The following is a 144,179-nucleotide window of genomic DNA, read 5'->3' as shown; positions in this document are numbered from 1 at the left end:
TCATTATTATTTTTATATTCCAAAAAGTATTAATATATTAATTAATAAACTAATACTTAAAAACAACTAGTGAGCAATATAATATGAGGATAAACAACACTAGACCCTTCATTCATTCATTCATTCATTCATTCATTTTCCTTCAGCTTAGTCCCTTTATTTATTAAGCGTCGCCACAGTGGAATGAACCGCCAACTTATTCAGCATATGTTTTACAAAGCGGATTCCAGTTGCAACCCCCAGTTAAAAACACCCATACACTTTCACATTCACACACACTCATTCACTACTAGCTTATTCAATTCACCTATAGCGCATGTCTTTGGACTGTGGGGGAAAGCGAGGCACCCGGAGGAAACCCACACGAACACGAGGGGAACATGCCAACTCCACACAGAAATGCCAACTGACCCAGCAGGGTCTCAAACCAGCAACCTTTTTGCTGTGAGGCAACAGTGCTTACCACTGAGCCACCGTTCCATTAGCATACCGCTAATGAGTTAGCCTAAACAAAACAACAGAAACTTCTTCACACTGAATAACAACTGCTGCAAAAAGCACAAGGGATTAGCCCCTAATATTCTTTGTTGGCCACTGTGATGCTGGCTGCAGTTCCTGTGCTAACTGTAATATCAAGTTGCGCAGCTGTCTGTAATTACCTATAAGAGTTTTGTCATGGAAATGTAAGACATCAACATCTTCTTCACTTACAATCATAAATAAAGCTAATGTCATTGTTGGACAGCATTTTTTGTTTACCATTAGCTTTTGACTTATTTTGAAGTTAGGACAGCTGTGGTGTTTATAATTTTTTTTGTTTATTAAATTAGGATGTTTCTGTAATAGCCTACTACATTCCTACTGTATCTGCAAGTTAATGTCCATTTATTGACTAATTTTGGTCGTTTGGTTCCTAATGATGGTTCCCACTTCATGTTTGTTAGCAAATACAACAGTTCTGTTTTAACCTCCCAGAAATGATAAGCTTTTTAAATACAAGAGATAAGGATTTGATTTGAGTTGTATTATAAAGATGGGGTGACAAATCCATGAATGACTTTACACAGCTTGCTGTGGGGGATATCTGTCCTGATATCTGGCAGTGAGATCAGTATTCAACTCAATTCATATAAGACATCTTTATTTCTGTAGCACTTTTACAATCTTGATTGTGTCAAAGCAGCTTAACACAGAAGTTCTAGTGAATTGAAACTGTCAGTCCAGTTTTCAGAGTTGAAGTTCAGTTTAGCTAAGGTCAGTGTGATTTAATTTTCATTGCTGAAAGTTTAAACACAAAAGTGCAAATTTACCAATGCGCAGCTCCATAAATCACAAGCCAAGCAAGCCAGGGGTGACAGTGGCGAGGAACAAAACTTCACCAATTGACGAAAGTGAATGAAAAAAAAACCTAGAGAGAAACCAGGCTCAGTTGGGCACGACCATTCCTATTCAGGTCTTAATTACATGCACAGCAGCACATGACGCATTTCCGGTAAAATGTAGGGCCAACTTCCCCCGATTGTACAGTACTGTGATAAAACAGGAGCGCTACTTTCAAAACAAGTTAAATTTTGGAGAGTTTCCTTAATGTTTCATGCAATTATAGCCCACTTATATATGTTTATGTCAGCTACATAAATATAACATCTAAATATTTGAAAGTGTCATTTCAAAGACGTGAGAACAGTACTTCTAGCTACCACTGCAATGTTCAGCAACAAACAGCGTCAGAAATTAAACTCTTACCTCAGTTTCCACATATTTCACAAAATCATGCAGAAGAGGTGGGTTGTTAATATTCAACAGGAGAATTTTACAGAAACAGAAAAGACAAGAGTGTAGCTGACATTTCCAGTCTAGCAACCTGATCGAGGCTCGAGTGCCAACCGGATGCAAATAATAGTTTTTTTTTACTATTTTTTACTGTTTTTTGCCTTTAAAGTGAAAAAATAAACCCCTTACATTAATATACATATACATTTGTTAAACTCAGTACTCAAGTAGATTATACTTAAATTGTTCAGTTCACCAAACTTAGTTGTAAATTTGGTGAACTTAACATTTTAAGTATAATCTACAAAACCTTCAAGTTAAATAAACTTACATATGCAAGTTTTGGACTCCATAACTCATTCAAGAGTTCACACTTAGCTGATGATTGGTAATAAGCTAGTTTGGCATGCTGTCCCAGGAGAGAGCCCCGAGCTCATGAGAACCTCGAGCCCAGGGCTCCCTCCCGTTGCAGGGCAAGAGGGGAGTTTGAGCTGTGTAAATAATTATCGATAAGATGCTTATGATAAGCCGTTTTGTTTACCTTCAAGCTCTGCTTACAGTTGCTTGATGCGTTGCGTGTGCTCGTGAAGCAGCCGGTGAGTGCCAGCACAAAAGCGCTTTTTTGAATTCACCCATTAAGTCGTTCTGTAAACTTTCCGGATATTTACTAGTGTTACTGTGTGAAAGGGGCTAATGTTTTCATTAAACGTGATCTTTACTTAATATTTTAAAGCATTTTGTCAAAAAAATCTTTAATTTTGATAAATACAATGTATTGTTGGCTATTCCTACAAATATAATAGTAAATAGAGCCAAATATACTGTACCATTGATTGTACAGTTATGCTGATGTTCATTTTAAAATATGCAGGACTGGGTTACATATTCATATATGTAAAGTCTATATTATAATTGAGGTGTTGCAGCAGTGGGTTTGTGTCTGTCAGGGTGGTGTGTGTAAGTAGTGCAGCAATGGTGGCGGTTGACAGTTACCAGTAAGGTTGAAGCTAATCTGTGCCATCAGCTGTCTGTTTGCTGGCTGTCAGCACACACATACACATGCACACGCACACACACGTTAATGCCTGCCTGGTGCCATACACTCCGCTGGCAATGTCAGCTTGTCAGGCCACATATGCTTGTCTGTATGGAAGTTGAAGCGAGGACGTGGGCAGCCTCCGTCTTTTTCCTGTCGTCCCCTACACTCATCTCTCTGTGCCCTTACCCTCCCATCCATAACCTCATCTCCGGCTCTCTCTTTCTCTCCCTACACAACTACATCAAAACATGGTTAAGTCCATTTTCCCAAAACTATTTTTTTCTGGGGAATCTGTTCTTCTCGGTTTTAATCTTCTTTCTTTCCATGTGAACATTTATCAGTCCATACTGTAAACCTCATGACTAAATCGTAAAAAAAAATAAATAAATAGAATTTAAAGTACAAAAACTGGCAGATGTGGTTGTCAGAATTTTACAGTTAAAAAATCTGAATATTATAATTAAAATATTATAGAAACTGTAAATAAATGTTACTTTTTTTTACGATGAACCACCATAATTTTTTAAGTTGAAGTGTTACACACCAACATTTTAAATTAACATCTACACATCATTCCTTTGTTACACAGACAAAACCACAACCGTGACAAACCCATGCTCAACACTATTAACTTTACCCATAAGCAGAGAAGCATACTAATTTCATGGTAACAAATTTAACAAAAATTCAATTAAAGTAATGCAATAAACATCATTTATCAAAATTAGATGTATCATAAAACTCTATACAGTTAAAGTCAGAATTATTAGCCCCTTTTTTTTAGTTTTTTTCACAGTGCGTCGGATAATTTTTCTTTTTCTGGAGAAAGTCTTATTTGTTTTATTTCTGCTGGAATAAAATCTGTTTTTAATAAATAAAAAAAAACATTTAAGGTCAAAACCATTAGCCCCTTTAATCAAAATATTGTTTTTCGATAGTCTACAGAACAAACCATTATTATACAATAACTTGCCTAATTACCCTAACCTGCCTAGTTACCCTAATTAATCTAGTTAAGCCTTGGGGAAAAAAATAAACAGGGGGCTAATAATTCTGATTCCAATTGTACATAACTGATAAGAACACACACACACGAACACACACACACACACACACACACACACAGACACACACACACACACACACACACACACGCACACACACACGCACGCACGCACGCACGCACGCACACACAACAATAATGAAAAAACATACAAATTGTTGGAATATCTAGCCAATTCCATGCGTGTTCAATAAGAAAAGGAAACACGTAGAAATAAGACAGGGTAACGCGTTGTAATGTTACTAGGAAGCAAACAAGACTCTGCAAACTGGTAGCGTGAGAGAGTGGCTTATGAATGGAATCAAATCAGTCTGTGAACAAGGTTCAGCTGGTGCTTGCAATCAGGATATATGAATGAGCAGGCGTGCGTGTTTGGGAGCAGTGCATGTATGAATGTGTAGTCCTGGGGAATGCGGAAATGTAGTCCTGAGAGTTCATGTGAGAACCAGCGATCCTCTGGGAAGCGATCGCTGGTTGTGACAGTAATGTATATATTAAGAAAAAAAAAATAATGTAGCATTTTTAGTTTTTAAACTGTTGAGATCATGGCCATTTGTTTACAATGCACTGTTGGTGGAGGATCAATATCTCTCTCTTTCTTGTGTACATGAGTGACTACTTTAATAACTTATTATAAAACTATTATAAAACTATTATTGCTTTGGCATTCAGGGGTGCGTTTCCCAAACAACGACAAATGTTTTTAACTCGCACCTTAATTTGTTGCAATTTGTGCATTTTTGTTTCAATTGCGCCATTCCCCAACGTCCGACGACCGCAGCAGCTGTAGAAAAAATGTCATGAGTTTTTTCAAAGACATCAACAAGTCATCTGAATGATGTCTTTTGAAACATTCAGGTACAATTATAAAACAGCATGGCCATCGCTTTAGCCCCCTATATTTCTATTCAGCCCCCTAAAACTTTTGCGATTACCTCTTGAAATTTACAATAAATTATTAGCCTCAGTCCCCTTTAAAGCCAATCTCTAGGTCTGCTGAGGACACTATTAGCCAAGCATAAATCATTGAACGGGATTAGACTTTTAACATCTTGCTCTTAAATAAACAAATTTGTTGAAACATTTTTTTTCCTTTTTTTAATTGATAGTTCACCCCCCAAAAAAAGAAAATCATTACCCAACCTTTTTTTCTTGTTCCAAACCAGTCTGTATTTTCTTATTCTGTTAAAGCTGGAAACTGTAACCATTGACTTCCATAGTATTTGTTTTTTCTTCTGTGGAAGTCAATAGTTACAGGTAACTTATGTTGAATAAATATATATTGCTAATGAATCAAAGAAACATTGACTTTGGTCATTTCTTTGCCCACTTTTAAAATTTGGGTTGGGTGAGTAATACTACACCACCCTTTTTTTTTAGGACTACGCTACTGATGCTAATATCCTATAACAATATTTATCACTGCAGTCTTTGCTGAATGAAACAGGAATTGTATAAAGTAGTTTAACAATAGTAATGTACAGCATATCATGACAGAATTGTTCTCGGTCTCATTTTTAGGAAACAAAAAAGGATCTGGCTTATGAATGGACACTGCTGGTGACTTGAAGGGAATCATGGCTAATGGACACTTTCATAGAATGGACAACTGCGATTCAAGATATTCCAGCATCTCTGTATGTATGTATACACAGTGAGGATCCAGATGCTATTTCCAGTCTAATATAGTCTTTGCTTCTTTTTTTTCTGTTCCTATTGGCCAGACTGGGTTTTATCTCCCTCTGTGCAGTTTGAAAACAATAAAAGAAAAGCGATGTGTCTTGTTCAGTCACTAAATAGCTGTCTCGTTTGGCCCCCTGAGGTGGCTGCACATCACTGACTGGCCCATTCATCAGCCGAACACCGCAGCCCGACCCACAACCTTCAAACTCCTCCAATAAAGATGATAAATACCTCAGCCGCTGAGGAAGACCAGGGCGAATAAGGAGAGCTAAGCCACAAAGAAAGTGTAGGAGTTCTATGAAAGAACACATTGATGAGAGTGAAGAGTGAAATGAATTCAACATTGCACACACAACATTATCCAGTACATTTTAAAGTGTTCATTTAATTTTATTGGACAGTATTATCGACATGGGCAACATAGTTACTCAGTGGTTAGCACTGTTGCCTCACATCAAAAAGGTCACTGGTTTGATTCTCAGCTGGGCAAGTTGGCATTTCTGTGTGGAGTTTGCATGTTCTTGCATGTGTGGGTTTCCTCCTGGTGCTCCGGTTTCCCCCACAGTCCAAAGACATGTGCAATAGGTGAAATGGGTAAACAAAATTGGCTTTAGTGTGTGTGCAAATGTGAGACTGTACGGGTATTTCTCAGTATTGCTTTGCAGCTGGAAGGGCAATCTTTGGGTAAAACATATGCTGGAGTAGTTTGTGGTTCATTCTGCTGTTGCGACCCCTGATAAATCAGGTACTAATCTAAAGAAAAATGAACAAATGAGTTATGGAAGTATCTGGAGAAATACATGTAAATCACAGGGTTGAACCTTCAATTCAATTTAATTTAGCTTTATTTGTATAGCGCTTTTACAATGTAGATTGTGTCAAAGCAGCTTTATATAAATGGTCATAGTAACTGGATCAGGGAAGTTCAGTTTTTAGTGACATTAACCTTGTCACCTTGACAGTAACCTTGTGACATTTGGTCCCAAATATGGTTCTTTAAGAGAAATTTGGTCCATGTTTCATTCCTATTACTGTCAAAATTCATTTGGAAGCAGATGAGCATCTTTTCAGAGGTCAATGTGTTTGGAGCACACCAGGGATAAGATGGCAGTATTTACACATGATTAAATCAGTCACAGTAACAGAGCATGTGTAGGGAAGTTTGTTTTAAGGGTTAGTTCACCCAAAAAAAAAATTTGCAATTCTGTTATTAATTGCATACCCTCATGTTATTCTAATCCACTGAGACCTTTATTCTCCTTCAGAATGCAAATTAGTATATTTCTGATGAATTTCTAAGAGCTCTCTTGTCCATCTTAGACAACAACAGTCCTGAAAATGAATCAAAAACATTGTCAATACATTTCATGTAACTTCAGTGGTTTAACTGTAATCATACAGTACGAAACTTCAAAAAATATTTCTCTGTATACCAAAGAAAGCTGTAAAACACCCAGCAGGCACAGGTCGTCAACATGAGGTCTGATTGACGCTGTACCCTAACGTCATGGGATGTTGGATTTTGTTTGTTGGACAGACGTTGCATTTTGGTGACTTTCCGATGCAACCTAAAAACAACAAAATATCAACGTATGAGGATGTTACAGCTTGCTATTGTCTCGCCGTTACCAATATGACGTCTATCAGACATTGGATTTTGGTTGCTATACCTGTCAAATAAATGTCAGTATTTGATATCAATATGACGTTGGTTTAAGATGTTGGCTCAACATTGGATTTTGGTCACTTTCCTCCACAACCTAAAATCAACAAAATATCAACGTCTTTTCACGTTGTTATGGGAGGTCAAAATAACATCACCTTAGATGTTGGTGACCTAAATCTAACCTATTATTTACATCTCATGACCTTGTGTGTCTGCTGGGCATGACTATGTTTTTACTTATTTCTTCTGCGTCAGATTAGGGTGTACATTGACTACTAACATTTCTGTTGCACTGTTGACTATAATGGTAATATGTTATAGTTCCTATTGTAAATAGGGTGTATAGGGTATAGGGTAATGTAGGGTATATTGCTAAAATATAAGCAAACAAAGTCATTTGTATGCCTACAGTTTAAGTCACATGGAAGGTTTTAACAATGTTTTTGGTTCTTTTTTTGGACTTTAATGTCTCTGGAAAGTTGCTGTCTATGGTGGGTCAGAGAGATGGATTGGATTTCACGTTGGATTTCATCTAAATTATCTTAATTTATGTTTTGAAGGTTTATCCTTTTCAGTGAACCAAACCCACCAAACATGTATACAAACTTGGTTTAGAAATTGGCAATCTAAATCTAAAAAATTCATTACATGGCATTCCACCTGTCATACTATGAGACTTTCCAGCCTGTTCTCAATCGTAACTATTTTACATATTGCCAGAAAAGTGGCAAATTCACATGATTTTAAACCAGTCATGATTGGAAGATGAGCAACTCTTTTGATTAAGTTACTAATACGTATTAATTTGTATGATCTCGATTTGCTCATGCTCCAATCACGTTTGGGTTTAAAATGATATGAATTTGTATAAATTAGCTACATTTCTGGCAATGTGTCAGATAGTTTAACAATTGGCTGGACAGTCTCATGTTACGAATTGAATCTAATGTATGAATTTCCATAAGATTACATAAAATTTTCTACATTTTGGAGCATATAACTTGAAAAAAATGTAAATAGATACACTTAAAATGCAGCAATTACAAAGGTAGGAGATCTGGCTGGTGTTCTTGCAGTTTACCTTAAATCATAAAGGGTGTATTCAGCAAGTCCAGAGCAACATTGTTTTCTCTACATTGGCCATACAACTGACCTCGTTGAAGAAACCTCTTGGCCCAAGGGTTACATGTTCAGATCCAGAAAGGGAAGGCCTGGATTGGGTCTACCCAGGAATCTTTGGTGGTTGGCCCTAATCAGAACTTCATCTACTTCATCAAAAAAAAAAAAGGATCAATTGCTCTAGACCTTATCGTGGGCTTTGATTGAGCATTTCATCAATGCTACACTGGAAAGATTTTTTAACAGGGGTGCTTTGTCTTTAAGTTGGGCTATCACTGTGTGATTTTTAATAATCATATATAATTGTATCTTGTTGCTCAAACATGATTTCCATGTAGTGCTGTAAGATCTCAGTTATAATAATGTCAGACTGAACAGCAATTAAGATGTGCCGAACAGTGACATGCAACAAAAACTCATCCAGGGTTTGACGTCATCCATCTCTGACACATTCACTAATGCTGAGTTCACACCACATGGTTTTCAATATCGTCGGATCACAGTTGTGTTCACACTGCATATTAGCTGGCAGCTAGCTCTCTGCATCTCTCGCATGGTTGCCCACTGGACCTAAGCAGGGCTGAGCCTGGTCAGTACCTGAATGGGACACCACATGGGAAGACTAGGTTGCTTCCAGAAGAGGTGTTAGTGAGACCAGCAGGGGGAGCTCAACCTGTGGTTAGTGTGGGGATGGGGGACGCTATACTGTAAGTGAGCACCCTCTATCGAATGAGGTGTCCTGACTCACTGTGGTCAATAAAAAAATGCAGGATGTCCTTCAAAAAGAGTAAGGGTTTAACCCTGGCATCCTGGCCAAATTTGCCAACTGGCCTATGGCCATCCCTATATTATAATTAGCTTCATCACTCTTTTTCCTCTCCACTAATAAGCTGGTGTGCAGTCTGGCGCAATATGGTTGTCAATGTGTCATTCAGGTGGATGCTGCACACTGGTGGAGGATAAGGAGATGCCCTCAAAAACATGTAAAGTGCTTTGAGTGTCCAGACAAGTGCTATATAAATGTAAGGAATTATTATTATTATGATGGATTAGAGACAGGAGGATACACACTGCCAACAACTTCTGTCACAAATGGTTTTTATGCCTAGTTGAAGTCAAACTGCAAGAAAGGGTCTGAAATCTTCTGACTTGGACGGAGCTTTATCAGAGGGATAATGCATTTGCAATAGTCATTAATCTGCTGTCAGTGAACATGTTAAACCAACAATTAAAGATCACAGATTTTATCCTAGGATTACAGGAAACTTTTAGGATTTTCCAAATTTGTCTAAAGCCCTGCTCACACTGTGGGATTTCAGCCATGATTTAGCTGTCTGAGACAAATTTGGGAAATACTAAATGATTCCTGAAATTCTTGGCTAAAATTTGTGGTCTCTGATTGTTGGTTTGACAAGTCCACCAGCAGCTGCAATCTGCATTTTTTACCAGTTTTGACTCGCCAACAGGTTTTGAGAAATCGACAACTAATGCCTGAAATCACAGGCAAATCACATAAGTAACAATCACCGATAAGTTGCCAACACCCATGATATAATTGGCATGCTAAATATCTGGAGCTGTTGGCGATTCAAAATCATGGCTAATGAAATATGTTTTGACTGAAAATAACATTGGTGATTTTCTACAGCCAATGAGAGAGCAGCGGCTACTAGTTTGGGTATTTGCAGGCCAGCGGGAGGTTAGGGGACAAGTTAAAAGAGTTTCTTTTTTATCTATTTGCACCCAAGAAATAGAGGAAAAGCTAGTGGGAATTTGGCAGGAGCACAGGTGTCTGTTTAACGGGTCATCTGAGCAATACCACAACCAGGTCGAAAAAGAAAAAAAGTCCGAAAGAAATTGCTAATTCCCTTAAATAAGTACATAAGCAAAATAAGTAAATTTTCTACCCCACTAAAGGCTTCTTTCTCATTATGTAAGTAATAATATAACATACTACGGGACCTTTGTTGTTTCCATGTCACATCTCACATGTGTTTGGTTGTGAGAGGCATAGTTTTCAGATCAAGAAAAAGTTGCCAGCAATTCTTCCTATCATGCAGTGTTAAACCTTCGTCAATGAAACCACCCTATATAGTCATGCAGTGTAAAAACATCTGTGACACGACTACTTTCAAAATTATGCAGTCTGAACTCGGCATCAATGGGTGTTTCGATGAGATTTTTCCTCCGATAAAGTTCTTGCACTGTCAGAGGTTTTCAGACACTTTCCTGCAGTGTGACTTCATCTGCGATGAGCTTAAATCCAAGAACCAATAGAAGTGCAGAATCTGATGACGTAATCAGAGCGACAATTCAAGCCACCGTGGGAAAATGTTGCGGTAAAGATTGTTTACGTTTGCTGTGAGGAATCATTTCAGAATGCTGGATGGTGAAATTGTCATGGTTGGATGACGTCAAACTGTAGTTTTCTTTCGTGTTTGGCACGTCTTTATTGTCATTCAGTCTGAAATTATGACAGTTATGACATGGGAGTCATATTCATGCTACAAATGTTTAGGATTATTAAAATTTACAGTGTGAGCCAGATTTAATAGCTGATAGCTGATCTTCCACAGCGTGAGCCAGGCTTCAGTTAACCTCCAACACTGGTAAGAATACACCGCTACAAAGGAATCTGCCCTGCATTATAAGATAGACAACATCTCTACTGAGCTGAAACAACTTAACAGTCTAAATGTGTGAGATTAAACAGCTTAAACAGAACTGGTGTTATGGGTCTCTAGAGCAAACACATTTCCCGACTGAGAGAATCTGGACCGGTACACACAGCCAAGCCCTTTTAATGCCTTTGACACCAAACTCCCCCAACCATCCACATCCCCCAAGCGCTTCGAGCTAATTTCACATCAGCATAAACAGCAAAAAGAAAAACAAAGAAGAGGGCAAAACCCACAGATATGCTCCCACCGCACCGTTGTACCCTGCAGGCACTGGCCCACAGTCTGCCCAGCCTGACTCTAATACCATGTGGCAAAGGCAGCCTCTGACAGATGTTCCCTGACACTGCCATCCTACAGGAGCAAAGCCTGACGCTTGCACGTTTGACTTTGTGATGTCATACTGACAGCCATGGTGGAAGATGATGTGCATGTGTTGTTGTCCCGGTAATGGATGGAGAAATAAATCAAATGAGATCCAGAGTCCTGCTGCAGTGTCATTAGGAATCGTGTCACGCGCCTACACCGAGCTTACACCGCTGATGCAGAGCCACGGTGGGCCAGCTGGAGGAATCTGAATTCCCCCTGCGTGCTTTCAAGACGGACCGGGGCTTGATGGATTGGATGGGAGAGGCGTAATGATAGCCTGATCTGCATCTGGATAGCACTGGTATTTTTTATTCGCCACACACTCTCGCACACACACACACGTTCTCGCTGTAAAAGGGGTTCAGTAGATAAGGTCATCTTGGTGAACAATGTGTGTGTATGTGGGAAAGAGAGAGACAGGAGAGAAGAGGTTTGGTAATGACCCTAGACATGTTGTACAATGCTGCATATTTCTCCTCCCAGCTGCCACTTTAACGAGCAGATAAAATGGCCTCAGCTGAATAATTAATACTCCGGCCCATTAACGAGGCATTAGAATGCTGGCTTCTTCTTATCGATTTTTCCTGCCATGCCCACCGCTTTCTCTCTCTCTCTCTTTTTGTATTTTAACTTGATAGCGTGTCTGAGCCTGGCAGTGTTTAGGCCAGATCAGGTTTGAATTGGTGGCTATTGTCAGCTGTGTAATTATACGTGTAGACCGACTGATCTAAGAGAGGATCATGGTCATTCATACTGACAGTGATTTAAAGTACAAAGCAACGTTAGATATGATTAAAGAGCCCTTATTTTGCCCCATAAATAGCCATATTTTGGTTTTATGGGTCTCCAACAACAGTCTGATTTGCATGCAAGGTCAAAAACCCTTCCATTGTTTCATAAAATACATTTATTTTCACCTAATTATCCCAATAACTCCTATTTTATTTGTTCAATGTTTCATTTGGTCCCAAACCCCTCCTTTGCGTGATGTTTATCTGCTGTGAGTCTGTTGTGATTGGTCGACTGGGTTCAGCACGAGACAGAGAGAAACACCCACGGAGGAATTGCGAAGTGAACAGCGGGGCGGGGGTATGTGTGAGGAGGGGGATCGGCAAAATGAGGTGACGGTTCAGATTACAGAGGTACCGGATCCAGTTTGTTCTGTCACAAATTAAGCCCTGATTTAAGTTTAATGCAGGAATGCACTAAAGAAATGCAGGTAAACACCAGGGGCCTCATGTATGAAGACTTGCGTGGAAATCTTACTAAAACATTGCGTACGCACAAAGCTGTAAATGTGCGTACGCAGAAAAAAATTCAGATGTATGAAACACTGCGTACGCCGAATCTCACGCATATTCTTTTGTACATCCGAATGAACGTGAAACTGAGCGCAACATGCACGAGCGCAAAACCCCTCCCTGCCTCCTCCCCCGTATGAATATGCTAATGACTATGCTAATGAAAAAACCCAACGAAAAAGCAATGGCAAAATCAAACAAAAAGAGAAACTTTGAACAGAATGTGAATTGGAGGTGCTGCTTTCGGGGGTAGACCGGAGAAAAGCGGTGTTATTTGCAAGTTTGTTCTCCGGAATTAACAACAAAAGAAAAAAATAGAGTGGGAGAGTTTAGCTGATACGGTTAACACAGTTGGGTCTGAACATCGCACTGAGTGCATTTAAAAAAAGAAATAGTGTGGTTTATATCTGTAAACTGTTGCAGTACCCTTAGCAGTCTCAGTGGCGCACCTCATAAGAAGCATGTGATCATGTACTGACATGTTCGAGCATATACTTGGCTCGAATCCAGCGTCTGATGAACTCTTTCTTCTTTTTTTCCCCGCTACATATCAGATTTTGCCCACTATTTATCACGAGAAAGACAAGTAGGAATCATCAATAAGTTTGTGCATCATATTTTATTTGCACATTTATTGAATGGAAATGTTTCTGATTCACGCATGCAAATTCATCTTCAGATAGTGTCTTTATAGCAATGTGCGTGCGGTAGATCGCTCAGATTACATTGGGAAAACAGGCGACTGCTGCAAATTGTGCTTTAATGTTTAGCTGGTCAAATGTATGGTATGGAAACCTTATATACCTGCTGAACCCGTCTCATACAGCTGCCATTGCAAGGTTCAAACACTTTGTAGAGAGCAATTTAACACAACTGCCTCTAGGAGTCGCCAATGGAAATAAAACAGACACGCACAAAAAATGTGCGTACGCCTGCCAGAAAGCTGCCGTGAACCTGCGCACATTCCCACGTTCAGTTCATTGTTAGTAAATCCAAACGTGAGCGATTCTGAGCGTGAAACCTGGCGTACGCAAAGTTTTTGTGCGTACGCAGCGTTCATACATGAGGCCCCAGTATATTAGTTTACTCTTAACCTTAACCCGGAGTAATAACAGTTACACACATCCAGTACTAATCCACACAATGGCAAAAGCTAAACTATTTTGAAAATTGACCGTGCTGTGTGTCAGTAGGAACAGCTGATGGTGGCCATAGCAAAGACAAATTGCAGAGGATTGCGAGTTCAACGCATTTAATTCAGAAAAGGAAGAAGCACGCATAACGTTTTCAACGTGGTTTTGGACATGATATGTGAATAGCTCATAAAGAAGGCACTGATCTATAATATATAAGTCAGGGGTCTCAAACTCGCGGCCCGCGGGCCATTTGCGGCCCTCAGTGCAATATTTTGTGGCCCGCGCTGACCGCTGTACACTGACAGATTCAGCGGAGTGGGGAGCGCTTCTATCCGTACACAGCGCGCTTGTCACTCAATGCACGTTGTCGCGCGCGTTCTGATCAGCTGTGTTGTCGCGTGCGTACTCAAGAGCGGTGTTATCGCGCGCCTACTGAAGAGCGGGACCGAGGGTGTGTCGCGTCGCGGGGGCACTTTTGATCATTTTGGAAGGGCACTTTCTGCAAGACTAAAAAGGGCATGTGCTCTGCACAGGTTAAGCCCTATGTCTGCACGTGCCTGCCCTGCATCTTATATATATTATAGGTAGATACAGACTGGTACAGACTGATGTGACTGGAGTGGGGTGGGGGTGTTTTATTTATACATATATAAGCCTTTTTTAGGTGAGGGAATGGAAGTTTTGAGTGAGTTCCCCCACTTTTTTCCCTAGGACTTCAATAAGTCAAAGTACAGGTCTAGACTTAATGATGATCATCGTCAAGCCATACTGAGGGTCTCAACTGCTTCTGCTGTAAAGCCAAATGTGGTTCAGATTTGTGAGAAGAAGCGCTGTCAAGTCTCTGGCAGCAAGAAGTAGGCAAAAGATGCCATGTTCAGAAGAACTGTTCATAATCTTCACTCAATGTTTTATTAATGTTCAGGACACTTCATGTTCAGAAGAAAAAATTAAAACTGTTAATAATGACATTTGAGGACTTTTTTTTGTGAAATCCCTTATGCGGCCCAGCCTCACCCAGACTTTGCCTCCTGCGGCCCCCAGGTAAATTGAGTTTGAGACCCCTGATATAAGTGATTACAAGCTGCGTGGAGCAATTACAAGTTACAACACACAATTAAATACAAATTTGCTAACTACAGAAAACGAGGCAACAATTTTAATTACTTTTACATGTGATGATCCGGAGGAAGAAGAAACTGGTCCATATGAACTGTAACAGTTACTGTTAAAGTCCCTGTCAAAAATCTGACAAAGTGCCATGCATAATAGTCTCTGCTGCTTCTTCCTCTTATAGCGAATGGCCAGAAAATCCCATGCTGCACAGTAGGTTATTGTATCAAATATCAGAAAAATTACAGGAGCAAATACAAATACTAATACTTTTGTTAGTTAAAGTTTGTTAAAGTGTTGCAAACCTCTAACAATTCATAAAATACATACATAATACATAATATATACCATACAGTTAAAACCAGAAGTTTACATACAGTGTATAAAAAGGCACATAATCATAAAAAAAAAAAAAAAAGTCAGATGTTAATGTGATTAAACTTTTTCTCTTTGAGGTAAGTTAGGATTATCAAATTGGTTTCTGTTGTGCTCAATAGCAGAATATTGAGAGAGATACTTTTTGAGAAATTGTTATAACTTTTCTTGAAAGTCAAGTTTACATACAATAAGATTATTATGCCCCTGAAAAAGTTCAGATGATGAGGTCAAGGTTTTGGAAGTTTCTGATTGGCTAATTGACAACATTTGAGTTAATTGGCGGCACAACTGTTGAATCGTATTTAAGGAAAACCTCAAACACACTGCTTCCTTGTGTGACAATATGGGAAAATTAACAAGCCAGAATCCACAAAAAAGTCAGATTACAATATGCTAAATTACACTGAGAAAAAGAATAATTTTTGGAGACATGTCCTGTGGTCTGGTGGAACTAAAATTGAACTGTTTGGCCATAATGACCAGTCTTACATTTGGTGGACAAAGGGGAAAACTTACAAGCCTAGTACTGTGAAGTATGGTGGTGGCAGCATCATGTTGTGGTGCTGTTTTGCTGCAGGAGGGACCGGTCCACTTCACAGCGTAGATGGCATCATAGGGAAGAACATTATGTAGAAATACTGAAGCAACATCTCAAGACATCAGCCAGGAAATTAAGACTTAGCCACAAATGGGTCTTCCAGACAGACCAAGACTCTAAGCATACTGCCAAATTAGTTAAAATTTGCTTTAAGGACAACAGAGTGAATGTTTCGGAGTGGCCATCACAAAACGCTGATGTCAATCCTACAAAAACATTGAGGGCAGAGTTGAAAAAGCTTGTGCAAGACAGCCAACAAATCTATTTCAGTTACACCAGGCCAAAATTCCTTCAAATTATTGTGAGAAGCTTGTGGAAGGATACTCAAAACATTTGACCAAAGTTATACAGTTTAAAAGCAAAGCTAAAAAAAATAAAATAAAATAAAATACCAAGGAAATGTATGTAAACTGTTTGACTGTCTAGAAATTAATACAAAATCTTAAAAAAATAAATAAATTAAATAAATAAATAAATAAAAAATATCCCATTATTCTGGCATTTAGCAAATGTAAATCATTTACCATCAGATATATACAGTTGAAGTCAGAATTATTAGCCCCCCTTTGAATTTTTTTTTCTTTTTTGAATATTTTCAAAACGATGTTAATAAGAGCAAAGAAATCTTCACAGTATGTCTGATAATATTTTTTTCTTCTGAAGAAATTTATTTCTTTATTTGTTTTGTTTCGGCTAGAATAAAAGCAGTTTTTAATTTTTTAAAAACCATTTTAGGGATAAAATTATTAGCCCCTTTAAGCAAATTTTTTTTTTCGATTGTCTACAGAACATATACAATAACTTGCCTAGTTTACCCTAACCTTGCCTAAATTACCCTAACCTGCCTAGTTAACCTTATTAACCTAGTTAAGCCTTTAAATGTCACTTTAAGCTGTATAGAAGTGTCTTGAAAAAGATCTAGTAAAATATTATTTACTGTCATCATTGCAAAGATTTTTTTTGGCCGGCAGCTAGCTCTCTGCAACTCTCACATGGTCGCCCACTGAAGCTAAGCAGGGCTGCGCCTGGTCAGTACCTGGATGGGAGACCACATGGGAAAGCTAGGTGCTGCTGGAAGTGGTGTTAGTGAGGCCAGCAGGGGGTGCCCAACCTGCTTTCTGTGTGGGTCCTAATGCCCCAGTATAGTGACGGGGACGCTATACTGCTCAGTGAGTGCCGTCTTTCGGATGAGATGTTAAACCGAGGTACAGACTCTCTGTGGAAGTTAAAAATCCCAGGATGTCCTTTGAAAAGAGTAGGGGTTTAACCCCGGCATCCTGGCCAAATCTGCCCACTGGCCTTTGTCCATCATGGCCTCCTAACCATCCCCATATTCAATTGGCTGCATCACTGTCTCCTCTCCACCAATCAGCTGGTGTGTGGTGTGCGGTCTGGCGCAAAATGGCTGCCGTCGCGTCATCCAGGTGGATGCTGCACACTGGTGGTAGATGAGGAGATTCCCCTCACTGTGTAAAGCGCTTTGAGTGCCCAGAAAAGCGCTATATAAATGTAAGGAATTATTATTATTATTATTATTTAAATTAGAATAAACATATAGTATAGAAGTCTATTAATTACAAGATTTCTACAATCGATAACACTTTATTTTGATGGTCCATTTAAGTATTTGAACACTGTCTACTTAATATCTCTTGATTTGCTCCTTTAACAGACATTTAACTGACTATAAGGAATTTAGCAAGTACAGGTCAACTAACACTAACCCTAACACCAACCCTAAGCCCAACCTTACAGTCTACTTATAATCTAAGGAGAATTAGTTGACATGTAGAGGCAATGTAACTAATATTTAAAAAACTTTATTCAAAATAAAGTGTGACCCAACATTCTTAAAAATATCTTATTTTGTGTTCATCAGAAAAAAAAAATCAAACTGGTCAAGGGTGAGTAAATGATGGCGGGATTAAATTTTTTGGGGTGAACTAACCCTTTAAGACACGGTGCAAGTTATCGTTTTTTTCTGAAACTTTTCAAAAGTCTAAACTTTTGATTCAAAAATGGATGAAAACTTTTTTTGCAAGTAGTACTGGAAAAAAGACCCAGTGTTTGAAATGGTAACTTACTCTGGCCTTTCTTGTAATAACAAAAGGGAAGCCAGATCCTTCGGTCACAGGGCCTCTTACAAAATCAATTCATATCTAGACAGTATAAGGTACAGAGGTCAATGTATTGATATCGGTACAACACATCATCTGACAGGGACTACCCTTTACCCTCTTTATTGTACTTACTAACGGACACACAAGAGGATGAGCAGGTATAAAATGCTGAGTAAGTTGGGATAGAAAGTGTGTAAGAGAGATGAAGGAGATAAATATTACCAGCGCAGGTTGTTGAGCGGGGCAACTGGTCGATAATGAATGTGTCCCATTACAGAGCGGGAATAAGAGACTTCTGCTGACATCAGCATCCACCTCTAGATCTCCTGTGAGCATCTGATAATCTTACAATCAAACGTGCACACACAGCAGACACTGCTCGCTAACGTTTAAGTGCACATAGAGAACTCAGAATATATGAGTACACCCCTCACAAATCTATCTTTTAAATACATATTTTAATAGGATGATATACAATATTATATTTGTGCATATATATTAAATTAGTCAGAAATGAAGCAAAATCTGGAGCTAAAAAATGAAAAAATTTGTTGTTGGTTGCAATTTGTTTTGCAATATTTTGCTTAAATTTAATTGTATTAGCATTCCATTTCTAAAGATGTTTGGTGACTAAAATAGTATTTGAATCAATAAATATGTTTAACAAATCTGTTTTGTTTAAATGCACTGAAAGACATTGTCTATATTCACTGACAAACAAAAAAAATATTCATTTTCAAAATGGGTTTACTCAATTATGTTGAGCACTGTACATCCAAAGCAGCTCCAAATATCCTTATTCTGAAAAAAAAAAGTTCATTAAATTTACTGAATTGTTTTACGGTAAGAGGTTGCAAACAATTTATATATGGGCTAAATTTAAACAAACAAACAAACAAACAAACAAACAAACAAACAAACAAACAAACAAACAAACAAACAAACAAACAAATTATCAATTGAGTAATGTTTAACTTAATTAGTTTGTTTAAATTCAGCCCATATAAATTGTTTGCAACCTCTTACCTTCTCAGTAATTTACAACCTTTTTACAATTTAGTGAATGCAATGGATAACTCTTTTTTTAGTGAAGCAACTAGTTTTGAAATTCGCCCAAAAGGGATAATGTACTCACTCATTGCTTGTTCCAAACCAAATAGATTTTTTGTTCTGTTAAAAACAAATTAAGCTACTTTAGAGAATGTTTGAATGTGGAGACTTTTCAGAATGGTCCAATCTGACATACCATATACTCATGTACTGGGGGTATCAGATGTAACCTCAAGTTAATGAAAAACAAACTCAATCCAGGCTTATTCTGAAAACTTACCCCTATATACATTTCTGCAGAGCAGCAAATACGTCCCGGGTTTTTTTTTTTTTTTTTGCAGTTTTTTTTATCCACCAGAGGACGCTGTGTACGCTTCTTGAGATCTCAAATTTCTCTTGCGAGTGCCATTCGTACTTGCTGTTCTCATATAAATCAATTAGAGGCCGCTGTTGACTGACTGATTGACTGACAGACCGACTAATCGTCTAATTCAACCTCCTCGTTCCCTAAACCCAACCAATAGTGTTTTCAAAAGCACAGATTGACCAGCGCCTACACACCTCCCTAAACCAAACTAAGAGTTTTTTCAAAAAACATCCAGAAAAAGAAAAGCCCACATTTTACCACATTTTCAGATTTACCACATGTCACCCTGTTATTTACTTTATTTTTTTAAAAATAAATTATACTATTTAGTTTTATCTTTTTGCTTTTGTTTTTGTCTTGTCTGCTTTTTGGAAACGTTCTTCACTGGACTCAAACCCCGTCATCGTGGTCAAACCAGCAAACAATTTTGTGTTTAATAGATATCTAAATGTAGAAAGCTTGGCTTAAACAAGGCTAAATTTTGGCTATCAGTGAAAGTCTAATAGACATCTAAGAATATCCCAAAACTAGACTAGTCATCGAATAGACAGATTAGACAGACTTTATATATGTGTAGTCATTCATTTCTGTTTTTTTGATGACTAGTCTAGTTTTGGCCTACTCTTAGACGTCTATTAGATTTTCACTGACAGCTCAAATTTAGCCTTGTTTAGCCAAGACGACTGTGTCTGGACGTCTGTTATGAATCTATTAGACATCTTTTAAAAATGAAAACACTAGACAAACTGGTAACAGTAGGAAAGCCATCCATACGGGGGTAAGCAGTTAGATTGTAAGCGTGAAAAGGAATGGCATCATACCGCCCTGTAGCATCCATTTTAAAGACAAAATGAAGCCATACCTAATTCTGGCTACATAATTCGCGATCTCTAGGGCTACGTTTTCAGAATGAGCCTATGCTGGACAAACTGCAATTGAATTAATCATTTAAAGAAAATCCTGGCTGTTTTTTTTATTGCGCACAGGTGTACAGTCATGAAACACTTTATTTTTCTACACTGTACTTGTACATATCTTTCAAGCAGGCCGAACGAAGGAATGAAACAAAAGGTGTTTACTAAAGATCCTTTAAATTGAGACATCCTTCAACAGAGTCTGATGACTTGACAGCTTAGATTTTCAACTTTACTAGTATGTGTCCTTCTGATTCAGATGCACCCCTTGATTTTTCATTGTGTGTTCTCCATGAATCAAAGTAAACTTCAGCGCTAACAGTGTCAACAAGGCCAGGAGTCAATTTCGAAAAGAAGAAAATATGTGGTTTTGAGATTTTGAGTGGATCTTGATTCCATCAAGAGAAATCAGCTCCTCTTAAAGAATGTTATCACTTGAGCTGTAGGGATTATTCCTTTGGCTCTTATTATTCATTTGACTCTAACTTGCTCAGGTACTGACTGCTTGGAAACAAATGCCCATTTCTATGATTGGATAACAGTTCTACACAGTAAGCTAGTTTTTTTTACTCCCCACCATCAGTTCATGTGGGCAATTAAAGGCATCTGTGTTGCACTGTGAAATCTTTATGACATCATTTTGATTCTGTTTGTGTGTATGTGTGTGTGTGTGCATGTACCCCGTTGACCATATTATTCACGTACGAGTGCCATTGGAATCATTATATGAGCCATTAGAACCTTTTTTGACTCGAGACTCGGGTCGCGGCGACACAGTGGCGCAGTAGGTAGTGCTGTCACCTCACAGCAAGAAGGTCGCTGGTTTAAGACTTGGCTGGCTCAGTTGGCGTTTCTGTGTGGAGTTTGCATGTTCTCCCTGCCTTCGCGTGGGTTTCCACCGAGTGCTCTGGTTTCCCCCACAGTCCAAAGACATGCGGTACAGGTGAATTGGGTAGGCTAAATTGTCCGTAGTGTATGAGTGTAAATGAGTGGATGTTTCCTAGAGATGTGTTGCAGCTGGAAGAGCATTCACTGCGTAAAACATGTGCTGAAAAAGTTGGTGGTTCATGAAGGGATGAAGGGACTAAGCCAAAAAGAAAATGAATGAATGAATGACTCTAGTCTCATTCATTCCCACTGATTAAAGACATCCAGTTCTGCTGCTTGTTGTTGCAAAGTGATATTTTCTTCATTTGCTCATTTTTCTCTGGCTTTATTTATTAGGGGTTACCACATTGGAATGAACCGCTTACTATTAATGCATATGTTTAAGCAGCGGATGCCCTTCCATCCGCAACCCAGAACTGTGAAAGTGATATTTTCTTATTATATTATTTTTCTTTTTATGTATGGTCATTCGGCTCAGTTTGCGTTTCTGTGTAGAGTTTGCATGTTCTCCCTGCGTTCGCATGGGTTTCCTCTGGGTGCTCCGGTTTTCCCCCACAGTCCAAAGACATGCGGGACAGGTGAATTGGGTAGGCTAAATTGTCCGTAGTGTGTGTGTGAATACGTGTGTGGATGTTTCCCAGAGATGGGTTGCGGCTGGAAGGGCATCCGCTGCGTAAAAAACTTGTTGGATGGGTTGGCGGTTTATTTGGCTGTGGCGACCCCAGATTAATAAAGGGACTAAGTCGACAAGAAAATAAATGAAAATGAATGAATGTATGGTCATGAGCACATTTGTTTGTAGCACAAGCAGTTTGACTGCTTTCATTTGAAAATTATTATTCCTAGTTATATCTCCCATTGGAAACTTAATCTCCCATTGGAAACTCAATCGAAAGTTCTAAAACAATCGCTAAAAACCAGCGCACTTCTGCATTGCAGAATAAAGACATTGACATTCTTTGGTGAAGCCTGTTTCACCTTCCTATGACATCATAGATGGGTACATTCTAGGATCAGTTGTTTTACCTGTTTGGTGGCAATCCAAACTTTTAATTCAGTAACTAGGACAATTTCAGGTCTGAAACTTACAGGATGTTTTTTTATTTTACAATGGTGACCTCTTATAAATATAAAAAGCTCAAGTTAATATGTATTTCTAATTTTTTGGCCTCTTTAAAATATTTATGCTTCTGTATTTGACTTTTTCTACTTATAAAAGAAATAGTCCTGAACTCAGATTGTTGTGATGATTATTGTTAGAGAGTATTTTTTAAGGAATTTTGTTTTAGGACTAACCTACTGATCACACTAGTGTCTTTGTGGCGTTCTTTCAAGCTTTTTTTGTTGTTTCTTCAGACAGAGACATGTGGATTGGCAGCCTGCCTTGAGTGACGGCGCAGGTGTTTTATAGTATCTGTGAGTCTGATCATCCATCAAAGCGATCGATCACAATCCCAGTGGTTTTTATTAATGATGCTGTCAGCGGGCGAGCTCCACGGTGCCCATAGTTGTCCAGGATGATAGATCTTCAGCCAGTCTGCCTGTTATTTATTCTCCCATGACCTTGTCCATATCTATTGTTGAGCGTACCAAATTATGAGTGCTGCGACATGATAATTCAGTGTTCATCTCACCGTTCTCTAAAATGTGGAGTGTCAGATCAAGCACATGCACAATGACCCAGGACAGAGTTGTATAGATGAATATTCACTTTGAAGCCACTGTGAAATGGAATTTATGTTATATATCAAATGCGTAAATACATAATTTATATATCATTGAGAACAACTCACCCATACAACCTTCCTTCATGTGTTAAACCTCAGCACAGATTATAAAATTATTAATAACAATACAAACATATTTTTTTTATAGTAAAACCATTTACTACAATAACAAAAAAGCATCAACTAAATACATTTGCATATATGATGTAAAAAATATAAACATTTTTAAATAAATTGACTCTCCTTTGTATTTCTAATATTTCCATGTTTTGACAAAATAAAAGAAATTATTGAAAAAAAAAAATGTTGCTCAGACCACACTGCAAGAACAGTGTTTTTAGTTTGTATTATAGTTTGTATATTGATTTCTGGTCTGTCAACTTTTGTTAGTGCTTTAGGTGATGCAATAGGTAGTGCTATCGCCTCACAGCAAGAAGGTCGCTGGTTCGAGCCTCGGCTGGGTCAGTCGGCATTTCTGTGTGGGGTTTGCATGTTCTCCCTGCATTCGTGTGGTTTTCCTCTGGGTGCTCTGGTTTCACCCCCAGTCCAAAGACATGCGGTACAGGTGAATTGGGTAGGCTAAATTGTCAGTAGTGTACGTGTGTGAATGTGCGTGTATGGATGTTTCCCAGAGATGGATTGCAGCTTGAAGGGCATCCGCTGTGTAAAACATATGCTGGATAAGTTGGCGATTCATTCCGCTGTGGTGACCTCACATTAATAAAAGGGACTAAACCAAAAAGAAAATGAATGTTGGTGCTTTAAAACAATAAATTGTCATGTAAATTACTGTGCAAAAACCAATAATGAGCTGACAGGACTTTTTCCTGTTATTATAGATTTATTTTTGTACTATTTTTATTAGAACCCTAAAATATAGTCAACAAAAGTCACTAAACGGCAGAGAAAACAATTATTTAGCAAGTAGAGTCAAAGACAGAGTAAATGAATGGAAAACTGTGAATGCCAAAATACATGATAGTAGTTAAATAACATTTTTTTTCATAGAGAAATTATTAAATTATCTGCTTAAAAACAATCACACTAATTAGTTAGTTTAATTGTAGCAAAGTAATTTGTGTCAACAAATGAACAATATACAGTTGAAGTCAGAATCAGACTCACTTTGAATTTTGTTTTTTAAATATTTCCCAAATTATTTTTAACAGAGCAAGGGAATTTTCACAGTATTTCCTATAATATATTTTCTTCTGAAGAAAGTCTTATTTGTTTCATTTCGGCTAGAATAAAAGCAGTTTTTAATTTTTTAAATGATAATTTAAGGTAAAAATTATTAGCCCCTTTAAGCTATATTGTTTTCAATCATTATACAATAACACGCCAAATTACCCTAACCTGCCTAGTTAACCTAATTACCATAGTTAAGCCTTTAAATGTCACTTCAAGCTGTATAAAAGTGTTTTAAAAAAATTTCTAGTAAATAATATAAAATATAATAATAATAATAATAATATAAAATATTATTCACTATCATTACAGAAATTGGGGAAAAAATAAACAGGGGGGCTAATAATTCAGCTGGGCTAATCATTCTGACTTCAACTCTACATATATATTAAAGCCTATTGTCTTTTTGGTGTTTCCCTGTTTCATGTTTTTTATAAAACCGATCCAGAAATTGATCCTTGAAAGAGGGATTAAATTTAATGATTAATATCATTAGCATGATGACAGGACATGTCACTAGTTGCTTATTTTTCTGGATTGGAACACTCTTTAGGAAATTTTGGAAAAAGTAAGTACATAAATCAGCAAAATATATACAGTGGTGTAAAAGGTGTTTGTCCCCTTACTGATTTCAATTTTCTTTGTATATTTGTCACATTTAGTTTACAAATAGTTTTAAATGTTTTTTTATTAGTAGGAAAAACAAAATACAAATGTACAAGGCCATGTTGGAAAAAGTGTTTGCCTCTAAATGTAGCATTGTTAGTAACTTGAAATGAGTCAGTTACAGCACTATGGAGGAATCTTGGTCCTCTCATCCTTGCAAAATTGTTCTAATTCTGCCACATTGGAGGGTTTTTGAGCATGAACCACTTTTTAAAAATCATGCCACCGAATCTTAATTGGATTTAGATCAGGACTTTGACTAAGCCACTCCAAAGGCAAACACTTTTTCCGCAGGGTTATGCAGTTTTGTAGATCGTTTTACCTTAATAACATAATTTTAACCTTCATGTGTTCATGTGTGCTACTTGACTAATATTTTAAATTTGTTTGATCTAAAACATTAAAGTCTGAAATCTTTGAAATATTACACAAACATCTCAAAAGTGTAAAAATGAGAAATCAGTAAGGGGCACACATTTTTCAGATCACTCCTCTCTTCCAGATAAAAACAATTATGAATTGCTAATGTCTAGAATATAGGGGAGCTTTGGGTTTCAGATCTCTAACTATAAATGTCTTCTAATTCTTCTTGCTATTGGTCATAAAAAAAAAACGCAACCAATTTGCAAATGGTTTATGTGAGAAAGGCAAATGGCAAAAATATTTTACGCCTAATTTGTCATGAGGAACTGCACAGGAACCCATGTGGCACTAAGGACTTTCCCATGTCAAAAGCCCTTTTTAGCAGTCTGAACGTTGGTGTGGATTTTAGTGTATGTTTTATAAATGAGGTAGGATTCTGAGAAGACACATTTGTGTTGCATTGAATGATGATACCCAGCACAACCCACTGAACGGATTGCATGTTTGCCCTTCTCATTTTCATTCATGAAACACACAGCATGGTGTCTATCCTGCAAGATCCACGCCAACCTTGCATCATCTCAACGCAAGACTTTGATGTGGAATAACTAAATATGATGAAATGTGATTTAAGACAGTTAAAAACTATTCACACTCACCTTGAGTTCACGTGGAAAAGAAAATAACACAACATAAAAAAATCTATTTCTACTCAAATTCTTATTCATCTTCTGAAGAGCTGCACATCTTTGGAGGTCAACGTTTTCGAGGCACAATGTGTTGAGGCTTGTTTCGGCTACTTGAATTGTCTATTGTTTTTTTTCCTGCTGAAAAGAACCAATGTTTTAGGTGTGATTGTATTTACAAAGCAAGTTACTGTACTAATTAAACTCCTAAAATTCTTTGAAAAAGTAAAGGAAGGGATTACTGTTCATCTTAGGGTAGTTTAATTACTGCTGTTTATACTTTACTTGGTTTTAATACTGTAAATAAAACTAAAGAATGTTAAAATAAACTAAAATGGCCATGCATGACTTTTATTTAGAGATGTAAAAGAGTTTGATTGTTATTGTGCATTGAGATTTAGAGGGATTTTAAGAAGGATTATGTTAAGTAAATTCATGAATTCATTTTACTTTGGCTTAGTTCCTTATTCATCAGGGGTCACCACAGCAGAATGAACCGTCAACTATTTCGGCATAAGTTTTACGCAGTGAATGCCCTTCCAGCTGCAACCCGGTACTGGGAAAGACCCATACACATCACACCCATTCACTCAATCTCTCATTCACACATGCACTCATACACAACAAACAATATAGTTCATTCTTTTCACCTATAGCGCATGTATAGGGACTGTGCCCGGAGTACCTGGAGGAAACCCTTAAGGGGAGAACATGCAAACTCCACACAAAAATGCCAACTGACCCAGCCGGGACTCAAACTAGTGACCTTCTTGCTGTGTGGCAACAGTGCTAACCACTGAGCCACCATGCCACAATACAACTTTAACTGACATTTTAATAATGTAATTACTAATCAGTAATTTATAACCTTTTTTGAAATAACACAATGCACAGCATATATCAACTTAAAGCCCTGTAAGACAGCACATAAAATATTGTATTTATCTGTATTTATGTGAAAAATAACAACAGTAAACACGTTTTGTTAAGGTGACACAGTGGCGCAGTAAGTAGTGCTGTTGCCTCACAGCAAGAAGGTCACTGGTTCGAGCCTCAGCTGGGTCAGTTGGCATTTCTGTGTGGAGTTTGCATGTCCTTCCTGCGTCCGGGTGCTCCAATAATATCCAGCTACAGGCCCGCAGAACCACACACGTTTTAGGCACACACAATCTGGCACACACAATCTAGGCAAACCATATATGGTTACGAAGGGATGTTAATGTTATTAACGTCTTCTTGGACATCGTCATCGATATATTTGGATATATATGGTTAATAAACATTGTACACAATATACAATGGTGTTTACTTTACTTTATTTCACAATTATTGTGATCGAGACGGGCGAATGGGGAGCGTTGTTTCCGATTGCCATTCAAAATACTAGGCTGAACAGTATTCTATCAGTCATACTACATGATCAGTCATCATTATCTGAGACATTTTTAAACCAGAATTTAGCAAAAGTAACGAATTAACTATTAATAATTAATTAAAAAGAAATTATATATATATATATATATATATATATATATATATATATATATATATATATATATATATATATATATATACTAACAGCTGTGACAGTTTATATTTTTTAAGATAGTAGTTTATAATAAGACAATCAGTTAAGATAATCAACTTATAACTAGAAATTAAATTTATTTTAATGTGACAAATTATTGTTTGCGTTTTATATTTAACAACAAAGTGATTTTAACCAAGTATGATAATATTAAGATCCTGAATTAGTTTTTTACACTTAAACCTACCATTAGACGGTCTATTATGTTTTCTTTGTTTATGTGAACACGAATAAAGTCATAAGTGTCTTTAACCAATTATTTTTATTTACATAATTTGAGTTCAGAAACTGCAGAGATGTTAAAATGATCGTTACGATATAATAATGATTGAAATGGGAAACCATATTGTGAAATTCAGTAGGTGGCGACAATGCTAAGGAGTTAGTTAGTTACTATATATGGTTTGCCTAAATCGTGTGTGCTAGATTGTGTGTGCCTGAAACGTATGTGGTTCTGCGGTTCTGCAGCTGGATATATCTCAGGTGCTCCGGCTTCCTCCACAGTCCAAAGACATGCAGTACAAGTGAATTGGGTAGGCTAAATTGTTCGTTGTGTATGAGTGTGAATGAGTGTGTATGGATGTTTCTCAGAGATGGGTTGCAGCTGGAAGGTGTAAAACATATGCTGGATAAGTTAGCGGTTCATTCCGCTGTGGCGGCCCCAGATTAATAAAGGGACTAAGCCGAAAAGACAATGAATGAATGAATATTTGGCTAAAAAAAACAAGGAAAATGATTACCTCTTTAGCTATATATGAATTCTGTTAATAAGCATCAGAGGAAGAGCTTATTTTGTAAGTTAGTTTGACCTGTAACAAAACATGTAGCACACCAACACAAGGGTGTTTTGTTTAGTACCATTTATATTGTGAAATTCACCACGATTGTGTTGAATCGTGGCAAATTTCACAACATACAAGGTAAACCAACAAAATACACATTTAAACAGACATTATGCCTCCATTCAGGGGTGCTGAATAAGTTTTATAATCCATTTTTCCTGAATTTTGCATTCTGACAACAAATGACACGCTCCATGCCAGTCTCCTGGGAAAAAAAGTGCAGAATTTGACCTCTTATTATTGAACTCTTATTATTCAGCTAAGCCTATAGCATATTCATTCTATGGCAGCTGTGTAATTCAATATTTCTTTTTAATTGCACAACATGGAAGCAATTTGAAAGTGACAGTTTTTCATAGTAAATTCTACACCTTTTTTCAGTGTACTGTAAAATGGGATAACACCTGGTGATAAAAGAGTTGCTACTTGGCTGCAATAACATAAAATGACTCTATATGTGATCTTACATCACTGTGAGTTTCCCATTTAAGAACTAAAATCCTTATTTGTGTACATTACACACCGGATGCAGAGGACCACACCACTCCACAACTGTTAGTAATCTAAGGATGTGTGTCCATCGCAGCATTTTTGCTCTGTAGAAATGTGAGATTCTACTGTTGTCAATTGAAGTGACACATTTTTTAAAATGGCAGCAGTGAAGCCAGGTGCTGAGTGTGTTTTACCAAAGACTATAGAATACACAAGAAGTGCCACTCATATAGTTTTAAATGGAGAAAAGTGTAACGGTCATTATGGCGAATGAAGCCCTGCTTTCTAGTACAGAAACCAATCATCGATTGCTATTGACTGATGAATCTCTGGGGTAGGGGGTCGGACCAGCCGTGACTTTTTTTGTAGATTTTGTGCAGTTTGAATGCTTAAAAAATAAACTAAAGAGACAATTGTTTAATTTTATTAGTGATACCTAGCATGAAATGTGGGTGGTACTGTGGCTTGGTGGTTAGCTCTGTAGCCTCACAGCAAAAATGTCGCTGGTTCGAGCCCCGGCTGGGTCAGCTGGCATTTCTGTGTGGAGTTTTAATGTTCTCCCTGTGTTGGTGTGGGTTTCCTCTGGGTGCACCGGTTTTCCCCACAGTCCAAAGATATGCGCTATATTGGGTAAGCTATATTGTCCATAGTGTATGTGTGTATTTCCTGGTTCCCCAGGTTGGGGGTTGAGCTGTGGGCTAATGACCCACCTAATAAAAATTAGATGTTACAATATGGTATGGCTAAATATCAGCTTCGATATAAACAGTTCTGGGAGTGAGTAAGTAATATGAAATTTAAACTTGGCAAGGAATTTTGGAAAATTTGATGTTTAAACATACTGCCCGAGAGGCGTTTCAAAGATGACCGATGAGTAAGATGATTTGCCTTAAAGGGACTTTGGTTTTATGCTTAGCATGCTGCATTTTTAAAAAAGCTCGACAGAGAAGTGTCTACAGCTAAACGTTTTTAGAACAGCACTCGCATTTTTGGACATGCACTCTAAATATTATTTCTATGAGAGCGGTGCCGCCATTTAGTATCTGTTTGCATTGCTTAGAAATGTATAGAAAACTATTTAAAGACAGGCACTTTGCCACAACCGGTGTGTGAGCTGCTTAAAATCTTAGCTAATAAAGCATAATTGAGAAACAAGTTTCTCAAATTGTTGCAGAGAGACAACCTCAGTGCTCACATTAAATATTACAGTGAGTTGTATTATTTTTATTATATATACAGTTCAAAATTATTAGCCCTCCTGTGAAGCTTTGAAAAATATTTCTCCAATGATGTTTAACAGAGCAAGGAAATTTTCACAGTATTTCTGATAATATTATTTCTTCTGGAAAAAGTCTTATGTATGTCATTTCGGGTAGAATAAAAGCAGTTTTTAATTGTTTTAGAAACATTTTATGGTCAATATTATTAGCCCCCTTAAGCAATATATATATATATATATATATATATATATATATATATATATATATATATATATATATATATATATATATATATATATATATATATATATATATATATATTTGCGATTGTCTACTGAACAAACCATCATTATACAAAGAAAGTGCCTAATTACCCTAACTTGCCTATTTAAACTAGTCAAGTCTTTAAATGTCACTTTAAGCTGTATTAAAGTGTCTTGAAAAAATATTTAGTAAAATATTATTTACTGTCATCATGACAAAGTTAAATCAGTTATTAGAAATTAGTTATAAAATATATTACGTTTAGAAATTTGTTGAAAAAAATCTATTTTCACAGAAGTTGGGGAATAAAATATACAAAGGGGCTAATAATTCTGACTTCAGCAGTACAGTATATATAATTTCAGTAAATCTAAATTTTTGTTCTTAACTGTAAATAAATCTCCACAACAGAAAATTATCCATGAAAAAAATTATCAGTATAAACACCGGTCCATGCAGAAGTTGGAGACCCCTGCTGTAGAAGATCCCTGAAGGTCTGTTATTTCAGTTTACTCATGACAATTTCCTTTTGTAAAATGTTATTATTATTATTAGCATTATTATTATTTATTATATGCATGTTTATATTTGTTTTAATAACAACAAGCTTAGATTTGTCCACCTGTCGGGTTTTGAAGACGTTTACTTCACTATATGGGGGATAAGAATAAGACGTGTGTTTGGATACAATTCAACTTTTTTTACAACCCTTCATTATTATTGTTAATTTTTTCGTTTGCTGGAAATTAAAGCTGAATTTAGTTTAGAAATAGTTTTGAAACAAATTTTTGTGCTTAACAAACTAAATTAAACAAGTAGGCTAAAGGGTGTCTTCACTGGAGTGCTTACAAAACCGTTTCCACAAAAGAAAATGAGTAAAGAGTAAAAACAAAGAGGAAGCTCGTTCTTTATCTTTGCGCTGCAGATGGTCTGTTTAACTGTTTTCTTGCTGGTGAAGCGTTCAGTTTTCCCACTTACAAATTCCGCCATGTAAATAGTAAATGCACCATGGCACGATGCAACTGGTTTTTAAAGAGAATGGGAGATGAGACTCTGATTGGTTTGAAGCACATTATGCTCAAAACACACCCATAACTCATTAATAGAATATGCACAACCCTGTTAGACCATACACCAGGACGCAAAGCGTATTTTTCCATCCCTAAGATAGTAAAAGTGTTTCCCAGTGATGGGTGCAGCTGGAAGGGCATCTGCTGCGTAAAACATATGCTGGATAAGTTGATGGTTCATTCCGCTGTGGCAACCCCTGAATAATAATGAAACTAAGCCGAAAATAAAACGAATAAATTAATGAATAGCAAAAGTTGATTCGGACACACTTAATGCTTTTGCGCCAAGCGCTTTAGACTTTGCACCTAGATCGTTAAAATAGAGCTCACAGAATGTAATTTTCGCTACTAGGAGGCATGTATTCACATGAAAAAATAATCAGTATAAACACCGGTCCATGCAGTAGTTGGAGACCCCAGCCATAGAAGATCCCCGAAGGTCTGTTATTTACATAGTGCTTGTAGTACTTGACTGTTTATGTCTTTGGCCATTGTGTGTGAATGCTAGTCATAAAATAAGCACAATAGTAACACAGCAGAGGCCGGTCGAATGTTTCTCTTGGCTTGCCTTCCGTGGCCCCCACAGGGCCCAGGGGCCCAATAAGCATCCATCTGCAGAAGCCCAGTCCACACGCTTCAGCGGACAAGCGTGCAGGCCAGGCTGTGTGTTTGTCTGACTGGAGCCGTGCACATTTTATCATCCCAGAGCCTTGGGGAGAAACTCCCCCACACGCAAATACACAAAAACAATCTCCACTAGCCCACTCTCATCAGTGCTGTCACCACATCCAATCGCTCCTCTCTTCTTCTCTTTGCCGTGCCACCGTTATAGTCTCCTGTCAGCCCATCCAGCAGTGCCACCGCAACCCAGCCGGCACATCCATCCTCCTCAGCCGGCTAAAGATCGATAGAGCTGCTCTCTTAATCAGCTCTCTGGTGACTGCGGGCGGAGGAGGGATGAAGCCAGCGCTCCTTCCTTCTCTTCTTCTTTTTTTCTGCTTGGTTGCCCCTGTTCATTCAACATCTATTTTACCTCCCTATCTCCTGAAATGCTCTCCGTGACTCATGTTCCAGAGGCCGGCCCGCAGGAGTCTCTGTCCGTCAGTCTCTCTCTCTGGATGGTTGGAGAGGTGTTGTGAGCTCTCTGGCTCAGCGCTGCCACTGACGCTCTGAGTAATTGTGGTGATTTATTATAGGGCAACTGCAGCACTGGAAGTTAATTTATACACAGTAACTTCCGAAGTCACAAACACTCAGGAGGAGACAGACTCTGAAACAGGATGAAGATGCTCAGTTAGCCGATAATGGTCAATAGTAACAAAATTATTCAAATAAGTTAATCAAAATGCAATTACAGAACAATCAAGCAATGAAATGTACTGATATTGAAAATGTGCAAACAACTGTGAAGAGTGCCCAAGGGGATAGTCCACCCAAAAATTAAAGTTCTGGCATAATTTACTCACCATCCACTTTTTTGTGTTTCATTGTTTGTCTGTTGAACACAAAAGAAATTGCTAAAGTTACACTCGCCGGCCACTTTATTAGGTACACCTTATTAGAACCGAGTTGGAACCCTTTTTGCCTTTAGATCAGCCTTTATTCTTCATGGCATAGATTCAACAAGGTAATGGAAATTGTCCTCAGAGATTTTGGTCCATATTGACATGAAAGCAGCACACAGTTGCTGCAGATTTGTCAGCTGCACATCCATGATGCCAATCTCCCGTTCCACCATATCCCAAGGGTGCTCTATTGGATTGAGTTCTGGTGACTGTGGAGGCCAATTTGAGTACAGTGAACTCATTGCCATGTTCAAGAAACCAGTCTGAGATGATTCAAGCTTTATGACATGGCACGTTATCTTGCTAGAATAACCATTAGAAGATGGGTACACTGTGGTCATAGAGGTCATCCCTGACATGGTCAGTACCAATATTCAGGCAGGCTGTGGCGTTGATACAATGCTCATTTGATACGAACTGGCCCAAAGTGTGCCAAGAAAATATCCCCCACACCATTACACCACCACCACCAGCCCGAACCATTGATACAAGGCAGGATGGATTATGCTTTCATGTTGTTGATGCCAAATTCTGACCCTACCATATGAACGTCACAGCAGAAATCAAGACTCATCAGACCAGGCAACGTTTTTAAATCTTCTATTGTCAAATTTTGGTGAGCCTGTGCAAACTGTAACCTCCGTTTCCTGTTCTTAGCTGACAGAGATGGCACCCGGTGTGGTTTTCCGCTGCTGTAGCCCATCCGCCTCAAGGTTGGACGTGTTGTGTGTTCAGAGATGCTCTTCTGCATACCTCAGTTTTAACGAGTGATTATTTGAGTTACGGTTGCCTGTCTATCAGCTCGAAGCAGTTTGGCTATTCTTCTGTGTCTACTGTTGGAGAGCTAATAAAGTGGCCAGTGAATTTAGAAACTAGTCATTGACTTCCATATAATTTTTTTTCCTATTATTGATGTCCATTACATTACTGCATTTTTTAAATCTCTTGAGTGTGAAGTCAGTGCGCAGTCCACATGAATGCAGAACTGCAGTGAAAAGAAACAAAAAATGTAGTCCTGCTCAGCTAAAGATGCTAAATGCACCTAAAAAGAAAGAGAAGACAATGAAAATCACCTGAAATTACACAAAATTGATTAGATTGCATTGATTCACTACAGGAGACCTTTATTCACGTCAGAAAGCCACGTGAGGCAAGGAAGATTTCAATTTTTTTTTTTTACAGGGTGACATGAGGGGACCAAAAAACAATCCTTAATATATTTACACATACTTTATTTTCATCTGAATAAAGACAAAATTTTAAACGTAAATGTAGTTTTTTTTTGTATATACAGTTGAAGTCAGAATTATTAGCCAAACAAGGACAAACAAAGTTAGCATTGTCTGCATTTTTATTATTTCCATGCACTATTCACATTACAGTTTGAGAAACTTTAGATTTATGCTATGATTTTAGTTATCATTCTGTTCCTTCCTGCCTCCTATTTTGGTTGGAGTTTGAGAGTTTTAAAGCTTCAAGCCGAGCCTAAACCATTGCACATGGTGTCTGGATTTCGTTTGAATTATTGATGAAATATACTTTAACATGCAGCTGATATTTTCACCTCATCTCATACCTGCACAAAAGACATTTACGCATTTTCTGACTTTCAGACTGCTCAATGGACACCCCCCTCCATCATCCACATATCAAATAATAGAGACAGAACTGGATTTAGTTTGTTTTGTGCATGGCCTTTTATTACATCATTATATCTTTGCTTTGTGTAAATGTTTTAAGTGTATACTTACAGTATGTGTTTAAAGATAGACTGGATAATACAAGTTTAGTTAGAGGCTCATTTCCTCAAATTGAATGTCTCCTTGTGAGCCTGGTTTCTCTTGAGTTTTTTTTTTTTTCACTTTCGTCAATTGGTGAAGTTTGTTCCTCGCTACTGGGTTGCTTAATTTGGGACTTCTGGAGCTGCACAGTGAGGGATTTGCTTTTCAGCGTTTGGACTTTCAGCAGTGAAATTTAAACTAAACTGAACTGAACTAAACTAAATTTCAACTCTGAAAACTGGACTGACACAGTTTCAATTTACTATAACTTCTATGTTAAGCTGCTTAAACAACAATCTTACATTGTAAAAGTGGTATAGAAATAAAGATAAATAATGAATTATGTTAAAGTTTTTAATTAAACTGTTTTTGTATAACTGCAAATAACATGAACTTAACCCATGTGCACTGTACAAATTTACTACCTTTTTGTTATGTTCGGGATGAAAACATCCACTGAATTAAACTGCTGTAAAAATGCATCAGATTAATATTTAATTAAGTTTTTTTTGCACAAATCTGTAATAAACCTCATTCCTGATCAAAATGACAAAATTGCTTTTAAAAATTACAGTTTTTTAACGGTTTAATTGACAAATTCATAAATGATGTCACTGATTTAGTGAAAAAAAACACACAAAATTACGTATTTTCAATATAAAAAGTAATTGTGGACTGGATTTTTAAAACCTTTTTTATCAGTTTTGGACATGTGAACGATTAGTAACAACATTGGCTTTGATGCATTGGTAGATTTTATTTTTTTCTGTTCAATTTAATTTACAGTTTTTCTCAGTGGCTTTGGTGCATTTCTCACAACACTATTTACATTTGCACAACAGTTAATGCATTTCTCAAAACAATTAGTCATTTGTGCACATCATAGTAGCAGTTTCTCATTCTTTTCAACAAATTGTGAATGCTTTTGGACAAGCATCTATTGCTTTCATACAACTCTCTGCTATTTATGACATTATCATTTGCTTCTGTCATATCAGTCAAAATGAACTAAACTTGTAAATGCTGAATAGTTATTCTATATAAAACTAATAGTCCTCATTTCATTACTTGAGTCATTAAATACAAAAATGATGAGCTAGTTGTCAAAATCTGTCAAACAAATTTTATAAAACAAATTTAAATCTTTATTTTCCTGAAAATGTCTTTAAAATTGAACAATTTGATGAATGATTTACAGACCTGTGTATGTTGTAGGCTCAGTTCCAATATGTACTGCAATATGTATGTATAATTACAGTTGTGCACAGCTCTACCTAAAGGAAGTTTATGTTTGTTGTAAATAAGGGTGTGTTTATTATTTTGCACAACACTGTGAGTAAATTAGAATTGCAAAGAGCAAATGCAGTAAAATTTGAAATTAGTGTCTTGTACTCAGATACCTCACTAAATGCAGTGATGTCTCACTTTACTGTAGTTTTCAAATGGCTGTGCAAATAGTCTATAGTGCTGTCTTGAGCATTTTCAGGAAGTGTCACCAAAATCTGACTTTTTTTGCATTGAAAAATTGTAGAGAGTAAACTGTCATAATAAAAACATGACAAAGCCATTTGACTGTCTTGTTCATAAACAATGGTGTCAGGACTTTACATTTTGACGATACTGACAGTTTGATTGACATGAATACTTGCCTTTGAGGAATGAACTATCCATTTTGAGCATGTGATGCGCTTTTGCAGGTTATCAGCTAGGTTTTGCATGTTTGCACTAATTGTTTTGAGAAATGCATTAACTGTTGTGCAAATGTAAATAGTGTAGTGAGATATGCACCAAAGTGACTGAGAAAAACTGTAATGTTGGTGGCTGTTTTTGCCCCATTGACTTCCATTATAAGCACATTTGATGGTGCATAAATACACAGTGTTTGTTTTTATTTACTCCATGTAGCTCTTAGAGCTGAGATGCATGTTTTGATTTTCTCAGACCAATCAAGGTAAGTGCTTAAAGGTCACTCTCACACACTCAGACACGCATACACACTTTAATTGGGTAAAATCCAGGCACAGGCCTATATAAAGGGTCAATGGTGCCAATGGATGATCAAAAGTAAAAATTACAAATTGTACCTCTTCCCAACAGGGAAAACCACCATCCATCAAAAATGCATGATTATACAGTATAGTGTGAGGGTTTTGTTATAAAAAAAAGTAGTTACAATGGAAGTCAATGGGACAAAAACAGCCACCAACAGTAAATTAGAGAGAAAAAAGAAAATGCAATAGAAGAAAATAAAGAGAAAAGTTTTTCTTTTTACACAATTACTTTTTATTTTAAAATGCGGCTCTTTTTTCACCAAATCATTCATTCATTCATTCATTCATTCATTCATTCATTCATTCATTTATTTTCTTTTTGGCTTAGTCCCTTTATTAATCTGGGGTCGCCACAGCAGAATGAACCGCCAACTTATCCAGCACATTTTACGCAGCGAATGCCCTTCCAGATGCAACCCAATCACTGGGAAACCCTCATACAATCCCATTCACACACATTTACTAGACAATTTTAGCTTCCCCAATTTCACCAAATCAGTGACATCATTTGACAATTTGTCTGTTAAAGAGTTAAAATCCTGTAATCTTCTAAGCAATTTAGCAGTTTTGATCAGGGCTGAGGTTGATTAACATATTTATGCAAAAAAAAAAAAAAAAAAAAAAAAAAAAAAAAAAATATATATATATATATATATATATATATATATATATATATATATATATATATATATATATATATATATATATATATATATATATATATATATATAAATTTGATGCACTTTTACAGCAGTTTAATTCAGAGAATGTTTTCATCCCAAACACAACAAAAGGGTAGACAATTTGCCCAGAGTGTATCATTTTTTTTTTTTTTTAATTCAAAGCACTTTCTTAAAATATGTGTCAAAATAAGATTTATCAATAAAAATTATTCTGCTAGCTGAAACACAGAAAAAGTTATGGCCAAATTAAGACTCAAAATCACCCCAGTGTGGATGAAAACATCCCCAACAGTACATAAGAGTTGAGTATATTCTTATAAATTACATCTATTCTTTAATACACGTAGCTTACTGTTCTACTTTTCAAGTATGCTAACAAGTACTTCTTCATAAGGAAATCTTTCTGAGGATTCATGTGACTTATGGTTTCCACCAACTTTAGTTAGTTTACATTTTTGTGGATGGGGACTTCTTACTGAACCCATCTGTACTGGAATCTGACTGATGAATGTGAACATCAAACTACTGTGGAGTTCAGACACGCAGTCTTTGACGTCAACAACATGGGAAGCTGAAAACTTATGTTTATTTTGCTAGCCTAACTCTGTAATTTCGATTTAGCAATTACTTGTTTGACTGTTGTGTTCGGTTCAAATGGATGTTCCTGGAACCATAACATTTCATCTTATGATGCACAATAAATTCAAATAAGCTTTGGAGAAAATCTAATATTGTAAGGTGGACTTTTTTATTGATTTATGTTAGTTTGATAATTTTAATTGGTGGCTCAGTGGTTAGCAGCACTGTTGCTACACAGCAAGATGGTCACTGGTCCCGGCTGGGTCAGTTGGCATTTCTGTGTGGAGATTGCATGTTCTACCTGTGTTCGCGTGGGTTTCCTCCAGGTGCTAAGGTTTCCCCCGCAGGATTGAATAAACAAAATTGGCTGTACTGTATGTGTGTGAATGCGGGAGAGTATGGGTGTTTCCCAGTACTGGGTTACAGCTGGAGGGGCAACCGCAGTGTAAAACATATGCTGGATAAGTTGGTGGTTCATTCCGCTGTGGTGCCCACTGATGAATAACTGGGCTAAGCTGAAGGAAAATTAACGGATGAATACATTTTGATCTATTTATGTGTTTATTTCCCTTCATACATGGAATTCTTTAAATATCTATACTTTTTAGGAAATAAAACTTGTGTTTTATTAAACATATGGGGTGCCTTTAGGTCTCAAAAAGAAAAATGTGTCAAATAAATGTTACACAACATACATTTACATTTTGCCATTTTACAGATTTTACATTCTATATTTTTTTGACATTCTATTCTGTTATTTTTTTTTAACTGAAAATAACAACAAAAACTTTTCTTTGTGTTTGTACAGATATTAGCACCCACTATCAGAAAAGCTTGTAAAAGCTGTCACTGGGGTTTCAAAAGGTACATTTTGGTACCTTAAAAGTAACTTTAATGTACCTATTGGTAGCTAAAAAGTACAAAAGTGCATCTTGTGGTACCTTTAAGGCAGTGTTTCTCAACCGTGTTCCTGGAGGACCACCAGCCCTGCATGTTTTAGATGTCTTCTTTGTCTGTAACACAAATTACAGGTCTTTTGTCTCTGCCAATGAGCTAATATTAAAACAGTATGAAAGATAAAACAGATAATAAAACAGTATGCAAGCGTAGTAGTACGTCCAAATTCATAGAATTCATAGAAACAGTATGTGAGAAGTACTCAGATTACCTACTACTACCAGAGATTCTGAAGTCTGCATCCGATGGAAGCTACACGATCCCATGATGCACCAGGAGAAAATTCATGAATGGGAGTGAATTGTATGTCCGAGTTCAATTTATACTGCTCACATTCATACTGTATAGAACATATTTTTCTAACAGCTAAGTAGTACATTCAAATTCAAATTGAGTACCTACTGAGTAGTAGGTGATTTCCGACACAGCCTTGGAAAATGTGCAGAGCTGGTGGTTCTCCAGAAACGTGGTTGAGAAACACTGCTTTAACCCTTTAACTGCCCCACCCAGAAAGAAAAAAAATAAATAAAATAAAATGAAAAACTAATGTTGCTAGGTAACACACTCAATGGACTTTATTTCAACACATCCCATAATTTCTAAAATATCAACCTATACCAAATGGTTGCTATGTCGGTTTGAGGTAAAAGTAAAGGAATTAACAAATATACAATGAAAAATTTTAAAAATATGAAGTGTAAGACCATTCATTCATTCATTTTCTTGTTGGCTTAGTCCCTTTATTAATCTGGGGTCGGAATGAACCGCCAACTTATCCAGCACTTTTTTTACGCAGCGGATGCCCTTCCAGCTGCAACCCATCTCTGGGAAACATCCACACACACACTCATACACTACAGACAATTTAGCCAACTCAATTCACCTGTACCGCATGTCTTTGGACTGTGGGGGAAACTGGAGCACCCAAAGGAAACCCACGCGAACGCAGGGAGAACATACAAACTCCACACAGAAACACCAACTAAGCCGAGGATCAAACCAGCGACCTTCTTGCTGTGAGGCAACAGCACTACCTACTGCGCCACTGCTTCGCCTAAAGTGTAAGACCGAGTTTACTGAATCATAACTAAGATTTTTTGAAGTATGCCATGAAATAGTTCAGATTTAACATGATTTCTTTGTTTTTGTTTTTACAATAAAAACAAACTCAAATGTAGTAGTGCAAGAGGATTATGCTTATTTGATTTGTTTTGTAAACCCACAATGCTGTGTGAGCAAGCCATTATTAAAAACTGTCATTCTTTAAATGACTTTAACTGTCCTCATAGATATACACATTAGATGTCGCCTACCCTGTTGTTGTCTATTGGAAGGAATGCGTCAATAGAGCCGCCAATTTGGAACAGGGTAGCGCTCCTTTGAAATGAATGCGGCACCAAGGTACAGTGAAGGACTGTGGCCATTTAAAGCCAGAGATATACACATATACACATAGGCTATATCTATGATCGGGAGTTTTCCTGGATGTTAGTATTCAATTTATTTATTTTTTTAATTACGAAAATTTAAATTTTACATCACTTTTCTAAATTGATGGATCAGTGATCGCACTGACATTCCTGACAAAAAGCTTTTGTTTGTGTGTACAGCAATGTACTATCCACCCTCCCTGTTAAATTTGATCTAATCCGTGTCCTGAAAAACACTCTCCTCCTTTCACTTCTCATACTGATGGAGGGAGCAAATCGTTTGTGAATGAATCTCAGTTATGAACGACTTGTTCACTAGCCGACAATAACACAAGTTTCTGGCACAGCAGCATCTTGTTGTCATATATTTTTTTTGCATTGTTTGCTGATTTTATTCAACAAAACTAGCATAAGCCGAGTGTTTAGTGCGAGTTGGAGCTACTTTGCCTTATGGTGATTGCAGTAAGTGACTGTATTATCATCAATAACGTTACCTGCTTAGCACAAAAGTTCAGAACATACAAAAACATAAAAAACTTAATCTTACCTATAAAATGTTCTGCCTTGGTGCTTTGTTTGCTCGTTTCTACACCCGTACACAGCGCTAAAGTCCCGCATCTTCACGTAATAACACTGTCTTGTCTAGTGCGGTTAAATGACATTTGTCCTGAGAGTACTGTACCAATGTGGCGGCGCTATTGACGCATGCTCAGGGTCCCTATGCGATATCTAGTGTATATATCTATGAACTGTTGTTATGTAAAACAATCAAAATATGATCGAGCATTTGGTGAAGCAGGTGGTTAAAGGGTTAAGATATCAGTGTGGACCTTTTAAGTACAAAGGTGTGCCTTTTAGGTGCAAAAGGTAAAAGGCTTTTGAAAAAGGTAACACCCCAGAGTGTGCAGAATGCAGTACACTGTATAGGTTCAAATAAACACTGCGTTTGAGTGACCCAAAATGTGAACTTATGGCTCAAGCAATGGTATATTGCACTAAAATACACTTACCTGAAATTAAGACGCTAGAAACAGTGATTCATCAAGAAACCGCTACACACTGGTCTTCGTGGTCCAATACAATAGCCTTATCTGTAGATTTACTATCAGTGAAATTGAGAGGATGAGAGAAAGGAGGACCCATCTGTGCTGTAATCACTTTCTTCTCTACAAGCCTACACCGCCTTTGGGTCTGACCGCACACCTGCGTACACACAGCTGCACACAATGTACACACAAGAATGCTAACACACTCACAAAACACACACATCCTTGATGTCACATGAAAAAACGACACGACTGATCAAAATAAATTAGTTTATTTCAGAATTTCCTTACAAAAATATAAAATTTTTCATTGTGATCTTTTAAAATGTGCATGTTGCTAATGTACTCATTATCACTATCATTTAAATACATTTGACATTTAAAACCATTCGTATTTATTACCTGCTCAGAAAAAGCACCACAAAATCAGAAGTTTTAAAAATCGAATCCCTTACGCTGCCCTCTACTGTCCAGTCACAGCAAGTAGTCTTCATTATCTATTGCATCCGGTTCTGAAGCAGTTCTCCAGGCTGTGGTTTTGACACTCAGCTCTCTGAAGGCTGAACTTGGATTGAATCTGGTTCATTGAGAGCCACCAGGGAAAAACTGGCGGAGAAGGTCCTTCTTATTCACCTTGCCCATCTGGTTTCTAGGCATGTCTTCCACCAGGATCAGCCCTGTGGGGATGCTGTATGAAGCCATGTGCTCTCTATGAGGAGAAACCAAAAGAGAAGACCAACTTGACTATGTACAATAAAAAAAAAAAAAAAAAAATCTGTTTTAATTCCACAAATGTAGTTTGTTATGCTGCGTTTACACCAGACGCGGAAGAAGCATGAAGCGCGAATGATTTACATGTTAAGTCAATGCAAAGATGCGTATAGACATCCTGCGGTGTAATACACGTGAATGAGGCGGCGCAAATGATATGCTTAACGTGGGTTTCGCATGAATCGCTCGAGTCCAAACATCTTCTGTGGACATTCGCGCCACGTTAATCAATCAGGAGCTTGCTCTTGTGGTGATGTGATTATGATGTAGCGCCTGTTGTTGGTGTCCCAGGGAAAAATCCCACTGCTGACACCGACAACAGTTAATCAAACTGGGCTCCGCTGGGTCAGAAGCACCGCTGCAAGCCTCCATCATCCAGGTATAGTTTCTGGAGGAGTTTAGAGCTCACAGAGCTGGCTGCACCTCTGAAAGGATCTAGTGGACTCCAAACAAATCAACGCTGTTTTTCAGCCTTCATAAAGCACATAAACAGTTATTTTCTCAATAAAATCCATGTTAGCCATTTAGCAATGAAGCTAGAGTCACCGGGCAGATAGAAGCCCTGCCCATCACATGAATCAGCATTTTTTGTGAAGTGAATTTGACGCGCAAATGAAGCAGATTTGATGAGCGAATAAAGCGAGTAAATTCAAAATGTTCAAGCGTCTATTTACGTGTGAAGAGCGTGATTTATCTGCTTGGTGTTAACACAGCATAAGACTTTTACAACTCAATAATTTCCTAATTGAGCTTCTACTTCCGGTCCTCCTTTCCAGCAAAAAGCAGTGCATTTACAGCGTATGCTTTAGTTACTCCAACAACAGCAAACAAAACATTGACATGCATTTTTAAAATATCCTTATTTTAAACTCCAGAGGCCTGTTGTACAAAGCTGGTTTGGGTTTTGCATTTACTTTTAGCAAACTAAAGAAGGGGTGTTTGTTTTAATTGGTTTATGCTAACGAGCTTTTGATCCTGGATTGTGTTTTTTGCTAAATATGAAAGGTTTTTAAACTAAAAGCATTTTGGAGGGAAAATTGTATTTTGTTACTAATAATTATAATTAATAATTAGTTTTAAATTGGCAATTAAGTCTTTAAAGAAACATTTATATTTACAATTTCCATAAATCTATAAAGGTTTTACTATTACTGTCTTTTGAGCAGTTTGAACACCCTAACCGGCTACTATATCTAGGGTTTACAGAGAATGGTCAGAAAAAGAGAAAATATCCAGTGAGTGGCAGTTTTGTGGGTGCAAATGTCTTGTTGATGCCAGAGGTCAGAGGAGAACGGCCAGATTGGTTCAAGCTGATAGAAAGGTAACTCAAATAACCACTCGTTACTAGGGATGTAACGGTATCAGAATTTCACAGTACGATAATACCTCGGTGTGAATGGCACGGTACGGTATTTATTGAATAATTTACAGGAAAAACAAAACTAATGAAAAGACTCGAAAAAAGTGCCAAAAGTGTTTATTTACCTTAGCACAGAACGTATCAATAACATACAAATTAGCCATCTATCTGTAAGTTTTGAAACAGGAACTCTAATTTTTCAATTTTAATAACAAAAAATTAATAAACCATATATAAAAAAAGAAAGTTTCAATTTAGTATTGTTGAAAACTCCTCACATTCAACATTTAATCACTCACTCACTTAGATAGAGATGTCTTTTTTAAGGAAAATTATCATATAACTATAATATGGTAAAAGCTGGGATCTCTGGGCATGTCCCCTGCAACAGAAAAAAACCCTCTCATTTGGGACTGAGGTTTCTGGGACAGAGAGATATGATTTAGCCAAGGTTGACAGCAGTGGGTAACATTGTGCATTGTCTTTTCACCACTTGAGAGGACAAGCCATGAGTGAGATAGAGGTCTCTTTGCGGTACAAGTCAATGTCTGCATTAATCTAACAAGTGTGCTGTGTTCTGCAGTCCCCATGACTGTTTTTAGTCGTATTCCCCGACTTATATTTCACCACAGTCTGGCAGTGCCTGCATACTGTTTTTTTCTTTGTCACCTTTTCTCCTTTTTCGTATCTTTTTAGAAAGAAATCGAAATGCTTCCACACATCCGATTTAAAACCCGCTTTAGGTTTGATCATTTCCAGCTCTTTTTCTTCCCCCTACTAGCAACACACTCCACTGTAGTGACAACAGACCGCAAAGGATGATGGCCATGTCTAGGCTGATGGGAATTGTAGTTCCCGCTACCTCCCGTTCGCTTCATTCATCTAAGCAAACTTTTCTCAGAAATATAGTTTTTTTATTGAGTCATTCGCCTTTGGTAATATTGAAAAAAATTACTATTGCGGTATGACGGTATTTACAATATTGTTACATCCCTATTCGTTACAACTGAGGTCTGCAAAAGATCATCTCCAAAGCACTTTGAATCTTAAGGTGGATGCTAGCAGCAGAAGGCCACAGCAAGTGCCACTCCTGTCAGCTAAGAACAGGAAACTGAAGCTACAATTCGCACAGGCTCATCAAAATTGGACAGTAGAAGATAGGAAAAAAAAGATTGTTTCACTTTCATAACAACAAAATGAAAACATGATATGATGAACTGCCTCCTTTCATTTTTATACTATCTTAAAAGACATTAAAAATGTTATGGCGTCATGTAGCTACAGTACATGTTTATAAAACTGTCATCTTTTCTGTATGCATATTCATAACAAAGTGCAGCCTATAACATCACTGCCTCCTTCATTTTCTTAGAAAAATATGAAACATACCCTCTCTTTTGCTGAATATCAGTTTTAATAATCAATAATGGCCATTATAAAAGTATAGTGTACAATAAGTTTATATAACATAGGAAATAAAGGCGAGCAATCAGTTAATATGCAAAATCAAGTGGTTACATAAATCATTATATTAACCTTATCTTTGCCCTCAGCCAAATCACAATACCTGAGAACAATTCTAAAGACCAAAGTTGCTAAATAGAGACAAGATTAATTAAATATCACGTTTAATAACTATCGTGAGATGAAATCCAGCGGAAGATCCTTGATGAGCTGTCCAACCTGCACTGCTCTCACCAGGGGAGGTTTGCTCAAAGCACCTTTATGGTCCTGATGGGAAGACTCATTAGTGACCATTGTGTTCTTGGGCTAAACAAAAACGTGTCACTGGCTTTAAAGGGTCACGAAACACCAAAACACATTTTTTGAGCTGTTGACAGTCGTATATGTGTCCCACACTGCTAAAAACACTATTAGGACACCTATATCTCACTAAAAAAGTGTAAATTTGTTGTTTTTGTGTTATTTCAAGCAAATTCCGTTTTGAAACGAATTTTTGAAGCTGCGTCACGGCCATGACATAATAGCGTTGTATTCCAGTGTGCAGACTGGGCGTCTGTGCCAGAGTGAGTCTTATTACGTCTTACAGTGTGATGCATTAATGCATGAGTAAGGCTTGGTTCAAAGCAATCAGCGCGCTCTATTGTGCAACTTCATTAATATTCATTACTGTCAGAGTGTAGACGGCAGAGACGCCACGTTGTATTGGCAAAACAAGCATGAAGTGTTGCTATTATAGTTTGCTGCAGTTAAGTTTTGCTTTAATTTTCTCTCTGTGAGAGCACAAACTCACGCGTGGATTAACAGTGTACGCGACGCGCGACAACAATAACTTACGTGTCTAAGGAGGAACATTGTTTACCTGAGAGCTGTTCTCATCTGCAAACGCTGAGATCCGGATTCGCTTGTAGTCTCCTCTAAATAAAGACGCGACTCTAGTTGCTGGTGATTGTCCTGTCTCTACAGATTTGGTAAGTGAGCGACCAGTGCTCTTTGTTTATTCAGTTCGTATTTTATTCGTATCAAACAAACTATTGCACCGAGTGTAAACAAGTTAGCACTAACGCTTACAACCAAACTTTAACCTTGTGTAGGATTTTGTGACGGGAATAACACACGCGGCTTTCTGATGCTACCTGCCGTGTGCATCTAAGTTTCCGGGAAATGCTGAGTTTTTTTTTCTCTCATTCGTCGTGCGGTATCAAACATTGCATGAAAAATACACGCTTAGAGCAGCTCCTCGAATCAAATATCACGTTTGTCGGGAGGGACATGAATGAATTCCCTGAATGAAAGAGCCAAACTGCAGTTAAAGTCCACCATTTAATAATTTGGCAAATAATTCGACTACAGATGTCTATGTAAACAAGTTAGCACTAACGCTTACAACCAAACTTTAACCTTGTGTAGGATTTTGTGACCGGAATAACACACGCGGCTTTCTGACGCTACCTGCCGTGTGCATCTAAGTTTCCGGGAAATGCTGAGTTTTTTTTTCTCTCATTCGCCGTGCGGTATCAAACATTGCATGAAAAATACACGCTTAGAGCAGCTCCTCGAATCAAATATCACGTTTGTCGGGAGGGACATGAATGAATTCCCTGAATGAAAGAGCCAAACTGCAGTTAAAGTCCACCATTTAATAATTTGGCAAATAATTCGACTACAGATGTCTATGTAAACACAGTCACATTGTCCGCTGTGGTCCTGTGTTTTGACTCTGAAATTCAGCGCGCCCAAATAGACACTCCCACACCATGCCTCTTTTCTTCCTCCGACATTCCCCCCTAAACAGAGCTGGACACGCCCACTTTTCTGACTTTTTCCAAAGTAGAGGTGTGAAAACACCCTGCTGAAACGAGGGGGTTTCATGGCCCTTTAATTCTCAGAGAAATCAGATTTTTTACATTTTTTTATTTGGAGGCATATAATTTGAAATTCACAAACTTCCCAAACAACATAATACAGGACACATGTACATTGCTGCCAATGAACACAGGACTACAATGGAGATGTTTAAAGGAGTTCAGAAATTTACTCAATCCATTGAACTTGTGTATACTATCACAGCTAAGATTTCAGTTTTTGGGTTCTGCAAATTGCCACAGATGGCAAAATCAAGGGGGAAACTCGATTTTTAGCTTTGCAAAACTAAATCCAGGGAGCGAAAGGAAATAAAGACGTGTCATAATTTAACGCAGCGTGTTGTTTTATTTTGAACATGTGGTGGAAATGTCTTCAGGCGAAGCAAAAGACTCTAATGGCTTTGTGCAGATGTGAGACGTCACAAGTGAAATACACACACATAAATACATAAAAATGACAAAAACCTCCTGCGTGCAGCCGTCGTCTTCTGTGCCGCAACATTTGTCGTATAAAACGCTGCCAGATACGTGGAACTCGATTAATTCCGCAAAGAATGAAATCAGCATGAAATAACAACAAATACTAAAAGTCAAAGTGGAGCACTGAGCTAATTAAATGTTTTTGCATTTTTTTCATGACTTGCACGGTCTATAGGCCTGGAGCCAGCTTTATCATCTTAGTTTGCTTGTGTGTGTGTGTGTGTGTGCAAAACATTTTTTTTATTTAGTTTTCTTCAGTAGAAGTCCCTTCCAGCAAGGTGTCTCTCTGCTAATGCTTCCCCCATTTCCCTTCCTGTCTCTTTTTTTCTGTACCCCGAAGATTTTAAACAACATTTCTCATTTCTGAATATTCTGTTCCTTACTGTAGCATCCTTTCAATTTTATTTGTATAGCCCTTTTCACTTTTGTATAGTCCTACACCACCCAACCCGCACTGAGCTGGGATCGAACCGGCGAGCTTCCTCATGGGAATCGGATGCTCTACCAAGCAGTCTAAAGAACATGGCCTCTAGCATCTGTCGCTAGAGCACCTGCACAACCCGTCACTAGCTGGCTATTGCTAAATATACAGTGGGGAAAATAAGTATTGAACACGCCAACATTTTTCTTAGAAAACATTTTTCTAAAGTTGCTGTGTAATAAAATGAAATGATACAGGGAAAAAGTACTGAACACATGAAGAAAACGAGGTGTAGAGATGCAGTAAAAGCCCAGACAGCAGCTGAAATCTCTCAGTAGTTCTTCAGAAACCCACTGCCCTTTGTCAGTGTGAATTAATATTAGCTGCTTCAGTCTAACATCTGCATGACCAGGATGATGAAGATAAAACCAGGGTGGACACTTCAGCAAGAAAATGATCCAAAACAAAGCCAAGAAAACTCTCAAATGCTTTCAGAAAAAGAAAACCAAGCTGTAGAACCATCTAAATAAATAAATAAATAAATAAATAAATAAAAATTATAAAAAATAAAATACTATATAAAAACAAATTGAAGATTTGACAGACAAGATTCTGACTGACAAGACATCAAGATTTTTATACTCCGTTGAACTTACAGCTGAGCAATTCATGTGACTTCATTCTCCAAGAGAGCCGTCTTTAAGCTGCCATCACCAAAAAAGCCTTTCATATAAAGCATTAGACACATTTCAGTAGTTTAGTTACAACAAATTTTTCCGATTTGTTTTGTTTTGTTTGTATTGTTTAGGTTTTGACCAAAATCTGGTTCAATTCCATGTCAACAGGTCCTTTACAAATATTCTTCCTAGGAAAAAACATGACGTGTACAATATTTTTTTTCCCCTTGTTTACTATTTCTTGAAGTTACTAAAAGTTGAATTTCCTGTGCTTGAATGCTTTAAATCAGCTTGAAATGTGTTCACAGTTACAGGCTTTAAAACACATGCAAATGATAATTTTTTTTGAAGTTTCATGTTTAAACTTTGCAATTACTCCACAATCGAGTGTTTTAACTCTTACTTTACTATAATCCTATTTCTACATTGCAGATCTTGCCACTTCTGTAATATCAATGCTGAAACGATATATTGTGCAGCCCAAGTAAATATAACTTTATTAGTTACTAATAAACAATTAACAAGTAACTAATAGCCTTTAACAGTTAAAGTTATAATATATAAACAAACAGCTGGGAAAACAAGTATTGAACATGACATGTTTTTCCTGGGAATAATATTTCTAAAGGAACATGGTATTAAGTGAAGTTTATTCATAAACTAATTTCGAGAGGATCACGTGCTTATGATTTATCACGGCCAGTCTCGTATTTGCTAATCACTAATCTTCCAATCATATGAGCCCTAAGGCACCATAAATAGCCTCAGTTTTCAGTTCACTTTATCTTCGTTTGGAAGAAACCCCCCTCCTCCCCTATTCTCCTCCTTTACCTGTGATTGGGCTGCACGGCGGTCCAGTGGTTAGCACTGCGAACCACACAGCAAGAATACTGCCGGTCCTAGTTCTTTAGGACCGGTGGGTGTTTCTGTGGGGAGTTTGTATGTCCTTCCCGTGTCCGCGTGGGTTTTCCCCGGGTCCTCCGGTTTCTTCCCACCATCCAAAGACATTCAACATACATAACAATCAAGCTTGTCTAATTCCTTACGTTCCCTTAGCTACAGCAGCAGGGGAGTTTTGAGATCCACCGAGCTCGGGCTCCCTTCTTGCTCTGCTAACGGGAGGAAGCCCCGGGCTCGATGAGCCCTTGAGCTCGGGGCTCTCTCCCGGGACAGCATGCCAAATAAGCTTTGTAAATCATCAACATAAAAATAAATCATATCAAATCTGAAAAATGAGTTATGAGTAATAATAATGAAATGACACAAAGACAATGTACTGAAATGTACTTAATTCTTTATATAAAAGGCTTTTTTGGTGATGGCAGCTTAAAGACGCCTCTCATATGGAGAATGACTTCAACAGAGAGTAAAAATCTTGATGGTTCTGTGGGTCTCATCTAGCAAATGTGATCTTTATTTTGTATTTTCTAATGGATTTAAATCAGGTGATTGTCAGAGCCATTCTACAGCTTGATTTTCTTTCTCTGAAAGCATTTGAGAGTTTTTATGGCTGTGCTTTGGATAATTTTCTTGGTGAAATGTCCACCCTGGGATCATCTTCATTGTGAATTTCTCTATCTGGCTCACGGCACCAAAATTGTTGTGAAATTCTAAGACGAGCCAAAAACCAGGAAGAACTTTCGGGTATCTTCAAAGCAGAATCCTTTAATAAAAACAACTTGGCGTCGCTGTGGCGTCATCGAAAGAACTCTGAACTAGTACAGCGGACACTAAATTTTTATACATTTTACAGAGAGGTGGGGACAAACCTAAACAGAGCATGCAAATGATTTGTTGTTGTCAGCAGGGTAACTTGCCTTTCCATCCCTGATCTCATATGAGTACCCATTCACAATACCTTTTAGCATAAAAACAAAGTGTGCAAATGGTGTACTGGAATCAGAACCCGTTTGGCCAGTTGACCAGCTTCAAAGTATCACCCAAAAGACAAAAGAAGAGTTGTTGACAATGCCTTTAGCATTTGCATCACTTTGGCACAGTCAGTGCTTAGGAAACCAAGAGATTTTAAGGTGTCACACCTAGGATTTGGATGAAATAGCTCAATTAAAAAACCAAAGAATATAGCAAATTTGGAACATGACTATAAATTTATATTCCCACAACTCCATCGTCCCGATAATGAAAGAGCAAATATTAATTTACAATTTCGAAAGGCAGAGGGTTACTGAAGAACTACAGAGAGATTTCAGCTGCTGTCTGGGCTTTCACTGCCTTTTTACACCTCCCTTTCTTCATGTTTATTACTTTTCTCCTGCTTCATTTCATTTTATTACACATGATTTCATTTATAAACTAATTCATTTTCTTTTCTTTGCTGATATGGATTCCTTTGGTTGTTATCAACATCCAGGGAACATTTTAAGTCATTGGCACCTTTAGAAATATGTTTTCTGTGAAAAAGGTGATGTGTTCAATACTTATTTTCCCTGCTGTAGTTAACCTGCAGATATATAGTATTTAGGTGATGGTGAGGTCTATGTGTTCATGTTCAATGAAGTGTATTTGTGTATTAAGTGTATGTGTTGGCATCATCCTTCCTTTTGCATGCGTGTCTCTTTCAGCTCATCATTTTCTGTCTTTCTACGCCTTATGACATATATAGAGTGACGTTTATGAGAGATGACAGATGGAGTTACGGCACTGAGGACTGAGCATCTCTCTCTTTCTCTGTGGATGTTGCTCTTTGCAGGGCTTTGCTAGAGGGTCTGGGACAGGTCAGAAGGGCAATGCAAAAACACACACACACACACACAGCATCACACCAGCAGGGCACAGCACTGCTGCCAACACCCCCACACCATATGGAGCTCACACGCACTCAAACGCAGATAAAAAAAGAGCCCCGAGCTGCTTCCCATAACGGGACATGTGTCTTCTGACAGTACTTAGGTTCAGGCGAAAAATGCTACATTTCTGCAAACAAAAGTGACATTTAAAAAGAAACAGAGTTTAGGGAATACAATAAACTGAGACAAAGCCTGCCAGACGACGTTTCTTTCTCTTCTTTCTCTCTCTGAACACACATCTGTTCTTGAGCCATGCTCCTAAATGAGTCCTCGTCCATGGGTGTGTGCGTCTCTGTGTGTGTATTGTTATTTATACGGGGGCTTTTAAAAATCCTCTTGAGTATAACGCGTGTCCTGAGGGAGTCCAACTCGATGTCTGACTCAACACGCTACACGCGCGCTGACGCAAGGCCAAAAAAACACACTTCCAAACACATCACTGTGCTCCGCTATAAACTACTCGCAACAAGGCAGCTGGTGCATTTCAGCAACATTTCATCACCTGCCTTTTTTTTTTTTTTTTTTGAGTAAGTTCTAGTGTGTTTTGCTGGATGGTGATTGGCACTTGAAAATTCTTGTCCTGGCATTGCATATTCTGAATTATAGGGGAGCTGTAGGAGGAGATGGATGTGATGTAAAGTAGATCTAGCTTTAGACACAACAGAATGCTGATGTGCATCTAAACTTTAATACACAGAAATTGGGATTCGGTGTAGATTTTGGGCATATTTTGCCATTTTCCAAGACTTCAAGAGGCGATTACTCTAAGATTTGCCACCATTCCTCCTCCTCAGGATTCTGAAGGTTGTTTTGTTAACTAAGAAAAAACTTCTTATTAAAAATATTTTTAGGTAAGAAGCAAATATTTAAAAAGAGAAATAATGAAAATACAGTCAAAAGTGCCTCGTGGGTATTTAATAAAAATATTGTATGGTGGTGTGCATTTAAAGTATACTATTACTGCAAATTAATGTACTGCAAAAAAATTGCAGCTTTTTCCACATGAAAAAAATTCCACCTCTAAAACACATACAATTCATTTGTAAAGCATGTATACTAAATTCACTTTAAAAAAGTATATTTGAAGAGTTTAGATTGAAAAACCTTTAAGTGCCATCTGAAATTTTAAGAGTTCGCAGTTAGCGAGTTTGGCATGCAGTCCTGAAAGAGAGCCCTGAGCTTTGAATATCCTCAAGCCCGGGATCCCTCCAGTTTGCAGAGCGAGAGGGGACTTTGAGCTCAGGTGGGTCTTGAGAACTCCCCACTTATTTAGAGCTAATGACAGATTATAAATTGCTATGCAGAGATATACTGCTGCTTAAGAGCTTGGCTATAGTGCTAATTTAAATTGATCAATTCACTTATGACACATGTTTTTGGACTGTGGGGGGACACTGGGGCACCCAGGGAAAACCCACGCGAGCATGTGGAGAACATGTAAACTCCACACAGAAATGGCCATTGGCCTGTTAAGGATTTGAACCAAGGACGTTCTTGCAGTGAGGCAACAGTGCTAAGCACTGGGCTACCATGCTGCACTATAAAGGGAAAGGTGGAGGAGTAGGGGGGATTCTTCAAGGCAAAGATGACTGAAGTAAGAAATTCTGGTTATACTGTAAATGCGGTAATTAATGCGGGATCAGCCGTCATCAATCATAAGCATGTGCTTCTCTCAAAATTAATTTTTTAATAAACTTCGCTTATATGGAAATTTTTTCGAAGTTTTCTACGTTTATGTTTTTATTTTAGTGTAAAGACCAAGCAAAGAATTTAGTTTTGCCATAAAAGTATAGTGTGGAAAAAATGCAAATTTTTTAAGAAAATTTCAGGCAGCTGTTTTTGCATAGATTAATTGTTGTACTCTAGATTAAATTCACTGTAATCTTGGTATTAATCTAGATTTATCTAGATTAAAATGGCTCATTTGAATTCTGCCGAAAGCATTCAGAATGTGTGTTTTTCCCAAATAATTAGAATGGGTTTCTCAAGCCAGGTAGCGCATTAGACCAGGGGCTCATCTCCGGTTTCGAAAATTCATCACAAACTGCTTGAGAAACTGTTCTACTGTGATAATTGGTGATGAAAATAAAAGAAGTTCATGAATATAAACATGAATTTTGAACTGTAGACCTACATAAGCTCCAAACAGCGATTTTTGATTACCTTCATAACTGTCATAACTGAACTAAACAGAAATGGAATTAAGACATGTGGAGAATGCAAATATTAGTGGCATTATTCAAGAAAACACCACAGTCAACCTATTACTGTCATGTAGGACTTTTCAGCATATTTTTTGACAAGATCCACACACGTGGCTTTCAATAAAGGACCTCACACACAAACACACGCACGCACGCACGCACATGCGGAAGGTTTTTTTTTTTACATTTAGTGTGTGTTAATGCGAGCTATTAAACTCGCATTAACGCAGCACGTTATATATACAGTTATTAATAGCCCCCCTGAATTCTTAGACTGCTTGTTTATTTTTCCCCCAACTTCTGTTTAACAGAGAGAATATTTCTTTAGCACATTTCCAAACATAATAGTTTTAATACCTAATTTTTAATAACTGATTTATTTTATCTTTGCCATGATGAAAGTAAATAATATTTCTAGATATATTTCAAGACAATATATTTTCTATACAGCTTAAAGTGATATTTAAAAGCTTAACTAGGTTAATTAGGGTAAGTAGGCAGGTTAGGGTAATTAGGCAAGTTATTGTATAATGATGGCTTGTTCTGTGTAGACTATTGAAAAAAAATGTAGCTTAAAGGGGCTAATAATTTTTTCTTAAAATGGTGTTAAAAAAATGAAAACTGTTTTTATTCTAGCCAAAAATAAAACAAATGAGACTTTCTCCAAAATAAAAAATATTATCAGACATACTGTGAAAATTTCTTAGCTCTGGTAAATATAATTTGGGAAATATTTAAAAAAGAAGAAAAAAAATTGAAGGGGGCGAATAATTCTGATTTCAACTGTATATATTACATTTTATTTTACAAGTCGATACAAGAGCTTCTACAAGTGCATCTGTATTTTTAATCTGAGCCTGCTGACAGACCTATTAATGCACACGTTGATCCTCCTATTGCTATCACCTCATTACAACAGAACTATTAGAACTGTGAGGCAATTTAATAGTTATGAGCTAAGCTAATACATTTTAACGCTAAGCCTGAGTGAAAGGGAGGTACTGCAAAATTGTGTTGAATGCAACTCTATAGAGAATGCGAAGCTGTGTCATGCCATCTTAGTAGGATGACTCTATATGATTAATACTAAATTTTTAATGACATACAGCTACCTTTTGTTTTTTGACTTGAATGTAAATATTTACATCCTTTTTGGTATCATTTGCAAGGATTCAAAAAGTAATGATGCATAATCTAATGATGCTCATAATCAGTGCGCCATTTTCAATATTATCAATAGGTAGAAACAGCTTTTGAACATTTGCTCGCTTTTTACTTTTTCACTTTAGATATTAAATTTGTGGTCATGTGAACACTGAGTATAGAGAGCGGCTGTACTGAGGGCACATTTAAACAAGAAATGACTTTTGTTAATAACCCTCAGGGTCTGTTGTGCACCATATCATTGTCTTGTCAGTCATTTGTCCACTCAATCAATGTATGGAGCCTCCTGCAGCACTGCTGACTCATTCTGTATAGAGCCAAGTAGACATATTCAGTTTACAATTGTATCATTCAGTGTAAAACTAAATAAAGTTATAGAAAAAAAAGACTGCTATAATGGTCTAAAATCTGAGTTTAAAGGGGACCAATTATGCAAAAATCACTTTTATAAAGGGTTTAAATACTATTGTGTGGCATAAATTCTATAAATTTAACCAGCGTCTAATGTTAAAAATGTATTTATTGTATGTCTTATAATCACACTTTATAAAAACAGTCTGCAGAAACGTTTTGATTGACATTCTCCTTTTGTATGTGACATCAGAAGGAACAGCCCCGCCTCTAGTGACAATCTGTCCCTCATTAGCATAGGACATCAGTCTTATTTTTGAATCTGCCATTATGCTGACACATAAGCATTTGCAGGTCCACCCTCTTTTAAAAAAGAGAACAATCTAATTTGAATTTAAAGTAGCAGTCACCAAAACGACACAATTAGGATCAAAGCCTAAAAGGGGCAGTTTCAAAGAGTCATTAAACATTATTTGTGTGGTATTTTAAGCTGAAACTTTACATACACATTCTAGGGACATCAGAGACTTATTTTACATCTTGTAAAATGGGGCATAGGTCTCCTTTAAGAAAAAAAAAAATATTAAAAAAATTATTTAAAAAAATTATTATTATAATCATGAAATCTTTAAAAAAGTGAGTTGAGAAAATATTTTGTTGTCACCAAATAAGTATGTGAGTTGGACAGAAAGAAATGGATCCATTAATGAGTGAAAACATTAATGTACTTTTTTCATGATAAATACCCTTTCTACAGCGAGTATCTGAGATAGAGTATAAAAATCAAAGGACTCCGACTTGTTTGTTGTTGTTTATATGTGTGGTGTGAATTGGTCTTTAAAAATGTAAGAATGTTTTTTTACAAACCTCCACTAAGTGGGTGGATATTGTCCTTCAAAAAAACAACAATGTGGACAAGACCTTTTGCTGATAGCGAAAGCTATAGCTCAGTGATCCTACAAATTACCTTGCCCAGGCTTTCAGGTCAGACAGAATCATTGTCTTCCCCTTTCTCATCTGCACAACCGCAGTAACCTTCTGACCCCAGGTGGCATCTGGAGCACCAATAACAGCGACATCTAAAGAAAAGAAGGAACCATGCACATTTATTCTCTTTCATATATTTTTTGAAATGATGTATTTTCACTATCACCCATGACAAAAATAAATTTAATTAGTATTGTCACCATTTAATCCTCCTATTAATCTACATTTCTGGTAACACATTTTAAGGTCAATTTGACTCTAGCAATTTAAACTTGCAAAATGTTTTTTTTGCAAAATTTATTCATTTTATTTCGGCTTAGTCCCTTTATTAATCTGGGGTCATCACTGGGAAACATCCATCGACACTTAGGGTATTTTCACACCTGTGAATCGATTCAGTTGCTCCAAAACAGGGATTAAAATTGTTACATTGTTGCTCTTTGTAACGACTTTGGCGTCTTTAACTTGGCAAACGAGACAGGTTCCGAAACAAAAGTCTAGGTGTGAAAGCACTGATTCACACTCATATGCTACAGACAATTTGGCATACCCAATTTACCTATACCACATGTTTTTTTTTAGACTTGTGGGGGAAACATGCAAACTCCACACAGAAACGCCAACTGACCCAGGCGAGGCTCGAACCAGCGACCTTCTTGCTGTGAGGTGATTGTGCTACCCACAGCGCCACTGTGCTGCCTTCCAAAATTTTATATTTTTATTTATTTATTCATTCACTAAAAGGCTTGAGTAAAGTAATTTATGTCATGTTTGACTTCCTTAATAGCCTCTAGAAATTACCCAATCTCCCCGCCCTGCCTCTTATACATCCAGATTACCTGTTGTCAAATGGCAAATACCTATAAACTATTAATAAACTACCACTAGGATCAAACTGGTCCCAAAATAAATACAGGACATTGAAAAAAATGGCAATGCTAATTTCATGTTTACTGTCATCCACATTAAATGAGGAAAAGTCATTAAACTTCAAAAAAGTTAAGTATGTATTTACTGACGTTAATAGTATTAATAGACTTAAAATGCAAAAAAAAAAAAAAAAAGGTTAAATATTTTGTTGGCTTTCATGGGCCTCTTGATATAAAACGGCTTTGTAATTACGCTTTGAAAACTGTCTACAAACTGTCGTATGTAGTTATTGTCTCAAGCATAACTCAATAAATAACAGCTCTGAAAAATTAAAATGAAAATATCCTAAGATCAGGGTTGCACGGTAGTGCAGTGGGTAGCACAATGGCCTCGCAGCAAGAAGGTCTCTGGTTCGAGCCTCGGCTGGGTCAGTTTGAGTTTCTTTGAGGAGTTTGCATGTTCTCCCCGTGTCCGTGTGGGTTTCCTCCTGGCGCTCTGGTTTCTCCCACAAGTCCAAAGACATGCACTACAGGTGAATTAAATAAACTAAATTGTCAGTAGTGTATGTGTGTAAATGAAAGTGTATGGATGTTTCCCAGTGATCGGTTGCAGCTGGAAGGGCATCCACTGCGTAAAACTTATGCTGGATAAGTTGGCGGTTCATTCCACTGTGGTGATCCCAGATTAATAAATGGACTAAGCCAAAAAGAAAATAAATGAAAATTAATGAACGAATATCCTAAAATGGTTAATAAATACTTAAGGGCAAATTTTATGAGTGGCTATCTTTTTGTAAATATAATTTTTACTCTTCATCCATAGATTCCTAAAAAAACATACAAAAATGACACATTTACATAAACACTTTAATTAGTTGAAGTACTCAAAACAAGATCATGTGACTAAAGACCGCTGTGAAGCAAAATGTTTTTTTCTAAGAAGTTTTTACATATTGATTTTTTTGGAACCACTATAAATAAACAATCACCTGCTACATTATTAGGTACACCTGTCTATCTGCTCGTTAACGCAAATTTCTAATCAGCCAATCACATGGCAGCAACTCAATGCATTTATGCATGTAGACATGGCCAAGATGATCTGCTCCAGTTCAAACTGAGCATCAGAATGGGGAAGAAAAGTGATTTAAGTGACTTTAAACGTGGCATGGTTGTTGGAGCCAGTCGGGCTGGTCTGAGCAGAAACGTCTAATCTACTGGGATTTTCACACACAACCATCTCTAGGATTTAGAGAGAATGGTCCAACAAAGAGAAAATATCCAGTGAGCGGCAGTTCTGTTGGCACAGATGCCTAATTGATGCCAGAGGTCAGAGAAGAATGGCCAGACTGGGTCAAGCTGGTAGAAAGGCAACAGTAACTTGAATAACCACTCATTACAACTGAGGTATGCAGAAGAGCATCTCTGAATGCAAACATGTCCAACCTTGAGTTGGATGGGCTACAGCAGCAGAAAAACACACAGGGTGCCACTTCTATAAGCTAAGAACAGGAAACTGAGGCTACAATTGTTGGGGAATTCATTGTCTTGATGACTTTCTGATGAATGTATTACTCTCATTTATATGCTTATTTGAGTGATTTCAGTATTATTATTAATATTATTATTATTATTATTATCATCTATTGTGTTATTACCCATACCTTTGGCATTATTATCAAGTATGTGTGCTTTGGTAAATAAAAAAAGTCATTCTGTGTAAATGCAGTCAGAGATGAGAAGATAAATGAGAAGAGCAGCATTAATATCAAAATGAGGGTAGAATTATGGAAGCAAGGTCATAAGGACACCTGCTCTCTGTTCTGTAAATCATGATAAGGCACACCTGCACAAGCGCCCACACTCATTTGTAATGACTTCTTCAAAATATGAGTACCCATGAACTTCAGCTGAACTTACAGTTGACAGCTCAGTGGACAGTGAACAAGATATATTGTTGAGCATTGTTTCTCAGCTGAGTCATCGATTTTGAAACAGGAAGGAGAGACCTTAACTGGACATGGGTAAGACCCCTGAAAGACCCTGAGATTCTAGTGGTGGCAGGCAGCTGAGAGATTTAAGATCCCATTAGCGGAGAAGCTGATGGAGGTGTGTAATATGTAAATTTGGGTGGAGTAAAAAGAAACAGAAATGTATTTAAACTGTGTGCAAGCCTATGTTCGGCAGACACTCAAACGACCTGTCTCTGTTGTTACTGATGCTGTAACTATAAACTGCTTTGCCTAAAGACTTCGGAGATTGCAGACTTTGCCATATTTTTTTTAAGACTTTGAATTAGAGACTTAGAATATTTTGCAGACCAGAATCTTTTTTCCACAACACACACAGGCTCATCAAAATTGGACAATAGAAGATTGGAAAAACATAGCCTGGTCTGATGAGTCTCAATTTCTGCTTCGACAATTTGCCATCAACAACATGAAAGCATGGTTTCAACAACGGTTCAGGCTGGTTGTAGTGATGTTATGTTGTGGGGGAGATCTGGTGCCTGTGGAGTCCAATAGAGCACCTTTGAGATGTGGTGGAACAAGACTCACATTATGCATGTGCAGATGACAAATCTGCAGCAACTGCGTGATGGTATCATTGACCAAAATCTCTGATTAGATTATTTCCAGTACCTTGTTGAATCTATGCCACAAAACATTAAGGCAGTTCTGAAGGCAAAAGGGGACCAACCCAGTACTAATAGGGTGTACTTAATAAAGTGGCCAGTGAGTATAAAAACATACTGATCTCATGCTATTTGTATATTAATAAGAGTTGTTTTACATAATTTTTGCTATGTCATTCTTTAATATTTATTGCATGGTACAGTTCAGTACAAATAAAACTGAAATAATTGATAAAGCTAGTGACATATTATATTACAGACTTCAAACTACATAAATATAGCTATTTTTCTTCAAAGATGGTGTTTAAAAAAAAAAGCCTAACAATTTACTGCCTATTTGTCAACTACTCGGGAACATGTGTATGAATGTGTGTGTATACCTGTGATATCTGGGTGGGCTAGCAGATGTCTCTCCACATCTAGCGCACTGATCTTATATCCTCCACTCTTGATGATGTCCACTGATGTGCGGCCCATGATCCAGTACACGCCATCTCTGTAGAGTGCAGTGTCACCTGAAAGAGCAGTCAGAGCGGTCAGAGAGCCCTTGGAGATACACCTGCCTCCACACCACTCTCCAGTTTAATGGGGGTCTGCGCCTCTATTAATCACGCAAAAGTCCATATGGGGCTCAAGCAGTGAAGCAAATGGTTGCACAGTCTTCATCCTCCCACTACAGCTGTGGAAGGGGGGCTGTGATAAGAATACGAGGGGTGTGTATGTGTGTGTGTGGTTGCTGTACTTTATGTTGTCTTCTGCTGAGCTCTAATAATAGCCTGTAGTCAAGCTCAAGATCTTCTGCTTGCAATCTTAAAAACCAATTGCACGGAGCTGCTCAGCTGGAGACTGCTTAATAACCACCCAATAACACACAAACACACTACAACCATCATCAGCAGGAGCAGTGTGATACACCCCATTCAATCCAGGTGCAATTTTCCCTCATTAAGTTTGCTCACTTAAAGTTGGCTATATGGTTAAGCCAGTCAAAACTTATTTGATATACAGAATGTACAGTGGTGTGAAAAAGTGTTTGCCCCCTTCCTGATTTCTTGTGTCTTTGTGTGTTTGTCACACTTTAATGTTTCAAGTCATCAAACAAATGTAAATATTAGTCAAATATAACACAAGTAAACATGTTATAAAGTTTTTTAATTAAATATTGTTATTATTATTGGGAAAAAAAATCCCAAACCAAAAGAGTGCCTCAGTTAAGATGAGTGTTCATGACTCCACCATAAGAAAGAAACTTGGCAAAAATGGCTTGCATAGGAAACTTCCAAAATGAAAACCATTGCTGAGCAAAAATAACAAAAAGTTTTGTCTCAGTTTTGGCAGAAAAAAATCTTGATGATTGCAAAGACTTTTAGGAAAATACTCAAGAGAAGACTTTTGGAAGGACTGGGTCCGATTATGTGTGGCATAAAAACAACATTATACCAACAGTAAAATGTGGTTGTGGCAATGTGATGGTTTGGGGCTGTTTTGACATTTGCAACCATGAATTCAGCGTTGTACCAAAATATCCTGAAGGAGAATGTCCACCCATGTTTATAGCGACCTCAAGCTGAAGCAAACTTAGTACCCGTTTACACTAATATGTTTTAGTTTTAAAATGGCATTTTAGAACGAAAACGATGCGCGTCCACACTGGCGTTTCACCTAGCGATTTTGAACAGCTCTCAGTCCACACTACACCACTGAAAATGTACATCACATGACCACATCCACACTCTTACATGAGCTGCAGTGTATGCAGATGTCTGAGCTTCAGGCAGTCAGCGGGTGCTTTAAGCACATCTCCCTAGGTGAGAGCAGTGCACCTCAGAAGATTCATCAAGAATCTACAGCTGGATCTAATCTCACTATATTTGTTAAAATTGATATTTAATTCATCTTGTCTATATCTAGCGACATATTCCCAGACTTTGGTCTTTTGAATCTATTACTTGTTCTCAGGTAACGTGTTTTGGCTGAGCTCAAAGATAAGTTAATATATTAGTTTATGTAACCACATACTGTACACTGATTCTGCATATTTGACTGATTGCTTGTCTTTATTTGCTATATTGTAAAAACTTATTGTACGTTATACTTTTATATAGGCAATTAGCAAAAAAGACAGGGTATGTTTCGTTTGTTTTACTGAAAATGAAAATAGGCAATTGTATTATAGGCTCCGTTTTGTTATAAATATGCATACAGAGAAGAGTATGCTACTCTTATGTATGCTACTTGATATTGAAGAAAAAGCCCAATTCAGATGTCTGCAAACACGTCTTTACGTCTGTTTTGAAATGTCATTTGAAATGTTGTCATACAGTGTTATGCCTGGATTTTTTTATTTTAAGTATTTGGAAGTAATTCAAATTTTCCTCCTGTAGAAAAACGTCATAAGGACAATGTTTAGTGGCTCAATGTATTACAACAGTGGCTCAAGTATTAGTTTTAAGAGTTTCCCCTAAAGAACATCCGAGAGCACCCTAAGAACTCCAAGAAATGACAATTAATTTATCTGTGTATCAAAATGTCCTTAAGGAGAATGTCGCTTTATAGCAACCTCAAACTGAGGCAATCTAAGGTTCTGTAGCAAAACCACTTTTGAATGGCCGAAGAAAAACAAAATGAAGACTTTGGAATGGCGTAGTCAAAGTCCTGACATAAATCCAATTGAGATGCTGTGGCATGACCCTAAAAAAGCAGTTCATGCTCGAAAATCCTTTAATGTAGCTCAGTTACAACAATCCTGCAAAGATGACTAGGCCAAAATTCCTCCACTGTGTTGTAACAGACTCATTTCAAGTTATTAAAAACATTTGATTGCAGTTGTTGGTGCAAACAGCACCCCAACAAGTTATTAGGTTTAGGAGGCAAACACTATTGCACAGAGGGCTATGTAGTTTGCTGTTTTGTTTTCCCTTATTAATTACAAACCTTAGACAGTGTCAAGCAGCGAATGAGAAATTGATAGACCACGGATTGTTTATTAAGAAGTGATAACTGGCTGATTGCAATAGGTAGTTGATCAATTGGAGAACCTCAAGAACTCTTAGTAATAACCCCTTTGTGGCCATTAATGATGCTGTGGGCTTCACATTAGAAAGCATTATGTGACCAAAGAGTAAACACAGGTCCAAGGGTATAATTTTTCATATGAATAAGTACACGGTCACGAGCTGCATTCTGTACTGTGGAGAATGCACTACTCACCCTTCATCTGTATTCTTATAAGATTAAAATCTCAAATTGCACATACTTCCTCTCTTCTTTTGCAAATACTGCATATTTCAAGCAATTTTCCATACTCTTTTGGCTATATTAGTGATGAAAAAGAGTTACTGATTGATAGGGAACAAAGCCATGCATTTGTGATATGCCTGGTTGGAACGTTGTGTTAGCCTTTGCAGTTTTTTATATTTTAAAATTAAGTCCCAATATTAAAGTCGGAGTTTGAAAGGTACAAGCTATCACTAGTGACTGTCTTCCAATCTCTTTAGCAGAGTGGAGACAAAGAGACTGCTCATCGAGTGTCGGGGCTCAGCTGGGGCAGGACCATGAAGCTGACAGGAAATAGGTCATAGCAGGTGAGTGACTGAGTGTGAAGGAAAAGGAGGGAAGAACATTGGGCAAAGGTGTTGGAAATCCAGCGTGGATCATTATTGAGTGCTAAGCCGCAGCTGTGGAGAAGGGGAGTTGAGAAACGAGAGAGCATGTGTGTGAGCTGTGTGAAGGTTAAGGACAATATGTCATGGGTTACAGTGTATGAGTGCGGGGAGGTTAAGTTGGCAGGGCAGGGGCAACTGGTTAGAGTTGAAGGCCAGTTTATAAGTGAAATAGGAATAAGGTTTAGATTAGAAAACCAGTTCATATTCCAAACTGGTAGTATTTTTTATATATTTTTTAAATACTGGAACCCATTCAGGTGCCATTTGTGAGGGTAAAGCACAGGGAGTGTACCTATTAATTGCAATGTCTCACCTTGAATATCAATTATGTTCTATACAACTTTCAGCAGTGCCATCAATTAAAGCAGTTTAGTATTTAAAATACCTTAACACTGGGACTATCAATAATGTACAACTACTAGATTTACCATAGCAGTTTCATATAAAATGTTGTATTGTCATGTCTATTGTTGTATTTACATTTAAAGCTTATATGGAGATATTAAAATTTAGCGTTAAATGTCTGTCGTCATATTTCATGAGGCCATTGTTCTAAAAATTAAATTCTTTTGGTAAAACAACCTATAAATGTGAACGAGTTTGATTTTCACTTTAACAAGCAAGGTTTTTTTCATTGCACTGAAAATGTTTTGTTGAAAGATACACAAACCCGTCAACCCTCCCATTTTTGCTGGGATTCTCCCATATTTTACCATCCTATATCGCTATCATCCTGATAAAATAATTTCTCATATTTGTTTTGTATTTTTAATCTTTATGAAAAGTGAACGTACCATCAACACAGAGCAAATCTTAAATGTGATACAATTGCAAGTCAAGAAAGTTGTGCTTTCACTTTATTTTGGCTTGAAAACACAATGAAATGAATATAAAAACATCTGCATTCACTTTCTTTCTATTAAAGTTGTGTGTCGATCGTCGCCTTTATATGCAACCTCTGAATCAGTGTATCCATGTATTAGTGACGGATGCGCACCAAGGTAATAAACACACTGTTCTCAAATCATCTTCTGTAGAAGGCATTTAAAGAGGAGCGAAAGTGGACACTTTGAGACTTGGATGTCTGTTTAAACAGACAAATACACTTAATAATATGTAAACATGTCTGTCCTGCATGTTTTAATTTAAACACAACTACTGAAGTAATTGAATGCTTTCATTAGCTTACACTCTCAGAAATAAAGGTATGCAAGCTGTCAATGTGGTGGTACCCTTTCAAAAGATACAAATTTGTACAGAAAAGTTCCACATTAATACCTAAAGGGTACATATTGGTACCTGAAAAGTACGAAAGTGTTCCTTTTAAAATACTAATATGTACTTCTCAGGTACCAATATGGACCTTGATTGTACAAGATTTTCTAACATGATTTAATTTCTCTATAGGTCATTTACTTTTATAATGTTTACTAGAGATTATATCATTTAAGGGAGCTTTCACACTAGTGAATCGATTCAGTTGTTCCGAAACAGAGATTACAATTGTTACATTGTTGCTCTTTGCTCTTGGTGTGGTTCGCTTTTACACTGCAAAGTTTCTAATCGGACCAAAAGAGCTAAAACGCGTCACGTGCGAGTAAACTCTCCTCACATTGGTCAGAGTGTCAGGGTTTATTTTGCAGCGTCCCGCTCAGCTGTCAGGAGAGGTGGTGGTTTGGTGGTGATTGACAGGGTGCGCGCGCGCGACGTGTCTGAGGAGAGACACGGTGGGGAGGGGTGAGAAGGGTGCGCGACGATGCCTATATGAGGACCGGGAGGGAGATGCAAGATTACCGGGAGATCATCACTCGTTTGCGGGCATCCGGAGACTCGCGAAACTTCCGGCCCTACTCATAATTCTCTCTTCATATAGCTGTAAGCCTATTACATATCCATAAAACACTGTGATATAACCGTTATCGGATCGCTTTCTCACTGCAATCGAACCGCTCCAGAGTTAGTTTCAATCAAGCCGAGACCACCTCATTCAAGCGATCTCGGAGCGATTACTTTGGCGCGGAACAGAGCGCGATTGCCCTGTTCACATATGCCAATCGAACCGCGCTAACTGGGCAAACGAGATACGTTCCGAAACAAAAGTGTAGGTGTGAAAGCACCCTAAAGCTAATTATTGTCTTATATTTTTACATCCCAAAATGTTGTTTTGATGGACATGGAAGAAGTAGAAGTAAAGTTATGTTTTTGTTATTAGAAAGTTATGTTTTTAGCAGGAAGTTGCAAGGCAACAGAGGGCTGCATATTCAAAGTCACGTAGAAAAGTAGCAGACACTGAAATGAAGTCATTTTGACTGCTATGGGAATTAAATGTTAAAGTACTGAGCTCTTTGTGTTTTGTAATTTTAATAGTAGGAAAATATGGTATATGGTATTATAGATATTTATGATGCTGCGTTCACACCAGACAAGGATGAAGCATCAAGTGCAAGTGATTTACATGTTAAGTCAATGCAAAGACACAAATAGACATCTTGTCTAGATGTGGTGTGGGGTGGGTAATTTATTGAGGCAACTTTGCAATGATCACATGACCAACTGAACATTACTTAACTTAACTTTAAACTACCCCCCCTCCCAACAGCTTTTAATAAACACTTTTGCTAATGGGATAATTAATATAAAGCTGATGTAATTTGCACTCTTATAAAATGGTATCCGTAGTAGTGTGTCCATTCTGATCAGTGATAGTCCTATTTAATGAGCTTGGTATAACAGACAGCACAACATAAATGAAGATTTCTAGATACAAAGCATACATAGAACAAAAAATAAAATAAAAAAATAAATATATTAAAAAAATCACTGTAATTTTCAGTAAAGGTCAAAAAAATGTACATCATTTTATTTTTTTTCCCTCTTCGTTTCCATCCATCCTTCTCTCTCTCCATCTCTAGCAAGTAGCACGGCATCAATAGAGGGCCCATCTGTTCCCATACATCAGGCTCTTCATTTCAGTTTATTAGCTGGGATAAATCATAAATATTTCATTATACATCACGGGCGGCTGTCGCAGGGACGGCGCAATTTATCAGCGCTGCCCTCTCTTGCTGCCCAGCACCGGAGCAATAAGCTTTCCAGTCTATTAAACAAGATTGATACAGTGTGTAAATTTAGATATTGGGAATTTCTTCACAGACCACTGCTCCACAGTGATAGGCTCGGGTGAGGTGAAGGAGAAGCGGGTGGGTGGAAGGAAAGGAAGAGAGCGAGCGAGGGATGGGGCGATGGGGAAAATGGCTGGGTGTTAACAGCAGTAAGAGTGTATTTACATTCACCCCGTCTCTCTTTAAAATAACCCTATCTGCAAACGCGAGGTGTAATTTGGTCACAGAGACGTCGCTTCCTTCTCATGGAAATGAACTAGGAATATGTTTGACGTGGGGACAGATAAGCTGTCGGTGTGTGAGGGAAGAGAATTTACAGAGGTTTTCATCCTCTTTAAAAATCCATAATGCCTCTGGGGAAGGATCAAAGGTCACGGAAAGTATTACAACCTCATGTCAGGGTTTTCCTCTATGATTAAAGGCAAAAGAAGGTTGATGCTGATGAGAATGCGGATATGAATAACACTGTGTCCTAACCAGCTGCGGCATGATAAAAAAAGAACAGCTTAAAGCATCTTCTGTGATTTTGTTTTTTAACCAATCAGGAAAAAATGTTTTGATTATTGTTTGGCTTCTTTTTCTGCAATATTATTGTGGGCAAGCCATTAAAAGTGTAGACAAATTAAATAATTAAATAATAGTAGAATACATTCCATGATGTCACAAATGCTATACAGCCTTATCAAAGAGACATAAGTGACATTATATTTATAAAAAAGTTTGATAGCACATGTGTGCAAGTAAAAAGAAACAGCCACAGAGTGTTTTGTAAAGCTTTCTAGTTGACAATTTAGCTAATTTGATCATTCTTAAAAGTTAATTTAGAGGATTTTTTGTCTGTAGAAGTATATAGCTAGGAAAATATTAGTTTAAATACCATCTTTGGACAAATATCCTTCTCGTCCGCCAAACAGCAAATGTGCCATGGCTTGACACAAATGTCACACACTTAAAGTTACGTGCTTACACTATGTGCAGCGAATGAGTGTGGCTGAAGGTGCTGTACTGTTACAGAAGAAAAAAGCTAAAATGCCATCCAAATGCTGCTATTTCCACAGAGCTGCTTCTGTTTCTGTTTTTGGCCTGCTAAAGGACGACACAAAGACCAGAGTGCTTACAATTTAATTTTAATTATGTTTCAGAGAATTATAAAAAATGTATAGCTAGAATTTGACAAAGGACAGCTTCCAGAATCTCTTCCAGTTCAGTGCTGGATTCGGCTAAAAACTTCTCAAAGAAGGAGCAGCTCTAACCGTTATAGCAAAAGCTGTGTATTGTGAGTTACAACCTGTGAGTATTGTTAAATTGATCTATTATATGCACAGTTTCTAGCGTTAATGGTATGTTGTAGCAAGGCCGTAAACAAGGATGTAAACAATGGGAAATGCTGTTTGGCACCGCTAACAATTCAGCTACAAATTTGTTTTTATCCATCAAATCGCTGTAAACACACACAAACTTCACCAATGCTGCAGTGCCTCTCTCTGCAGCCACTTTCTCTGCTTTCTACATCTCAAATAACGAACTCGCAAAAGATATGTGAACTGGTGCGCCTGGGAAATGCGAGCGAGTGCAATATGCGCTCCATATGCGCAAAAGATAAGATATGTGAACTGCTCCAAGCTGCTACGTTTCTCTTCACATTCAGAAGATACCTTCACTCCCGATGCAGCACAAAAGTAAAAATTTAGCCTGTTCAGGCTGAGTTGGGCACCGGTGCCCTCCTTGGTGACGGGCCTTTTCATTAAATGCTTTCCGTTCAAGTGCTTAATCAAGTTGTTGGTTAAGTTAAAAGCAGTCGAAGGTTGTTTAGAGACAACACAGACAGCCTTTCACAGCAATATTTTTGTTTTTACGCTCAATGAAATAAAAACTAAAGTCTGTATTTCCACTTGAAGCAGCAACCACTCTCGACAGCAGCCATTTCAGCTTGTGTTTTATAGCAATTTAAAAGCGCATGCTTATTAACTGATGGTGCATCGGAAAATAGGATTTAAAAGAAGCATTTTTTTATTCTAAAAAACTCTATTTGTAACGCAAGTAACGCAATTACATTTACTTAAGTAACTATAATCAAATTACATGATGTAAAATTTAATTTGCCCCTCAAAAATGTAGTTAAAATACAGTAATGTGTTACTGTAGAACACATTACACTTAACTCTAACAATGACTCTTCAACTACATGACAACAACTCTGAACGAAAAAGTAAAAATGAGTAATTGTGCATTCACTTATAATAAACTGCTGCATGATCGCAATGGCAGCAAAGGCATCAGTCTACTGAAGTCACTGCAGAAGCGCTACGGCCCAGCGGCTTCCCTAATTAAAATGATAAGAAGCTTTATAGCGCCACTCGTTTTTTTTTTCCTCCTCTCAGTGTCTGGCTGAGGTGTTTAAGCGAACACAGCCATGTTGCATGCTAAACAAGGATGAACACATGATGCAATAAGGAGAAAGCATCCCGAAGACAAGCCATGCATTTAAAGCGAAGTCATCCTTCACATCTACTTCCACAAATAATGTCATCTTGTGTGCTGAGCTGAGGTTTGCTAATATAAGGGAACTGCTTATACATGAGAAAATAGATTTGCTTGGTTTAGATTTTGCAACTTGTTCAAGACAAAACGTGTGGTTTTTGCATGTACACAAAAGAGTTGCCCAAACGCATCTTTAAAAGCTCCTGGCACATGCCAACACTTAAACAAACATAAATAGGCTGTTTTGCTGAGAGCTCAAGGTGTAAACAAATAAAGCACACACACACACATATGATACACACATATGCTTGCACGAGATGCTGAAGGGGGGTTGACAGCTCTGGAAAGGGCAGTGTGACAGAGGCCATGTTTCACGTCCAGCACACTTACACATCAGTGAACAAACACGGCGCTCTGACAAGCTGTGAGCTCCACTGCTCCTCCTGAACATGTGTGAATGACTCTATATTGCTTGACAGCTATGAAAGCAAAACTGAGGTGAGGAACAGAGGCTCTGTGTTCTAAAAAACACACTGCTTTTAGACACTGAAGGTCAACTAGCTTTGTGGACTGGATTACTGTTTGGGTATTTAAAGTAATTCTACTTTACACAAAAATGATACACATAGGGTCTGAAGGCGCATATTGAATCAAATTTCGCATAAATTAGCAGTTGTACACAATATTTGCATGCCTACTGCCCACAAACAATCACTTCAAATAAAAGCACAATAAAAGTCAATAGAATACAATACAAACTTTAAAAAATGCAGCCAGGTTAAAGAGAAAAAGCTGTTCTAAACAGATGTGTTTTGAGTTTGGATATAGGAGAAAGTGAATTCCAAAGCTGAGGAGCAGAGTGGCTGAAAGATCTGCTTCTCATGGTGACAAGGCGGACAGAGGGAACAGTGACGTTAATGGAAGAACAAGACCCGAGTGTTCGAGCGAGTGTGGCGATATAAACAAGATTAGCAAGGTATGGAGGAGCGAGATTGTGGATGGCTTTAAAAGTGATAAGAAGTATTTTATAATTAATTCTGAAAAAGATGGGAAGCCAGTTAAGCTGTTGTAGAACGGGTGTGATGTGACAGATAGAGGGAGTTTTTGTGATAATGCAGGCTGCAGCGTTTTGTACCAGTTGTAATTTATGAAGAGTTTTTTTAGGGAGGCCAAACAGAAGGGAATTACAGTAGTCTAAACGGGATGTGACTAAACTATAAACAAGAATGGCAGCTGACTGAGGTGTGAGGTAGGGACGCAAATTATTTATATTTCGAAGGTGGAAATAAGCGGACCGGGTGACATTTTTAACATGTGCAGTGAATGAAAGGGTGCTGTCGAAGATGACCCCCAGACTCTTAACCTGAAGGGAGGGGGTAATGACAGATTATCTGTGGGAATAGAAAAGCTATAGGATTTTTTTTAAAGTGGCTCTTGTACCTATAAGTAGAAGCTCAGTTTTATTGTCATTTAATTTCAGGAAGTTTGAGGCGAACCAGAATTTGATGTCTGCAAAGCAGTTAGTAAGAAATGAAGGTGGGAGTTTGTGGTTGGGTTTGGTTGATATAGAGCTGGGTCTCATCTGTGTAGCAATGAAAATGCATTTGGTGTTTGTGGAAAATATAACCAAGTGGAAGAAGATATATAATAAATAGCAGGGGACCCAAAACTGAACCCTGTGGTACAGTGGCAGTGATAGGAACTGATGACGAGGTGAAGTACTTTAATTGAATGAACTGAGTGCATAATCCTATCATGCACATGATCATAATAATAACTTGTATATTCATTATGAAGGATTATATTTATTAAAGGCGCAGTATATAAGTTTGATACCCAGTGGCTGAACTAGGCATTGCACACATGGTTCAAAACACATGCAAGCGCAGGTTGCCAGATTGACGACACCAACAGCAGTGTGCCTGATAGTCGAGCCTAAAGGCTGGATTAAGGTGTGTTCCAAATAAAAGCAACAGCATGCGATAGAAGGAATATTTTTCATATTGAAATAAGTTTTTGTTTTAACCAACACCTGAAATATATATTTTGGAAACGGCTCTGTAGTAAAGACAGCGTCGGCGATATAAGGTAAGTAAATGTCTTTTATTTTCTTAATTTTCGCACACAGAACGATCGTGTTTGCGGGTGTATGTGCTCTCCACTCTCCCAGCTGCTCCTTCTGTTCTCCTTAAGAATGGTGTCTCTCCGGCCCAATCACTAGAATAAACAGGTGTTTCTTATTATTACTGATTGGCCTGCTGATTAGCCGCCTGGCTCTGAGCATGCTCTTCCCCCTCATTGGGTGTTCATTCAGCGTACCTCTCCACAGACTCCTATTTCTTGCAGCTAAACAACAGAAGCTATGACTATGTTTATCCCAGGTACACCTCATGTGCTTTATTCAGTGTTAAATGCTAATTATTTGAGTTTAAATGCCATTTTTAAATTACATTTATTGCCATACTACTGAAAGCAGCAGCAGATTTAATAATGTTAAAGAGGTTTAATCTGTATTAATTTAATTATAAATCTTACGATTATGTTGGAGTGCAGTAAATGCACTATTTTGTGCTTCTGAATGGCTGTATTAAAATGCTTCTGTCGTGTTTTGTCTGGTGCAAACAGCCAAATAGCTTATCATTGCAAATCTCGTCATGTAGCTAGGACACAAGGTTACAATGTAACCTTATCAGTGCTTACCTAATGTTTATGTGGCGAGGGGGCGTGGCCGAGAGCCACCGCATAAGTGGACACACCTGCGGTGCGCACCTGCCTCGGATCCCACGGAAGGAGCTCTGGACAATAAAAGGAGGAACAATGGCAGAGGAAGGGGAGAGAGGACCGGTCCCGGACATATTTTACTTTTGCTTTCAGTTTGACGGCAGTCTCCGTGAGGAGCTGCCGTCCGTTTGTTTTGGTTTAGACGGCAGTCTCCATGAGGAGCTGCCGTCACTGTTATTAATAAATATTTGAAAAATGCGTCGGTTCTCCGCCTCTTTCTTCCTGGCGGCCAAAGGGGACGTGAACTTTATTACAGTGGTGCCGAAGCCCAGGAGAAGGAGGAACGCGTTGTCCAGATGCCCTTGCCGCTGAGAGAGGGGGCAAGTGTTCGGGAGCTGAGCAGGAGACCAGAGATGCCGCCAGCCAGCCAGGAGAACCGCCGCCGGACACCAGAAGACGGACGGGTAGATAGATTCCTCCACAGGGCTCCCAGCACATCGTCGCATCTCTCAGCTGGTGGAGGACCGAGTGGCAGTGTGTCTGGAGAACCGAACCCCAAATTTTTTTTTCTTTTTCCTCTCTCCCCTTTCTCGGTCTACTCTGTCTTTCCTCCTTTTTTTCCATCTCCTTTTCTCTCTGCCCATCTAATATAGGTCTCGCGGGTGCTGTGGTTTAGTTTTGGTTTAGACGGAGCTGCCGTCACTGTTATTAATAAATATTTAAAAAATGCATCTGTTCTCCGCCTCCTTCTTCCCGGCGGCCAAAGGGGCCGTGAACTTTATTACAGTTTAGATTTGTAATATTTATATTATTTGCTAATTAATAACCACCTCTTGTGGAACTCTGAATCTGCATCTCATTTTGAGGCTGTTACTGTCTTACTGAGGTCACAATTCGGTTGCGGACACACAATTTAAGCGCCTTTATGACTGAATGAACGAAATACAGTATGCTGTTTCTCATTCGTTTCATTCCTTCCTTTAAGTAGTCTAATGCAGGGAATAGTAAATGAATACACACTAAAGGGGGCGATTTTACAGCCATGGACCATGGACTTTGTGTTAGGAAATACATCCAAACTGCCACAGATCTCAAGCTGAAAGCCAAATATCAAGCTGACAAATTAACAAATGAAAATGTCACATTAAAACTTTTAAAACTGAATGATGTAGATTACTATGAGAGATCGATATGAGTGACATCTTGCATTTGCATTCCTTCCTCACTCAATCTCATATTCACAATAAAACATTCATTTGAATGTCTGCTGACAAAGCAATGTCTTAGTAGATACTTTCAGCTATCATCATGACAAAGATGGGCAACAGACTTATTGGATATGCATTAATAATAATACAAAATGAAAGTCCTGGTTTACAACCTTGTTTCTAGGTTGATTCATTAATCCTTTGTCACCATCTACATGCAGAGATATATAAAGTATTAGAGACCCAGACTTAAGTAAAAGTACAAGTACTCTATCAAAAAAGTGACTTGAGTAGAAGTAAGCACCATACTTAAGTGGAAGTACTAAAGTATTCAACATTTTTTGTACTTAAGTATTGCTATTATTTTATTTCAAAATTTACTACTCAAGTACTGAAAGTAAAAGTATTGTGTACTGTAATTCCTAAAGAAAGCAGTCAAAATACATCATATTGTTTTGTCTTTGTCTATTTTAAATAAGAAAGCAGAACAAAAAGAAACATGGCTTACGATACTGTTTTTCTCTCGTGCTTGAACCCCAGATCTGACAGATTATAGCAGTTTTAACACACACCTTTCAAAGTTGTGTGCCACAAAAACACTCCGTAATCCACTCAAAACGCTATTGAAACCCATTTTCGGATTGCAAATTACCGGTTGTAAATGTTGTAAACAGAAGTTCTCTAATCAATCTACCCAAAGACGCTGGTCACTATGGCCCCCTCCATACAGCAGCCAAGAAAAAGGCCTATAGTTGTAACAAGTAGGCTGTGAATCTACACTGGTCTCAAGGTTTGGTTTGTTACGATTATCATGCCATCGATTCGGTTCAATTTGATATCTTGGTGTATTATATTAAAATCTATAAATATTTTTATATATTTTTTGTAATACAATCTTGTTTTTTAATACAGAGGTAAGACATATGAAATGTACCCTTAATTTGAGCAGGTCAAAGAGAACTCTCTAAATGTCACAAACAAAACTCCAACACATGCACAGAAGATAGCATTAGCATTTATAGCAAATAAATTAATGTAAATATTATACTGCTTGTTTTTTGAGCGCTGACAGTGAAGGTCTTACACTCCTATGATTGGTTATGGTCTTCACCAGCTCAACAGAAAGGGCTGCGATCGGCTTTAGAAGTGAAAGCGCTGTTCACCGATGGCAGGAATAACAGCAGCGGTTACAGTCTGTTTGCACATAATATGTTATCACAGGTATTCCGTAATAGACACAGTAGAGAAAACTTGCACCTCAGGCACGCTTGTGTCTGTATCCACAAGTATCGCTTTAACAGCCAAGAGGAGAGAAAAAGTTACCTCACAAACGGGCCAGCGGGTCAAATGTCTACAGTGAGAAAGAGATGTAGAGATTTTTACAGCATTTCTCCGTAGTAGTGAAATAGCGGCTCGTGTGCTGTGCCACCTTCAATGTAGAGAGAGCTTTATTTACTTGCCCTCGCCTCCTTCGCGATAGTATTCTACTGCGACATTGCGCATAGGAGATAAATGACATTAGTACGTAATAACTGGTTATGATCTATTTCTGAACTGATATAGATAATTTTGACACCCCTAGTAACGAGTAACGATGCAGCACATAAAAAAATATTAAAGTAAAAGTGGAAGTAGGAGAAAAAACAATACTCTAGTAGAGTACAGATACAGTCTTTTAGTACTTAAGTACAGTAGCGAAGTAGTTCTACTTCATTAGTATATCTCTGTTACCAACAATCATCAAGTACTGCAGTACTCTTTGAGATTAAAAAAAAAAAACATATCAAAGAGTAGATCAATGAAAAACAATGTTTATAAAGAGCCCACAAAGTGTTGTCTTCCTACAAAATATGCAGATCTTCTGAGTTGCATAAATAGACCGACTTTATGGAAGTGATCTCTGTTAAGTAACCAGATATACAGTTAACACTGAAAGCTACATGAATATTAATGCATAGATTTTAAAGCATAATAACACTTCTAGCTCCACAGAGAGGCTAATGAAGATGTAAGTGCTGACAAAACACAAATGTCATTCATCTTCCTTAAGCTTTTATTTTATTCTCTCTTCATAAGTTGCATTACAATGTAATGAACTACTACTACATACAGTACTTCCTTCTTGGAAATAAATTCATATTTCTAATTGAACCAAACTGTGACCAAGTGAAAAAGAATCAGGTTCTCTTTGAACTCCAATATTAACTATACATATATACTAACTAAAAATACACTCATTGTCCACTTTATTAGGCACACACAACTAGTACTAGTCCCTTCAGAACTGCCGTAATCCTTTGTTGAACCATTGATACAAGGCAGGATGGATCCATGCTTTCATGTTGATGATGCCTAATTCTACTTACCCAATCATGGCCTAGTGGTGAATAGAAGCATGATTTACCTTTGGTGCAGAGAAAACCAATTAACAATTTTTTACAAAATACAATGATGGGTATAGAAAGATGCAACTTAGTTCTGTCATGCTATCAACACAAATTGATTTTGTGGAACCCAGCATTTTTTCACAGTGAACTACAATAATAGTATGTAATAAGCAGTTTTAAAGTACACCAGAAATAGCACCTCTGGCAATTTATTTGTAATACATTATAATCTGAGATGCACAAATTTTAATCTCGCATTGTATTTTGAACATAAAGTTCTCCAAATTGGACACAGTTGAAGTCTTTCCTCAGTAATTGATACCCGAGTGAGTGCTGTTCACTTGGGTGAGTGATCTTATTTGTGTAATGTGATTCAGTGAGAGGAGGCACAATTGCTTTATGTTAATGGCACTGATTGCACATCTGACAACAGCTCGACTTTAGAACATCGTGGAGGTTTTGATTCAAACTACAAACTAACAGCTGCAGCATTTAAATACACAATAAAATGATTCCAGATATCTCCGGCCCTCCAGATTGTCTTGAGTTTATTTTGCTATGATTTGCTATGATTGCTATTGTTATTTTGAGTTTAATTTGCTATTATAACAAAAGTTTGGAGTACTTAAGTAATATTTTCCCCCTAAAATGTCACTTCAACAGGGACAAATTAAATACCTATAAACGACTGTAAAAACATGTCATGTGTAAATGTTAAAAATGATTTATTCCAAATAATAAATCTGCTGTTAAACTTTAACTTACTTTTTAACCTTAAATAATCCTTGACAAAAAGTAAAACAGTTTTTCTAAAGTGTTTTGCAATTCTAGGTTTTAAACTGCACAATAAAACATTTATTTTATTTATGTTTATTTTTAGTATTATTATTAAATAATTGCTACTAGATCTAAAAAATGTAAATAACTGAGTGCTAAATTATATTACATATTAGCTTGATAAATGAAGGTTCGTCTGACACTGATGCCTGGAGTAAAGCTGCTAAAACAATCTGAGTTTCCAAAATAAACAAGTAAATAAATAAATAAAGGCAGCACAGGGGTGCACTGGGTAGCACAATCGCCTTACAGCAAGAAGGTCGCTGGTTTGAGCCCTGGCTGGGTCAGCTGGCTTTTCTGTGTGGAGTTTGCATGTTCTCCCCGTGTTCGTGTGGGTTTCCTTCAGGTGCTCCAGTTACCCCCACAGTCCAAAGACATGCAGTACAGGGGAATAAACTAAATTGGCTGTAGTGTATGTGTGTCAATGCAAGAGTGTATGGGTATTTCCCAGTGTTGGGTTGCGGCTCAAAGGGAAAAACATGCGCTGGATAAATTGGCGATTTATTCCGCTGTGGCGAGCCCAGATAAATAAAGGGACTAAGCTGACAAGAAAATGAATAAAGAAATAAGTAAAGAAATATTCTATCTATCTATCTATCTATCTATCTATCTATCTATCTATCTATCTATCTATCTATCTATCTATCTATCTATCTATCTATCTATCTATCTATCTATCTATCTATCTATCTATCTATCTATCTATCTATCTATCTATCTATCTATCTATATATATATTATAGATGTTACTCTATTTTTGATCTAAAAGAGATTTCTTGTAAAATGAAATAAGCAAATGAATAAATAAACAAGTAAATAAGTAAATAATGATTAAATAAATACCTACATACTTACAAAATTTAATAAACTATATTATGGATGTCACCCTATTCTTGTTACAAAAGAGATTTATTTAAAAATAAAGGAAGTAAATAAATAAATAAATAAGTTAATCTATTAATAAACTGACTAAAAAGTTGTATTAATATATTATGGTAATTACCCTATTCTTGATCTATAGTAATAAATAATTATTTATTTATTTTAATATTGTATTACTTAGGCAAATTAGTGAACTTATTTATAAATAAATACATACACACTGTACTTACATATATAATATAATTATAATATAATATAATATAATATAATATAATATAATATAATATAATATAATATAATATAATATAATTTAATATAATATTGGTAACGTGGTGGTTTAGTAGGTAGTGCTGTCACCTAACAACAAGAAGGTTGCTGGTTCCGGGTGCTCTGGTTTCCTCCACAGTCCAAAGACATGCGGTATAGGTGAAATGGGTATGCTAAATTGTCCATTTTTAATGAGTGTGTATGAGTGTGTATGGATGTTTCCCAGAGATGGGTTGCGGCATCGGCTGCGTAATACATATGCTGGATAAGTTAGCGGTTCATTCCGCTGTAGCGACCCCAGGTTAATAAAGGGACTAAGCCGAAAAGAAAATGAATGATTGAATGAATAATATAATATACTTCCATATAAACTCCAACACAATCAATATATTCATGTTCAACTGTAAAAACATAACAATTTTTTACACCACTTTTTAAATAAATAAATGATTTTTTTTTCATGCTGTAAATGTTATTTGCCTCCTCTGTAAATTCACTGTGACTTAACCACGGCCATCTCAATTAAATCCACAACACCAGAAAAGAAAGTCTCGTCTTTCCAGCTTGGGAAGGACAGGATGAGTGCAAAAGTAGACCAGGTCAAGCATATGTTTAGGGCAACCCTTCAGAGAGGCTGGAAGAGCAGCAAGGTGGACACAGTATCTCCAAGAAAACCTCAGAGCCGCGAGCAGCACTGCCAATTGCAGCTCGAGCTTCACATTTACCAAGAGCAAACTGCAAACTGACCGCTGCTACAAGCTCAGACAGACCCACATACTTACAGTTGCTTCTGGCTGTGTGTGTCCGTATGCTTGTCTGAAGGATGTGCAGAGCCGTAGGTGCTACACAAAGCCAGAAACGCACTTTCTTTGCTTGTGCTTACTTCTGTTATTACTATATATAGTGTTTAATCTTGCAGTTTTGTACATGTACACTGAAATAAATAATTCATTGGATTTACTCAATTTTTTTAAGGTGAGTGGTTGCAAGCAATTTATGTGTGCTTAATTTAAACAAATTAAATTCAGAAATGTTCTACTTAAACTGTTTGTTTAAACGTAGCCCATATAAATGGATGGCAATCACTTACCTCAAAATGTTTTAGTAAATACAATGAATAATTTTTATCAGTGTATGGTCAGTTCATAATACCATGAAGACAAAACAAGTGTGTATTTGTAAAGAGACTTGCTAAAAAACAACATACAGTAGCAGCTTACTGAACTAAACAGCATACTGAATTTGCAGAGCAGTTTTAAAAAGAGGCTTTATGTTAGAATCTGTTCATATCAATGTTTATTTATGACATACAGCGCATCCGGAAAGTATCCATTGTGCTTCACTTTTGACTGTGGGGGACACTGGAGCACTCGGAGGAAACCCACGCGAACGCAGGGAGAACATGCAAACTCCAAACAGAAACGGCAACTGATCCAGCCGAGGTTCGAACCAGCGACCTTCTTACTGTGAGGCGACAGCACTATCTACTGCGCCACTGCGTCACCCATAAAATTTATTAATTCCTCAAAATTCTACACACAATAAAAAAAAATGTGAAACAAAGAGTTTTGAAGTTGTTGCAAATTTATTAAAAATAAAAAAATAAAAATAAAAAGAAAGAAGAAACCTAAAAAGAGCTCTAAATTGAGCTCAGGTCCATTCTGTTTCCACTGATCGTTCTTGAGATGTTTCAGCAGCTTAATTGGAGTTCACCTGTGGTAAATTCAGTTGATTGGACATGATTTGAAAAGGCATACACCTGTCTATATAAGGTCCCATGGTTGACAGTGCATGTCAAAGCACAAACCAAGCATGAAGACAAAGGAATTGTCTGTAAACCTCTGAGACAGGATTGTCTTAAGGCACAAGGCTGGTTACAGAAAAAATTCTGCAGCTCTGAAAGTTCCAATGAGCATAGTGGCCTCTGTCATCCGTAAGTGGAAGATGTTTGGAACCACCAGGACTCTTCCTAGAGCTGGCTGGCTATCAAAGTTGAGTGATCGGGGAGAAGGGCCTTAGTCAGGGAGGTGATCAATGACCCAATGGTCACTCTGTCTGAGCTCCAGCGTTCTTCTGTGGAGAGAGGAAAACCTTACAGAAGGACAACCATTTGTGCAGCAATCCACCAATCAGGCCTGTATGGCAGAGTGGCCAGACGGAAGCCACTTCCTGCCTGGAATTTGCCAAAATGCATCTGAAGGACTTTCAAACCATAAGGAACAAAATTTTCTGGTCTGATGAAACTAAAATTTAACTCTTTGCATTGAATTCCAGGCGTTAAGTTTGAAGAAAACCAGGCGCCGCTCATCACTAGGCTCATACCATCCCTACAGAGAAGCGTGGCGGTGTCAGCATCATGCTGTGGGGATGCTTTTCAGCAGCAGAAACTAGAAGACTTGTCAGAATAGAAGGAAAGATGAATGCAGCAATGTACAGAGACATCCTGAATGAAAACCTGCTTTCATCTGAAATGGTTCATCTTTCAGCAGGACAATGATTCAAAGTAAACAGCCAAAATATTAATGCAGTGGCTTAACAACAATTCAGTGAATGTCCTTGAGTGGCCCAGCCAGAGCCCAGACCTAAATCCCCCTGAACATCTCTAGAGAGCTTTGAAAATGGCTGTACACTGTCGCTTTCCATCCAACCTGAAAGAGCATAAGAAGAATAGACAAAAATTCCCAAAGACAGGTGTGCCAAGCTTGTGACATCATATTCAAAAAGACTTGAGGCTGTAACTGGTGCCAAAAGGTGCATCAACAAAAGATTGAGCAAAGGCTGTGAATACTGATGTATATGTAATTTTTCAGGTTTTTTATTTTTAATAAATTTGCAACAATTTAAAAAATATATATATTTTTTACATTGTCATTATGACATTCAAATTCATTGTGGACTGATTTTTTTTACCTTTTTTCACAGTATTGGACATGCGAATGATTAGTAACAACATTGGCTTTGATGCATTGTTAGATTATATCCCTAATTTACTGTTGGTGGGTGTTTTTGCCCCATTGACTTCCATTATTACCACATTTGATGGTGCATAAATACACAGTCTTTGTTTTAGTTTACTCTATAGTTCTGAGAGCTGAGATGCATACTTTTATTTTTTCAGACACATCAAGGTAAGTGCGTAAATGTTACTCTCACACTCAAAGACACACATACACACACTTTCATTTACTGTTATACTCGATTAAAAAAAATGTTTTTTTTTTTTTTGGCACAGGTCTATCTAAAGGGTTAATGGTGCCAACTGATGATCAACAGTAAAAATGACAAATTTTACCTCTTCCCAAAATTGTTAAAAACCATCAACAATCAATCATGCATGATTAGATGGTGTCATGGTTTTTCAATAAAAAACAAAAACAAATAAATAAGTGAACAAAAGACTGGCAAGTGATAAAAATTAACAAACAAATAATTAATTACTTAATAAATATATACTGGATAAAAAACAAAATATTGTAGTAATATTTTATGTTTGTCACCCTATTCTTGATCTAAAAAATAAATAAATAAATAAATAAATAAATAAATAAATAAATAATTATAATTTATTTAAATATCACAACAGGGATAACCAACAACAATCAAAAATATCATGATTATATGGTGTCATGGTAATGAAACAAAATGTCAATGGGGCAAAACAGCCACCAACAGTAAATTAGGGAGAAAAAAAAGAAGAAAATGAAACAAAAACAATGCATCAAAGGCAATGTTGTTTCACAAGTCCAAAACTGATAAAAGGTAAAAACAATCCAGTCCACAATTACGTTTTATACTGAAAAAAAAAAAAAAAAAAAAAAACGTCAGAGTTAAAATCCTGTAATTGTCACAACAATTTAGTAGTTTTGATCAGGAATGAGGTTGATTAACAGATTTATGCAAACATTTTTGAAAGAAAAAAAAAATATCTGAATTTTTACAGCAGTTTAATTTAGGGGATGTTTCCATCCCGAACACAACAAAAGAGTAGACAATTTGCTCAGAGTGTATCATTAAGTTTTAAATTTTTTTAAAATTCTAAATATTTTCTCAAAATATGCGTCAAAATAAGATTTGTCAGTAAAAATCATTCTGCTAGCTGGATAACAGAAAATGTAATGGCCAAACTAAGACTCAAAATCTTCCCTGAGTGGACACAAACATCCCCAACAGTACATAAGGGGTAATAAATGGCATATAGTTTAAAAGAGTCTGTCCCAAATTATCAGGTATTCTATGAAAGTGTGTAGTCTGATTTTTATATAAAGGTTGTTTTGGCAGATATATTAAGAGGATATGATGTTTGAAGTATATACTATTTTGCATAAATAATTTTTTGAAGATGTAAAAACAAATGCATGACTGTTGCCTGCCAAATTGTTTTGATTTCATAATTTTCCCCCGTACAGTGGAAGTTAATAGCTATCAAAAGATTTAGATATCAACATTTTCATATTTGTCTTAGTTTCAGGTCCATAAATAATGAAAGGAATTTAATTTTGAGGTGACCTACACTGTTAACAGTAACAGTTTTTGTAAATTACAAAGTATTTAACTGTAATATGAACTGTATTTTACTGTAGAACAGTTATACAGTACGTTACTGTATTTTTGTGAAAACTACAGTATATTTTACAGTAAAGATATACAGTACAATACTGCAAATACATATACAGCAAGATAAATGGTGCTGTATAAATGTAAATACAGTATTTTAGCTGTAATTGATTTACAGTAAGTTACTGGCAAACTGCTGCCAGTAAATTACTGTAGATTCTACAGGAAAATGTTAACAGTGTAGCCTTTTCAATATGCTTAGAAAGCACACGGCTGCAAACATAAAGTCACTACTTCTCACTGACTTTCACTCCTCACACATATTGTCAAGAAAAGTACAATCAGCACTGCTCTGTGTCTGCCAGCTCTTTATGAAGCAAGGTGATGGCACTGGGGACAGATAGTACACTTCTTTACAAAAGGAAGAAAAAGAGATTGTCCCTGTACTCAATATGTGGCCTATTTCAACAGCTGACAAATGTATGTCACCTTTCCAGAACAGCTCTTTACAAGTTCACTGCTCAAGAGCATCTGGTAACTTTAAATATAATAGCCATATTACCAAAGACCGGTTACTTACTAAAACTAAGCAGGGCTGAGTCTGGTCAGTACCTGGATGGAGGACCACATGAAAACTAGATTGCTGTTTGAAGTGGTGTTAGTAAGGCCAGCAGGGGGCGCTCAATCTGAACTCTGTGTGAGTCCTTATGCAACCATGGCTCAGTGGTTAACACTGTCGCCTCACAGTAATGAGGTCGATGGTTCGAGCCTCGGCTGGGCCAGTTGGTGTTTCTGTATAGAGTTTGCATGTTCTCCCTATGTTTGCGTGGGTTTCCTCTGAGTGCTCCGGTTTACCCCACAGTCCAAACGCATGCGCAATAGGTAAATTGAATAAACTAATTTGGCTTTAGTGTATGTGTCTACATGTGCGAGTGTATAGGAGTTTCCCATAACTGGGTTACAGTAGGAAGTGCATCCGCTGTTTTAAACATATGCTGGATAAGTTGGTGGTTCATTTCGCTGTGGTGACTCCTGATTAACAAAGGGACTAAGCTAAAGAAAAATAAATGAATGAATAAATGCCTTAAACATATTTTTCTTTTTATTGTTATTATTAATTTTATTTATCATTTATTTACTTTATATATAATATACATATACCTGTTTACTTAATTATTTTACACATCTCTTCTTGTTTTCTTTTTATGTATTGTATAATTGCTTTGGCAATACTGTGCAAGTCTTGTCAACAAAGCTAATTTGAATTTAGAATTTAATTTGAGAGAGCAAGAGAAAGAGAGAGACAGAGAGAGATGAAGAGAGATGAAGAGAGAGAGAGAGAGAGAGAGAGAGAGATGAGAGAGAGAGAGAGAGAGAGAGAGAGAGAGAGAGAGAGAGAGAGAGAGAGAGAGAGAAAGATGACTGAAAGCCTTATGTGATCAAGCGATATACACTGGAAAAGTGTTCTGGGTGATGAATTGGCTGCCGAGCAGACTGAAAACACTGATGCACCAAACAAAGCTAATAAAACACACAAACTCTCCCACATATCATTAATAACCGCCTCCGATCTGATCTCAGAGCAGCGGAGGGGGAGAGTGACACAGCTAGTTAACATTCTGCCCACCGCTCCAGTACTCAGGAGTCAACCCGTTACCACCTCGCTGCGGTTATTTACGAGCAGCCGGGCTAATGTGCATTCCCTAACCAGTGCTTACCCGAGCGCACCCGACTTTTAGCACGCCTCCATTATTCATAACTATGTGTGCGCAGCATTTGGAAAATTGCTAACGCTTCTCCGCGCACGGCCTCACCTTATTTATTTATTTTTATTTATTGTTTCCCAAAGCGTAATTTATTCCAGGAAAGAGCTGCCCTGCTAGAGGAGAGGGCATCACCCCAACCCCCTCGTGTGACTTCATTTTTTTCTCCTCTCACTCTCTCTGGTTTTTCATTTATTTTGCAGGTTGAATAAAAAAATTATAATCTTCAGCATGCGGTTAAAAAAAAAAAAAACAAAAAAAAAAAAAACACAGAGGCAGAGAAGTTTAAACCAGCAGCCCACAGAGAGTTCATGGACCATTTGAACTGCACACGCACACACACACATGCACAAACACACGCACACACACACACACACACACACACACACACACACACACACACACACACACACACACACACACACACACACACACACACACACACACACACACACACACACACACACACACACACACACACACACACACACACACACACACACACACAAACACACAGTTGATTTCAGATTTAACAGTTTTTTGGTAAACAAAGTCAGATATTTATTCTATATGATCATCTCTAAGAACAAACTACTGGTAACCCTTTAAGGGGTGTTCATAAGACTGTCATGACAGCTTTATAACAGACCCCCTAATTTTCACAATTTTGTTGCGATAAAAAATAAAAGTATATATATAAATATATATAAATAAATAATTATGTATATTTCATTTACCATAGGTAAATAAGATATATATAATAATTAGGTAGCCTATGTTAGGTGTGCAATCTGACAAAATGACAATGACACAAATCAAAAAAATAAAGCTTCTTTATTTTGGTCTCTTGTCAAGATCTGTCGTTGGAATTAAGCCAAAGGAAGTTTGTATAACTCTTATTTTTACACTCAATCTTATACTTTCTCTCTCTCAGATTTCACTCTGAGCATCTGACATCATATACCTCACTCAGGACATGCGTTAGGGTTTCCCCTACCTTAATACACCTAAAACACGGAGTTAAACAAAATAATTTATCGATTTCACGCACACTATAATACCAATCATACACGTGAAGCACAAATAATGTCCTTCAATTTGATCACGTCCAGTGGCCATCATCCTTAAACCAATCTTCATCTGTTTGTTCTATTGCTCCATTTGTTAGATGTTTGCTCCAACTTTCTTTTGCAGTCTGAAGTGCACAAAATGCTCAATTCACTCAATTCAATGCTAATCCCATCTTTGCTTTGACTTCACATGTAAATAACTCACACTTCATGAGGTGACTAACTCTTGAAGCTCATCAAGAGAATGCCAAGAGTGTGCAAAGAATAAACGAACTCTAGTGCGATTCAAGCAAACTAAATAGGGCAGGTGTGAAAGCACCCTAAAGCAATGCTTTCCTGCATAAGTTGGTGGTTTTTGCCAGAACAAACTGCACAAAGCAACAAAAGACTAAAATGAGTAAGTGAACCAAAAAAAAAAAAAAAAGATGAATAGCAGGTTATAGAGTTAATATTTCACTTACAGAAAGAGTAAAGCAAAAGCCATGACTAGAGGAAGATAATGATCCCAGATATTTATTACAAGATCCTAATGACCTTCAACCAGAGTTAATGAGTGTGTGTGTATGTGTGTGAGCGCACTGCTGATGGAGTATCCAACAGTCTGAGTTTCATGGCAACAACAAAGGAACAAGAGAGATATGGAAGAACAGAGGAAGAGGGAGAGGAAAAGAGAGAGAGCGAGAGAAGCAACATAAAGGCACGCATGAAAATCAATGAGAAGAACGGAGCATGAGGATTGGCAGAAAGTGAGCGCTGTAGAGAGGGTGACAGATGATCTATAGAGGTGCCAGTCACAGCCTGCAGCCACACTTACACTATTAGAGACACAGCCGGGCAGACACGGGCCGCATTGATCCGCTCCATCTCTCTTTCTCTCTCGGAGAGTGTGATGATGAAATGTGAGGGTGTGAGAGAGGCAGATGGATTGCAACATCCAGCAGACTCAGGAGAGAACAAGAAAACGAGCCATTTTTCAGGGTGCAGGTAAAAAGGGAACAAGTGGGAAGTTTCTTATTATGGATACAGTAGTTGATTGATTGTTTATCATTTGTTTGAACGGTTAAAGAGGGCTACTTCTTTTTTCCAGAGCAGGCTGGATATTTGCTAGACAACAACAGATTCAATCTACGGCAATCCAGGCTCATTCTGATTACGTACCCCTATATACATTTCTGGAGAGAAACGTTCTCTCCAAAAACGATAGATACTTTCCAGGAGCTTCGTTTTTTTTTTGTTGTTGCAGTTTTTATTTTCACGAATCCACCAGAGGCCGCTGTGTAGGCTTTTTGAGATCTCAAATTTCTCTCACAAGTGCCATTCGCACCTACTGTTCTTGCGTAAATCCACCAGAGGATGCTTTCGACTGACCGATCGACTGGCCCACCCTCCTCCTTCCCTAACACAGATTGACTCACTTCCCTAAACCTAACCGACAGTTTACAAAAGCAATCCAGAAAAAGAAAAGCACTCACCTGATTTTTACCACATTTTCAGATTTTACCTCATTCTCACCCTGTTGTTTACTTGTTTGTTTTATTTGTTTTGGCTTTTGTTTTTGTTTCACTTGCTTTCTGTGTTTTTTCCCAGCCATCGTCATGGCCAACTCTGCTCTGCTTCTCAAATTCTCCAATGTATGCGGTGAGCTACTTAGACAAACTGGTAAGTGGTCAGTTGGTAAGCGAAAAAAGGAACGGCGCCATACCACCTTCTAGCGTTTGGTTTAAAGGCAAAATTTAGCCATACGTTCCTCGGGCTACGTAATGCATGATCTCCAGAAATGTACAGTATACATGGCTACGTTTTCAGAGTGAGCCTATGTTGATCTACCACTATATTCAATAACTTCAACAATGGACTCTTATAAAAACATGGTTATGATGCATTTATCATGGTCATAAAGCCATAAAGTTTTTAATATAAAAAAAAATTATGCACATTCATAGTGCTGTATGTCAAAAATGATGTTTGCTGTTTGTTCAAACTACTTATTTAAAATGAGCTTAAACAAAACAATTCTTGAGTATTTTTGAGGCAAAATATGTTAAATCCACTTAAATTTGTAAAAACTAATAACTTAATATTGTACCAACACAAATCAATTGTGTGGAACCCGGCATTTTTTTACAGTGTTTGTATTATATCATCTTTGCATCAAGGTAAAAAAAAACAAACAAACAAAAAAAAAAACAATAAATGAATGAGGTGTTTTTAATGTAGTTTCTGTAGACAGTAATGTGGACAGAAAATGTATCCGTTAACAATCTCACAAAATTTAGTTTTTTATTTTTCTGAAGGTTTTGATAACACTATTGTTGAGTTTTTCCTTTTAATATTTGAGCAAATAAAAATAGAATTTTTGGTTTGTTGTTGCACTCTCCCATTACTGCATTCTAAGTTTAACCCAAATATGACAACCTGATAATGTTAAAAGATTCCATAGAGAATGGTGAGTGTTCACATATTGCAGAATAGAAAATAACACAAACTTTGTTTGTGTATTTGTAAAATATCTGCTATGAGTGGGGGAATCAATTCACATGATTAATATATGTTTCTCCTTTAACATTTTTGCATAAATGCTTGTTATCTGAGCTAAAAGTGCATTAATAATTTTGTTAATAGCAAAACGTGAAAAAATATATTTGTCAGCAAAATGATAATTATGAACCATTCAATTCAATTCAATTCAATTCAATTCTTCTTTAATTCTATAGACCTTTTACAATGTAGATTGTGACAAAGTAGCCTAACATAGAAGTTCAAGTAGATTGAATTTGTCAGTCCAGTTTTCAGAATTGAAGTTCAGTTTAGTTCAAATTTCACTGCTGAAAGTCCAAACACTGTAGAGCAAATCCATCAATGTGCAGCTCCACAAGTCTCAAACCAAGCAAGTCAGTGGCAACAGTGGCGAGGAACAAACTTCACCAATCGATGAAAGTGAAGGATTACATTTTTTTGTATATTTTCTTTGAACTTTTAAAAAAAATTCTCCATTAATCCATTTGTTAAAGAATGTGAAGTGCTTTTGTTGTCAAATTAAACTAAACGTGTTCGTTCTTGTTAAAAAAGCCAAAAAAAAAAAAAAAAACTATTGAAACGAACTGTAAATAATTTTTTTCAAATGTCAAAAAACTATTTTGTAAATGTTATATAATATTTTAACAACCATAATAACTGTGAAATTGTTGTAAAACAAAAGGTGTAAGTTGTTTGTAATAACAATTCTGATTGTTTTGATTGTCGTGTTCATAAGTTCACACTTATGGACGATCTAAAACCAACACTGCAAATAGATCAAGTGCAAAAATGCAGTTAAATACATTTAGCAGCACTCCAGTGAAATATTAATTCTTTCTCAATTATTTCCTGAAGTTTTTTTTAACACATTTAGTAACATCTTAATAACGTAACATAATAGTATCACACATAACAGTAACTAATTTCTGATAACAAATGCCTTTTTTATTTTGTCTTTGCTATAATGGCAGTAGATATTATTTGTTTCAAGTTATTTTGCTAGATAGTAGTATTCAGCTTTTTGTGTGTAATTTAAAGGTTAATTATGATCTATAGGTTAATTTGATTATCTAAGAAAATTAGGTTAATTCATATTTATAGAACACAGAGAATATAATAAAGCTATAAATAAATCTGAACCAGTCAATATACAATACCTAACAAAAGTCTTGTCGTAAGCTACTACATGCGCAATAATGTTCATGTCTGGTGAGTGGGCTGGCCAATCCTGGAGCACCTTGACCTTCCTTGCCTTCAGGAACTTGATGTGGAAGCTGAAGTATGAGAAGGAGCGCTATCCTGCTGAATAATTTGCCATCTCCTGTGGTTTGTAATGTATTGGGCAACACAAATGTCTTGATACCTCAGGATGTTGATGTTGCCATCCACTCTGCAGATCTCTTGCACGCCCCCATATTGAATATAACCCCAAACCATAATTTTTCCTGGGTCTTCTGCAGTATTTGTGATGAACGATGCAGTTCAACAGATGATTCATCAGAGAAATCAACCTTCTGCCACTTTTCCATTTGATCAACTAAGTTAAGTTATTATTTGCTGCTCTTACAACTGGGATCAATGACAAGCCTTTTGTCAGGTAGTGTAAATATATAATTTCATCTGCTTACAATTAAAGCACTATAAATAAATAAAAAATGGTTTTGAGATTAATAAAGCCTAAAGTATTTATAGTGATTTTTTTTTTCCTCTGTGAAATATCCTTTTACGTAAAAAAATAAATAATACATTTAGGAAAATAATGTACTACTGTATGGTACTATTTTATATCCTAACAAATGAAAAGCAGCTATAGTTTTATACGCACACGCACGCACGCACGCACGCACACACACACACACACACACACACACACACACTGAGAGAGTACGTCTGCAGGCTGGTGTGTTCTGAGCTGATTGCTTGCTCTCTTATTATGGGATGTTGCTGTGTAATGGAGTGTGACAGAAGCATGAAGCACCGCAGCTTTGTTCATGCCACCTCATGCACTCTGTCCCTCTATAACACCAAACTGCTCTCTTTCCTTATCCATGTTTATGTACAGTACATTTATACGTTATAAGTTGGTCATTATTCGATTGTGATATTCCTAACTGCTTTCTTACAGAGAATACAAACAGATATTTTTAAACCACTAAAACTTTCTGCCCTAATTATTATATTCACTTCTTAACACAACATGTTGGCTCAGTGGTTAGCACTTTTGTCTCACAGCAAGAAGGTTCCTGGTTCGAGTCCCAGCTGGGTCAGTTAGCATTTCTGTGTGGAGTTTGCATGTTCTCCTCGTGTTGGTGCGAGTTTCCCAAACAGTTCAAAGACATGTGCTATAGGTGAACTAAATAAACTAACTTGGCTGTAGTGTATGAGTGTGAATGTGAGTGTGTATGGATGTTTCCCAGTACTTCCATTTTCAAGTGAAAGGCCATCTGCTGTGTAAAACACATGCTAGATAAGTTGGTGGTTTATTCCGCTGTGGCGACACCTGATGATTTAAGGGACTAAGCTGAAGGTAAATGAATCTTCTTAATATTACTTAAGAAAAATAAATTGCTATGCGTAGTACGGTAAATTTTTGAATTGTTATCTAAGATTTTTTTGTTGTCATAAAGTAGTTAAGTAGTAAATCATGACTCTTACTTTATATTTAAGTTTTCTGAAGCTACTTCTTTTTAAATACACAATATTGAGCTATACAATAAGTCAAGTCTTAAGTCTGTTAGATAATGCATTTAAATCAATTTATGCAAAATATTACATTAGCTATGTTTCCATCTAAAGATGCAAATTAAATGTATGTGCATGACTGGAATCCAGCATATAAGATATGCAAATAAAGCAGTATTTCTATCCAAGTAATCAAAGAGAACAAATATCACTTCCTGATGAACTGGCGCCAAATATCAATTGTAAAAATGGAATTTGTTGCTGTAGGAGAAGCTGTGTGAATCTTTTTTTTTATTGTGTGTGCGTGTGCGGTCCTTTACTGACAGCCACTTCTGTGGATCTGGCCGGAAAATATGGTGAAAAGTCCTACATGACGGTGTTTACTGATCGCAGTGTTTTCTTCAACAATGCCACTTATATATGCATTTTGTATTAATTTCTGTTTAGTTCAGTTATGACTTTAGACAGATTAAGGTGATCAAAAATGATAGCTGTTTGGAGCTTGTGTAGGGCTACAGTTCAAAATTCATGTTTTACTGAATAAGCAGTTAGTAAACACAAGTACATCTTATTCGGTCTTGTTAACCGAATATTTTCCGTCATTGAGGGATTTTTTTCAGCAGTGATGGAAAAATCTGAAGGTGATCCGTCATTTTGACAGATTATGCTGAGGGTGATCTATTGTATTTTGTAGCTAACTGTAATTCCCACTCCTGTCCAGCTGATGGCGATTGCCCTTGTTTTGCCTCCTCTTTGTCACCGCTGCGTACAGTTGCAAAAAGTCACAGCACCTAAGTGTGAGAAGTTTCTTTAAACGGCCAAATAGTTGTGATATTAATAATGAAGGTGAAAAAAAGAGGAAGTGATGCAGTGGACGATGAAGAACAAACAGACAAAAATACGATTCAACCAAGCAGCAGCTAGCAAGGTCAGGTTTATTGTTTTTATATTGATGCTCTTGTGCACTACAAAATAATTTATTCATTTTTAGTATTATTTGTTTCTTGCAATCAATATACGCTTATTATAACGTATTTTATTCTTTGATTATTTTTGTTATGGGATATGCTGTTTGCATTTTATTCAAAGGTTAAACGCAGTGCCTGTGTTTGCTGTTACATAAATTAAAATGGTACTAACGTAATACCAAAAGGTTTTATATGAAGATATATGAAGACTAAGTCGCGCCAGCTCCGGGCAGCATCTGACCCGATTGACACAGGCCGGAACTGGGCATCCAGGCTCGAGTACGGCAGCCGGAGTCCCCGGCAGGTGAGAATCTAGCTGGAACTGGCCAGAGTGTATTTTGCTATCTATGGTGCTTGGAGTGCAATGTGAGCACAACCGGACTCAGAGGGGTGCAGCCGCGCCCCTGGTGCAGAATGAGCGCGTGCTGTAGTATTTTTTCCCGGTGAAACGAGTGCTTGCAGGATTGGAAAATCCCACATTCAGAGAATCCAGCAAACTTTCTGATCACAGCCTTAGGAGAAATGTTTCATAATTTAAAAACGCTGGCTGAAGTGGCGCTAGTAAATCCGATCTTTGGTCACGAGAAGTCGACTTTCCGAGGCAAAGACAGTCTCCCTTAATGCGTTTGATTACGCACATACAAGTACCCAGTTCAGGTCGACGCAGGAGGAAGATATGAGTTAAGGGAGATAGGAGTTTTTGTTCATTTGTCAAACAAATAAATGAATAATTTAGCCTATATGCTCGTCGTGCAACTTCATATTTAAAATATAAATGAAAAAAGCGATTAGAAAATATGCAAATTAATTTACGGTCAATAATAGGTTATGACGGAATTTTTACAATCCTCTTCGTCAAAATGACGGACAATGAGAAAGTTTAAAGCGACCTCTGATATATATATATATATATATATATATATATATATATATATATATATATATTAGGGATGCTCAAAATAATCGATTAACCGTTAAACGAAAGGGTGCGTTTGTAACCGATTAATGCTATCAGTTAAATGATTAAAAATATTAGTTTATATATTTTTAGTTTGGCAGCATAAGGGGCCGACTGAATGCGCCTTTGCATTAAGAGGGGCATCTTTTGCACGCGGCTCATCCCAGAGCAGCAGTTTGTGTTGTCAAGACAACTACAGAAAACTTTTAAAGAGCTTGGTTTCCGCTACATTCACCAAAATGCATCCATCCACGGCTACATTACCCTTTCAAAACATTCAGTTATTGTTGTTGTTTTTAATAGCGGATTATAATCGCACCGAAACGTATTAAAAGGTGAGTGAATTATAACAACGCAAACTTTTCTGTAACCATATATAGTGCTGTGCGCTATCTGTTTTAACCCTTTGGCATTACGTGCTGACTGATTGACTGACAGGTGCGCGATGCGTGAGGCTAGCAAACTCGACGAAGCTTTCAGTTAAGATGAACACAGTTTCTATAGTTATACTTTATTTATAGATTAAGGTATATGGCTCTGCATATAATCACTGTGTCTTGCTGGAGTTATTAGCCGTTTCGCTTTACTTCAGGACGCATTAATGTTGTTCTGAAGGTCTAATCGCTGTTTTAAGTTATCCAGAGCTGTATGAATGTACAAATCTTGAATATCACAATAGCATTAAATATTACAATTATTTTTTAAAAATTTTTATTAAAAAGTTATTAAAAAGAATCAGTCAGTATTTTCGTTTCGTAATATAAATTAATTAAGTGAAAATAATTTAGGGCAGTCCTATTTATTATTCATTTTATTTAGATTATTCTGCTCTTCTGTGCTAAACACTGCAGGTGCGTGAAAATGCTCTGTTGTATTGTTCTATTATTAATATGCTAGCAAATAAAAATAAATCAGTATTTTAAAATGCAATATTTAATGTGTTGGACACAAAATAGACACGTCAATTTGTTTAATATAAAATTAATAGTAATCTGACCAGTTAACCGTTAATAACCGATTAATGAGCGGCGGTTGTTGGTTAGCAAAATTAACCGAAATGAGCATCCCTAATTATATATATATATATATATATATATATATATATATATATATATATATATATATATATATAAATATATATATATATATATATATATATATATATATATATATATATATATATATATATATATATATATATATATATATATATATAGACCTCCTCTCCCTCAGTCATCTTTCAATCAAGCAAGTTTTTCGTGTCAGCGCAATGATTGGTTGTCGACGTCAACGACCAGAGCAAGGGGTGGCAGTAACGGATCAAAAAGTTTGTTGTCGACCACCGAAAAACAGGAAGAAGAAATTGTCATTCCCACCATTCATATGGATTTACTTTTATCGGCTAGACACCGGCCTAACAGCTCCATGAATGTCGGTGCCATCACTTATTGATTCGTGATCGGTAAATGTAGCTTGTGTAGACGCTACAGCGCTACTTTACTAATAGAATAACTTTGCTACAGTAAAGCGTATCCATTAACTGATATCCAAAATGCGCATAAAAATATGTGAACAAAAATGTAGTTAATGTAGCATTAAAATAAATTTTCCAAATTAATGTTTTGAATTATATGCAGTATTCTACACCAAACTCTTAAAAGAATAGGTGCACTTTAAATACCTGAATGATGCACTTATTCAACTATTAAAATAAATTGTGAAGTGTTGGACACTTCACACACTCAACAGCCGCTGGTTTGCTCATGTATAAGAAGGGGTGGAGCTTTCAGGCACTGACGTTGGATTACTTTAATGATTTTGGATTCTCCTACGAGAATGATTATAGCCCCTCCTGATGGTGAATGCAGTTATATTCAAGGCAGGAATTATTTAGTAGTTTGATCTTTTATTTTACTAATTTGGCAACCATGAAATGTCATCTGGGAAATGGTTTGAATTTTTCGCTTAGTAAAAAAATTTCTATTTGGGATGACACTACATACATACACTATACTGTTGGGTGTGCAAGTGCATAAGTACATAGAGCATAAGTGCAAAGTGTATAGTGTGCCATTTGGGATGCAGCTTGGGTTTCACTGATGGTTATCAGTTCATTGTTGTTTTCATGTTCCTGTTTGAGTAACGTCCAGGTTTTCTCTTTATTCTAGAACATCGGATGACATGTTTATTTGAACCTGTGGAAGCTTCCTGTTTCTGGACATTGTTCTAAGTCTATCTATCCTTTCTGAGCACTTTAAGACTTACATTCACTGTTCTACTTCATTAAATTGTCTTTCACTCGTAGTAGGACTTTTCCTGTTTCTTTCCAGACAAGAAAAGCCGCTGATTTTGAATAAGAATCAATTATGCCTAAATATTATTTCACAAGTAAACAATTCTTTGGGTTCTAAGCCCTTCTTTTATGATATTGAATCAGATCATTCAGTTTTTGCCCTTTGTTGCATTCAGGCAGTCAAACCTTCATTTAGGATGTCAACGCAAAAGAACATACAGTCCTGCTTTGTGCACATTCTATAGACATTCTCCACGACTGTGCTGTGTATTACATGTGTAATGTAGTAACATAGCAGACAAACATGAAGGAAGTCTGAGAGCAGTACCTGTTTTGAACCATCTGTCCTCAGTAAATGACTCTTCTGTCTCCTGAGGTTTGTTCCAGTACTTCTGAAAGACGGAAGAACCTCGAACCAACAGCTCACCCTCCTTCCCCTCCAAACCAGCCTTCACCTGAGAATAAAAAACAAACTCAGTTCCAGAGACTTAAAATAGTGCTAAAGGAAGTAGGTCTTCTCCACAAATGACATTAAATTTATTCTATATTAGGTAACGTCTGGTCATAAATTAACATATTTTAATTATCTTTGGTACTTATGAGTATAGGGAACTTCCATTTAAAATGACTGTGCTACAAATTAAGCCATTTCTAGTAAAAAACTAGCTGTGATTTTCCTCTTCATTACTTTACTTTTCTTTATATTCTGCTGTATTTGTGTGGAAAAAAAAATCAATAGACATTAAGCTAGTGCAAAATGCAGCTGCAAGAGTACCAGGTCAAGAAATATGACCATATCACCCTAATTTTATCTTCCTTACACTTGCTGCCTATTAATAATCAAGTTTCATATTGATTATAAAGTATAGCTTCTTGCCTATAAAGCTTTAAATAACCTAGCTCCTGTTTATTTAACCAACCCTCTGTCTCGCTACAACCCAACCCGCTCTTTAAAAGGTTGCGAAACGCCAAAACACTTTTTGAGATGTTGACATATGTGTCCCACACTGCTAAAATCACTATTAGGACACATATATTTCACAAAAAAAAAAGTGACAATTGATCTTTTTTTTTCCAGCTAATTTGTTTTTCCGGTAAAAAAAAAAAAAAAGATTTCCTTGTGTAAATTCTAGTGTGGAGACTGGATGTCTGTACTGGCAGGTTCAACGTGATGTCTTTGAGTTTTCAGCAATAATTCATGAGAAAGACTTGGTTCGAACCAATCAGCATGCTCTATTGTGAATGAGGTGCAACTTAATTAATTTAGATGATATAGCTTTGAAGACTCTTTTAACCTGTTACAGTGTGACGGCAGAGAGACGCCATGTTGTATTAGAGTAGAATTGTTTGGAGACATGCATGGGTCGTCAGTGAAGATATAAATGTGCCACAACAAAGGTTTTGTTTCCATTTCCCCGTGATGAGAGCACTGATCGCATGTAGAGATGTGTGGATTACAGTGGTCTCCTTTGTAAGGAATTTTTTTTACCCGAGACCTTTTCTCATCTGGAAATGCCACTCCTCTGGTTTAAAAAAGAAGCGGTTCCAGTTGTTGTTGATTGTCCTGTGTTTATGTCTATTCAGAGGCAAAGTTAGTATTGTCAACAGTACCCTTTTAGTTTTTAAATACAGATGTTACTACTTCAATGTGTTCCTTGTGCCGCCATTCATACCGCGGCGACGGCGGTACTTGATGCCCCAGGAGCATTTGACCACTGGGTGGCACTTTCACCACAGATATTCAGCTAAACAGACTGTTCTGTTGGCGTAGCTTACTGTATGTGATGTGATGTGTTCAATTAAAATATAATTTTAATTTAATTTTTCTGGTAATAGACATGCTCTTACACTATACTATGCTGTAGAAAAGATACATGGTGAGAAGTCAAAAAGCAAATATAAGAATTAAGTTATTAGCCTTCAGTGCCCGATTAAATTGCGTTGGGGTGAAAATAATGTTTTGATTTCTTTGACTATCATGGCAATGTTATTATCTCAAATCTTAAACGTGCGCATATAAAAAACAGCAAAATAATATAGATTATCCTGCCGGTAGAGCACATCACCTCACAGTTGTGAACTTGTGATCACCTCAACTTACATTTAAAATTTGTTTACCTGGTTTATTGTAAACTTTTTAAGTGCAAAGAGGATTCGTTTTGGAAAATAGAATTGAAGAAATGAAAGACAACTAAAGTGAAAGCATAAACATTCAGTACAAATAAGTAGTCTTAAATAAATAAATAAATAAATAAATAAATAAATAAATAAATAAATAAATAAATAAATAAAGCAGTCTTTTAGTCTAAATATAGAGAGATGTAGTTTGCTATTTTGATAGGACTAAGACAAGATATTTTCATTTATGTTTTTAATTTACGTTTTTATTTACATTTTCGTTGTTGATTATATTTTACTATCTCATTTTATGTTTCAATTATACATAATAATAAACGAATAATGAAAATAAATAAATAATGAAAATAGGACATAAATTAAGTCTGGCAGGTTTATTTTTAATAATTTAGTTTCAGTTCCGTTTTTTTGTTTCAAAACGTCAATGTTCTGCTTTAAAGTATAACTGTTTTGTTTTGTTTTTTTACTTAATGGCTCAGTAAGTTTTGTATTTTAATTTCATATTCAGTCACCTTGCATATGCGTGTGAAATATAATGCCGCATAACCGCGGAAAAAGAAGAAAAGGCTGTCAGTTAAAGCTAATCAAAATTAGTTATATTAAAATACAGCATTTATGTTAATACAGGCAGAGTGTGAACAAACTCAAGGCTAAGATATGCGCTTGTTTTTTAATGCATTTAAAAATAAATGCTATATAAATAAATGTTTTTTTTTTACTTTTTTTGTAAAGGACAATGCACATTATGTTATTGATGTAAACTTAGGCTAAAACTTACCATTGATAAACGTGACCTACCTCAAGCAGATCACTTAAAGTGTAATAAAAATAATGTTGCCGCACGACATAAACGAAGTCCCGCAAGTTTATTTTTAATAATTTAGTTTCAGTACTATTAATTTTTTTTTTCTCAAAAAATCAATAGCACTTTCAATAATCTAAACATTAAAGATGGACCGCAAGATGTGTTGAGTGGCTATATGTTGTGAAGAACGATGGCAAAGCTAAGTGTGATTATTGTAATAAACTAATAAGTTATAAAGCAGAGAGTCCCGACCAACAGGACTGACTTAGCATATGCGGTTGGCTCATTCTTCACGAATATAGAATTAAAATAATGGCGCGTTAGGTTCATTGTGCATCCCGCAGGTGCAACCAACAAGAGTTGTGCATTTTAGTTTAACTTTTTTGAGCGTTATAAGCAGCTCGGTGTCAGTTTTTAATTAAATATATCGAGCCGAAACTAAGCAGCGCATTCTCTCCGCCTCCTCCTTTATAACCAGCGGGACACGCTACTGAAGCAGGAGAGACACTCCGTCGTTCATAATCTTAGCTGATGTGTCGGAGTTGAAAGAATATATCAAAGAGGAATGTTCTTTGTACAGTGCCGATATGTTTAATCTTTTTTTCCATGTCATTTCTCTTCAGCAAATTATATTTTTAAAGCTGCTTGATTCTTTTAAAACCGAAAGCAGAGCCCGTCAATTGGTGTTTTTTCATAAGATACTCCTTTATTAATGTTTTATTTTATGAGTGTCTTTAATGTGCTTTTTAATAGTTTTATTTTATTCAAAGCAGCGCCTAAAAGCGAATTTATCCTCGTGGCATGAGAGCAATGTCATGTCGCATATATTGCCTTTTTTTCTGATATTTTGCATAAAGGTTTTAATCAAAAGACAGGTAATTTAATTACTTTCGATGTGCTAAAATATTTGTTAAATAAATGTTATTTTAAAAAAGGCATATGCAATGTGCTCTGACGGGTAAAATCAGATTCTTTCTCTCTTTCAAGTTCAAAGCAAATTTGAATGCCAAAGGATTTTAGATATGCATATACAAGACTATATGTAGTATTAACATCAACAAATTAATAAAATAAGTAGCAAATGAGAAATAAATGACAGACAAGTTGATAAAAACAGACATTATCTCTAAAAGTTATCAGAATTGCAAGATTAAAACAGCTGAATATAGGCCTAAAATAAATCTAGAAAGCTTGCGCACTGATATTTATTCTTTTTTTTTTTCGACTAACGAACAATTTCAACCACGGGGAGATACCGACAGCTTGATTTGCAGTATTTTCTAACATGTTAGAAGAGGGCAGCGGACATGGCTGCCTGTGGGGAAGCGGCTGTGCCCTCAGCAGCTGATTGAGACGGAGCTGCATATCCTAACTAAGTGCACTAAATACTCCGAGACAGGCACGTGCACACATAGGGCTCAACCTGTGCAGTGCACATGCCCTTTTTAGTCTTGGATAGAAAGTGCCCTTCCAAAATTATCAAAAGTGCCCCCGCGACGCGGCACACCCTCGGTCCCGCCCTTCAGTAGGCGCGCGACAACACTGCGTCAACACCGCTCTTCAGTACTCGAGCAACAACAACCCCCAAATTTTTTTATTCTATTTTTATTTTTATTAATCATTTTTTTATTATGTTATTTTCATATTTGTTTGCACTACTGCCCTTTTTGCACTGTCTTGTTTGTGAGACGCGACGCTGCACTGCTTTGGCAAAACGAATGTACAGTTACTTGTCATGCCAATAAAGCACCTCAAATGTGAAAATGTGAAAATAGCCTAGGCAACAAATAACAAATAGTAGTCTAATAATAACAAAAAATGCCCTTTTCATTTTCATACAATAGGCCTATGTGTGGGTTTTGACAATATGTGTTTAATTAAGCTATAAAGATTTGCCTATCAGATGAAATGCATAGTAAAATATGAAATAAATGTCTCTTTTGCTGAATATTTAATTAATCTATATATTTAATATTTTAAAAATCAACTCCTTTTTGCCCAGAGAAAGAGGCGCGCGGCACTAGCGGACATGGGGTGCTTTCCCAAAAAAAGACGGACAGTAACTTGCGGCTGAACTATGCACAATTTGGGGAAAAAAAGGATATAGTGATGCATGTTTCCCAAAACCCCTAGTCTCTCTGTCGCAGATCCATCATTTGAATCACGTTATAAGTAAAACGCACATAATGATAAAGCACACCATCATCACGAGGGCAATTAAATAAAGACAACCTAAACAATATTTTTAATTGTTTATTTATGTAATGTGAGTTTTTATAACTTTGTTCTTTAAATTATTTCAATATAACTTAGGCTATTCTATCGAGATGACACCATAAAAGGCCTTCAATGCATTGATATAGGTAATTGGGATACATTGAAAAGCCGATTTCACTATTGACCCTGTTTTTATTCATTGACGGCTTCCCAACGCCGCAATTCTGTTGCGCGAAAAAAAAGCTGCTGCAAATAAGCAAATTTATGACAATACAATTTTAATAGTTTCATGATAGTAGTAGCTGGTGTGCTTTATCTGCGTGATTCTGATTTGACATTCTTCCGCTAAACTTGCACTGTGTTGATGTGTAAATGGGCTATGATCTTTGCTATTGAGGCTAGCATCAAGGTGTAAATGAGCTATAGTTCTCTTTGCAACTTTAAATTTCGAGGTGGGGGAAGTGGGAAGAGGCAATTCAAATGTACCATCTCTAAAAATAAAAAGGCCGCTTACGCGGCATTTGTGTTCAAAGATTATTACCTTATTTTTATTTTATTATTATTAATTTATTCATTCATTCTTCATTCATTTTCTTTTCGGTTTAGTCTCTTTATTAGTGTGTGATCGCCTCAGCGGAATGAACCGTCAACTTATCCAGCATATGTTTTACGCAGTGGATGGCAGGAGGGCCAGCTGGGGCTTCGGGACGGAGTGAAAGGAAAGGCGGAATTTGCCCCGAGTCTGGGAAAGATGGCTTGCCGTAATTACACTAGTTTTCCTATCGCACACATGCGCCAAACACATAAACAAATAAATAAAAAAGGGAAAGAAAACATCTAGCCTTGAGGTCTTTTTGCTTATAATCGCCCTTATGTTTCCGTTTTAAATGTAAGGCTGTTGCATAAAATAATACAATTTAAATTTATAAGTTACTTTGCTGCGTCCCCGTTGATGTTTCAATAACGCATAATAATCTACACACCATATTAAAGACACAGCAGACATAAAGGTTGTGTGTGAGAGCCCGAGCAAAAAAGGATCAGATATTGATCACGCACGCACAGGAAAAAAGGCAATTATGCAACACATGACATGCATCGCTCTCAATTGACGGGCTCTGCTTTCTGTTTTAACATAATCAAGCAGCTTAAAAAATAATTTGATGAAGAGAAATGACAGGAAAAAAAGTAATAAAAAAATAAAAAGATTAAACGTATCGGGACTGTTAAAAGAACATTCCTCTTTAATATATTCTTTCGACTCAGATATATCAGCTAAGATTATGAATGACGGAGTAGGCTATCTCTCCTGCTTGCTTCAGCAGCGTGTGTCCAGCTGGTTATGAATGAGGAGGCGGAGAGAATGCGCTGTTTAGTTTCGGCTTGATATAAAAACTAACACCGAACTGCTTATAACGCTCAAAAAGTTAAACTAAAATGCACAACCCTTGTTGGTTGCACCCGCAAGTTGTGTTATTTATATTTGTGGCTGTGAAGTTTATTAATATATATATATATATATATATATATATATATATATATATATATATATATATATATATATATATATATATATATATTGAGATACTGAGCCATTACAAGTAAAAAAAAACAACAACAAAAAACAAAAATTTTACTTTAAAGAAGAACAGACGTTTTGAGAAAAAAAAACTGAACAGAACTGGAAATAAATTATTAAAACTAAACTTGCAGGACTTCGTTTATGTCCTGCGGCAACTTTATTTTTATAACACTTTTTTTTTGCCCCGAGTCTGGGAAAGATGGCTTGCCGTCATTACACCGATCGCACACGAGTTACATGCGTCAAACACATAAATAAATAAATAAACAAATAAATAAATAAATAAATAAATAAATAAATAAATAAATAAATAAATAAATTAATTAATTAATTAATTAATTAATAAGGGAAAGAAAACATCTAACCTTAGGCTGAGGTCTTTTTGCTTATAATCGCCCTTATGTTTCCGTTTTAAAGGCTGTTGCATAACACAATTTTAATTTATAAGTGACTTTGTTGCGTCCCCTTGATGCTTCAATAACGCATAATTATCTATACACCATATTAAAGACAACAGAAAGACATAAATCTTTACAAATTACCTGTCCCCTTTTGTAGACTCAAAACAAGTGTCAAATCTTGAAAAAATTGCCTGAGCCATTTTAAAATATAATTTAAAGAATTACATTATCGTATAAAACCGCATTAAATAAATAAACCAATATAAAACAAGCAAAAGCAAGCTATAACAGTTTAGGTAGGTCTATGTAGCCTACATAAATGAAACCGTTAAAGTCAAATTAAACTTTCATTTTACAAGATTTTTTTTTTAAAGATTTTAGATATTTTCTAAAAACAATAAACACCAGAGAAGGTTTAAATATTTATATAGTGGGTACGATGATAATAATTAAATCGTTCAAACAGAGCATTTTTTGGGGAGAGTGAAAGCAGAATGCGACCTTTTGATGAATTAGCTCTAACCTTTGACAGTTTTTTTTTTTTTCTTTCCGTGGTTATGCGCGCATTATATTTCAAATGCATATGCAAGGTGACTGAAATTGAAATTAAAATACAAAACATACTGGGCCATTAAGTAAAAAAGAGAAACTTTAAAGAGAACATTGTTGTTTTGAAAAAAAACAACAACTGAAAACTATTAAAAATAAACCTGCGAGATAGGCCTATGTCCTGCGGCAAAATTATTTTATGAAGCAGTATTCAACTTAAGCACTTTAGACCATGCGCCTGACCGTTTCTTAGTGTTTCACCACATGTCCTTAAATACATAAGGCCTATTTTTATTATTTTTCATTATTCGTTTATTATTATGTACAATAATTGTGACATAAAATTAAATAGTAAAATATAATCAACAACGAAAATGTAAATAAAAAGGTAAATTAAAACATAAATGAAAAGGTCTTGTGTTAGTCCTACCAAAATAGCAAACACTGAAAATCTCTTTACATTTAGGCTAAAAGACTGCTTTAATTTTTTAATTTAGGCATACTTAGAATATTTGTACTGAATGTTTGTGCTTTCATATTAGTTGTCTTTAACTTCTTCAATTCTATTTTTCAAAACGAATCCTCTTTGCACTTAAAAAGTTTAGAATAACAATAAATCGTGTTAACAAATTTTAAATGATTAATAAAGGAATTATAATGCTTTGACTTATTGTTTAATCTCATTTACAAGCACAATAGCATATTTAAGGCTGCTGTGTGGGCTATTTCTGTCGGTTCGCATCCCGTCCCTTTGCGCCCTCTGGCGGCTCATTCACAAACTGCGGTCATACACTAAAAACAAAGCGGCTCCTATTTCAAACGGTGGCGGTATATGACACGGCGGTAATAGTCACTTTGAACTCTCACCTACTGTACATACCTTAGTCAAAATGACTTAGTTACTAAGTTTACAGTACATTAACATCACTACAATATTAAGAACTGAAAAATTCACTGTAATTCCTCCGCAAACTATTTCCATCGTGTATGACTTTCGACACATTTTCAATACACGACTGTTTGATGCTTTTCTCTGCACCTATCAAGTCTCTGTATCTAACGAGAAAAGCTAAGCTATTTTTTTTTCTCCCATACAATGTGCGGGATTAAAAGTTCCATTAAAACAACACACTTCCAGCAGTTCCTTGCATCCAATATCTCGTTTGCTACAGGGGCAAGCATAAAATGTTCCTGATTTTCCTTTCATGGCCTTTTTAAGACTCATGTCAAACTTAAATAAATAAATAGGTATATAGTAAAAAAATATATATATATTTATTTATATATATATATATATATATATATATATATATATATATATATATATATATATATATATATATATATATATATATAATTAAACCATTTCACACGAGGGCTAATAAATTTGTCCTAAAATGTAAACGTTTATTCTGATAATAGATGACTAGTTTAGCATTGCCTTTCCTTTACGAACAACAACTACTTTTTCATATACCATTTACTTACCTTAGTTAAATGTTCTGTTTAATCATTTATCACACACACATCCCCCTTTTCACAAATTGACTAATGCCAACACTACAAAACGCAATATATTAGTTGGACACATCAGTCTTAGTGATATATCCAACCACCACTATCTCATGCTACACATTTCTTGTAAAAATGTTTTTTAATGTGTTCACAGAGAGAAATTTATTGGCAGTGGATGACTACTTACAGTTTAACATAAGTTACTCACACAGCCTTTCCAAAGTGCCATGCATTAAAGGAAGTAGGTGAATAGTATAACACTTATTTACTATGGCAAAAAATAGTTTATCTGTACCTGTGTTCCTTTGCTGGTTCCCTCAGCGATGACAATACTGCTGTTCATCATGATACGCACTTCTACTCCTGGCAGAGGAACTCCAACAGCACCTGGAAAAATTAAACAGATATAAATAAATACATTAATTAATTAAAATTGTATATTTTATTGATGTTTTCATTTTAGAGGCTTATATGCAATTTAAGGTCATAAATTTGGTCTACTATGTTGCTTTATTGTGATTGAAATCATCAAATATGAAGTAGTTACTAAGAAATTTAATGATTGATCCATTTATAATTGTTAATCCTTCTGTACTTCTCAGCTTTTCAATGGACTACCCTTTAGTTATATTAGTAGCTTTTTGGCCCCATTGACTTCAATTATAATGAATATTTATTTATTTATTTTTGATAGCAAAAGCAATGACACCTTATAATCACACATTATTGACTGTTGGTAGTTTTCCCTGTTGGAAAGAGGTGCTGTTGATCATCAGTTGGCACCATTAACCCTTTAGATAGGCCTGTGCAAAAAAAGTTTCTAGCATTTATATAGAGTTCTCTGGAGTTCTATGGAGTAAAACAACATATTATAGTGTGTGTGTGTGTGTGTGTGTGTGTGTGTGTGTGTGTGTATAAATACACTTAATATGTTTACTATGTTCTGAGAGTTGAGCTGTTTATTTTGATTTTCTCAGACATTTCAAGATAAGTGCACAAATGTCTCTCTCTCTATTTAACACAGAAGCAGAATCTAAGCTTTTTTTTTTTTTTTGCAAATGAGTGCTCTTTTTGCACTGTAACTGATAAGAGTAAAATGTAAAGTATTACTTCTTCCCAACGAGGAAAACTAGCATCAGTCAAGAATGCATGATATTATGGTGGTATGGCTTTGCAATAAAAAGTCATTATAATGGAAGTAAACAGGGCAAAAACAGCCACCAACATAACAACTGGGTTGTGAGTTTGCCCAGAGAGTATTATTGACTTAAAAAAAAAAAAGAGATTAAAAGCATTTTCCCAAAATACTGCATTTGTCAAAACAAAATTTTTCACAAAAAATAATTCGATTTCCCGAAACACTGAGAAAGTTGTGGCCAAATTAAGAATCAAAATCACCCCAGAGTGGATGAAAACATCACCAACAGCACAAAACGATTAAAAAGACTTTAAGGCTCTATTTTAATGATCTAGGCGCAAAGTTTAAAGCAAATGGTGCAAAAATATTAAGGTGGTGTCTGGACGGAAAAATGCTTAGTGCCTTAGCAAATGGTCTAACAGGGTTGTGCTTATTCTCTTATGAGCTATGGGTGTGTTTTGAGCCTAACATGCATTTAACCAATCAGAGTCTCATCGTCCATTCTCTTAAAGAGTCAGTTGTGACGCGCCATGGTGCATTGGCGGACATTGTAAGTGAAAAAAATGAATGCTTCACTAGCGAGAAAACTGTTAAACAGACCATCTGACCAACCTCCTCTTTACTTTACTTGTACTCTATACTTTACTCCTTTACTTTTGTGGATAAGGAAACGGTTTTGTATGCACTTCACTGAAGACATGCATTAGCCTACATGTTTAATTTAGTTTGTTAAGTGCAAAGAATTTGTTTCAAAACTATTTCTAAATTCAGTTCTAATTTACAGCAAATTAATAAATGAGCAATAATAAAAACTGAGTTACAAACACACATCTTATTGTTATGCTCCTTGTGGTGATGCATAACTAACATGCTCTGCACTGGACTTTAGACCAGCTTTTAGATGGTCAATGGCGCAGTCTATTTCAGTTTTTTAAAATAGCAATGCGCCAACAATGCGCCTTAACACACCTCCTTTATAGACCAGCACACCCATGCATCCTCAAAGTCACAATTTGATTTGCTATTCAAACAACATTGTGCAATACATAAAAATTAGGGTTGCACTGGTCTGAAAATAGCAACAAATCATGCCAGACACGTCTTGCGCCTTATTGAGACAGGTGTATGATAGGGCCATTCATTTTGGATCATCTCAGAAATAATGCTCAGATTCTTCTTGCAAAACGACCAGTCAAAATAGTGTTCCAGCATCTTATGCTGGCCTACTATAATAAATTCTGTCTGCTCTGGTGAAGCTGCAGAAGACATACACAGAGCTAAAGAGTTGTCTTACACATGTATGTAGAATCTGACCATTAGGGGCTCGGGTGTGAATATAAATGAAATAGGGGGGCTGATCTGAGGTTTGTGTACTGCGTCCACTGGGATATGATTGTGTGTGTCAAGTGTATACTGGAATGTGGCTGTCCCTGTAGCAGAATTCCTGTCACAAAATGAGAAAAGGACACAATAACTCCCAGACTGCTTAAAGAAGCCATTAACAGTCCTTCTGCCATTCACAAGCCCTCATTAAAACAGAGGACACACACACACTCATGTTTAATTCAAAGATTCTCCACACTGTGCCACTGTAGGGAGTGGCAGCACCTTCTAGTACAATACAGAAAGAGAAAGAAATCTCTATTGGCTACAATTGGTTTAGTTTTTTTTCTGTCTTTAACCTTTCTGAAATTCTCGTTTAACTAAATTTGCACATTTTCTCAAAATGTTCTGTGTAAAATGCTGGCTGCACTGGGTGTTAATGTTCACTTACATAGTATTATAATAAAACAAAAGCACAAAGTTGCTGAATTTGCTCTTTTAACTAATAATCGCTGTACTGTTTCTAGTTCTTATTTTATAATGCAAATTTTTTCTTCAACATCTTTTATGGTCTTGACTTGTAAGAAGTAATGAGGTTCATTCATATTCTTAAATGTCATGCTGTTTTTTAAACCAATCAGCAATCATAACTTTTGTCAAAAAGTTATGGCTGAGCTTCTGCTAATATTTGCTGATTGCAAATAATACAGTATGAGAATTAAAGGCTAAATTAAATCTGTTTAGCATATAATGTGAGTCTAACCCTTCAGAAGATTTGTATTGAACCAAACAAAACGCTTTGTATTGATTTATTTTATATTCTATTCATGTACATCTTAAATAGCTGAAGGCTTTAATGGAGGAAGAGAAGTCTTTTGGATTTAAGTAAAGGATGGAAGGATGAATTTTTCATTTTAGGGTGAACATTGATCTAAAGTTAACACATTATAATAAGGATTAGTTAATTCGATGTAATGTACAACATATAAAACACAAACCTTTACAACCATATTATTGTTGAAGGTTTAGCCATTGCAGTTTGCTGAAGAACCCTTCCTGTCTTTCGCTTGGACTGCACTTCCCACCATGCCCTGCAGTCACACACCAGTTTCAGTTCACTTTTTAATTACACACAGCTGTTGACTATCAAGACTGATTATACACACACTCTATATAAACTCTCCATTCACTCTAGCCCAGTGGTTCTCAATCCTTTTCATCAAGTACCACCTCAGAAAAAAATTGTCTCTCCAAGTACCACCAAAATGAGCAGTATTGAAATACAGTAGCATAGAAGGCCTAGTAAAGCAGATACAACTCTGACCAGTTAAAAAAATGTGGCAGATTACCTCAGAAATATAGGCTATATGTCATATATAGCATATTATATACATCATTTTGGATACATTTTGAAAAATATTTAGCATGTACATGACATATTTCATTCCTCCGTGTATCACTAGAAGGAAGTCTGTGTACCACTAATGGTACACGTACCACAGTTTGAGAACCACTGCTCTAGCCCATTTCTCAGTCTTGGTTTAATGTAATGGTCACTACTCTGGCTTTCCTGTTCTTGATTTTGCCTCGTCTGTCCTGTTTAGTTTTGCTTTGGATTATTTTGGAATTTGGATTGTTTGCTGCCTGCCCTGACATTTTGTCACTTTATGGATTACGATTACTTTTGTGGGTTTTCTTTGCCATCCCTGTTTTGCTCCTGAAAAAAAAAAAAAAAAAAAAAAAACAGAGTGGAAAACAAATGCAACCTCACCTCTGTTGCAACCCCCTTCATTACAATTATCCAGTTATAAGTGCTGCACAATATATTGCAAAACTATCACTGTCATGACAATAGTATATGCAATAAATGCATTACAGAAATGTGTGATTAATTACATTTAGTTAATACATGGGTTGTTTATCTAAATTTGGCCAATCAGATGGGGTCTTACTATCTTAATGTCTAGCTCCCCGGTAGTTGCTGTTCTGCTTTTGGCTAGAGCTGAATGTAAATACTAATGGCAGAAGACAAGATGATGAAAATGATCAGTCAGAATATCTGCTGAGAATTTTACTCAGTGTTTTAAAAAAATAAATGTTTGCACTTTATCACAGTATTTTAGTTTAAATTAGATCTGCAAAATGTATTTTACCTGTTTATGTTAATAACATTACATAAATAAATGTAATAACAAAGCCAATAAAAATAGCATTTTTTCTACAGAAATGTTATATCATAAGAATTACCGTTATCGCAATACTTATATCAATATTGCATATTTTCCCAGTATCGTGCAGCCCTGCCAGTTATGCTGCACTGCCTGGAAAGAAAATCCTGACAGTTTCTTCAAGAGACTTTTTAAATCTCAGCTCAGATCTTTTATAATATCAATGTTCTGTTACAACAAAGACACAACTGTGATTTAGGTTACATCGCCCCACACATGAGATCAGACTCATCATAATTCATGGGTATCTCTTCTGGTGATCACAGTCAACCCTGTGACTGATATTGATCGGCTTCAACCTACTTCAGAATTAGACAGCCCCACACTGGCATCTCATGGGGCCCCGAGCAGGAAATGTTAACAGTTGCAAACTCCTCTTAATCATCACCTCTGAGCATTGACTTTAGCCCATTTTCTCTTCCGAACTCATCACTAATAAAACTGCATGGCGCAAAAGCTCTCCTCTGACAAGCACGTTAGCACAATCCCTCACAAACACGTGTCAAAAAGATGAACAAAACAATTCTCAGACACACAGAGTGGTGCGAGGAAATTGTGAGAAGACAACTAAAAGTGCTTTGATACCGAGACTAAAAGACGACGTGGAAGCTGACATGAGCATTTTGATCAGAGCTACATCACTCAGAAAAAAACCCATGGAGAGTTTGTTAGAAGATAATCACACATAAACAACAAAACGCAGACGAAAAAAGACAAACAAACTACTTCAAAACGGAGTTTGATCTATGACAACTTGCCATCATGAACCGTCTAAGGAAAAAAAAAACACAGTTACTGTGATGAAACATTAATGCTAAACATCAGTAGAAGAAAAGTTGACAATAAAGACCCAAGACAACCTTATCAAAAAATAAAAATATTTACAATATCAACAGAAAGCTATTCGTTGCACTTCATATTTAGCACAAAGGCAATTGTCTGGTTAGATTTTATTTCACTCATTGCACATGGCAGAAATTACATGTTCAAAACCAAGTTTAAAAAAAAAGCATTTATGGCATTAAAGCATTTTTGTGGTTGATGGTTTTAATGGTTTAATGCTTTTAATGGTTAACTCTGGAAAATGTGTTTATTTAATTTTATTTTGTACTATGTATATTTTTTTTATGAACAATAATGTACATATTTTGGGTTGGGGGGAGGGTGGGGTGGGGATGGCACACAAATGAAAATCGTTGAAAAAGTGAATATACTGTAAATGGAGAATTAGATTTTGATCAGTTAAAAAAAAAAAGTTCACCACCAAAAGATTTTCAATCTTTGACTCTCCCTCAGTCATTCCAAACCCTTTAGATTTTTATTTTTTGATTTTTGGATCGATTTCTTAAATCAAATCAGAGAGTTTTTGCCCTCTACATCAAGAAGTCTTTTCACCTCAACATCTGTTATGACCTAAATTTGTAAGAACCAATGAGGTTAATTCATATTAGATTTTATTTCACTCATTGCACATAGTAAAAATTAAATGTTCTCAAAGAGTAAAGCACAAAAGGCTTATCAGCAGCCTTATTATTCAATTGCAAGATAGTGTCAAACATTCAAGAACAGACATATAACAGGTAATCATGTCCTAGACAGATAACCATGTTTCTGGACCTAAAGAAAGCCTTTGACATGGTTAATCACAGTGTCTTACTAAATAATTTAGGTTCAAAATGTCAGCAGAGGCCTTACAGTGGTTTGGGTTTTGTTTGGGTGGGAGACAGAAATGTGTGAGGGTGAATGCGGGGAAATCATTTGTGCATTCTAACAATATGGGAGTACCTCAAAGGTCTGTTCTTGGCCCAGTGTTGTTTACAATGTGCATAACTAATCTTTCAAATTGCTGCACAGGGGTTAACTGCCAGTTATATGCAGATGACACACTTATCTACAGTATGTGTCTGCTAAAACACATCGCTGAACAGGTGAGCAACTGACCCAGGCTTTAGAACATTTAGGCCTTAGCGGTCTCATTTAACATCAAATATCAAGAAAACAGTTTTTATGTGCTTCTTCAAAAGAAGTAGATCTGCAAGGAATACATTTGGGGCCCTATCATACACCCTGCGCAATGCAGACGCAAATTTTGTTTGCTTCAGTTTGACGCAAGTGTCGTTTTGAAATGTTGCACCAAGCTGTTTTAATAGCAAATGCATTAATGCTTGTATGTGCACCCATAGGTGTTCTGGCCTAGAAAAGGAGGTGTGTTAAGGCACATTGCTATTTTGAGAATCTAAAATAGACTGCTCAATAGACCAGCTGAAAGGAGGTCTAAAGTCCAGTGGAAAGCATGTTAGTTGTGTGCCTCGCTTACACATTGCTGAATACACACAGGACGTACAGCAATGCAAAAATAACTTTACAAATAAAAACGAATTGAAGGAATAAAATATTATAAAAAATTATTATTTTCTACATAAATATAAAAACCAACACTTTCATTCCTTCTTCATCTAGGGAGGCCTTTTCAGTTTATTCATGACAATTTGCTTTTGTATAATGTTATTTTTAGTAGTAGTATTATGTATTAAATGCATATTAATATTTGTTTTATTAAAAACAAGTTTAGATTTGCCCACCTGCCAGATTCTGGACCATATGGGGCATAGTGTATTTGAATGTAACTCAGTTTTTTGACCACACTTTGTTGTTATTGTTCATTTATTAGTTTGCTGGAAATTAGAATTGACTTTAGAAATAGTTTTGAAACAAATCTTTGTGCTTAACAAACAAAATTAATTATGTATAGGCTAATGGATATCTGTGTGTTCAACATATTTCCTTATCCATGAAAGAGAGTGAAACTGGAAGTAAAGAATGAGGAGGCTCATCTCTCATTCTCGAACTGCAGATGCTCTGTTTACCTTCTCTTGCTAGTGAAGCACTCAGTTTTTCCACTTACAAAGTCCGTCATGTAAATAGCACATGCACCATGGTGTGACGCAACTAACTCTTAAAGGGAATGGGAGATTGAGACTCTGGTTGGTTTATTCTCAAAACACACCTATAGCTCATTAAGAGAATAAGCTCAACCCTGTTAGACCATGCGCCGCGGCTCAAAGTGGATTTTTTTCATCCTTAAAATAACAAAAGTGGATTCGGAATAGGCGTTAATGCTTTTGCTCCCTGCGCTTTGGACTTTGTGCCAATATCAATAAAATAGAGCCCTTGAGGTACTGATTAAAAGTAAAGTTATTGAAGAAGTAAACAATTTTAAAAATCTTGTCGTAACTCTAGACCAGTGGTCACCAAACTTGTTCCTTGATGGCCGGTGTCCTGCAGATTTTAGCGCCAACCCTAAACACACCTGAACAAGCTAATCAAGCTCTTACTTGGTATATTTCAAACAGGTACTTGAGGCTGGTGTGCTGAGGCAAGTTGGAGCTAAACCCTGCAGGGACACCAGCCCTCCAGGACCAGGATTGGTGAACCCTGCTCTAGACATTAATTTAAAATTTGATAGTCAAGTTAAAAATGTGTGTAAGAAGATCAAGATGCACACAATGATATTCTCATACTTGTCATATTGCATTACATCATGGTCACAAGCCTCTGTAACTACATTGAAGTATATTGACTTGATATATAAACAAGCAATTGAGGGCATACTACACACGCACTGTTGCCTTGAATCGGGCAAAAGCGTGCATGTCCCCCCTCCCGTCTCTCCCGACGGCCTGCACTCACACTACGTCATCAATGATGCACTGTTCAGTAAGCACTTTTGCTCAGCAAAGTGGAGATTGCTTTAGTTATATCGTTTTAGTGGTTTGAGATGCAGTGACACGCAGACATATTTTGAGGCTAATAAATTATCATAAAGTCCTTGTGCGGCAGGAATTAGTTTGCTAAAGGTGCAGCTGTCATGCAGTGAGAGGTTTGCGTCTTTACAGTAACAGTAAGAAGGATTAATTAATCCATATCAAACAGTCCCTTAAATGTGACGTCTCATCTTCAGTTTCTGGCTCTGGCGCTTTGCACTCACACAACAAGTGTACCGCACCAAAGCCCGAGTGAACCGCGCTCTCTTCCCGATTCAGAGCACTCACACTTCTCAAACGATCCGGGAAACGGGCATGGGCACGGTTCGGATAGCATGGTGCGAGTACGCCCTAAAATGATGAATTTAAAGCATATACGACAGCATTATTGTGAAGTTTTATGTAAACATAACTGTGGCGAGGGGGCGTGGCCGAGAGCCGTGGGAACGGGGTGAGGCCACCGCGTGAGTGGATACACGTGCGGTGCGCACCTGCCTCGGATCCCACGGAAGGAGCTCTGGACCATAAAAGGAGGAACGATGGCAGAGGAAGCCGGGAGAGGACCGGGCCCGGGCATGTTATTTTACTTTTGCTTTCAGTTTGACGGCAGTCTCCGCGAGGAGCTGCCGTCCGTTTGTTTTGATTTAAATGGCAGTCTCCGTGAGGAGCTGCCATCATTATTATTAATAAATCATTTTAAAGCTCCGTCGGTTCTCCGCCTCCTTCTTCCCGGCGGCCAAAGGGCCGTAAACTTCATTACAGTGGTGCCGAAACCCGGGAGAAGGAGGGACGCGTTGTCCAGATGCCCTCGCCGCTGAGAGAGGGGGCGAGTGTTCGGGAGTTAACCCGAGTGGGGGAGAAACCCGTTCGTCTGCCCAGAGTGCCGGGGCGGCCTGAGGCTGGCGAGGAAAGGATCTGCCTGCTGCCGTCTCCCAGCATGGGGAGGAGCAGGGGACGCGGGGCTCACCACCGGAAGGGAAAGAGCTGAAGGGAGCCATCCCACAGAACCCGGGGGAGTCGCCGCGATCCGCCATGATGCCAGAGCCTGCATCCGTCCACCGAAGCGGGAGCGGAGCAGGAGACCAGAAATGCCGCCAGCCAGCCAGGAGAACCGCCGCCGGACGCCAGAAGACGGACGGGTGGATAGATTCCTCCACAGGGCTCCCAGCACGTCGTCGCATCTCTCAGCTGGTGGAGGACCGAGTGGCAGCGTGTCTGGAGAACCGAACCCCAATTTTTTTTTTTTTTTCCTCTCTCCCCTTTCTCGGTCTACTCTGTCTTTCCTCCTTTTTTTTCCATCTCCTTTTCTCTCGGCCCGTCTCATATAGGTCTCGTGGGTGCTGTGGCGCCAAACCCCCCCCCGGAGTATGCACAGCCACGGGGTGCCCCCGGCCTGTGATGGGAGATGGGGGTATGTGGCGAGGGGGCGTGGCCGAGAGCCGTGGGAACGGGGTGAGGCCACCGCGTGAGTGGATACACGTGCGGTGCGCACCTGCCTCGGATCCCACGGAAGGAGCTCTGGACCATAAAAGGAGGACCGATGGCAGAGGAAGCCGGGAGAGGACCGGGCCCGGGCATGTTATTTTACTTTTGCTTTCAGTTTGACGGCAGTCTCCGCGAGGAGCTGCCGTCCGTTTGTTTTGATTTAAATGGCAGTCTCCGTGAGGAGCTGCCATCATTATTATTAATAAATCATTTTAAAGCTCCGTCGGTTCTCCGCCTCCTTCTTCCCGGCGGCCAAAGGGCCGTAAACTTCATTACAATAACCTTTTTAGTTTTGATAGTTTTATTAAATTTATTTATCTTAAATTGTTTTTTTAAATGTTTAAATAATCATGTACCAATGGTGTTTCAGATCTAATCAGTAGGCATGAAAACTTTCATAGAGTCACATGAGCAGCTGCTAATGGTGACTGTCTAGTAAGTGTATGACTTCTTTTGGTCAATCTGTTTTTTCTGTTAAGGGAACCAAATTGTGGAATGATTGACCTGTTAGCCTAAAATTAGAGAGTAATATTACATGTTTTAGTAGTTAACAACAAAACAGCAGTTTGCACAAATAGCTCACTATTAGTTTGTTTGATCATGCCATCTTTGCTTTTGCTTTACAGCATTTTTTTATGTGAAGAATTATAATGTTGTGTATATGCATCTATTTTATTTCCCATGGACAGGTTTTGAGCATTAGCAAGTCTGCTTTTAATTGTGATGTTCATTTCAAATAAACAAATAATATGTGGAGATATGTGTATAATTATTATGTTTATAATAATAATAATAATAATGTAAGTAATAAAGCAAGCTTTTGAAATCTTTAGTTTCTTTTTAAAGCAGTGTGCAAGTAAATGTACATTAACTTCTGCTAAAGGTTTTTTTTGTTGCTCTCACAAAAGAAGATATTTAGAAGGATGTTGAAAACCTGGAACCATCGACTTCTAAAGTATTTAGTTGTTTTTTGACTATGGATGTCAATGGTTAGTTTTTCAACATTCTTTAAATGATAAAAAAACACTAAGTGAGACATTTTTGGGAAACTATGATTGAGTTAACTAAACAAGACACATAAATGGTGATATTGCTCAAAATTACTTAATGTCATTTATTGCACATTTATGAAGGGCTGCAGTACCTGGTACACGAGGTCCTTTATATGAGTTTGAGAGTGCCATGCCAATCTCAGTCATGCCATAGCGCTCAAGTAGCACATGATCTGTGATCTCTGCCCAGCGCTCCAGGACAGGCTGTGGAAGAGCAGCTGAACCAGACACCATCAACCTGAGAGAAAGAGGTAGAGAGCGAGAGAAAGAGAGAATAATAAAAAAACATTTAGACACACTTTTAAAATAATTATCAAAGACATTATACAATAAAATTTTAAACACAACATTTACACAGTCAAATTAACCATGAACTGAAAATGTTCATCACAAATGTTGCATAAAACCCCTTTATAGTACAAAATCTTTTCAAAACACATAAGAAATTGCTTTGAAAATCAATTAAAATCATGGATTTCATCACATAAAAAGTAAGAATATTGTATGAGTTTTGTTTTTTGGTATTATATATGATATTTTTAGCTTGACCCAAATGAAAATCTAATGAGAGCAAGAGAGAGAGAGAGGAGAAAGAGAGAGAGAAAAAAAGGCAATCATTTAATTTTCCACATGTTTTGCAAAACTAAAAACTATACACTGGTTGTTTTTCTTCAAAAAGTCCTGATTTGCCACTTGACCCTGAGGTAAAATATGTTGGCGCTTTGAATGCTCTTCTTTGATGTACTGCAGGTTTATTATAGAATAAAAGAGAATTTTGTTTATAGGGAGGTGCTCTACTTTGTTGAATATGAACTGAAGTCTGAGGCTTTAAACAGGACTGTCGTGATATTACTGTGGTTTGCTTGTTGGTACCGTATTCTCTCTTTGCACACAGCCCTGATGAAGTCTTGGACCTGAGGCTGAGTAAAATGTTGGTCGTAATATTCAATGAGTTTGGAGTAGATGGTGGGAACAGCCATAAACACGTTCACCATCGGAGACTTCGAACAGATCAACTGCTCCCAGACCTGGAAAACAAAACAGCCAGTTATATCAACCAGTTTTATAACTACACATATAGATAAGGAACAAGGAAAATAAATAAAGAAAACTGTGTATTATTAGGCGAGTACTTAATTAGATATGCAGTTTTATCAACATTCTAAAAAAATTACCAAACAACAAACACTGGCTTAAATTAAAATAATAATATTAATAATAATAATAAAGAGTAAATTATTAGGTTTGTCTGGTTAAAAACTACTTTAAGACACTTTAAAACCACCATATGGAGCAATAAGCCCATTTAAAAAAAATGTCAATATAATGGGCAAAGATCAATAATATTTACACTAACTGGGCACTTCATTACATACACCTGTCAAACAGCTTGTTAACACAAATTTCTGATCAGCCAATCACTTGGCAGCAACTCAGTGCATTTATGCATGTAGACATGGTCAAGATGATCTGCTGCAGTTAAAACGAAGCATCAGAATGGGGAAGAAGAAGATTTGAGTGACTTTGAATGTGGCATGGATGCTGGTGCCAGACGGGCTGGTCTGAGTATTTCAGAAACTGCTGATCTACTGGGATTTTTACGCACATCCATCTCTAGGGATAACAAAAAACATCTAGTGAGCACAGTTCTGTGAGCGCAAATGTCTTGTTAGTCCCAGAGGTCAGAGGAAAATGGCCAGACTGGTTCGAGCCGATAGAAAGGCAACAGCAACTCAAATAACCCCTCGTTACAATCAAGGTATGCAGAAGAGCATCTCTGAATGCACAACACATCCAACCTTGAGGCGGATGGGCTATAGCAGCAAAAGACCACTCCTGTCAGTCAAGAACAGGAAACTGAGGCTACAATTCACACAGGCTCACCAAAATTGGGCAAATGAAGATGGGAAAAACATTGCCTGGTCTTTCTGCTGCGACATTCGGATGATACGGTCAGAAATTGGCATCAACAACATGAAAGCATGTATCAACATGTCAGGCTGCTGGTGGTGGTGTAATGGTGGGAGGGATATTTTCTTGGCACACTTTACTCATTAGTACCAACTGAGCATCGTGTCAACTCCACAGCCTACCTGAGTATTGTTTCTGACCATGTTTATGGCTTGATAACCACAGTGTACTTATCTTCTGATGGCGACTTCCAGCAGGAAAATTCTCGCAATGTCATAAAGCGCAAATCATCTCAGACTAGTTTCTTGAACATGACAATGAGTTTACATGGCCTCCACAGTTACCAGTCTCAATCGAGTAGGGCACCTTTGGGATGTGGTGGAACGGGAGATTCGCATCATGGATGTGCAGTCAAGAAATCTGCAGCATCTACATGTTGCCATAATGTCTATATGCACTAAACTCTGTTCGGAATATTTTCAGTTCATAGTTAAATCTATGCCAAGTTCTGAAGGCAAAAATTGGTCCAACCTGTTACTAGTAAGGTGTACCTAATAAAGTGGCCGTTTTAAAGTATTATAATACAATTTTTGTTTTTGTTTTGACATAATAGCTAAATTATTAAGTTATACCCAAATAATATGATAAATTAATGTGGCCATGACAATATTATAAAAAAATAAATAAATTTATATCTGCCAACCTTTCTCAAAAAGACTTTCTATAAAGTCATAGAATGTTATTATATTAATACAGGGTCTTGTTAAAAAAAACTTTGAGTAGTAAAATTTCTGAACCAGATAGGGTCCAAATTTTATTTTATTTATAATAGTAATTATTATTACTAAACACATTATGTTAATAAAAACCTTTAAATTATAGATTTATCTAGGAATGCTTTTATTTCACATTCATTTAATAGTTATGTTAGTAACATTACATATGTATTGCTTAAAATCTGTGACTGTTGTTATATTGATTTATTACTATTGTAATTTAAAATGTTGTGCAATTAAAAATTTTTTTTGGAAAACAAAAACTCACACTAAAAAGAAAAAAGATTGCAGGATGTTGCTATAGCTGCCACTGAGATTAATACAAATACTAAAATATATATTTTTTAGATCTTTTATAGTTTGCTGTACATGAAAACAGACAACAGAATTTTAACAAAGAGCAGAAAATAAAACAAGCCAGTGAACCAGTACAACATCTGAACAGAATAAAAACAGCCCTGATATTAGTATCTGCTTCCAGTATCAGCCTAATCAGACCATTACCAATAATTACAGAAAGAACACTGCAGATAGCGATTAAGCCACCGATTGTGCATCTCTAGTGCTATTTGTCTCGGTGACTCTATAAGCTTGGGGGGAAAGGTTGTCGACTGGAGGAATGTTGTTAAAAAAGGAGAAAGCGAGTATAGATTTGTAAAGGTCAGTGTGATTCACAGCAGAAGAGAAACATTTCAGAATCCCTGAAGAGCTACTATTGAGGTCAGAGTGAAGACTGCACACAGGACACATTGGGCTTTTACAGCGTTTCTCTGCTTTTGATGAATGTGTTTTGTGAATCATAGTGAAAGACGACAGAGCCAATCCCCAACACACACAGACACACACACATAGACATGTGCAAACTCAATTTTTGTGTTTCATGGGGACATCCCATAGAAATAATACTTTTTATATTGTACAGACTGTATATCCTGTCAATTTACTTCAATCCTACCTCTAACCCTAACTCTAAAAGAAAACATTTAGTTGTTTAACTTTTTTTTTTAACATTTATTTTTTTTTCATGGGAACCAAAAAATGTCCCCATAATGTCAAATAGTATACTGGAATTGCTATACTTCTGATGAATACCAGCATCACCCTAAGTCAGAGTTATTAGCCCTCCTGAATTACTAACCCCCCTGTTAATTTTACCCCTAATTTCTGTTTAACAGAAAGAAGATTTTTCACATATTTCTAAACATAATAATTTTAATAACTCATTAAAATAACTAATTTCTTTTGTCTTGATCCATGATGACAGTATATAATATTTTACTTGACATTTTTTTTAAAGATTTCTCAAGCTTAAAGTGCAATTTAAAGGCTTAACTAATTTAACTAGGTTAACCTTCCTGTCGTGTTCTGGTTAAATCTGACCGATTTACAACTTAAAACACTCTTAAATATTGTGTTTTACATCTGATTGCCTCAAGGCCTTATGATATCATCCACACTGTGCACTTGAACATTTAAAAGTGAAGATTACCCCTTTCATTGAATTTTGAATGTTTTAGTCAACCTTGTTACACTCAAAAGTGACCGGCAAAGGAAATGAATAGGTATACAGACTACATTCATCCATTCAGACAGAAAACATCCCCATATACTGTACACCATCCTAACTGGTTGAAGCTGATAGAAAGGCAACAGCAACTCAAATAACCACTCGTTACAAGGTATGCAGAAGAGCATCTCTGAACGCACAACAGCAGCAGAAGACCACATCGGGTGCCACTGCTGTCAGCTAAAAACAGGAAACTGAAGACTTGTACACACCAGGATGCTTTTCGTTTGTGTTTAACGTCAGCATTTTTCGAGACGTTTTTCCGGATTCAAACCCAAGCGATTTTCACTGGCGTCAAGCAGACGAGTATGCAAAATCACTCCTTGACGTTAGATGGAGCTACACACCCTTAAGCTTCTGACATTTGCTTGTAACACAGAAGAAAAATACAGAAGGTTGATATGCTTGTTGTTAAAGTTACTGGAGATTCAAACAAGCATGGATGGTTCAAGTAGCAGCTCCATCTCTTCCGATGAAGAAATGATTATTGTTCTCCAGTGCAATAAGCAGCTCTACGTTCATATCGCCACATTGAGCGCCTCCAAGTGCTGTTTACTGTAACTTCAGCAGCTCCGTGCATGTGAACAAAAGTGCCAATCTGATTGATGGAGAAGTTTTTGACGCTGTGCTAAAAATGACACTTTTTGCCTGGTATTTTGTGTGCTGGTGTGCACAATCACATTAGCGCCCTTTATTTAGTTACGAGGAATTAAACGCAGATCGAAAACACAAGCAAAAAGCGTCCTAGTGTGCACAGGCCTTGACGCTACAATTTGCACAGGCTGATCAACATTGGAGTCTTGATTTCTGCTTCATTATTTGGATGGTAGGGTCAGATTTGGCATCAACAACGTGAAAGCATGAATCCATACAGTCTTGTATCAACGGTTTAGGATAGTTATTATGGTGTAATGGTGTGGGAGATATTTTCTTGGCACACTTTGGGCCCATTATTACCAATAGAGCAACATCACAGCCTACCTGAGTATTGTAGCTGACCATTTCCATCCCTTTATGAACACAGTGTACCCATCTTCTGATGATGACTTGCAGAAGGATAACTCATCATGTCATAAAGCGTGAATCCTCTCAGACTGGTTTCGTGAACCTGACAATGAGTTCACTGTACTCAAATGGCCTCCCCAGTCACCAGAACTCAATTCAATAAAGCACCTTTGGGAGATTTGCATCATGGATGTGCAGCCGACAAATCTGCAGCAACTGCAAGATGCGATCATGTCAATATGGACCAAAATCTCTGAGGAATATTTCCAGTAACTTGTGAATTTAATGTCATTGATGGATTAAGACAGTTCTAAAGGGAAAAAAGGCTCCAACCCAGTACTAGTAATGTATACCTAATAAAGTGGCAGGTGTATGTATTTTAGTGTAGAGCTGGCTTCACTGACACAATGTGCGCAAAAATACCCTTTGACTAATCGCCCAGCCCTAATATTTTAGGCACATAAATCAATCAATTACAGAGCTTCAAAACTTAACTCACTAACTCCCTCTTTCCAATCACACATATTCAATGTATGCCATGCAAACACGTGAGAGCTCAAGAAGGTTCAATGGATGATCAAACATAAGCGTATATCATACACAAATAAAAGTTATAACAAAATAATTATTTGTTTTTCATCTCACACACATGCGCAGACACAAACACCCACTCACACACACACACCCACACACACACACACAGTCTACTAAGTTGTCGGCACGCCTGGCTGCACCTCTAGAACACAGTGGGAGAAACGCGTGAATTAATTGAAGGTGAACGACAGATTCTCCTTGGCTCTGTCCCTCTTGGGAGGCACCCCCCTCACCCCCTTCCATTTCATTATTTCCTGCTTCAGTACCTCCATGCTCTTATCATTCCTGCTGTCTCGCACTTTCTCCATCAACCCTCCCCCCACACCAAAACACACACACACACACACACACACACACACACACACACACACACACACACACACACACACACACACACACAATGACACTTCTTTTATCATTGAAACCCCATCTCTCATCACCACACCTCCTCCTCTTCACTTTGGTACCCAAGTTGCTCTGGTATCTCTTTCTCATTTCATTAGCCCCCGCCAACAAGTTTGAATGTATTTGTTTGTGCTTCCATAGTTTTGACTCCACAGTACACTATGCATGTTTGTAAACTTGCTATTTTTATAGGCTGTTAATCAAATTTACATAATATCTTGCACATTTTTTGGTCTGGAGATGTTCCTGAGAGTGATATATTGGAAACAAATACTTTTATATTTCATTCAATTATTTTGCAGACTACTGCCAATTAATTTGTTCAAGCAAAGTATAATTAAATGGCCAAAGGTCACAAAACTTGTGACAAATTAAACATTAAGCATAGCTCAAGTAGCAAAAAAGGCGGCATACACTACAAATACAAAATGAGGACATAAGGGTCATGCAAAATGCGGTATATTTGGGAGATAAAATTGGTAGCATTATTTATTAACCGAACACCATTGTCAATAATGATTAAAAAAAAAATGAATGAAGTTTTCGTATGAAGATTTGGTATGAAGGCTGTGGTTTTATTAAAATGTGGCTGCTGAGCATGTGCCTTGGAAGCAAAGCCAATAAGCTTACCGAGTAAAAGGCTCACTTATACTTTCGCCTGGCGCCACATCGCACACCTCCACTGATTGCGTGTGCAACTCAGAAAATGCATAAGAGTTTTATAATTGACGTGTTCGCCGTTGTAAGACTCTTTTAAACCACAAGGGGCGGTCAAAAAGAAACCAAACATAAAATCAATCAATCAATCAACTCAATTCAACTCAATCAAATCAGCTCAACTAGCAACCATCTTGCAGTGAGGCTGCAGTGCTAACCACTGAGTCACAATGTCACCCAATATGGAAACAAGAAGTTCATATAGATTATTTGATTAAAGAGTCTGATTTAACGACAGTAAGTGACTATTACATTTGGAATAGTTCACCTTGTGTGGTCATGATGGAGAAGATAATAGTGTAATAACATCCTAAAATATTATTTAACTACACAATTATAACATTTAATTTTATTTTCGGTATACAATCTGTTCAATAAAATAAGTAAAATATCGGTACCATAAAATACTGTACTTCTTATTCAATAATTGAGCCCTGCATGGCATACTGATGAGAGTTCTTTTATGTTTAAGATGTTTATTTACTTAAAGTAAATCAAACTGTTTAAGTGCTTGCTGCAAGAACAGCATTTGTTATGGAAATTTCTAATACATTCCTAATAATTAGTCTCATTTTTAGGTTGCTTTGTACTAAAACATTTTTTGGTCTGCTAAATCAGTGTTTCTCAACCACGGTCCTGGAGGACCACCAGCACTGAATATTTTGGATGTCTCCTTTGTCTGTCACACACATTGCAGGTCTTTCAGTCTCTGCTAATGAGCTGATGATCTGATTCAGGTGTGCCTGGTTAAGGAAAAAATGAAATGTGTGAAAACCAGGTCCACCAGGAACATGGTTGAGAAAGACTGTGCGAAATGACTAAAAGTACATACGACACCTTCACACACCAAAACCAAAACACACAATGAACTGTGAGAAACTTGACAAAAAAAAAAAAAACATATGTGTTTGATTTATTTTATGTATGCATTTTGTTTGTAAATATTGAATATAAAATATGTTAAAAACAAACTATCATGAGCAATCATGTACATGCATTAACATTCACACTGAAAATTAAACATGAAGTACTTCGCATTGTGGGACTGAAGGGTAATTCAGTCTTTTTGCAGGCTGCAGTATTCTTTTAATGCTTTTCTGTTTATTGCTACACATGTATTTTTTAACACAACATTTTAGTATAGTTTAAACTTTAACCAGACACAGCCATGAACCGTGACTTACTTTAGTTAGTTGATAGCAAGTGCAGTTAATAATGAGCCAATGGACTCAGATATCTTTTATGCATTTTCTAAAATTTACATAAAGACTATCACACTGTAAAAAGCCATAGCTGCTAATAAAATTAAGTGCAGTTAACTTACTATGAATAAGTTTTTTGAGTGGTCAAGTATCAAAAGTATGTTAATGATAGAGAACCAGTGTGGAAGAAACTGAGGAAACAGGTCGAAGAATTAAAACTGAAGCATAATAAGAAATAAGCATCATAAACCTGAGAGCTTTTAATTATTTGATGTTCAAAATGTAAAAATATATTATAATATATTAATATTAATAAATTTAATATTTTTATATGATTTTATAAAAAATTGTATTATAAATATATTTATATAATAATAATGAATAAAATAATATTTATATAATAACAAATAAATAATATTATATAAATATTTATTATTATTATTATTATTATTATTATTATTAGTAGTAGTAGTAGTAGTAGTAGTAGTAGTAGTAGTAGTAGTAGTATTTATTTATTTATTTATTTATTTTTTTACTACATAAAACCTTGGTAGAAAATTACCTGTTATAAGTAATTGTAAGTAACAGTATGCAGATGCTATAAAATTACGATACAATGTTTTAGAAGTGTAGATATTGGTTATTATGGCAGCACGGTGGCACAGTGGGTAGCGCTGCCACCCTCACAGCAAGTAGGTCGCTGGTTGAGTCATGGCTGGGTCAGTTGGCATTTCTGTGTAGAGTTTGCATGTTCTCCCTGTGTTGGTGTGGGTTTCATCTGGGTGCTTTGGTTTACTTTTTTTTTCTTTTTTTTTGAGTCAATGGTACTGAAGCTTACTTTATTAAGAAGTTGTAAATACAGTTTTAAGTTATGCTCATTTAAAATTAATACACGACTTAAAAATAAAGGCAATCTGTTTCTTCTTTTTTAAATAAGGTCAACTTATTACATTTTACAGTGCAAAGAGAAAAAAGACTAAAGAACAAACCTTCACCATAGGGTCTTTAGTATGTTTTTTTCTTTATATGGGCCATTCTTCAACTATGGGCACTTTGAGCCTTGTGAAGTCGAGTAAAAAAACTTGTTAAAAATTAACGTAACATAGCCTCATAAGTTTAAACAATTTGTCTAGTTTTAAGATCTGTAAGAGGACAAACTTAGATAAGAAGAAAAACATCCATCATAAACTGAATATTTTAGATTCAATTATTTAAATATAAATATTATATATTTGTCAATTAAATAAATTAGTTGTATGCTGATGAAATAATGAAATAAATACATTAGTAATGAAATAAAGTAGTTGTATGCTGAATTATACACTTATCACAGTCTAAAATTGAATATTAATTTGGTTAAGAGCTTATTAGAAAATAAATACAGTGAGTTTGTATATTAAAAAGAACAAAAACTTACATTGTAAATACACTTTTAATGTGTGATGAGAACTTTTTAAATATTTAAAAAAAAATATATGTGTAGTGATGGAAATGACAGTGGTGGAAATAACATTTCAACAGTCAATTGTGAAAAAATGAAAAATACGCCTTTCATGTATACAAAACACTGTTATTTATCTAAACTTTGTTTGGTTTTTAAAAAACATCTTTGAAGGTACAACATGTTTGGAAATGACATAGAATAAATGTATTTCCTTATCAAGCAATATTTACCTTGATTTTTCAGGTGTTAGGGTTAGATAATAGGTTGATAATTTTTTTTTTAATTCCCTCCATCTTGAACATGTTCTCAGATGACACTATTCATTTTCATAGAAACCACCTAAATAATCTTTCACACAAACTTAAAGTGATTAGTTTAAACTAGTTACAGTTTTGTGGTGGAAATGGAACTGATACTGTGCGACAGCTATATTTTGTTTAAAAAAATTATATTGATAATAGTTTCACATTAATAACTATAAAATATTTAAATTATTTCACTAGTGCTTAATTAGGATACATAATAGATACCAGATAAATAATATTTTAAAATGTTATTTTCATTGTTGAAGTTTAAAACTCTGGGTGTGCGACAAAGTGAAAACAGTGATTGTGACACCTAAAAGGAGGTTGAATAATATGAAAAAATCTATAATAGAAAGGTAGTACATTTTTTAAAAGTAGGTTTTATGGTTAATTTGACAAAAAAAGAAGAATATGAATAAAATTATATATATTTTTGGATATATGATCAAAGGACATAAAAGTGCAGGAAATGTTCCATGACCACACTGAAATAGTCTATAAAAATACAAACGCACACTGAAATCCAATAATGAGCAACATTCATGAAGCAAACACCCACTCTGCACAATCACATGATGGATAACCTTTTATATCCCATCATTAATAATGCTAGAGTCTCTGACTGCAGGCTGTCTAATGCATTCATACCACAATAAATTCATCTACACGCATGTTGTGCTCCCACAAACTAAGACGAGCGCTCATCACTCAAACAACTCAAAGCCAAAGTAATGGTGGCTCAAATATTGATTATTTTTTGCCTCATTAAAAATTACTGAACCGCATGTTGTAAATAATAAAACCCTTGCGGTGAAGAAAGCGTTTGATCCCTCAAAGAAGGTGTTTGTTTTTTAACATGCGCACTCAAGGTCATATCTGCGGGAAAACTGAGAAATCTAACTTTCTCGTCATCCTGAATGTCCCCCCCCCCCTCCGGTTTTGTCCTCTCCAGACCTTTCTTGTCAATCAGATCCTTGACTCCCATTAAATTCTCCTGGACCTTAAAACCCTTCCGCTTGCTTGCTCTCTGCCGTAAACCCCCTCCCTTTACAAAACGCGGATCATTCCTCAATGTCACGCCATCCATTGATCTGCTTCTAAAGCCCTTACCGAGAGTTGGCGTGGCCAGATACAAAGCTACACTGGGCAATCCATCACGAAAACTCTGCGCTTGCTGTGACAGTCCAGGGTGTCTTTTACACACACACGCACACGCACACACACACAGGGATTTGAGCCAGTGCCTGTCAGCTCCCGAGTCCTGCTATTGACGCCTGCAGCGCTGGCACATAGCAACACAGCTACAATTAGCGCATCCCTCTGACAAGTCCCCGATAAGGGTGATCAGCGGCCTCCTCCACCCGCCTCACACAACTTCATTGTGCAGGTTTCCTAAGTTCATCCTCAGGGGAGAAACACTCGCCTGACTCACTGACGCCTGCAGCATGACTTCTGCAAAAACCATTTTGCTGCTCTAAAGAGGTTTTGCTGTGAGTGCACAGTGAAACAAACAAAATGGCTTTGTTGAATAATCTGTTTTTTTTTTTTTTTACAACTTAATGTCTAAGTATTGCATCTGTGGCACACTGTCAATTTGCTAAATCAAGTGGAAAATGCATTTACAGTACTGGATTAAAAGCAGTAGTGCTTTTTGTTAAAAACCTTCTGCTTTAGAGAAAGACATTGTAAAATTGTACAGAATTGTCAATGAAGTGAAGTGAAGTGAATTTAGTCGACACCAAAAATTCTTGATGCAATTGGCTGAAACCTTCGAAGACCCTGAAGGGACGTGATGGTAGGAAAAAAATGGTGAAAGAAAAAAAAATGAGTGGAAGAAAAAAAAAACTGGTTGGGAGTAGAAAAAAGTGATAGAAAATATATTTTCTAGTTTTTCTATTCTATCGGATACGACATGTATAAAGTGAACAAGAAGTGTTTGTGGAAAAGCAGTTTTAGCGAAGGAATGCAAAACATCTTTGCGAGGGAACGCAAAAACTTTAAAACATATTTTCATATCACTCTGGGTTTTTTTCCACCCAGTTTATTTTTTCTTCCCTCCATTTTTTCTCCAACATCTCGTCCCTTTAGGCTCTCCATAGAAACCCAAAACTGAAAAAGTTTTGTAATCATTTTTTTTCCTCAATAACTTCCATTATACTGATAAAAAACTGAAGCCAATAAAACAACAATGTTTTATTGACAGTTAACTTCTATTGAAAGTGTACGAGTTGAGAGGCATCATTTTACCAATGTTGCCATGAGAGCACAGTAGCGCTATTGCAAGCAGCAGGAATAAGTATACTACACAGAAATGTCCCGTTGGTGTGTTGTTTGAGTGAACTTTGCTGGAGCATGTGCAGTTCTTGCATAGATAACTATATAGTTACCACACATTATTGACATATCCACCGAGAGGAATATTGAACTATTTTAAACTTTGGTAATGGCGCATGCAACCATTATAATTAATATGATTTATAGCACAATGCTTTCTGCATACCTGTCAAAATTGGGATGTGAAAATAAGGGATACCAGATCCATAATGAAAACATTATCGCCAATAATAATAAAATAATAATAAAATTGTCGGCCAATAATTTTCAGCTGCCCAAAATTTGATGCATCCACAATTAAAAAAGCCACTGACTTCTATTCGAAGTGCACAGAGAAGAAAGAAAGAAAGAAAGAAAGAAAGAAAGAAAGAAAGAAAGAAAGAAAGTATATTTTACATGAAAATACTATTTTAGTTTCAGTATGGACTGCAAAGACTTATCGTATGGATCTGTCATGTGCTGAACAAATGACCAGAAGACTCAAGAGGTGAACTAATCATTTCTGTTTCTGTTATAGATTCAGCCTTTAACATGACAAAAGAATGAACAACTCGGCTTTGAAGACTCGGGAGGTGAAGTGAACAAACGAGACTGCATAGCCTGAAGACCCAGCTAAGCTATGAATTATTCATTTCTTATAATTTGTCCTTGGCTGCAATACAGTTTGGACTTACTTAAAAGGTGAGCAACATTTGTTCGAGTAGATATGTGGGAGATTTTCCGTATTAGCATAACATTTTAAATATATTCTACTGAGGATATTCTAATTAAATACATAATATTTTAGATTAAATCAATCATTCATTCATTCATTCCATGTTTTATTCAATGTGTGAATTGTAGTTTTTTAATGTTATTTAATGTTATTTTACTTAATTTTACTTAATTTGTGTTAACACACACACACACACACACACACACATATATATATATATATATATATATATATATATATATATATATATATATATATATATATATATATATATATGTGTGTTTTTCTGAGTAACTTTATTTTCAGTCTTTCGGGTAGTAAAGTCTTCATATCAAGAGTGTGCACCGAATGAGATACATAAGAAGTAATAAATACAGCAAATACCTAGAGCATTACTATCATTATCATTATGCTGTCTGTAATGACAGTTTAAACCTGAAAGTAATAACATATCTTATATTAAAAGGGATATTTAAAAAATATAAATACACATGCTAAATACAAGCACACACTAAGGCCCAATTCCAATTCTATCCCTTAGGCCTTCCCTTTACCCCTACCTCTCTTTTGCACGTTCATGTCAAGGGGTAGTGGTTTCCTAATTCTCTTTAGCTTGAAGGTGTAGGGCTTAGGGTAAATAGTCCTTCAAACAAATGTTTTCCAGGACCACACTCGAAACCAATGGGTAAGAAAATTTTCCAGAATACACCAGCTACAACGGCAGATGGTTAAACCCGGAAGTAAAGAGATCCACAAATTAGTATTTTTTGTCATTATTATGAACTTTCACAGCAAACAAGCACATGTTTTATTATATTCATAACCGCGTAAGTGTTTTACTGTCATGCTTTAAAAAAAAAAGAAATTACTAAAATTTTAAATTACTAAATTACTAAAAATTGCTAAATAAAAAATTTTGACCTCATCGGGAATGGCCAACAGAGAGTAGTATTTTGAAAATGTAAAAATGCGTGAAAGTGTGATATTCAAATTTGGTGTATTTAAAGCTAAAGGTTTACCTTCTGAGCACTGAAATCTGGTAGCATGATACAGGTGGCTCCGACCCACAGTGGACACATCAGCTTGTTCACGATGCCATGCACATGGTGGAGGGGCAACGTGTGCAGGATGACATCATCTTTATGCCATGCCCACTCTGAAACCAAACCCTGGACCTACAAGGCAGGAGAAAAAACAAACAGAATATTCATAATTGTGTTTTCAAGTACCACACGACTGAAGCATGGGAAAATCAAACTGAACACATAGAAACAGGCCAATGCTGTATTGTGCTCAAATCTTTTAAATCAGCAATGGGAATTAATAATACCTGTTTGCTGTCAAATGGACTGAATGAAGGCCACATACCCCTCACTGTGTTGTGGCATAAACATGACAGTTTACCATGTGCAGGAGGGCTGTTGCAAGCACTCACAAATCACGCAGTCCTGAATTAGGTCAAAATGTTTGCTCTAAAACACAATACCGCTACTTTGGGTGCTTTTCATCAGGTTATCTAGGTTTGTGCCACTAATATGTAATCACGCTTTGAATGAAATGCAACTGTCGGACACTAACGGCTCTTTATATTCTGTAATTTATTCTTTTGTTTTTGTGTGACTGAGCCAGTAAACATCAAAAGAGATTATGACATCACAGAACTCATAATTATTTTTTTTTATTTATATATGCACAATATATGCACTCACTCACGGAATGGTAAGGTTAATAATCTTATTAATAAACATTAAACCTCTTTAACATTATTAAATGTATGCCCAATCCCTGATGTGTGTTGGTATTGAGACTAAAGTTCAATTTCAAACGTATTTTTTCAAGATCTGAGGTGAACTATCTGCTGCTGCTTTCAGTAGTATGGCAATACATCATCATGTGAAATGGCATTTAAAATCTACAAAACAAACCATCATTATACAATAACCTGCCTAATTAATCTAACATGCCTAGGTAACTTAATTAACCTAGTTAAGCCTTTAAATGTCACTTTAAGCTGTATAGAAGTTTCTTAAAAAATATCTAGAAAAATATGATTTATTGTCATCATGGCAAATATAAAATAAATCAGTTATTAGAAATGAGTTATTAAAACTATTATGATTAGAAAAAGTGTCTTCTTTCATTTAAACAGAAATTAAGGGAAAAAATAAACAGGGGGCTAATAATTCTGAGTTCAACTATATATATATATATATATATATATATATATATATATATATATATATATATATATATATATATATATATATATATCAATAATTTATATATTTATATATACATACATACATACATACATACACACACACATATATATATATATGATGACACCTGCCATTGTTGTGCAAAATAAAATGGTTTGGTTTTAACTAGTAATACCCATTAACTAGATACACTAGGGGTGACAAGGTGGCTCAGTGGTTACCACTGTCGCCTCACAGCAAGAAGGTTGCTGGTTTGAGTCCCTGCTGAGTCAGTTGGCATTTCAGTGTGGAGTTTGCATGTTCTCCCCGTGTTGGTGTGGATTTCCTCTGGGTGCTTTGTTTTCCAAGGACATGTGCTATAGGTGAATTGGATGAACAAAATTGCCCTTTCTGTATGAGTGGGAAATTGTATGGTTGTTTCCCAGTACTGGGTTGCAGCTGGAAGGGCATCTGCTGAGTAAAACATATGCTGCATAAGTCGGCAGTTCATTCCGTTGTGGTGACCCCTGATTTATAATATTGGACTAATAGGGACTAAGATGAAGAAAAATGAATGAATGGATAAACTGGGGTTCTTGTAAATTTAGACAAAACCCTAACAGATAATTTACATTACAGTATATTTTTGTACTATTGATTTATTGATAGTCCACCAAAACATATCTTCAATCTGGTATGACCTACTATCCCACGCAGAACGCAATAGAAGGTATTTTGAAGAATAGAGAAAATTGTTTTAGCTTCTATTGACAGATAGGTCAATATCAAAATTCAACGCCGAAAAAACTGTTGTGCGGATTAGTCAACAGTTTGGAAACATTACAACTTGTTATACTATATTCTTTGTTCAACAAAGCTGTATTTAATTCATCAAAAATTCTGTATCATTGAACTCCTGCATCATTACTGTGACTTCAGTGCAAATCAATATATTATTAGAATAATTAATGAACCATCATGGTAATGCTGGAAATTCAACACTCAATCACAGAACAAAATGACATTTTAAAATTTACAGTTGAAGTCAAAATTATTAGCCCCCCGTAAATTTTTCCCCAATTTCTGTTTAATGGAGAGATTTTTTTCAACACTTTTCTAATCACAATAGTTTTAATAACTCATTTCTAATAACTCATTTATTTTATCTTCGCTATGATGACAGTAAATAATATTTTACTAGATATTTTTCAAGACACTTCTATACAGCTTAAAGTGACGTTTAAAGGCTTAACTAGGTTAATTAGGCAAGTTAGGGTAATTAGGCAAGTCATTATATAACAGTAGTTTGTTCTGTAGACAATTGAAAAAATTATTGGGGTAATAATATTGACCTTAAGACAATTCTAAAAAATAAAAAATTTTAATCTACCTGAAATAAAACAAATAAGACTTTTTACAGAAAAAAAATTATCAAACATACAGTGAAAAATGCATTGCTCTGTCAATCATTGTTTGGGAAATAAAAAAAGAAGAAAAAAAAATCACAAGAGGGTAATTGTGACTTCAGTTGTAGTTGGAATGTAACTTTTAGTTAATAAAATGGGGTAATTTCTAAAATTTTGTGTTCAAGATTTTAAAAAGTTCTGTCAGGATTAACTTAAAACACTCAGTAAAACATTTCCCTTTGTAAATTTATGGAAGGAGAGTATTTACAGAAGGAGAGTAGGCAAAGGCTGGATGTGGTTAGTTTACTGGTATCCATGGCATTATTGAACTGGACATTATTTTTTAATCATTAATTGTAACAATTACTGTGAACACACAGACTGTAGAGTAATATGAAATCTCACAATTAGTAATTTCGGCTCATAATACCAGTGTTTTCAATTCTTGGAGCAGTTCAGTTTGCAGTACATTGATTTTAGCATTTATTTCTAAATTCATGTGCAAAACACATTTTTGCTATGAGAAAGATTTTTATAAATAAATTTTAAAAAGCTTTAAAGTTTAAGGTTTAAATAACATAAAATACATTTCTGATTTACTGTTATTATAATTAAGCATATAATAATAATAATAATAATAATAATAATAATAATAAAAAAACTTTTAAACTTCAGTGCCATTACAGTGATATATCTTTATTGACTAATATTGTATTTATATTAGAATTATAACATTTATAATAATATAAATTATTATTATTATTGGGTTATTATTATTATTATTATTATTATTATTTATTAATTCATTTTCTTGTCGGCTTAGTCCCTTTATTAATCTGGGGTCGCCACAGCGGAATGAACTGCCAACTTATCCAGCAAGTTTTTACGCAGTGGATGCCCTTCCAGATGCAACCTATCTCTTGGAAACATACACTCATTCACACACACACACTCACACACTACGGACAATTTAGCCTACCCAATTCACCTGTACAGCATGTCTTTGGACTGTGGGGGAAACCGGAACACCCGAAGGAAACCCACGCGACAGAGGGGGAACATGCAACTGCCAACAGAAACGCCAACTGAGCCGAGGTTCGAACCTGCGACCCAGCGACCTTCTTGCTGTGAGGCGAACGTGCTACCCACTGCGCCATTATTATTTTAGCTAGAAACAACATCAATAATAATAACAAAAATAAAGCCTTCACTTCAGTGGCATTACAGTTATTTATCTTTATTGACAAATATCATTTCTATATTACAATTATAATTTTTATGATAATAAAATATATTAATAATAATAATCATTGTATATTAAATGATATTATATCAGCTAAAAACAACAGCAAAACAATAACAACAATAACAATAACAATAATAATAATAATACAGTCATATAAAAATATAATAGTAATGATAAAACCGTAATAATAATAAAAAAATAAAACTGCAGTTGTCTCCCCCAATTTACTCTGTCTGTTTGTAATGAAATAAAGTGGTTCCCCTCATTATACAATTTTATTTAAAATAATCATGAGGTCCTGAAAAGTGCTATGCAAAATTAAAGCATTACTATGCTAATACATCATAAATACATATTCACCATGGCCTGCAGGCTGCTGTGGGTGTGGAGCACTCCTTTCGGTCTGCCTGTGGTGCCGCTGGTATAGATGAGCATGGCTGGCCTCTCTGCCCAGTCTGAGATCATGTCCTCGGGCAGTGTCTGTGTGTCCTCAAACTGGCTGGACGTGGCGGGAAGCTTTAGGCAGGGTAGCCCTAGTTTCTGGGCCAGGGGCTCAAGGGTATCCACAAAAGATTGTGCAGCTACCAGCAGTGAGCTTTGGGAGTCTGAAATTACATATTCCAGCTCACTCAGAGGATGCTTCCTGTAGAGGGGCACAGCAATGCCACCACACATCCAGGACGCCCACTGCGCCACAGTGTAGGATGCATCATTGGCACAGAGGAATGAGATACGCTTGCCCTGCAGGTCTCCTGATTGGCAGGTGAGTGCTTTGGTGATGAGTCCTGCCAGGATTTTGCTGTTTTTGTAGAGGGAGTGGTAGGTGTGGCTCCCACTGTGATCCATAATAGCCACCTTGTTGCCATATGAAGGAGCTCTGGAGAAAACGGGAGCAACTTTTGCACCAGCCGGAGAGTTTATGAGGTCGGAGAAGGTGAATGTTCTATGCTGTACGTTTCCCAAAAGCCACTTCAGGGCTCTTCTGCTGCCTCTAAGGTGAGAGCATGTTGAAGAGCGACTCCTGACAAACACCGCGTGGTAAGACAGCATGGTGGAGGATTGATCAGGAGTTGACAGCAAACTTTGTCATCGGTCTAAACTTGGGAACACAAAATTAAATAAAAGCAAATTTTAATGCTTTCACTGGCACTCTTTATCCTATTGAGCCTACTTTTATGTCAGAAAACAACACATGCATATTTAATTTTAAACAATCTTTAAACTAAAATTGACATGCAAGATGTTAATTCCACAAATAAAAGTGTGGAAAATATGTTGTTGTTTTTACTAGTAGTATTATTATTGATTTTACTGTTATTATTGGCACTCTTTATTATAATGTCCCTTCTTTTATGACAGGAAACAACACATGCATATTTAATTTTAAGCAATCTTTAAAATAAAATTGACAAGAAAATTATCAATTTCACAAATAAAATTATATAAAATATGTTATTATTATTATTATTATTATTATTGCTATTATTATTATTATTATTATTGGCACTCTTTATCATATTGTACCTACTTTTATGCCAGAAAACAACACATGCATAATTCATTTTTAAAAATCTTTAAAATAAATTTGACATAAAAGATGTCAATTTTTACAAACAAAATTAATATAAAATATGTTGTTGTTATTATTATTATTTGTTCATTTATTTATTTTCTTTTTTTTTCAGCTTAGACCCTTTATTTATCAGGGGTTGCCACAGCAGAATGAACCACCAACTTATCCAGCAGATGCCCTTCAAGCCACAACCCAACAACAGGAAACACCTATACACTCTCATAAACTACAGACAATTTAGCCTTTTAAAATCACCTGTACCACATGTCTTTGGATTTATGGGGGACACTGGAGCACCCAGGGGAAACCTATGCAAACACGGGAAGAACATGCAAACTTCACACAGAAATGCCAACAAACCCAGTCGAGGCTCGAACCAGCAACCTTCTTGCTGTGAGGTGATCGTGCTACCCACTGCACCACCGTGATGCTCATTACTATTATTATTAATATTATTATTTGGCACTCTTTATCATATTGTACCTTACTTTATGTCTGAAAACAACACATGTATATTTAATTTTTAACAATCTTAAAAATAGATTTGACATGAAAGATGTCAATTTCATAAATAAAAGTATAGAAAATATGTTGTTGTTATCAAATTAATATTAATAACAATAACAACAATAATAATTTGATTTATTGGACCAAAACCTTTTTGTTTCGAAATTTGACTTAATTGCATTTTCTTAAACTGAATTACACTCTTTTAACATTTAATGAGCAAAGGTGAAAAGTTACTAATAAAAAACAAGCTTGCATTAGTTAGTGTTATTTCTTGCATTTATTGTTAAATGCATACATTAATTGCAGTATTTATTTAGTTAATGAAACTAAAGTTGTTCATTCTTAGTTTATTGTAACTCACATCGCATTAACTTGTGTATGCTAACAAGAATGAATTTGTAAATGTTGACCTTTGATAAGACCCACAAGGCATCTGCGTCCGCAGATTTTGAGACTGTCATTGATTCTGTTTATTTACTTGTGTAAATGTGTGTAAATTTATATTTATTAATATTTATATATTTATATTTATTAGTTTTAAATTAAGTTCAGTAATACTATTGATTAATATGAAATATTCATTTGATTTATCTACAATACAGTTTGTAAAATAATATTTTCTGTCTTTTAGTAGAAATGTTATGAGAGACTTGTTTTGTTTTCCAATTAAGTGGATCTTATTAAATTTTCATTGCAAACATTAAATGAAAACTTAAAATAAAAATGAGTTTTTATTTTTATATATTAAGGTTTTAGTTATGATACTCCCAAAATCATTTTGCATAAATCCGCAGATTTTTTAACCAAATTCAGCGCAGAAATAGCAAAAAATGTCTGCAGATTCTGTTTCGCCCTACTTATGATTAATAAATGCTGCACAAGCATTGTTTATCATTACTTCTTATTAGTAAATACATAAACTATAACAAACTAAAGAATTTTTTTTTTGTACAGTAATCAACATTATTAACATGTTAATGTCAAGGTTATCACCATCTCTATAAAAGTAAAATGAAATGTATATAAATACATAGAGACATTTATTAATCTATCTTGTATCCTGTGAATCTGATACTCACAGAATTTGTAGGGGTCTTTTAATTTTTACATTTTAAAACCCCTTCTCATTTTCTTATTGTCATTATTTAAACGTATCTAAGAAACGTACTTATGATGGAAAATAACTGGTTAATACATTGTTCTTTATTGTTCATTCATTCGTACATTGTATTTCACAATAAGAACTGGTAAAGATTGCTTGGATCTTTCAAAGTCAATCTCAAAACAAAAGTGGTTCATTCAATGACCATTCAACGCGTTATTCCACGTATCTTACTCTTCTGAGGAGTCCTTACAATGGACACCTTGAAAGTAAGTCTTTATTATATTTTTCTAAGGTAATGCTACGTAAAAAACCATACTGGAATTCTAAGACTATCATGAAACATGCACAGAGTGAAATGCTTCTTACCAAATGTCAGGGTAGACTGGATGCGGTGCACCGTTTGAATGCATCCGTGTGGAAATCGATGCTAGGCGGAACCTTCATTTAATCTCTATTACTCTTGACTCGGACTTTGTCCTTGTTTGATAATACTGAACATTGTCTTCAGATTTTATGTTAGCTTTTACAGTAAGTGAGACTAGAATAAAGTAAAAAAAAACAAACAAACTGTAAGTCAACTTTATTTTCATGAGAAAAATCTTGAATGAAGAATGTTTCATTTTAATGATATAGATATCACAAAATAGAAATGTGGCATTTCCATCAGCATGTAGCTATGATAAATTGAATAAAAGTCAGTAATAACAACAACATTATACAATATATAAATAAAGTTTTAAATAATGTATTAAATGCTTAAAAAATAAAAAAAAATCAAATGCTTCATAAACATACAGAAAAATAAAGCGAAAATGTTTGAGACAGCCAGACAGATGGACTGAAGTTGGTGAGTCTGGACATCTAAGCATGCATTTTGCCATCGCACTGTTCTCACCCAAGCTTCATCATGCCAACTGGTTTTGGCATCAGCTCACAGCACGGGCATACTTAGCCACCAGCTGGCAGTCGCGGGCCTCAAATAAGAATTGTTCAGACATGGCACTCATTCAAAAAGTTCTCACTTCCCTAAACCCCTCCATGGTAAATAGGGATGGCATGTTCCTGCAAATTGAAAGCTTTGTCTCAGAATCTCCCCTCCAGTTTGAGAAGTAGTATCGTCAACGAACGATTCATTCACAACCACAGAAAGAGCTGGAAGCGAGGGAACCCTCCTCAGAGCTTTAAACGCTTAACAGAACATTGATTCTCAACGCTTTGCATTGCATGAAGATGTTTTAAGGGAACATCCTTATTTTTTGAGGGATTGCATGCTTTTCTTTGTGGCTTGGATTCAGGCGTGTTCTTGGTAAATATTCTGAAATTCCTGCTGCTCTACAAGCATGTCCGATTGGATTGGAAAGAAGAACGAAGGTTGACCAAAGAGCAGAAGGCAATCCGGTGAGCATATTTTTGACGCGCGGCTATGATGGCTGTCCGCCAACCCTGCATTTTCTCAGATATGGTGTTAGCAGGTAACATGTCCGGCAGTGGGCGCCAGCATCCCATTCGGTTGGCTCAGGATTCGCTAAAAACTACGGGAGAAGAGAGAAGCCCCCTCTTTTCCGAAAAATTAAGAGAGTGAGTGGGGAAAGGAAATCAAGGGGTGTTCCAAAAACATGTGTCAGGTTGGCACCAGATGAGAATGCCTTGGCAAGCGCCTCACTCTCCCCCTCTTGCCCCTCTTAGAACACATGGCACGTTGACGGCGGCATCTGGCTGCGTTGACTCTCAGCAGCTGCGCTTTGTCTATGCCAGTTGGGATGCTTGGCACTGCCACTTCATCAACTACCTGTGGCTTCTCCTGGGCGCGGAGCGGGCGATGAATTATTTGGTGCTGCAGCTGCAAACTTGACTTCCTTCCAAGAGATACAGTTGTGTAAACACATGCTAGACTCGTGGCACACACAAACAAATGCTTTGCATACTTGGAAGACTTGTGTACAGGAGGACAACTCTGCATCTGGGATTAGTTTGTTCAATGCTGGGCATCAGATCTCTGGAGGAAGTTCACAGCATTATCACGTGGAAACCTTTGTACTCTGTTACACAAGAATGTTTTGAGATTATTCCATGAATAAGTATTACTAACAAGCTTTGAGGAGTATGTTAACTGTAAAATATTACAGAAAAATCACCTTTTCTTGGATTATTCCATTTGAGTGCACCATGGTTCTCTGTTGGGTCCTTTTTGTTTCAGTTTTTTAGTCGGGTAACATTTGTCATTTTGAAGGAAACACAGGATTACTCTGGACACTGGACTCTTAAATAATATACCAAGAAGTCTTCCAATGTCTTATCTGCTAGGATATTCCCCAAGATTGCAGTTCAGCACATATCAACACTCTAAAGCGGTTACAAGCTTTCCTCATCTAGAAAGCATCATTTGGTCTCTTTAGGGGTGACTGTCATGTTCTTTAAATTTTGCAAAAGATGCACAACCTCCAGAGGATTTGAGACATTGCTGCCTTTTAATAAAACAACGAACTGTGCTATATTTGAGAGGTACAGGGAGGATGTACTTGCATCAGAGTGGAGCAGCTAAGGCAACATCAAGCAGCACTTTTGACAAAAACATGTCAGGCTTTGTTTTTTTTTAAAGTGAACTAGACATCCATTATGCTCTAAGCCCTGCCATCCTCAGAGCTACCCGACCCAGATTGGATAGAATTTTTTTTACACGTTTTGTTTTTCTTTTCTTTTTTTTCTCTCCAAATGAGACAGATTATATCTGTCAAGATTCAAAGACAGCAGTTCTCTTTTTTTTGTTCAGTTTCTGGTGACCCACTGGGAGTTTGGCTCCATCTGTGCCAGCCTGACCCAGTTTAGCCCACGGCCACGTCCAACTGTTCCATGTCCTGAGCATATGTGCAGTTGCAGGGGGATAAGCGATCCTCACCACGCGGGATGGGGAAAACCACGCTGCAGACATGACACTGGACCTGATTCCAGTCTGCCCTCTTCCCAGAGCATATGTCAGGAACAGAGCTGGCCTTCAGCACCCATACACTGGAGTTATTCTGCTTTGAAAACAGGCATAGTTTAACAATGCAATGTTCACGATATAGCATAGGCAATGTCTGTATGTTTGGATTTGAGTGTGTACCTGATATTCTCAACATTATATCTGGTTAGGACACAGTGTTAAATTTAATCAGAATATTGATTTAAAGGAATAGTTCACCCAAAGCTGTAAAGTCAGTCATGTCTGTTGGATTTGAGAGTGTACCTGATTTTCCTTACCTTATATCTGGTAAGGACACAGTGAAAAATTTTGTCCAAGTAATCCAAGCAGGCACAGGATGTCAACATGACGTCAGATTGACGTTGTACCCCAACATCGTGGGACATTTTATTTTTATTTTGAAACGAATATCAGGTTGACATCAAAACCCAACATCAGGCCAACGTCAATGTCCAATGTCAGTCAGTCGTTGTATTTTGGTGACTTTCCATCACTATCTAAAATCAACCAAATATCAACATCTTATGATGTTACAGCTTGAAGTCGTGTGGACAATATCCAATATGACGTCTATCAGACGTTGGATTTTGGTCGTCATACCTGACGAATAAATGTCAGTATATGATGTCCATGTGATTTTTGGTTTAAAATGTTGGCTCGATGTTGGATTTTGGTCTCTTGCCACCCCAACCTAAGATCAACCAAATATCAACGTTGTTGTTGGACATCAAAACAACATTGTCTTTAGATGCTGGTGACCTAAATCTAACCTAATATTAACGTCTTATGATGTGTGTCTACTGGGATGATTTAAAAGCATAGTTCACCAAAAACTGAATTGTGTGTCATTATTTACTCACCGTTCACTTGTTCCGAAGGTGTTTAAGTTTCTTTCTTCTGTTGAACACAAAAGAAGGTGGAAGCTATGGAGGTCAATGGTTATTCGTTTTCGGCTTTCTTCAATTAAGCTTTCAGTGTGCAGCAACATTAAGAAACTAATGAAGGTTTGGAATGACTTAAGGATAAGTAAATAATGTGTTTATTTTCAATTTGGTTGAGCAATATGTTAAAAAGGTAAAATGAAGATTAAATCCAGATTGTAAATGACGCACTGGACTCTGACTAGGTACATCTTAAATGAAGGTCCAAATTTCATAAGGAATTAAGCTTTTATTTAGAGATGAAGGAATGTGTGCATGAACACAAATGACAATATTGTACGTTTGGGCCAGGCAACAGAACTCTAAAATGATCTGCATTAGCCAGCCCAGATGGAAAGGAAGGAGCAGGGCTTTCCCAATAACCAGGGCAGTGGAAGTGGAAGCTGGCACTATTGGCAGCCAAGCAGATGTGTGGACAGTATCGGTGCCCAAAGCTTGTGCCCACTGGGAGCAGAGTGTGAGATGCGCATATGGGGCCCCATGCTGGTGTTCAGCTGATGCAGCAAGATAGAAATTACAGAAACAGTTCTCAGTCAGGCTGTGGCTCATTTACTGTTTTCAATACAATTCGAAATTTGAAACAAGCTAGTATATTTGTACAAAACAAAATTAGACTTTTCCCTGACTGCAATAAAATTGCTGCTACAGTCCTAGTGTTATGAGGAATTGTTAAAGTTGTCATGAATCACTGCTGGCCATGTAAATCTAGATAGTAAGGTGCATGTACAGCTGTTAATGTTGTGCTTTGGAGCTTAAATGTTTGTTCTGGGCTTTTATTTGTCAAAAGAACAGGATATCATGTTTCATAACCTAACACACTGATTCAACTGATTGAGTTATAGGTTTGATCTCACTTGTTTTGCATTATCCTCTTGATTTCTTTCCTCAGAAAAAAGTGGTTCTGAATATTGATATGTTTACATCAACATGTAAACATGAACACATAAACTTGATGTTTTATTTATCTCTGCTTTTGTATGTCATACACTTATTGGAAATAAATTATTGCATTTAATGCAAAGGTATTATATGTATTATTCTGATTATGATTGTATGATACTCTGATTTAGGACAGTTTAGGACTTACTCTTAACATTATGTATGAACAGTTTCCATGAACTGTACCTCACCAACTTGAAGCAGATTTTAACTGTTGTTTTTAACTGAAGCTCTCAACATAGGCTTATTCTGAAAATATATACATTTCTGGAGAAAGCAAAATATGTAACCAAAGGTACATATAGCTGCATTTAATTTTTTAAAGAACACTACAGGGCGGCATGATGCTGTTTCTTTTCACACTTACCAGCTGACCGCTTACCTCCGTATGGACAGCTTTCCCCGTTTAACCAGTTTGTCCAGTTAGCTCGTCAGTAAACATCAGCCTCTGTTGGGTTTACGTGAGAACAGCAGGCTCGAATGGCACTCAAGAGAAAAATTTGAGATCTCAAAAAGCATACAAAGCGGCTTCTCATGGATTCACGAAAACAAAAACTGCAAAAACACACCTCATAGGATGTATTTCGTGGTTTCCAGAAATGTATATAGAGGTATGTTTTTTTCAGAATGAGTCTGGGTTGGAAGTTCTAGTGTGAACCACCCTAACCGTACGTTCACACCGAAAGCGGCGAGAGCGTCAAAGTAGCCGGAAGTCATTCATTTTCAATGAGAGCCGGCGGCGATAGGCGACGATAAGCGGCGAGGAGCAGAGCGGCGCGTCTTCGCCGGCGTGAGCGTCGAGGAGAGTTGAAATGAAGTCAACTTTATGGTAATGAGCTATGACGCGGTTCGGCGGCAAGCAATCAGAATGAAGACGTCCACTGCTTGATAGCAGTTCAGGGAACACAGACCTGTGAACTTTGGTTTTGACCACAGTTGTTCCCAAGGGTTTGATTATTGCGGTCGCCGGATTTCCAATTTCCAATGTTTTCTTACAGGAACATACATTAAATAAGTTACTGGCGAGTTACTGATGTTCATTAATGTTATATAAATTTATCTTTAAAAAGCGGGAATCTCACGCGATGTGACAGTACAAAACAGTACTGCTGCTTCAGGATATTTCAGACATATGGACACATATTGGATAAATAGAGCAAAGCCACACCACACGCAACTTCATCTTCCATTGTTATATGAATTTGATAAAAAGTGCGCAACATTTTCACGCTAAAAACATGTTTTATGCAGGAATGTAACTGATATGCTGCAACGGCTCCTTTAAGTACGAGATCAATGTAGCGAGTTTTGACGCTCTCGCCGCCGGAGCTGAAGGCAGACAGCGTTGTCGCCAGGGCGGCCAGAGCGACCTTGGACGCTCTCGCCGCTTTCGGTGTGAACATACGGTAAGAAGTAATGCACTTGACATTTTCTTATCAATATCCATGTTTCTGGAATTGCTTCTTCACACATTCTTAGTGTGCTTCATGCAAGTGAGTGGGCTTGACAAACTACCTGTAACTGACAGATTCTAATCCTTTTCATTTGCACTAGACACCTTCTTATAAGCAAAATGTTTTCTTGGAAAACATTGTGCGATTCTGAGTTTGCTTCACACAGATGAGTGGGCTTGACAAACCATTTCTAACAAACACTCTTTTCTGTATGCAGCAGACACTTTCTTATAAACACAACATGTTTTTTTAAAATATTGTACGATTTTAAGTGTGCTCCATATAGGTGAATGGGCTTGACAAACTACCTGTAATTGACACATTCCATCTCTCTCAATATGCACTAGACAGCTTCTAATAAGCAAGCCATACTTGTTGGAAAAATGTGAAATTCTGTGTGTGCTTCACACAGGTCTGTGGTCTTGACAAAACACCTGTAAAGGCTGATTTATACTTCTGCATCAAGCACACATGTATGGTCCGGTGCTGCCTAGGCACGGTCGCATAGCCCTCACCTTGGCTACGCTCTGTGGTTGGTCGGCTTGGTTGTGCTGACGAGTGTGGGCGGTTGTGAGAGCCGTGAGCCCGATGTAGCAAATGTTTACAAGTGTGAAGGAGCTCCTCATGGAAACTGTTGTTTTGTGTTTACCTTATGATCAAAGTTGTTGCACGTCTGCCCATTCCCACCTCTGAATTAACGAGTTTTAGCTACCTACATTAAGGTAGCTTTCAGAAAAGACAAAATATCTGTGAAGAAACATGACACAAAGAAACATAAAAACCCACTGCCAGCTAGTGTTTCAGAAGTGTTTTTGCAGAGCAACGCAAACAGCATAAAAAAGTATAAATATGCGGCTACATTTACGCTGATTACTCGACGAAGTTTACATCTATAAAGCCTTAACACACACTCTAACCTCTCCGTATGCACAAGACACTTTCTTATCAGCACTCCATGTTTCTGAAAAACATTGAGTGATTCTTAATGTGCTTCATGTAGGTGAGTGGATTTGACAAACCACCTGCAGGTGACATTCTCTCCTCTCCATTTGCACCAGGCACTTTTTAATCAACACCTTTTTTGTAAAGCTGCTCTGGAATGATAAGTGTGATGAGTGTGAATGCAGGAGTGTATGGGTATTTTCGTCAATTGGTGAAGTTTTTTCTTCACCGCTGGCTTGCTTGGGACTTGTGAAGCAGCACTTCAATGGATTTGCTCTTCAGTGTTTGAACTTTAAGCAGTAAAAATTAAACCACACTGAACTGAACTAATTTGAACGCTGCAACCTGGACTGACAGAGTTTACATTTTTATTTACAAGAACTTCTTTGTTAAGCTGATTTGACGCACTACTGTACACTATAGGTCTCAAATCCATTTCCTGAAGGGCCGGAGCTCTGCACAGTTTTGCTCCAACTCCAATCAAATAGCTTAACCAACTAATCAAGGTGTTCAAGACTACTGGAGACTATTAAGCAGGTGTGAGTTGCAGGTGGTTGAAGCTAAACTGCAGAGAACTATAGAAATGATAGATTAATTGAATTGAACTGTTTTCCAGTACTGGGTTGTGGCTGGAAGGGCATTCGCGGAGTAAAACGTATGTTGAAGTAGTTGGCAGTTCAGTCTGCTGTGGCGACCTCTGATAAATTAGAGACTAAGCTGAAGAAAAATTAAGGAATGAATGAAAAACATGGAGTTTTCATAGCATTTATATACTGCATCTTTCTAGTATCTTGAAGCTCTTCTTCATCCTGACTTGTAAGTGGGTTTGAAAAAAAGTTTGCTAAATAGGTAAATGTACATTAAATGAAAATCACAAAAAATAACAACTCAACTTTAATAAGCCTCATCATCTTTATGACAAACTGTAAAATAAATCATTTACTAAACATTTGTGCCTAATGTTTAATATGCAGGATTAAGGGTTGGTTGACCAAAGTATAAGGAGCTACTTATCATATTAATAACAATTCTCGGTTTTCCAGACGAATAATACTTGAAATACAGATTGGGTTGTTTTCTCTGCCTTGCAGTGGTATTTCACAGTCAGTCTCTGCTGGCCATTACCGTCCTCATGGCACTCCAGTTTACTGATAGTCTCTCTCTAATGAGTTATTGATCCACTCTGTTTTCTCTTTGCTTTCTTTCAAGGCAACGGAAATGACTGCACAGGAGAGACAATCAGGGCTTTCCCAATTCAACTTCCAGGCAGTATGTCCTCTTTAGACCTGCACTAGCTTTGCAGGTCACCAAAAAATCAGCCGTAGGGTTGTTTTGAAATGTTGGAAGAATAGTGTCTCGGGGCTGTTTTACACTTGGTAACATTTTGCACATGGCATGTTCCAAGTTCATTTACAATTGGAAAGATATTTCAGAATGCAGTAGGGTTTTAACTGGGCACATGCCAAACTTATGAATGAATAATGAATAATTATTTGGTGTGAGAGGCGGCATAATGGCTCAGTGGTTAGCACTGTCACCTCACAGAAAGAAAGTCACTAGTTCGAGTATTTATAAATTTACGAATTTATATTAAACTTTTGTAAACTTTTTATCTAGCCAAAATGAAACAAATAAGACTTTCTCCAGAAGAAAAAAAAATATTATCAGACATACTGTGAAAATTTCTTAGCTCTGTTAAACATCATTTGGAAAATATAAAAAAAAATTCAAAATTTATATTCAATATACATACATAAAATCAATAAATAAAAAATAAATATTTATAGTCAATATATATATTCTTTCTTCCAGAAAAACCTCTTCCCCAACAATTTAACACATTACAGATGAGGGAA

At 36.7% G+C, this 144,179-nt stretch overlaps 1 protein-coding gene across 3 annotated transcripts; it reads right to left on the bottom strand.

Annotated features, from left to right (window-relative positions):
- Positions 1 to 41,706: 41,706 nt before the first annotated feature.
- acsf3 (acyl-CoA synthetase family member 3) lies at positions 41,707 to 135,503 on the bottom strand. Of its 3 annotated transcripts, none has more exons than XM_087261957.1 (10): positions 135,452 to 135,503; positions 132,258 to 132,996; positions 128,067 to 128,222; positions 114,946 to 115,100; positions 114,165 to 114,310; positions 103,378 to 103,469; positions 94,206 to 94,332; positions 59,883 to 60,017; positions 55,979 to 56,090; positions 41,707 to 42,159 (listed from the first exon to the last, which is right to left on the bottom strand). In XM_087261957.1, exons 2-10 carry the CDS (start codon positions 132,945 to 132,947, stop codon positions 42,033 to 42,035), a joined length of 1,740 nt encoding a protein of 579 aa, XP_087118083.1. In that variant the 5' UTR covers positions 132,948 to 132,996; positions 135,452 to 135,503; the 3' UTR covers positions 41,707 to 42,032. The 3 variants fall into 3 exon arrangements, with proteins under 3 accessions (XP_087118083.1, XP_087118084.1, XP_087118085.1); XM_087261958.1 differs by having other exon boundaries at positions 132,258 to 132,991; XM_087261959.1 differs by lacking the exon at positions 41,707 to 42,159 and having other exon boundaries at positions 55,975 to 56,090.
- Between the last annotated feature and the right edge of the window lie 8,676 nt (positions 135,504 to 144,179).

This window comes from Danio rerio, chromosome 7 (assembly GCF_052040795.2).
Source record: "Danio rerio strain M-AB ecotype USA chromosome 7, GRCz13ab, whole genome shotgun sequence".
Classification (NCBI taxonomy): domain Eukaryota; kingdom Metazoa; phylum Chordata; class Actinopteri; order Cypriniformes; family Danionidae; genus Danio; species Danio rerio.
This window is presented reverse-complemented; position numbering and strand designations above follow the sequence as displayed.

Coding starts and splice junctions, on each gene's coding strand:
- acsf3 (XM_087261957.1), bottom strand. CDS start 132,947: ATGCTGTCTTACCACGCGGTGTTTGTCAGGAGTCGCTCTTCAACATGC. Junction 56,091..59,882: donor AGCCCACCCAGATATCACAG/GTATACACACAC, acceptor TCTTTTCTTTAG/ATGTCGCTGTTATTGGTGCT. Junction 42,160..55,978: donor GACCTGAAAGCCTGGGCAAG/GTAATTTGTAGG, acceptor TTCTCCTCATAG/AGAGCACATGGCTTCATACA.